The 121,896-nt window shown below is 36.7% G+C and overlaps 2 protein-coding genes and 1 long non-coding RNA gene across 12 annotated transcripts; 2 read left to right on the top strand and 1 right to left on the bottom strand.

Moving 5' to 3' along the window:
- Positions 1-30,342: 30,342 nt before the first annotated feature.
- On the bottom strand, positions 30,343-47,661 carry LOC103092537 (uncharacterized). Of its 2 annotated transcripts, none has more exons than XR_008915369.1 (5): positions 47,562-47,661; positions 38,764-38,948; positions 37,342-37,384; positions 36,831-37,009; positions 30,343-34,794 (listed from the first exon to the last, which is right to left on the bottom strand). It is a non-coding gene; the product is annotated as an uncharacterized LOC103092537 (long non-coding RNA). The 2 variants fall into 2 exon arrangements; XR_008915370.1 differs by having other exon boundaries at positions 30,343-36,431; positions 47,562-47,648.
- SEC16A (SEC16 homolog A, endoplasmic reticulum export factor) lies at positions 47,469-98,934 on the top strand. Of its 7 annotated transcripts, XM_007475309.3 has the most exons (33): positions 47,659-47,929; positions 54,738-57,299; positions 58,086-58,505; positions 60,128-60,264; positions 63,833-63,930; positions 67,956-68,082; positions 69,022-69,214; positions 70,199-70,373; positions 71,209-71,351; positions 71,784-71,845; positions 71,968-72,106; positions 72,848-73,093; positions 74,249-74,346; positions 75,558-75,639; positions 75,817-75,934; positions 76,136-76,247; positions 76,558-76,663; positions 78,171-78,311; positions 79,438-79,551; positions 79,837-80,029; positions 82,715-82,978; positions 83,841-83,923; positions 85,520-85,567; positions 85,770-85,922; positions 86,528-86,608; positions 87,180-87,236; positions 90,524-90,638; positions 92,153-92,290; positions 92,693-92,778; positions 93,309-93,383; positions 93,966-94,025; positions 94,964-95,038; positions 97,275-98,934. In XM_007475309.3, exons 2-33 carry the CDS (start codon positions 54,813-54,815, stop codon positions 97,341-97,343), a joined length of 6,495 nt encoding a protein of 2,164 aa, XP_007475371.1. In that variant the 5' UTR covers positions 47,659-47,929; positions 54,738-54,812; the 3' UTR covers positions 97,344-98,934. The 7 variants fall into 7 exon arrangements, with proteins under 7 accessions (XP_007475368.1, XP_007475371.1, XP_007475367.1 ...); XM_007475305.3 differs by having other exon boundaries at positions 54,738-58,505; XM_007475307.3 differs by having other exon boundaries at positions 54,738-58,505; positions 82,799-82,978.
- A 1,264-nt stretch (positions 98,935-100,198) lies between these two features.
- Positions 100,199-121,555, top strand: INPP5E (inositol polyphosphate-5-phosphatase E). 3 transcript variants are annotated; one of them, XM_007507823.2, is made up of 12 exons: positions 100,199-100,431; positions 103,100-103,184; positions 103,296-104,204; positions 106,697-106,820; positions 108,642-108,739; positions 109,887-110,011; positions 110,926-111,045; positions 113,136-113,243; positions 115,429-115,590; positions 115,736-115,851; positions 119,307-119,443; positions 121,094-121,555. In XM_007507823.2, exons 1-12 carry the CDS (start codon positions 100,236-100,238, stop codon positions 121,224-121,226), a joined length of 2,313 nt encoding a protein of 770 aa, XP_007507885.2. In that variant the 5' UTR covers positions 100,199-100,235; the 3' UTR covers positions 121,227-121,555. The 3 variants fall into 3 exon arrangements, with proteins under 3 accessions (XP_007507885.2, XP_056668666.1, XP_056668667.1); XM_056812688.1 differs by lacking the exon at positions 100,199-100,431 and adding an exon at positions 101,077-101,101; XM_056812689.1 differs by lacking the exon at positions 100,199-100,431 and having other exon boundaries at positions 103,100-103,189.
- Positions 121,556-121,896: the final 341 nt, after the last annotated feature.

Genomic DNA, 121,896 nt, shown 5'->3' on the forward strand with positions numbered 1-121,896 from the left:
CAAAATAGAATATTTCCAAGTATTTGTAAAGAAAAGAAGAAAAGACCAGAACTAAGTGGAAAGTTTGATATCCAAACACAAAGATCAAGAGAAACATGAAAAGGTAAATAAGAGAGAGAAAAGGGAGAAATGTTTTTTTTTTTTATTCAAACTCTCTTCTTTAAGGGCTACAATCAGATCAAATTAAGTATATTAGTATATGTGGAAAATATTATTTGCAACTCTCAAAAATTGCATTCATTATTATAGTAATTAGAAGAATCACTCATAGGAAAGGATTGGGGCATTAAGGGCTATAAAATGATATGCAAAAAAAAGAAAAAGGGTTGGGGGAATTGAAGATGGCACCAAGAGATACTTAAAGAAATAAAATAAATAGGATAATCTTTATCACACAAAGATACACATTGGAAGGGGAGGGGAAGAATATTCTTATAAGAATGAGAGGAAGAGAGTGCTAATAGGTAATACTTAAATCTTACTCTCAGTGAAATCAATTCTGAGAGGGAAGAACATCTAGATCTATTGGGATCTTGAATTCTATCTTATCCTACAGGGTAAGTGAGAAGGGAAGACTAAGGGGGGTAGGGGATAGGGAGTACAAAAAGGGAGGGAAGGAGAGGGGGAGGGAACTTAACAGACTCTAAAAAGACAAGAAGGGAACAAAAAGGGAGGGATCAGAAAGGGAAGCATATTAAGGGAGGGGATTAGAGAGATTGATTAAAAGTAAACCACTGCTTTAAAAGGATATAGCAAAAGAAGAAAGGACAGAACTAGGAGAGGTTATCAAAATGCTAGGGAATTCACAAGTGACAATCATAACTTTGAACGTGAATGGGATGAACTCACCCATAAAATGTAAACGAATAAGAGAGTGGATTAGAATCTAAAATCCTACCATATATTGTCTACAAGAAACATACCTGAGGTAGGTAGATACTCACAAGGTCAGAATTAAATGTTGGAGCAAGACCTACTGGGCCTCAACTGATAGAAAGAAGGCAGGAGTTGCAATCATGATATCTGACAAAGCCAAAGTAAAAATAGACCTGATTAAAAGGGATAGGGAAGTTAAATACATCCTGATAAAAGGGAGTATAGACAATGAGGAAATATAACTAATCAACATGTATGCACCAAATGGTATAGTACCCAAATTTCTAAAGGAGAAACTAGTAGAATTGAAGGAGGAAATAGATAATAAAACTATGCTAGTGGAAGAACTGAACCTACCACTATCAAATTTAGATAAATCAAATAAAAATAAATAAGAAAGAGGTAAAATATGTGAATGAAATCTTAGAAAATTTAGAGTTAATAGCTATATGGAGAAAAATAAATAGGGACAAAAAGGAATACACCTTCTTTTCAGCAGCACATGGTACATTCACAAATATTGACTACATACTAGGTCATAAAAACATGGCAAACAAATGCAGAAAAGCAGAAATAATAAATGCAACCTTTTCAGATCATAAGGCAATAAAAATAATGATCAGTAAGGGTACATGGAGAGCCAAATCAAAAATTAATTAGAAATTAAATAATATGATTCTCCAAAATCAGTTAGAGAAAAAATCATAGAAACAATAATTTCATTGAAGAAAATGACAATGATGAGACATCCTTTCAAACTCTATGGGATGCAGACAAAGCAGTACTCAGGGGAAAATGTATATCCTTGAGCTCATATATTAACAAATTAGGGAGGGCAGAGGTCAATGAATTGGACATGCAAATCAAAAAACTTGAAAGCAAACAAATTAAACCCCCCCAGAAGAAAACTAAATTAGAGATCCTAAAAATGAAGGGAGAAATTAATAAAATCGAGAGTGATAGAACTATTGAACTAATAAATAAGACTAGAAGCTGATATTTTTTGGGGAAAAAAACAAAATAGACAAAGTACTGGTCAATCTAATTTTAAAAAGGAAAGAAGAAAACTAAATTAAAAGTATCATAGATGAAAAGGGAGGGCTCACCTCCAATGAAGAGGAAATTAAGGCAATCATTAAAAACTATTTTGCCCAATTATATGGCAATAGATATGCCAATATAGGTGATATGGATGAATATTTACAAAAATATAAATTGCCTAGATTAACAGAAGAAGAAATAGAATTCTTAAATAATCCCATATCAGAAAAAGAAATTGAACAGGCCATCAAAGAAGTTCCTTAAATGCAATATGTCCAAAACTGAACTCATTATCTTTCCCCTAAATCCCCCCTCCCTCTCTTGTCTTTGCTATTTTTCTAGAGGGCACCACCATCTTCCCAGTCCCTCAAGTTTACAACCTAGATGTTATCCTCAACTCCTCACTATCTCTCACCCCACCCCCATCTTCTGTTGTTAAGGTCTATTGATTTCAACTTTGTAACACCTTTTGAGTATGTTCCCTTCTCTCCTCTGAGAGTGCCAACTCTGGGGTGCAAGACCCTCTTTGCCTTACACTTGGCCTTTTGCCATAGCCTGCTGGTAAGCCTGCCTATCTCAGGTCTCTCCCCACTCCAAAACATGTCTACCACCATTTGGATACCACAGTGATTTTCCCAAAGTGGTGGTCCCATTACATCACTGCCTAACTCCACCAACACAGGAGGCTCCCTATAGCCTCCAGGACCAAATAAAAAACCTTCTATTTGCTATTCAAAGCTTTTTGTAACTCAATGTCACCTCTTCCTCACCTTTCTAGTCTTCTTGCACTTTGATCTTGATGACACTGGCCTCCTTATTGTTTCACAAATCAGACACTCCATATTTCTACTCCAGGTATTTTCACAGGTTGTCCTCAATGTCAGTAATGTTCTTCCTCTTTATCTTTGCTTACTGGCTTCCCTGAGTCTCAATTAAAATTCCATCTTCTACAGGAAGCACTTCCCAACTTCTCTTAATTCTGGTGCCTTCCATCCCCAAATTATTTCCTATTTATCCTTTATATAGTTTGTACATATGCTTGCTTGTTGCTTCCTCATTAAATTGTAAGCTCCTTAAGGGTAGAGACTGTGTTTTGTCTCTTCTTGTGTTCCCAGTACTTGGTACAGTGCCCAAGCCCAAAGTAGGCACTAAATAAATGTTTATTAAATAAATGATGGATGTTCCAGTATTAAGCAAAATTGAAAATTATCTTTTTAAAAAAAATAATGTTGGGAACAGAGATAGGTGCTAGCAGAAACAAAGACAAAAATGAAAATATACCCTGCCCCTTGTAAACCTTAAAATTTCTTAGACTTATGAATGTTGGAAATTTCACCATTGGGAAATTTCATACTTGAAAAAATTTCCTACTGATAGTAAGAACTCTATTGGAATATGAAACTCCTTGGCATGGGAGGATCCTTCTCCTCCCTACATAAGACTACTTTAGGACAGAAACCTTTTGCTAAACAATGGAAAGGGTTTTGACCTATGCTTAAGCATAGAACAGGAAGTTCTTTGAGTCATGATTGATTTTAGAATTGATACAATAGAGATACTTGGAATGACAGAACCAGGTCTTGGAAACTACAATCTCCACCCTACTCATAGTAACAGGATTTAGGAGGGGCTGCAGCAAAGATCAAGATTTAATTATTTGAGAATATGACCTTCAACAGACATGTGCAAAGGAGACAGACCTCTGGGCGGTCCTGGGTTAAACTAGAGCCACCATTGGCACAGGGGAGACATCGACAGTGATTGGTAGATGTGAAAACTGAGGGGAGGGAACTTAGATTGTTGGGTTAAAGGGAGGGGAGTTTTTGCTCTGAAGGAGGTCTGAGAGGAGAGAGGTCCTGGAGGGAGAGCTCCTGGAGAGGTCTTGAAGGAGGCAGTGGAAGGAGAACTCAGGAGGAGTCAGGAGGAGAATTCTCTGGAAACATTTCTTGAAAGGAGGCTCTCTTGAAGGTGGAGCCTGAGGTTGGCATGAGAAGCCTTACCTAGAGAGATCTTGGGTGAGTGATAAAACCAACTAACTGATTTATCTCTTAGGACTGAGGTCTAGGCCTTATTGGCTTGAGGCCCTTCATTCTTATTCCTTTCTTCCTTTCTCTCTTTTTCTATTGATTAATCAGTGTATTATAAATTAAATTTCTCTATAAAACCCAGTTGGCTTGGGCATATTCATAAATTGGGAATATATTCCCTGGCGACCATCTTATATTTATATAAACCCAAGACACAGTAGAAAACATATTTCAGTGGTCATAATTGATATATATATATATTTCCCTAGCTCCCAAACATTTTAATTATAACAGTTTATGGCTCCTACTCTCTTATCTACAACTATTTAACGCTCAAAACTATTTTAAATCTAACACCTTTAAGAACTTGACTTTCTCTAGGGGCAGGGATAACAAGTGCCCTGATAAGCCAAAGGAAAATAAATACTTAGAAAGTAAAGATAAAAGTAATTTTGAAAAAGAGGGAAGAACTATAACTATGGCAGAGGAGGAAGAAATGCCCAGAGTAAGGAGTGACACAAACTTAGCCTTGAAGGAACAGAGGGGTTCTAAAATAAGCTAAGAATGTGTTAATAGAAATTCAATATCTGCCATGAGGGAGATCAGAATCATAGTATCATCTGCCCATCTTGGATCACAGCTAGAATACGATGTCCAGCTCTGGGTGCCACATTTTAATAGGAACACTGTAAAGATTAAAATTTAGGGGGGAAACTGATAGAGGTAGAAATTAGTTTCTCTCTGCAAGGAGTATTATATTTTTAGAGGTTTATTGAAGATTAAAATATAAAGAAAATACAAGTAAGAGAGGCACGTGTCTAGGCCCAAAGAGCCTATTCACAACCACTCACATCTTGCCTGCCAGGTGGAGAGCTGTGTCTGCTCCCAAGAAGATGTAGGAAAGAGAGCAGAGACTTTTTACAACCAGGTTAAATACCCCATCTCGCTCTTGGCCCAGGTGAGGTTACAAGGCATTCTGGGGAAGTGGAGCAAGGACTTCTGGGGATTGAAGTCCTGGATTCAAGTCTCCATTTTTACAACACTGACAAATTGTAGGATCCATCAATACCAGGACTATATAAAAATATAGTCCAAAAAGTTTGTCAGAGACAGCAGAAAGGATTCAGTATGATGAACATATCACAAATATTATAGTAGTACTTGTGCAGATGGACAATTTGTAACACCTGAGCTATATTCCCAGCATCCTTTTAAGTTACATTCTCATTTTACATAAGGATGTTTATGAGATAAATTTGGCTGAGACCCATGCTGCAGGGCTCTTTTTTTGGAGCTCGTGTTTTTGGTAAAGTGCTGCAGGTGTGAAGCTCTGGCTCTCTCTTTGCTCTGCTCACTTGACTGAAAGAACCTTTTTTCTTTTCCCTCTCTTTTGATTTACTATTAAAAATCCTATATATTTTTAAATACTAGGAGTATTTATTCATTTTTATTCCTACATACTCTTTATTATAAAAACAGAACTGAAATGAGAAGAATGTTTAAAAATTGGGGCATATAAATACACTGTAATATTAACATGCTAGTAAGAAATGACAATTGCGGAAGCTAAGTATGATAAGGGATAAGAGTATTAAATCTTAAGTCAGGGAGACTTGAGTTCAAATCCTACCTAAAGACTTATTACCTGTGTAGCTCTAAGGCAGTGACTTGATGTTTCTAAACATCAATTTTTGGTCTGTAATATGAAGGAACATGGAGTCAATGGCCTCTTCTCCAATTCTAAATCTACAATCCTATGAAATATGAATAGGGAGAAACATGTAAAGACATATGTGAACTGATAAAGAGTGAAATAAGCAGAGCTAGGAGAACAATTTATGTGACTCCTATAATGTAAATAAAACCAGACTTAAAGACTTTAAAACAATGATCAGTGCAGTGGCCAATTATACCTTCAGATGACTAATGATGACACATGTTTCCTACTTTATGGCAGAGTAATGATTATAGTCAGAAGTGTTGAATGAGATATTGATCCATTAATTAACAAGTATTTTTTAAGCATCTACCATCTTCCAGGCACTATGCTAAGCATGAAGGAAACAAATATAAAGAATGAGATAGTCCCTATTTGAAATAAATATACATTCTTTTTTTTAACCCCTTACCTTCCATCTTAGAATCAATACTATGTATTGGTTCTAAAACAGAGGAGTAGTAAAGGTTAGGCAATAGAGGTTAAGTGACTTGTCCAAGGTCACATAGCTAGGAAGTGCCTGAAGTGAACTTATGAATTTATGAATATGAACTCAGGACTTCCTCTCTCCAGGCCTGGTTCTTTACCCACTGAACCTAGCTGCCCCATGAACTTATCTTCTAACAGGGGAGACAAGTGCAAATAAAAATATAAACATTGTAAAGTACATATATATATACAAAGTAGTTAAATACAATGTATTTTGGGGAAGAGGATACTAAGAATTAAAGGGATTAGAAAAGACTTGCATCTTGAAAGGAGAAGATAGATTGTATAAAGCAGAAATAAGAAAGGGGGACATTGTAGCCATCCTGAAGGGGCCCATGCAAAAACTCAGAAGGGAGATGGAGTATCCTGTAAGAAACAGAGGGAAAGCCATGGCCAGTGTATTGATTTATTATCCCTGACTATACTTATTTGTTATAATGGAGGTCTTCTCTGGAAAAGATGTGGTGAGGTCACAGGAAGTGTTGGTGATTTTAAAAAATAAGTATCAATAAAAACATTAAAAACACAAAGGAGAAAACAAAAAAGTATTCAGAAAAAATCATTTTGCTACTAATTTTCTAAATTTTAATATATACTTAAAGATCATAGTTCAGTTTCATATTGAATTTTTGTTCTTTATATGCTGAGGCTTTTGTGATGGTTGATAATTAACTTCATATTTTTAAAAAATGAACGTTTTTAAAAAAGATTAGTGAAGGATGGGTTGAAAGAATTGAGTTGTTTAACTGGGAAAAGAGAGGACTTCAGCCTCTCAGCTGATAAAGCCCTGTTCTTGATGTCAGAAAGGCCTGAGTTCCATTTCTGCTTTGGACTCTTAATAGTTGTTCTAAATCTACAATTTTAAGTAGTGTCCCAACATAGGAAGATTGCCTCGAAAATACGTGATGAGTTGTTATGCAGAGGGAGCTAACATTTGTGATTCTAGAGGACAGAATCAGCACCAATGGAGGAGAATGTGGACAGCTTATTACTGCGCCAGCTCTGTAGGACTGGAGATTTAAGACTTTAGACAAAATCAGGACTCCCACCTGGGACGTCGGATTCCAAGCTCCCTCCACAACACCATCCTTACTCATTCCTGTGGGCATTACAGGAAGAGATTTCAGCTCCATGTAAGCTAAAAACCAAGACTACCTGGAAGTCTTTGCTCTCCAAGGAACTCAGTTTCAGATAGAGACTGCAGGATCCACCCTGAGGAAGAGGGAGGAAAGAGTGTATTTTCTCCTATGGTGCCAATAGGCAGAAGGCAGCAGAAGAAAGCTGGAGCAAGGCTTCTCCTGTGGACAGCTCCCGGTGGGGTTTTGCCTCTCCCTGCTGGCAGAGGGCTGCCATTGCAATATTTTGTCTGCTAAACAAAAAACTTTCTGATTAATGTTCATAGCTCAGAGGTATTTCAGAATGTCATAGCTGGAAGAGAACTTAAAAATCATCTAGTATAATTCCTTATTTTTACATATGGGGAAACTGAGGTCCAGGAATGGGGAGTAAACTTCCCCAACGTCATTCAGCTAGGCACTGGCAAGTCAAAGAAGGAACACTGGATTTGGGATAAAGAGATCAGGGTTCAAATTTCACCTCTGCCACTTAACAAGGCACTTGGACCCACTCCGGGTCTCACTCTCCTCATATGTAAAATAAGGGGATGAGGTGCCTCTAAGGTCCCTTCCAACTCTAAATATATGGAGACCCTAATTGTCCAGGCTCCCTTCCCTATCTATGCTCTGTTTGATTGAACCATATACGTGATGTCCCGGTCTCCTACTGAACATCTCTGCATCACTAATTCTGCCATCACTTAATGATAGGGTGGCTGCTATCATTGTTTCCATTCCCCTCTTGGACCCTGTGGTCAAACTGGTCTTCTTTTATATGGGGTCCCCAGTGCTGGGAATGTCCCCCCTCCTGATCTTGCCTGTTTGATCCCAACTCTTCAAGACTCAGTTCAACCCCCCTTCTTAATCCCATTCAGAGTGAGTGTTTTCTATGCCTGTCAAATTGTAGGACCCATCAGTACCCTGACTATACATGCACATATGCCAAAGACAGACAGAAAGGATTCGTGTGAATAAAAATGCTTTTAGCAGTACTTTTATTATAAAAAAACTGGAATCAGATGAAGAATGGTAAACAAATTGGGGCAGAGGAATACACTATAACATTACCATGCTAGTGTCAATGTGGAATCTAGAAGCTCCCAAACTAGCTTGTAAATTGGAGAGCCCAAAGTTTATACTTGTTCCTTATTCCCAAGAGAATCCACCCTGAAGGGAATCTCAGGCTAGCAGTTCCAGAATGAATAATGGACCCCAAAGTAAATGCCAATCCCCATAGTAGGCAGCCTGTCAGTTTCCTAAGCTGAAGGTCCTCAGTTTGATCCTCCAAAGGAGAGTGTGATACAGTGGGAGAGGCTTCTCTGGAGACAAGAAGAGTCACTTGACTAATCCTAAAACTTGGGGTTCATCAGATATTACTAGGTTACAAGTTTGGGGACTTCTAGATTCCATGTAGACACAAGTAAGAAATTGTCACGGGGGGGGCTTGAGGTGAACCTCCCGGGTTTGGGAAGGGTACCCCTTGCAAAAATGCAAGATCCCAAAACTTAGCTTAAAAGTAAAAAGAGAAATTTATTCATATAGAAAGTAATATTGAATCCAGCCTGGAAGTTGCCTCCTAGATGACATCAATTCTGGGGTCTTTATACTCTTTACAACAGTGAAGATGTGACTCTAGAATGGTATGCTCTCAGACACAGGGGCAGGGGAGGTTTGCCTGAAGACATAGGGGGTGACCCTCATAGATTAGGGGACAGATAGATGTCTTAAGATGGAATCGAATTGCAAATCTAAAGGACATTCCAAGGAGGGTAATCTTCTCAGGGCCTTATGGAGTTATCAGATGTTTTCGGTTAGTAGTGTTAAACTGGGAATAAACACAGAAATATTAAATGGTCATAAAAATCACTCTTTAACTAAGGAAAGGAATTTAGCATTAAAACTTAGGCCTCCTCACAGAGCTGTGTGCTACCAACTCACGCAGAGTCCCCAGACTCTGGCAGCTCCAGTCACCAAACTCCTAGGAGTGCCACTATGTTAAGTGACAACTCCGAGGAACAAAAGAATTTGGGGGACCTATATACCGTTTGGGGGATCAGGGACAGGGAAAAATGACTGATTGACATTACCATAGTTACAAGGAAATGTTAGTGTTCAAACAATACAGACAGGATACATTCAAGCTCAGGAAAGGAATCATAGCTGGAGGCTAGGGTATAAGGGAAGGGGCTATTTACAATGGCTCCTGCCTAGGAGTGGGTCTTCTTGGGAAAGGGTCTCTGATATAATGGAGAAGACTACTTAAGACAAAAAGAGTACCTAATCCTACCTAACTGGGATTGTCATTTACCTTAGGGTCTACTATTCAGCCTGAAACTGTTAGTTTGAGATCCCTTTCAGGATGGATTCTCACAGGAACTGGGACAAGCCTTGGGGTCTCCTATTTACAAGCTAATACTAAAACTTGGGGTTCATCAGATCTTACTAGGCTACAAGTTTGGGGGTTTCTTGATTCCACGTCGATAGTAGTCACAAAGATGTAAGGAAGCAAAGGAATTTTCCTGTCCACAGTTTGTCCTGAAATACTTCTATAATTTGGGGGTACAATGTCCCATGCCAAAATGACAACTGAGGCAGCTAGGTGGGGTAAGGGGTAAGAGTGCTAAACCAAGAGTTGGAGAGACTTGGGTTCAAATCCTGCCTTAAACACTTATTAGCTATGTAACTCTGGGCAAGTAACTTGACATTTTGAACAGTCTAAGTCTACACACATTGTCTTCCTGGATAGAATGTGAACTGTTCAGAGCAGGTTAGTGGTGGTAAATGTTTAACGAGTTGGCTAGAGTACATCAGGACAGGCTTCAGAGTAGGGACTATTTTATTTTATTTTTGTATCCCCAGCTCTTAACACATTAGTGGCTTAATATTTGGGGTGATTGAAAACTTGTTTATATGTGTGTATATCTTGTTTATCCAAATTTCTAATGGAAGGGATCATGCTTTAGGTATATTTGGATGCTTTACAAAGTCTAAGAAAGAGAAAGTGGCCAAATATTTATTTAGTGTGCTTCTTTTATTTCTCTTTAACTCAACCACCATCATTGCAAGAACAAAGGATTGTCTCATTCTCTTGTACCACACATCACTCTTTATAAGAGAAATACTTGAATTTTTACTTACAATAGTCTCTCAACTCACACTCAAATGGATCAATAAGGTCTCCAGAAGGGCAATTTTGCAAAATTGCCATTTGGGGTTCTGGAGTTACTCTGTAGGTAACCACTCCCATATGGTAATCCATCAGCCCTTACCTGTGTGTTTCCTAGGGACAATTAGTCAACAGACTCCATTATCGCTTTGAAAAGCCATTTACTTGTAATAACAGTAGTTACAAAGCATTCTCCCCAGAACTTGGGCATACCTTCCAGCTAATACATGCAGAATCTGGTGGGAGACACATTTAAAGTACACTTCAATGAGACATATATACATGAAGGGAACACAGGCAACCTTAGCAACTCCAGACTCTGGAACTGCAGGGCTTGGATGTATTTCTTTTGAAGAGTTTTCATGAAATTCACTACAGGATTTCTGCTGAATGGGAAGCTTGCTTCTCAGACAATTGCTTGGCTAATGCATTGGCTACTCACTGGGTATAGTATCTCTGGTAGAAATATTTGGGTCAACAGGTTCTTCAACTAACTACTCACAAGACATGGCTGCTGCTAGGTTGTTCAGACACTGGGATGGCTCCTTAAAAGATGAAGCAGGGGCAGCTAGATGGCTCAGTGGATTGAGAGCCAGGCCTAGAGACTAGGTTTAAATCTGGCCTCAGAATCTTCCTAGTGGTGTGGCCCTGGGCAAGTCACTTATCCCCCATTGCCTAGCCCTTATCACTCTTCTGCCTTGGAACCAATATCCAGTATTAATTCCAAGATGGAAGGTAAGGGTTTAAAAAAAATGGTGAGGCATCCGTACAGGACAGGTACCACTCCTCACCATCCAGTCTCTAGGCTGAATTTTCTACAGTTAATTTTCTAGACAACAACTGCAATCTCGATCACCTCTACCCTCAGATTTGATATTATGGGGCTCTTTCAGGTGGGCTTTTCAGTTAGAGCACTTATGCTTTTTAAACAGAAAGGCCAAAGTTCCTTAACCTAAGATTGACCTCTTCAATTCTACTCAAAAGTCTTGGTTGTGAGATCAGTCACCTCTCTAGCAAAGGATGATAAAAGAATAGATTGTCCAATTTAGGTTCAAAATTTAGTTCCCTCATGAGGAAGCCCATTCTAATTTACAGTGGCCATCTCAGCACATTTCCCAAGTCCTTAAGGCCTTTTATACAAATGACTGGCTTGGACAAAAATACCAGAGGCAGTCTGTGCCCTGGGGCAAGTTCATTGTCTAACTGGCTTTTTCATATGCAACTGAGTTACTCAAAACCTCAGAATCCCTTCCAAGGTATAGAATGCTTAATTTACACCTGAAAGGGCCTCACCCAAACTATTCAGAGTCTATCTTAGCTGTTAAAAACTTCAATTTTGCTGAAGGGCATAAGTCATGAAAGAAGGTTTGTTGTTGGTGGTGGTGGTGGTGATGGTGGTGGTGTTTTTTTTATTTTGAACTTGAAAAAAGAACTTGGGAAAGAAAGAAAATCATCTACCTGACCTATGTAAACCTTAAAATTTCTTAGACTTATGAATGTTGGAAATTTCACCATTGGGAAATTTCATACTGGAAAAAATTTCCTACTGATAGTAAGAACTCTATTGGAATGTGAAACTCCTTGGCATGGGAGGATCCTTCTCCTCCCTACATAAGACTACTTTAGGACAGAAACCTTTTGCTAAACAATGGAAAGGGTTTTGACCTATGCTTAAGCATAGAACAGGAAGTTCTTTGAGTCATGATTGATTTTAGAATTGATACAATAGAGATACTTGGAATGACAGAACCAGGTCTTGGAAACTAAAATCTCCACCCTACTAAGAGTAACAGCATTTAGGAAGGGCTGCAGCAAAGGTCAAGATTTAATTATTTGAGAATATGACCTTCAACAGACATGTGCAAAGGAGACAGACCTCTGGGCGGTCCTGGGTTAAACTAGAGCCACCATTGGCACAGGGGAGACATCGACAGTGATTGGTAGATGTGAGAACTGAGGGGAGGGAACTTATATGGTTTCCTTAAAGATAGCGGGGTTGGAGGAGAGAGAGAAGAGAGTTTTTTGCTCTGGGAGATTTCGCTCTGAGCGCAGTGGCTCTGAAGGAGGACTGAGGAGGTTGCTCTGTGGAAGGACCAGGAGAGAAGGCTGGCTCTGAAGGAGGAGAATTCTCTGGAAACATTTCTTGAAAGGAGGCTCTCTTGAAGGTGGAGCCTGAGGTTGGCATGAGAAGCCTTACCTAGAGAGATCTGGGGTGAGTGATAAAACCAACTGACTGATTTATTCATTCTTATTCCTTTCTTACTTTCTCTCTTTTTCTATTGATTAATCAGTGTATTATAAATTAAATTTCTCTATAAAACCCAATTGGCTTGGGCATATTCATAAATTGGGAATATATTCCCTGGCGACCATCTTATATTTATATAAACCCAAGACACAGTAGAAAACATATTTCAGCAGTCATAATTGTTATATATTTCCCTTGATCCCAAAACATTTTAATTATCACACCTAGAAACTCCCACTAGGAAGCAGGTGGGTTTATATACTTTAAGGCTAAGGATGTGTACAAATTACACCTAAATTCTGATTTGTGAGTGATCCATTACCTAAGGTTAAGAAGAAAAGAAAACCTATCAATCAAAGCTAACAACATTAGCAAGAATTAATCACTTTATTTACCAAATTCAGAACACATTTACCATCACCAGGTTTTGGTCAGTTTTGAGGAACAAACATTAATAATTGTTTGTTGAATCTGGGGGTCAGGTAGTTGTTGCTAAACTATATGTAAGTGCTTCTCTTATTTCAGAAAAATTGGTTACATAATTATTTAGTCATTTATTGGAGGCTTAAAACAAAATGGAAGAGGCAACTAGATAGCACCATGGATAGAGCACCAGGCCTGGAGTCCAGAGATCCTGAGTTCTGTCAACCAGAAAAAACATAGAGCTACACAGAGTGGGCAATTCCATCCTGCCAAAGAGTCACTCTGACCTCTTGGCATCCACAAGTGACCTTGTCAAGAAATCATGGCCTGATGGCTCCCAGCAGGCCTTCAACGTGGAAATCCAGAGATTCCCCACTTTATTTAGTTTGAGGGTATAAACTCCAGGTTTTGACCTTGTCACAGGAGAGTTTTCCCATGAGGGAAGGTCCCACTTCACCAGACAATAGACATCCACTTCAGCTTTGGCGCAGTAGGTAGTGCGTCAGTCTCCCAAGCTAAAGGTCCTGAGTTTAATCCTCAAAAGGGGGGTGTGATATACTGGGAAAGACTTCTGGAGACAAAAGAACTACTTGACTTCGGATGGGCGTGAATTTCAAAACTACTCCACCCTATTCAGACCATTCCTTAGAAGATCAGATTTAGCTATTTCCTGATCAATAACAATAGAGATACTTGGAATAACAGAATCAGGTCTTGGAAACTACATTCTCCACCCTACTCAGTGTAGCAAGATTAGGAAGGGCTGCAGCAAATTCAAGATTTAATTATTTGAGAATATAGCCTTCAACAGACATGTACAAAAAAATAAAAGGACAGACCTCTGGGTGGTCCTAGGTCAAGCTAGAGCCACTATTGGCACATGTGAGATGCAGGAAGTGAGGTAGACAACAGCCTCTGGAGTTCTCAGGACTTCCTGGGAGGAGGGCGAGAGTCAGTTTGAGGCTGATGCTTGAGGTTGGAGGAGCCCCGCAGACTGCTTTCCTTCAGATTGGTCATGTGAGTGATAAGGACTGATCCCTTTCCCTGCCTTGGCTATCCAAGGCCTTAATGCCCGCTTTGGCTCATCCTGAACCAGAGTGGTTCTGAGTTATAAACTTCTTTCCTTCTCTCCCCCTCTCCCTCTAATACTTTCTTCCTCCTGTTGTAATTAAAACACCATAAAAATTTGACAGCTGACTTGAGTGTTTCATTTAGGAATTACATAAGTGAATTCCTTGGTGACCTTAAATTAATATACATCAGTCTTTTAAAGTGATTTCAACATCACAGTTTGGCTGACCATGTCGGTGTGATGAAATACCCTCAATTTTCTTAACTTTCCTAAACTTTTTTTCTACTGTGACTATTTTTAATACCTTATTTTGATCAGCTATACAGGTAAGTAAATTTGGATTATTTTTCTTTTCTCCCTCTCTCCTTAAATTAGACAGAACACAGCTATTTTAAATCTTATCAACAGGGTCCTAAGGTCCTCGCTGGGAGAGCTGTTTCTAAATCTCCTTTCCCTTAGGGAACAACTGCCTAGATTAAGAGTGGAAAAAAAAAACCTGTTGAAAGTTTTGGCTTTGTCCTGCTCCCCACGTGTTTTCTGAAGACCGTTAGAAAAATAATTACAATATATATATATATATGAATACTATGTTCTTTGACATTTATATGGTGGTTGAAGAATTAGGGACATTGAGGAATACAGCATACCTCTAATTTTTTATATTAATAGGTAATGCCATTTTTGTACTCCTCAGCACTGTATTTAGAGATGTTAACATAAAAAATTAATTGAAGCTGAAATTCAGAAAAACACCCAAAAATTGAGGACATAAAAAAGATGCAAGAGAACATGCAAACCCAATTTGAAAATTTTAAATGTTTCTTACAGGATCAATTGGCAAACATCCACCCTACCAGAAACAGATCTGTTTCAGAACCTTTGAATGAGGAAATTTCCTTCCCTGAAATAGAGATGGAAAACACCTTCCCTATAGCCCAGTTAACAGACTGCTTCTCTCGTGTAGTGCAAATCTTGACTGAATTTAATCCCCAAAACCCTTCCCCTGCAATCCCAGTTTCTAATGTTCCCTCTCCTACAGAAAACCAAATTCCAACACAAAGGAGATCTTGTCCTCCTAGAGAAACCTGTCCTTGTCAAACTGACCCACAGGTACAAAATTCAACTAGAGGCTTGTTTCCTCTAAGAGAAGTACCTGAAATAGGACGGAATGGGGATGTGGTGACTTTAAGACACAGGATATCGTTTACTCCCCAAGAAATAAATGAATTTACATGAAATATCCCCACATATGAACAAGATCCTTTTCTAGTAACAAAAAAGATGGGAGACATATTTTTTCAGTATAATCCATTTTACAAAGACGTTGAGAACTTGCCAAAGGTTTTTTTAACTGAACGTGAGAAAAATAAATAATTGCGCATGTCAACAAAACCTGGGGGCATAATGCAGCACATTGGCCATCTCAGGATCCCGAATGACACTATAACAACCCTGAGGATTATCTACAACTATACCATTGTAGAGAGGCCATCCTTACAGCAATGAGGGAATGTGCAGACAGTAAAGTGGATGGAACTTGAAAAAATTATGTAAAATGAGGAAGAAACACCCTCCAGATTCATGGATAGAATAATTGAGTTTGGGGACAGATACCTGGATATTGACCTAACTAAAGAGAATAGCTTAAGACAAGTTAAAAGGATCTTTGTCAATTACTCTTGCAAATTGATTAAGGATTATTTTAGAACAAATTGTCCAATATGGTCAGAGATGGACCTTGAAGAATTGCGAAAAACAGCTATATATGTTTTAAAGGAAAACAAAGAAAAGGATGAAGGAAATAATGATGCCATGGAGGAAATGAAGAAAGAAATGAGATGTTTAAAAGGTAAGATAGCTAAACTAGAAAGTGGTCATGATAATGAACCAATGACACTTGCCCCTATCCAGAAATCTAATTATCAATCCATTACCAGCCCCTTCTGTAGGAAGAAAGGCCACAATACTGTGACAAGGAAATCACTTTTAAAGACTGATATATATTAATTTAAGGTCGCCAAGGAATTCAGCTATGTAATTCCTTAATGAAAACTCAAGTCTGCAGTCAATCTTTTATGGAGTTTAATTACAATAGGAGGAAGAAAGGAATTAGAGATAGAGAGAGAGAAAAAGGGAGAGAAGGGAATAGGGCTTAAATACCCCTTCTGTTTAGGCTGGGCCAAAAGGCCCAAGCCCTTAGATAGCTGGGGCAAAGAAAAAAGATCAGTCCCTATTACTCACGTGACCAAAATGGAGAAACAGTCTCAGAGGCCCCCACCTTCAGCTTCCTTCAGAGCAAGCTTCTCAGAGCACACCAACCACACCGACCAACTTCTCAACAACCACCACCCCGAGTCTTCAGACCCCCCTCATCTTTAAGGAAACCATCCAAGTTCCTCCCCTCAGTTCTCACATCTCCCAATCACTGTCCATCAATTTCCCTGTGCCAATGGAGGCTCTAGCTTAACCCAGGACCGCCCAGAGTCTTTGCACATGTCTGTTGAAGGTCATATTTTCAAATGATTAAATCTTTGCTCCTTTGCTACAGCCCTTTCTAAATCCTGTTAACCTGAGTAGGGTAGAGATTGGAATAATTAAATTTTGATCTAGGCTGCAGCCCTTACTCAATCCTGTTAGGACTGAATAGGGTGGAGATTGATTCCAAGTATCTCCATTGTATCAATTCTAAAATCAATCATGACTCAAAGAAATTCCTGTTCTATGCTTAAGCATAGGTCAAAGTCCTTTCCATTGTTCAGCAAAAGGTTTCTGTCCTAAAGTAGTCTTAAGAAGGGAAGAGAAGGAACCTCCCATGCCAATGGGGTTCCCATTCCAATAGACTATCAGTAAGAAATTTTCCAAGTATGAAATATCCCAATGGTGAAATTTCCAACATTTATAAGTCTAAGGAATTTTGAGGTTTACAATACGATAGAGTGTAGAGCTTTTCTCAAGATTATAGGAAGGAATACGCAGTTTAATAACAACTACAGAAGTGATAATTATAGAAATAAATATAATTATGACAATGCAAACCACAACTTTAGGAATGATGACTATAAGAACAGACATTGGGAAAATGATAACTCAAATCAAATGACTCCACAACAATATATAAAAAATGGTGCTCATCTAAAAAATACTCGAGGTGCTAATGCCCCTCAAGGGGGTGCCCAGGGTGCCCAAGGAACTTCCCAAACACAATGAAGGTGCGTGTGGGGGCTGGGGAACAGGAATCAGAGGATACAACCTTTGATTTTCTGGACCCTGATGTCCTACTACCTGTTGTCCCTATCCACTACCCCCCCATACTAATGAACCCCATGTTACTTTAAAGGTGGGTAACACCTATTATGATTGTCTATTAGACACTGGTGTTTCCTGGTCTGTTTTAAAAAGAGAACACCTGATTTACAATGTTATTCTGTTGGCTCAGAGAATGTAATGGAAGTATCAGGAATACCTCAAAAAGAGTTAAAAGACTTCCCGCTAGAATGGTGTCTGTAAGACCTGTTACAGACAAAAGAGTTGTGAATCTTGAAATTTCTCAGACTTGTGAATGTTAAAAATTTCCACATTGGGGAATTCTCCATTAGAACAAATTCCCTACTGGAAACATTCCCCATTTTAATGTGAGAACTCACCAGGATCAGAAATGGGAGGACCTCTACTCCACCCGTACTTAAGACTGCTTTAGGGGAGAAAACTCCTTGCTATGGGAGGACCTCTACTCCACCCGTACTTAAGTCTGCTTTATGGGAGAAAACTCCTTGCTAAACAATGAAAGTACTTGGACCCATGCTTATGGTAGGGCAAGGAGATCATTGAACCATGCCTGTTTTTAGAATTGATACAAATGGGATGCTAGGTACCTATAAAGGTCGGGCAGGTTTTCTCTTGATGGGATTAGTCGACTCAGCTGTGTTTTCTCTGGTTCAGACTTACTGAGGGGATTAGTCAACTTAGCGGGAATTCAGATGGGCTGTCTTTTAGAAAACATCTACGGTGATTGGTAGATGGAAGAACTTAGGGGAGGTGACATAGGAAAAAAAAACCCTATATAAGAAAAGAAATCTCTTGAGCAAGGGATCCTTGGATCCTTGGAGATAGATCCTTTTGGAGGAGGCCCTTTGAAGATCTCTTGAGAAGAAGTCCCTTGGGAGGCTGACTCTGGCTGGAACTCCGTCTGTGGAGACTCTGTTCCCCAGACATCCTTGCTTAAGACAAATCTTGTGGTGAGTGATGAAAAACTGACTGATTCTCTCTCTCTTAAGACTCAGGTCTAGGTCATGTTAGCTTAAGGTCCTTCATACTTATACTTTTCTCTCTCTCTCTCTCTCTTTCTTTGATTACTCATTGTATTATTAATTAAATTCTCTATAAAACCCAGTTGACTTGGGCATATTCATAATTTGGGAATATATTCTCTGGCGACCACCTTATTTGATTTAAAAACCAAGACACTGTAGTGAAACATTTTCTGCGGTCAAATTTACTCACCCACTCTTATATCTATCTACAATTTATATCTTCAACTATTTTAATTATTACAGTTTATGGCTAGAAAACTAGTTTAATTATAACAGAGTGGTAGCCATAAACTGTGACCGTGAAAATATGGATTCAAGACTTTGAATTGCCAAAAGCATAAAGATAATTTTTAGTGTCTTGATTTTATATTAAAAATAAAGTGGATGCCATGGGGAAAATTCGCAAATATGAAATACCCAAGTCAGCTGGGTTTTATGGAGATTTAAATTAATACAAATGAAGGAATTAAAGAAAGGGAGAGAGACAGAGTAAGAGGAAATAATAGGAAGGCTAGGGCCTCGGCATTGGCCTAGGCCTTTCTTTTAAGAGAGAAAACTAAGTCAGTCTTTAATCACTTACCACACGATTTTGTGCCAGGCAAAACTCTAGTGTTCAGAGAGACTCTCCATTTCAACTCCTGAGCTCAACTAAGTTCAGCCACTGAGAGACCTCCAATTCAGCTTCCTAAGCTGAACTAAGTCCAGAGGCCTCTGACCTCCTTTTAAAGAAAATTTTCTCCTATGTCACCTCCCCTAAATTTTCACATCTACCAATCACAGTATATGTTTTCCAAAGGACTGACCATTCTTAATTCACATCTTATCACCTTCTTAATTCACATCTTGCTATCACCTTCTCTGTGTAGACTAAAACTTCTGAGTAATTCACATCTCTTTGCTAAGGTTGTCCCTTGCAAGTTGCCTGACATTTTAGTGATTAATTTGACCTTCATAGGTACTTAGCACCCTTTTGTATTAGATCTAAAAATAGACCTAGCTTAAGGGCTTGTCCTCACTATAAGTATGGGTTGGGGACTTTTTCATTATTCAGTAAGGAGATTTACAACTTTATCTTCCCTTAAGTTATGCCTAAGTATGGGTGGAGTAATTTTAAAGTTCCCAATACATTCCTGATCAAGTACCTTCATTGTTTAAAATGGGGAATTGCCTTAACCAAATGTTCTAAGGTAGAGTCTGAGAAATTTTAAGATTCACAGACCCCTAGGGGTACAACATTCCTTCTTTTTAATGCCTGACTCCCCTTTAAATTTGCTGGGGAGGGACCTTCTATGCAAACTCAGAGCCACAATAACGTGCTCCCCAGATGGTTCCTTATCATTGGAAGTACCGGAGGAATCTTTAAATTTACTCCCTGTAATTCTCTCAGAGAGTCAGGAGGAAAAAGAGCATCCCACCTTTGCAATACCTGAAGATATACCGGAGTCTCTTTGGGCCACATCTTCTTCCGAGGTAGGCTTACTTAAGTTTGCTGTTCCTGTGCAGATAAAAACTAAATCTAGCCAACCTCCTTCCATTCCTCAGTATCCCCCCTCAAATTGGCAATTGAGGGAATTACCCCAGTAATTAACTCATTAATTGCACAGGGAATAATAATCCCTTGTAAATCTGAATACAACACTCCCATCCTGCCTGTTAAAAAACCAAAATGAGGGCCTGATGGCAAACACCTCTATAGATTAGTGCAGGATTTGAGGGCTGTGAACATTATAAAAAGCCACTCCATAGTTTCCAAAATCAATACTATTATTTCTTCTATTCCTAGCACAGCTACATACTTTACAGTAGTAGACTTGTGCTCAGCCTTTTTTTCCATACCCATACATGAGAACTCCAGGCTATCTTTGCTTTCACCTGGCCGGGCCATAGTTACTCCTGGAGTCGTTTGCCACAAGGTTTCGTAGACAGCCCGAGCTTATTTGTGCAAATTTTGAGCCAAGATACAGATAATATAAAATTTAAAAACAGCAGATTAATCAAATACATAGATGATCTACTCTTGGCTTCAACAGATGCAGAAGCATGTCAGGAAGATAGCAAACACCTTCTTTTGGAATTGCACAAAAGAGGGCATAAGATCTCAAAGAATAAGGTTCAGTGGTGCCTCCCTAAAGTAGACTATTTGGGGTTCATCCTGACTGCGAGTGCCCACTTTATTTCTCCCAAAAGAATTGAGAATATTCAAAATTTAAGTGCTCCTACCACTAAGAAACAGTTGAGAGCAATTTTAGGAGCAACAGGGTTTTGTAGACAATGGATTCCTTGCTATGGGGAAATTACTAAACCCCTTATAGCACTAGCAAGAGATTCGGTCCCTGAACCCCTCAAATTAGAACCAGAACACCTGTCAGCTCTATAAGATCTAAAAAAGGCCATCCTGTCTACCCCCACTCTAGGCATCCCAGATTACAACAAGCCATTTACTTTGTATGTACATGAGTGAAGAGGGGTAGCTTCAGATGTTTTAACTCAGACTTTGGGACCTTCTCAGCGCCCAATTACCTATTATTCTGCCCAACTGGACCCAGTAGTATCAGGAGCACCACCATGTCTTAGAGGAGTAGCTGCTACAGCCTTACTAGTGACAAAAACTGTCAATCTAGTATTGGGATCCCCATTAACAATTATGTGCCCACATGAGGTAGAAGCATTATTGCTAAGACACAGAACACAGGCATTCTCTGATCAGAGAATTACAAGGTATGAAATAACCTTGTTAAACAATGAAAACATTACCTTGAAGCACTGTTCAACTCTTAATCCTGCCACCTTACTTCCAGATTTACCAACTTCAGGAGAACCATTACATAGTTGTGAAACACTAGTGTCCATGGCAGAAAAGCCTCAAGATGATCTCTTGGACATTCCCTTAAACAACTCAGATCTGGTCTTATTTACTGATGGTTCTTCTTTTATGAGAGATGGCATACGCTACACAGGAGTTGCTGTAGTCACAGAATTTGCCACTGAGTGGTCAGCTTCGCTGCCCTCTAATATCAGTGCTTAAGGGGCAGAACTCGTAGCTCTGAAACATGCCTGTATAATTTCCAAGGGTAAAAAGGCAACAATTTATACAGATTCTAGATATGCTTTTGGCATTTGTCATTCAGTCGGGATGCTATGGCTCCAGAGAGGATTTTTAACCTCAGCTGGAAAATCCATAGCTAATGCAGAAATTATTAATAAAGTTCTTTCTGAGCTCAAACTGCCTGAAGCCCTAGCTGTAGTTCATTGCTCTGCCCATACAGGTGGCTCTGACCCTGTCTCTAGGGTAAATGACTGAGCAGGTACTGTTGCAAAGCTAGCATCCATAGAAGGGCCTGGATTAATTTTAACATTAACAACCACTGATGATTTAAATTTATCACTTCCTATAATGAAAAGGAAGTGGAAAAATGGAAACAAAAATTTAAAGCAAAACAGATTAATGGAGTATGGTTGTCCTCAGAAGGGAAACCCCTGCTCCCTAGAAGTTTCTATCACCAAATTTGCCAATCTGTTGACAAAAATGGTCACTTTGGTACCCAGGGCATTGTGGACTCTGTTAAGAGAGTATGGATAGCCCCTGGTATAATTACCATAGCCTCTAAAGAATGTTCAGCCTGCTCCATTTGCCAGGCATATAACCAACACGCCTTTTGTGGCAAAGCTTTTGGTGGGCGTCTTCTGGCTTAAACACCTTTTGAGCACCTACAGATGGATTTCATAACAATGCCAAAGACCGGATGGTACAAATTTTGTCTAGTCATAGTAGATCAACTGACCAGATGGCCGGAAGTATTTCCTGTGACCCAAGTCACAGCGGCTTTTGTTGCTAAGGTGCTTTTAAAAAGAAATTATTTATCGCTTTGGCCTGCTAGCACGTATTGATTCAGATACAGGAAGTCATTTTACTGATTCTGTCTTAAACCAAATATATTCTTGCTTGGGGATAACTTCCAAATTCCATATTCCATATAATCCCCAGAGCTCAGGCCAAGTTGAAAGGATGAATAAAGAACTTAAAACTATGATTGGCAAATTATGCACTGAGACCCATTTAAAATGGCCTGAAATTCTCCCTCTGGCCCTATTTTATCTTAGAAGCAAGGCCTAGAGGAGACTTACATATCTCACCATTTGAGATGCTTTTTGGACATCTGCCTATACAGGCTAATTCTTTCTCCCTGGCATATACATCACTATTAGGGGGAGATACTACTATTGTTTCCTATATACAGGAATTACAGCATAAACTGCGTGAACTCCATGAATCCGGAACTGCAGTACAAGCCAGACAACTAGACTTTTCACTTCACGACCTGAACCCAGGAAACAAGGTGTATATTAAGAATTTCCAGTGTACTGGAGCAACTCAGCCTTCCTGGGAAGGACCATTCCAAATATTGTTAACTACTCCAACATCTATAAAGGTTGGAGAGAACGACTCTTGGATTCATTGCTCACATGTAAAGAGAGCATCTTTTGTTGAGACTGACTATCCTATCACATGCATTGAAGATAATAATCCATTGACAAGTGGAGGCTGTTTTTCAAAAACACATTGAATTCCTGATTTTTCTTCTTTCCCTTATTTTTTTATTATTACCTTTCTTTTGAATATTTGATTTCCCCCCTTTCCTCATTTCTTGTACAAAAGGTACATACAATTAAAATTTTTTTCTCTCTCTCTACAGTAATATAAGTTTAAAATATACATACTTGCTATATTATTAATACATACTCAAACAGCTTTAGACTGTGGGAACCTGCCATTTATTAATAAAATGTTATGGCACTATGATTAATGTTTGTGTCTGATTCCCGGAAATGGGATAAAAACAAGGAGCGCAGACTTAACCTGAATAGTGCCAAAAGAGCACACAGGAAATACTAATGTGGATTTGAGGTTGCAACACTTGACATACGTTAAGTCGTAGGACTTCCTTGTATCTACACTCTTTATGAAGTACTCATACAAGTACCAAAATTTGACTATCATGCTGGCTCCCTATATCCCTAAGAATGAAAAAAGTCAGACCAGGGAATGATACTTCCCTATCAAAATAGAATTCTAGTTCCTTTCCTTCTTATAGTACGGCAACTTCTTGTAGTCTTGGCTGCAAATGGGTAAGTAAAATATTACTGCATTCTGACCTACAGACTTATGGGATAGAAATTACTTTAAATTGGACCTTTACAAGTGTAGCAGTCCACACCTTTCTATGGACAAGGGGAACAGTTAGAATGCAAAGATTGTCTTAGAAGAGAGCATGCTCAGTCTTGGCTAGTAAAGCCTCTAACCCTTGATCCCAGCTTCCCCCAGGTTAGGCAGGAAAACAGGTTTCTTTGTGTTCACCTGGCTAAGATAAACCACATCTATACCTTGTCATAATTTACAGTTACCCAATGGCAATACACTATGTAATTCATCAATATGTATTGGGCACATTTGCATGTCAAAGACATTAAAGGAGCAGCCACAGCAGTCTCCTCTCTTTCTTGGATCTTAGCTCTCACGTATGTCTGTCTTTGCTGGAGCTTGGCCAGAGCTCCATCTTTAATTCCTTTCCTTCTCTATCTCTCTCACCTGGGACCTGGCCTTTGGCCAGGCACTTTCTTTTCTCTATCATGTCTCCAACCTGTGTGGTATCAATTTTGGATCACTGGATGGTTGATGCCTTTGTGTTGTCCAGATAGATCAGAGTTCTGCTGTGGCTCCATTGTAATGAATACGGCCTGGTTTCTGACTCATTTCTGCCATCTCATACCTGGCTCCCTCACGCCCCTCATGGAATCCTAAACTACTATCCTTTCTCTATCTTTCTTATCTTGTGGCTTCTCGCTGGAGAGAGGATACAAAAAGGGCCCATTATGAAGTTATTCTTGTTTACTCAACATTTTATACATAGATTTTGGTATTTTGATTCTGATTTTGATTTTTTTTTCTTCCCTTTCTCCCAAAAGTTTAACTTTCTTCCATATTTTTCCCTTTCTATATTTTTGTTTGTTTTGTTTTGTTTTTGAATTCTTTTAATAACTGACTCATACACCCCCATAACTCAACAATGCATCCTGAGCTGAACTGGATTTTTTTAACACCCACTTCAGGGGGAGATTGTATTTTAATAAAAATCCAAGATTTTAAAAAGTTTTTCTTTTGTTTGAGAAAGATCTTCAAGAAGAAGCTTGCTAACTCCTAAATCCAGAGAATGAACTGTTGCAGAAAGATGCCAGAAAACCTACATTGCATCAAGATTAAGAATGAACCTTGGGGTGTGGCTGATTGAACTGAAGGTTGATTGAATTTATTTTGAATGTACACTATTCTACCAAAGGGGACTGCCCCCTAATTGGCTTTTGTCAATGTGCCCAGCAAAACATTGGTTTTGTTCTCTCTCTCTCTCTCTCTCTCTCTCTCTCTCTCTCTCTCTCTCTCTCTCTCTCTCTCTCTCTCTCTCTCTCTCTCTCTCTCCCTCCCTCCCTCCCTCCTATTTTCCCCTTATCGCTAAGTATTGTAATTTCATAGCTGGTATGTTTACAAGACCCATCAGAGACTAGTCTTCCTTGGGCCTCAGGGGGATTGTGAATTTCAAAACTACTCCACCCTATTCAGACCATTCTTTAGAAGATCATATTTAGCTATTTCCTGATCAATAACAATAGAGATACTTGGAATAACAGAATCAGGTCTTGGAAACTACATTCTCCACCCTACTCAGTGTAGCAAGATTAGGAAGGGCTGCAGCAAATTCAAGACTTAATTATTTGAGAATATGGCCTTCAACAGACATGTGTACAAAAAAAAAAGGACAGACCTCTGGGCGGTCCTAGGTCAAGCTAGAGCCACCATTGGAACATGTGAGATGCAGGAAGTAAGGTAGAGATCAGCCTCTGGAGTTCTCGGGACTTCCTGGGAGGGGGTGAGAGTCAGTTCGAGGCTGGTGCTTGAGGTTGGAGGAGCCCCGCAGATTGCTTTCCTTCAGATTGGTCATGTGAGTGATAAGGACTGATCCCTTTCCCTGCCTTGGCTATCCAAGGCCTTAATGCCCGCTTTGGCTCAGCCTGAGCCAGAGTGGTTCTGAATTAAACTTCTTTCCTTCTCTCTCTTTCTCTCTCTCTCTCTCTCTCTCTCCCTCTCTCTCTCTCTCTCTCTCTCTCTCTCTCTCTCTCTCTCTCTCTCTCTCTCTCTCTCTCTCTCTCTCTCTCTCTCTCTCTCTCTCTCTCTCTCTCTCTCTCTCTCTCTCTCCCCCCCCCTCTCTACCCTGGAATTCAGAGACCATATAGGAAACCTTAGGGATAATAAGGAAAGAAATAAAGTGTCTATTATGTGTCAAGCACTGTGTTAAGAACTTGACAAATATCTCATTTGTTTCTCACAACAATCTTGAGAAGTTGGTGTTATTATTATGTCCATTTTACAGATAAGGAAACTAAGGCAAACAGAGGAGAGACTTGCCCCAACTTGGATTTGAACTCATTTTGTTGTTGTTGTTTGTTTGTTTTAAATAAAACCCTTACCTTCTTTCTTGGAATCAATACTATGTATTGGTTCCAAGGCAGAAGAGAGGTAAGGACTAGGCAGTAGGGGTTAAGTGACTTGCCCAGGGTCACAGCTGGGAAGTGTCTGAGGCCAGATTTTAACCTAGGACCTCCTGGCTCTAGGCCTGGCTCTCAATTCACTGAGCTACCCAGCTGCCCCCTGAACTCATGTCTTTTTGGTTCTAGGCCTGGCACTTTATCTGCTATGCTAGTTGCCTTTAAATTTATTCCATCTTCTTTCATTTTACAAGAGGGGTACTAAGGCTCTATAAATACAATCTGATCTGTCCAAGCTAAGTCAAGTTTCAGACCTTTTGATACCAAATCTAGTGACCATGTTTAATTTCCCCCTCCACCCAGGGTAAGGCATTGCACGGAGTAATTGTTCTATAACTTTCACCTGGCTGAGGGGAAGATAGGTGGCTGAGTGGATAGATAGCCAGGCCTAGAGATAGGAGGTCCTGGGTTCAAGCCAGATCTCAGAGACTTTCCTAGCTGTGTGACCCTGGGCAAATCACTTAACCTGAGATGCTTAGCCCTTTTAGCTCTTCTGCCTTAAAATTAATATTTAGTAAGGTAAGTTAGGTTTAAAAAAAATCCCTTACTGGCTGAGTAAAGGTGAAGGGGATTATTTGAGAGGGTGGGAAGAAAGAATAGGCTGGATGAGTTTGGTAAGACCATTTAAACATATTAATGATGATTATCTACTTCCTACCAATGTTTCATTTTCTTCAAATAATAAAATTTGTGTAAGCAAACTGAATCCTTTGTTATCTATGTGGCTTTGAAAATAGTTGCCAAGTGGTGAGGGTGATTTTTCAAATTCTTCTCTATATAGGAATGGCTATTATCCTGTACTGCAACAATGAGTTTGAAGCTCACTCACCACAGTAGTAGGTGGATGACCTTGAACTTGTTTCTTTCAAAGAGGTATTTCTGCCTTTTGATTTTATATTAATCATTTCTAAATAGACTCAAACCAGAAACTTCCCTTGCAATTCAATTCAATTCAACAAACATTTAAGTGTCTACAAGGTGCCAAGCACTGTGCTAAGTGCTGGGGATACAAAAAAAGAAGAAAGAGAGACAGTCCTTGATCTTAAAGAGCATAAAATATAATGGGGGAATTTTTGTTGTTTTAAGGATGTCTGTGACCCATTGAGGTTTTCTTGGCAACAATACTGGAGTGTTTTGTCATTTCCTTTTCCAGCTCATTTTCCAGGGGAGAAGTTTTGAGGCAAAAAAAGGTAAGTGACTTGCCCAGGGTCACAAAATTAGTATTTAAGGCTGGATTTGAACTCATGAAGAGGGGCCTTCCTGACTCTCAGCCTGGCTGCACCACCTAGCTGTGTGAATAGTGGAAGACAAAACAAAGAGCAAGGCTAGAAGGAGAGTGGGGAGAGGACAGGCTTCTAGGGAGTAGAAACAGATTGCAGCAAAAGTTGTAGCAGATGTGAAATGGAGTCATCTGGAAATCCAATTTCTTCCCTCTATAAAAGGTGGCTTTGGGAAGATTTTTGTCTTCTATCCTCCAGGACCTCCAATTACAAGAGAGAAGAGAGTAAGAGAGGTAGTATCTAGGCTCTAGCTATCAGACAGTGATGAGATCAAAGTGATGGGCTTAACCTGGGAGGGATATCTTGTTTAAGAAGTGGAAATCAGATGTAGCAAAACAAATATATATCTACCTCCACTTTCCTTCTCAGTTTTACTATCTGAATTTCTCCATTGTGCTCACAGAAACCTCACTAATTTCCCTTATTTTCATCTGTTCACCCTACCCTAAATTCTTAGCAACCTCTCATCATCATAGACTCATAGGATATTAAAGGTAGAAAGAACATTATCACCTAACCTGTGTTCCCCAAAATCCCCTCCTTTCATCCTATATCTTGTAATCTCATTCCTAATCTCTCATTTTACATCTCTGATTCCCTATCCAAATGCAATAGGGACTAATACAGTCTCTAGTCATTGAAGAGACTGGCTCAATCCCACTTATTCCAAATACATTCCTCAGTCTTTAAAAAAAACCCACTTGACAATGCTATCCCCTCAAGCTAATGTCCTATATCTCTCCATGCTTTCTTAGCCTAACTTCGAAAAAGAATTTCTCTTTGCTCATTCTGTCTACTTCTTAACCTCCCACTTAATTCTCAACCATTTGCAATCTGGCTCCCACCCCACCAGGGGACTGAAACTGCTTTCTCCAAAGTTACTAGTGGATCCTTATTCTTTCATTAAAATTTTTTTTCATTGCTATCCTTTGTTTTGTGACAAGGAAATCACTTTAAAAGACTGATATATATTAATTTAAGGTCGCCAAGGAATTCAGCTATATAATTCCTAAATGAAAACTCAAGTCAGCAGTCAACCTTTTATGGAGTTTTTAATTACATACAGGAGGAAGAAAGGTATTAGAGAGAGAGAGAGAGAGAGAGAGAGAGAGAGAGAGAGAGAGAGAGAGAGAGAGAGAGAGAGAGAGAAAGAGAAAGAGAGAAGGGAATAGGGCTTAAATACCCCCTCTGTTTAGGCTGGGCCAAAAGGCCCAAGCCCTTAGATAGCTGAGGCAAAGAAAAGAGATCAGTCCCTATCACTCACGTGACCAAAATGGAGAAACAGTCTCAGGGGCCTCCACCTCCAGCCTCCTTCAGAGCAAGCTTCTCAGAGCACAACCTCTCAGAGCAAAAACTTCTCGAACTCCTCCAGTCCTCAGACCCCGCTATCTTTAAGGAAACCATCTAAGTTCCCTCCCCTCAGTTCTCACATCTACCAATCACTGTCCATGTCTTCCCTGTGCCAATGGTGGCTCTAGCTTAACCCAGGACCACCCAGAAGTCTGCCCCTTTGCACATGTTTGTTGAAGGTCATATTCTCAAATAATTAAATCTTGATCCTTGCTGCAGCCCTTCCTAAATCCTTTTACTCTGAGTAGGGTGGAGATTGTAGTTTCAAGACCTGGTTCTGTCATTCCAAGTATCTCTATTGTATCAATTCTAAAATCAATCATGACTCAAAGAACTTCCTGTTCTATGCTTAAGCATAGGTCAAAGCCCTTTCCATTGTTCAGCAAAAGGTTTCTGTCCTAAAGCAGTCCCAAGTAGGGAGGAGAAGGATCCTCCCATGCCAAGGGGGTTCACATTCCAATAGAGTTCTTACTATCAGTAGGAAATTTTTTCCAAGTATGAAACTTTCCAATGGTGAAATTTCCAACATTCACAAGTCTAAGAAATTTCAAGGTTTACAGTTTTTACATCACAATATTTCCTTCTGCTACCCAGCAAGCCACCTTTTATAGCAAAGAATAATAAAGAGAAAAAGTAAGTTAAACAAAATTAACCAACACATAACCAATCAATGTTTTGTACCCATTTTCCCACCTTTGTAAAGAAGGGGAAGAGGTACATTTATTTTCTCATCTCTTCACTAGGGCTACACTCCATTGTTATAGTTGTACAGCATTCAGTTTCATTTTTTCCTTTCCAAATATTTATAGATACAGTTATTTTGTGTGATTGTTTTTTTTTTAATTCTGCTTGCTACACTCTGTATCAGTTCATATAGGTTTTCTCAAGCACTTCTGAATTCTTCAAAATTAACTGTTTCTGTTAAGCACAGTAATATTTGCTTATCTATTCCCCAATGAAGGATAACTTTTTGGTTTCCATTTTTTTTCCTAAAATTTGCATAAATTTTTAAATAACATGCAAATCTTCTATCACTAATAATCTCTTATTTGCCAAATGTATCTTTCCTGACCTTTAAATAATATGTGCTGCTATTGATCACCCTCTCTTCCTGGACATTCTTTTCTGGGTTTCTGACCTCTCTTGATTCTCTTCCTACTCCTTTCACTGCTTCTTTTCCCAGGCTGAAATATTACCCATATCTGTCCTTTAATTATGACTATATCCTAAAGGTCTCTGTCCTAGGCCCTCCTCTCTTCACTGTCCCCCCATGATCTTCCAGAAATGTAATTATCTCCACGCAGATGACTCCCAGGTCTATATACCTATCTCTGCACTCTCTCCTGAATTTTGCCTATTAAACATTTCATCTCAAACTCAAAGATGTCCAGAGTAAAACTCATTATCTTAAAATCCCCTTGCCCACCCTCTTTCTGAATTTTCTTATTTTTACTACAGTTAAAACCATCCTTTGAGTGACTCAGATCACTTTAGTGCCATCCTCAATTCTCCCATTAGCACCCCCACCATAACCAATCACCTGCCAAATCTTGATTCTTTTTTAAATTTAAATGTATTATTTACTTAGTAATATAAAGATTAAAATTTAGGGGAGACTGAGGCAGGTAGAAATTAGTTTCTCTCTGCAAGGAGTATTATTTTTTTTAGAGGTTTATTGAAGATTAAGGATTAAAGAAAAGTCAGGATAAGAAACACGTGCCTAGGCCAGAGTGGCCTAGACAAGATAATCTCACATCATGGAAGAGACACCTCTGCTCCAAAACAGAAGTCCAAAAAAGCCCCCGCCTACGAGGAAGACCCTTTAAATAAAATTTTGCTCTCGTCCCAGGTGAGAATTCAGTGAGATTAGAGGGCATTCTGGGAGCTAGTAAGGACTCCTGGGGAATGGAGTCCAGAGTTTAAATCTCAACTTTACATTCCCCCTGTTTGATCCTCTGGGAAGCAGTCCTTCCCCAAAGGATCATAAAAACATAATCAATTTAAAGATTACAATAATTTGAGGATAAGAGAAAAAAAAGAACAAAACCAATAATTGCTGGACGCATTGACAAAAAGTCAGTTAGGGGGCAGTCCCATTTGGCATGAAAGTATATATACAAATAAATGTTCAATCAACCACACCCAAAGTTCAATTTTGTGCACTTGTGGTCTGGAGGCTTCTTCATGGTGGTTTCTCCAACAGTTCAGTTCTGGATTCAGAGAGGTAGCCTCTTCTTTACCTAAAATTCTTCTCAAAAGGAATTTAAACTTTGCAATTTAAATAATGATATTTTTTACATTCCCCCCATTAAGAGGGTGATTAAAAAAACAGGATCACTTAGGGATGCATGGCTGAGGTATGAGGTATATGAATCAATTGGCAAGAGAAATTTAAAAAAAAATCAGAAAAATCCAAAAGAAAAGAAAAAATTTCTGGATGAAAATATAGATTATCAACATCTTATGTGTAAAAATTCCAAGTAAAGAAAAATAAATCTATAACAGGTCCTTCAATCAGGGCCCAATCAAAATGATCTAAGCAATGATGCATTTACCCAGTCAGTAGCCAGGACTACAGAAAGTTGCCACACTATGAGAGGCAGAAAAGAAAGGGACCAGATTATAGAAGCCAAGTAGGAGCCAAGTTTGGGGATACTCGTCTGTGAGTATTTTCAGAGTGAGTGTGGACACAAGGAAAGCCTATGTCTTAACAACATGTTAAACACAGTAACCTCGAGTCTTCACACTAGGTTCAAGACCTTTGTATTGGCCTAGAAGTGCATCAATCCATCCTGGATTGGCTTTTCTTTGGCTCTGTGCAATGGCTCTTGTGTGTATATCTTGTCCTGGAATCAGACAGAATCATTAAGCAAAGTCCCATAATTTTTAAATAATTAGTGGCATCATTTTTATAGTCTCTAGCTTTTTAGGGCATGCATTAACAAATGTATTTCAAACTTGTAGTACTGAAAAATCAAAAGGTTAAAGAAAATCTTAATGCTGGTGACATGTGCTTCAAATATAAAAAGGAGAGAAAAATATTTAAAAAAACTGAAAAAGTATATTGCACATGCAAGAAAAATATAATAATAAAAGAGCTTTAAAAATTCAAAAATATAGCTTATAATCATTGACACTCTGTGTCAGCTAAGAAAATATAAAATGCAAGGCTTTCTCACCAAAAATGAGATCCACTTCCTCTTTGTATCTGGCCATGATCACTGTGAGTATGAGGCAAATGAACTGAGAGAGGTAACATTTTTTCATTTTTAAAAATACAGTAGTGCAAATATGTAGATATCAATATCCCCAAAATTCTCAATAGCCCAATTAATTACAATAGCAAACAAATACACTATCATATTTCATATAAGTTGCTGTATGGCATTTTTTAAAACCTATGAATTGATGGACATTTGTCACACTTTTTTTCTTGTTTTTTTTTTTTACAAATGTAGCAATCTTTCAACCTTGGTAATAAAAATATTTTTAAACAAAGTAAAACTCATCTTGGGTTAAGAACATAATCAAGAAATCTATATATCATTCTGGTAGAAGTAAAATAGTGAGCTGAAGAGTATAACTAAAGGGGTACTCCTTTTTTGGAGGCTTATAAGGATACAAATGCCCTGAGATTAACTGCCCCAATTTCCATTCACATATTTAGAAATGTGGGAAGGTTGGGGGTTATAAAATGTATTTCATTTCAGCTACTAGAATGGGCCTTACCTCGTGGTAGGGGCAGGCAAAAATAACCAGAGATTGTTAAAAAAAAATTACAAAATCATATTTAAAAAACCCTTAAAATCATTTGAGATATTTAGCATATTAAATTTTCCAAAGGTTGTTATACAATTATAACCAGTCCTGAAGTCCATCTATGTGATAATTTACAAAGTCAAAATAGAAAGGCTGTTTTTTTTTTTCATATGGGCTTAATTACAATAATATTTGTTCAGCACAGTTATAGGGGAAAAACAACAGAATTTCAAAACTCAGTACACTCAAAATAAATTCAATCAACCTTCAGTGTAACAGAATATTGAATCCAGTAATATATGAACTTAAAATCACAAAGTTAAACCATAACAAAAAATGCAATAGAAATACAGAGAGTTTTTATAAACCATTGGAGTCCAAAATGTCTTAGAATATAGCCTCTAGTCTTTAAAGTTCCTTAGGTGTGTTTATCCATTTAAATGTCTATTGTCCAAAGGCAGAAGAGTGGTAAGGGCTAGGCAATGGGGGTCTGAGCAATCTGCTCCGGGCCACACGGCCATGAAGTGTCTCAGGCCAGATTTCAACTAGAGACCTCCCATCTCTGGGCCTGGCTCCCAGTTCGCTGGGCCACCCATTTGCCCCTTCAAAGTTAAAGTTGAATCTTTGGGCTGAGTCTGCTCCCTGACAGGCAGGTGAAGTCAATGAAATTACCAGAAGAGTCAAAAGGTATCCTTTTAAACATCCCATTGCTATTAAGTTTCTGTTTGAAAAATCTGTTTCTTCTCCTCTCCCTTTCTCTCTCCCCTGCTATGATCCCTCCTCCTGCCCCAGTCCATGTGGAGCCAATACCCCCGTTTTGTTACCAGCTGATAGAAATGAGTCCCGAGCGATCTGCTCCAAGGAACTGGGTTTGCTGGGCAGGCAGGTCACCAGGTGATTGCAATCTTAGTTGAATCAGGTGGGCCAGGTAATCGAGAGAAAGACCGCGGGGTGCTTAAGATAGTGTTAACCAAAGTTTTAACTCCAACTAGGCAAAGAGAATAAAGGATTCCCTTTTCACAAGTGCAAACTCAGAATAGACAAAGAGAACCAAGAATTTCCTTTCACAGTTGTGGATGCTAAGTCTTATGTGTTCTGTATTTAAATCAATTTTCTTCTTGCTGCTCTTAATATTTTTTCCTTACTCTAGGGGCTATGAACTTAGCAATTGTAAAGATTAAAATTTAGGGGAGATGGGGAGACTGAGGCAGGTAGAAATTAGTTTCTCTCTGCAAGGAGTATTATATTTTTTAGAGGTTTATTAAAGGATAAAGATTAAAGAATATACAAGTAAGAAACATGTGCCTAGGCCAGAGGCCTAGACAAAATAACCTCACATCACGCAAGAGACCGCCTGCTCCAAAACGGAAGTCCAAAAAGAGCCAAGAGACCTCTCAAAAGCCTTTGAATCAGCTTAAATACCTCCTCGATCTCAGCCCACGTGAGATTACAAGGCATTCTGGGGAAGTGGAGCAAAGGCTCATGGGGATTGTAGTCCTGTATTCGAGTCTATTTTTTACACAATGATGTTCCTGTGCATTTTCATCTTTGAATCTCTTTGAGGTAGTAATCAGTGGATTATTTCAATTTCTATTTTACCTTCTGTTTCCAGAACTTCTGGGCAGATTTCCTTGATGATTTCTTGGATTATGGTTTCTGAATTTTTTTTTAATTGTAACTTCTAGGGAGTCCAACTATTCTTTTTTTTTTCCCTCTTAAATTTTTGTTTATTTATTTTGAGGTATTTTCCCATGGTTACATGATCCATGCTCTTTCCCTCCCTCCTCCCAGAGACAACAAGAAATTCCACTGGGTTATACATGTATTATCACTCAATATCTATTTTCATATGATTCATTTTTGTATTAATCTTTTAAAAACCAAAACCCCACATCTGACATTCGTATAAACAAGTGATAAATCACAGGTTTTTCTTCTGCGTTTCTACTTTAACATTTAAATTAGTTTCTCTACTAAAAGTATTATATTTTTAGAGGTTTATTAAGATTATTAGAAATCAAGTTTAAAGTAAATCACTGGCTTAAAAGGTTATAGCTAAAGAAGAAAGGTCAGAATTAGGGGAGGATATCAAAATGCCAGGGAGTCCACAAGTGACAATCATAACTTTGAACGTGAATGGGATGAACTCACCCATAAAACGTAGATGAATAGCAGAATGGATTAGAATCCAAAATCATACCATATGTTGTCTTTAAGAAACACACATGAGGCAGGTAAACACTCACAAGGTCCGAATTAAAGGATGGAGTAAGACCTTTTGGGCCTCAATTGATAGAAAGAAGGCAGGAGTTGCAATCATGATATCTGACAAAGACAAAGCAAAAATAGACCTGATTAAAAGGGATAGGGAAGGTAAATATATTTTGTTAAAAGGGACTATAGATAATGAGGAAATATCACTAATCAATATGTATGCACCAAATAGTATAGCACCCAAATTTCTAATGGAGAAACTAGGAGAATTAAAGGAGGAAATAGACAAACCATATTAGTGGGAGATTTCAACCAACCACTATCAAATTTAGATAAATCAAATCAAAAAATAAATAAGAAAGAGGTAAAAGAAGTGAATGAAATCTTAGAAAAATTAGAGTTAATAGACATATGGAGAAAAATAAATAGGGACAAAAAGGAATACACCTTCTTCTCAGCACCACATGGCACATTCACAAAGATTGACCATACACTAGGTCACAGAAACATGGCATACAAATGCAGAAAAGCAGAAAATAATAAATGTAGTCTTTTCAGATCATAAGGCAAAAAAAATTATGATCAGTAAGGGTACATGGAGAACCAAATAAAAAATTCTTTGGAAATTAAATAATATACTTCAAAATCAGTTAGTTAGAGAACAAATCATAGAAACAATTAATAATTTCATCGATGAAAATGACAATGGTGAGACATCCTTTCAAACCTTATGGGACGCAGCCAAAGCGGTAATCAGAGGAAAATTCATATCCCTGAGTGCATATATTAACAAACTAGGGAGGGCAGAGATCAATGAATTGGAAATGCAAATAAAAAAACTTGAAATTAAACAAATTAAAAACCCCCAGAAGGAAATCAAACTAGAGATCCTAAAATAATCCCTAAAGATAGAGATCCCTAAACAATCTGCAGGGATCTAGGAGAAAAAACACTATCCACAAGCAGAGGACAAACTGTGGGAGTAAAAACACCAAGGAAAAGCAACTGCTTGACTACAGGGGTTGAGGGGACATGTCTGAGGAGAGACTCTAAATTAACACTCTAATGCAAATACCAACAACATGGAAATGGATTCGAATCAAGAACATGTGATACCCAGAGGAATTGTGCGTCGGCTAAGGGGGGGAGGGGGGAGGAAAAGAAAATGATCTTTGTCTCAAATGAATAATGTTTGGAAATGACCAAATAAAATAATATTAAAAAAAATCAAGGATACAAAATAATAAACCACATGCCCATGGCTGAAAGCCAAATTCAGAACCCCCAGCACTTAGTCTACTCACTACATCCTTGCAATCTCCAAGTACAGGAAGAGACCGAAGTAAGCATTACAATCAGTTTAAATACAAATTGTGATTTTGGCCCAGGTGGGGATTCATGGGAATTCTGGGAACTGCCAAGGACTTCTGGGGATTGAAGTCTGGGGTTCAAATCTCCATTTTTACAATCCCCATTTGATCGTTATTGGGAAAAATTTCCCCAAAAAGGATCATGCAAACATAATCAGCTTAAAGATTACAATAATTTGAGGATAAGAGGAAAAGAATAAAACCAGTAATTGCTAGACGCATTGACAAAAAGCAAGTTAGGGGGCAGTCCCCTTTGGCATGAAAGTATACATACAAATAAATGTTCAATCAACCACACCCAAAGTTCCTTCTTGATCTTCTCGTGCAGCCTTTGGTCTTGAGGCATCTTCATGGTGTCTTCTCCAAACAATTCAGTTTCTGGATAGGAGAGGTATCATGTTTCTTAACCTAAAATTCTTCTCAAAAGGAATTTAAACTTTGCAATTTAAAATAATAATATTTTTACATCCCCCCCTTGAAGAGGGTGATTGAAAAACACAGGGATCATTTAGGGATGCATGGCTAAGGTATGAGGTATATGAATCAATTGGCAAGAGAAATTAAAAAGACATCAGAAAAATCCAAATAAAAAAAATAATTTCTGGATGAAAATATAGACTATCAAAGTCTTATGTGTAAAAATTCCAAGAAAAGGAAAAATAAATCTATAACAGGTCCTTGAATCAGGGCCCAATTAAAATGATATAAGCAAGTAAGCATTTACCCAGTCAGTAGCCAGGACTACAGAAAATTTGCCACACTATGAAAGACACCTACCTCTTAACATATGTTAAGCTTCACAACCTTGAGTCTTCACACTAGGTTCAAGTCCTTTGTATTGGCTTAGAAGTGCATCAATCCTTCCTGGATTTGTTGACCTGTGTGTTCTTTTGGCACAACTCAGGTTTAGCTTTGCTTCTTTGGCCCTGTGAAATGGCTCTTTTGTATATCTTGTCCTGGAATCAGACAGAATCATTAAGCAAAGTCCCATAATTTTTTTAAACAATTAGTGGCATCATTTTTATAGTCTCAAGCTTTTGGGGCATGCATTGACATTATAGCAAATGTATTTTAAACTTATATTACTGCTAAATCAAAAAAGTTAAAGAAAATCTTAATACTGGTGACATGTGCTTCAAATATAAAAAGGAGAGTAAAAATAAAAAACAAATAGTATATTGCACATGCAAGAAAATATAATAATAAAAGTTTAAAAAATTAAAATATAGCTTACAATCATTGACACACTGTGTCAGCTAAGGAAATATAGCATACAAGGCTTTCTCACCAAAAACGAGATCCATTTCCTCTTCATATCTGGCCATGATCCACTGTGAGTACAAGTAAATGAATTTTACAATTTTTTTTTAATAAAGAACAGTAGTACAAATATGTAGGTATCAATATCCCCAAAATTCTTAATAGCCCAGTCAATTACAACAGCAAACAAACCCACTATCATTTTTCAAGTTGCTGTATGGCATTTTTAAAAGCCTATGAATTGATGGATATTTGTCACAATTTTTACAAAAGTAGCAAATATTTCGACCTTGGTAAACATATTTTAAAAAAAGTAAAACTCATTTTGGGTCTAGAACATCATCAAGAAATCTAGATATCATTCTGGTGAAATGGTAAAGTGAGCTGAGGAGTTATTAATGAGAGATGCTCCTCTTTTGGGAGTCTTCAGGGGTACTATAAGCCCTGGGATTAACTTCCCAGCTTCCATTCAATTTTTGTAAATGCGGGAGTTGGGGATTAAATTTGTATTTCACTTCAGCTACTAAAATGGGCTTTACCTCCTGTTAGGGGCAGGCAAAATGACCAGAGATTGTTGAAAAAAAATCTAAAAATCATGTCTAAAAGACCCCTTAAAATCAATTTGAGATATTTAGCTCATTAAATTTTCCAAAGGTTGTTATACAATTGTAGCAATGTTCTTATGGAGTCCATCTATCCTCTATGTGACAATTTACAAAGTCAAAACAGAAAAAGGCTGTTTTTATATATGAGCTTATTCAATAATATTTGTTCAGCACAGTTATAGGAAAAAGCAACAGAATTTAACAGTAGTTAAAACCCAGTACATTAAAATGATTCAGTGTAACAGAATAGTACTGAATGCAGTAATATATAAACTTAAACCCAACAAGATTAAATCTTAAACAAAACAAAGAGCAAAATGCAATATAATACAGAGATTTTTATAAAACACTGGAGTCTGAAATGCCTTAAAATATAACCTCCAGTCTCTTTAAAGTTCCTTGGGTTTTTTTTTTTAATTATCCATTTAGATGCCTATTGTCAGAAGGTAGAAAATTGGTAAGGGGTAGGCAATGGAGGTTAAATGACCTGCCCAGGACCACACCGCCAGGAAGTGTCTGAGGCCAGATTTTAACCCAGGACCTCCTGTCTCTTGGCCTGGCTCTTAATTCACTGAGCCACTGAGTTGCTTCCCCATAGTGAGGGTGGGTTTTAGGAATTTCAAATTGGGCCAATGCATTGCAGGGAGTTGAACTTCTCTCCTGACTCCTGGGTGAGCTAAGTAAAAGAATCAATACAGTCAAAAGATATCCTTTTAAAGCCATGCTTGTAAGTTCCTGTTTGGAAAAGTCTCTTCCCTCTCCTCTCTCTCCCCCTCTGCTATTCTCTGCCCCTTACCACATGGAGGCTAATCATAGCCTAAAGAAAAATCACCCCCGTTTTTTACCAGCTGGTGGAAGTGAGTCCTGGGCCTGGGGCAATGAGCGATCTGCTTGGAGGCCAGAGTTGCTGGGGCTGGGCGGGTCGGAACCGGGACATTGGATCAGGAGAGAGGATGTGGGTCAAACAGGTCCAGATTGCAGGAGCGCAGAAGCAGGGCCGGGTGGGCAGGGCTGAGACCAGGTGAGCAATCTGAATCAAGAAAGTCCAAAGCGGTAAGCAGGTAAGCAGGCTCGAGCTGATTCAAGAGGCTTTGGAGAAACGTGGCTTAGAAATCATTATCTAGGCTACCTTTTTTTTTTTCAATTTGAGAAGTTCTTATCCCTTCGTGGTTGCCATTAACTGTAACATTTAAATTAATTTCTCTACTAAAAGTATTATATTTTTAGAGGTTTAATAAGATTATTAGAAATCAAGGATACAAAATAATAAACCACGTGCCCATGGCTAAAAGCCAAATTCAGATCCCCCCTCCCCCACACTTAGTCTACTCACTACATCCTTGCAATCTCTGAGTATAGGAAGAGACCGGAGTAGGCATTACAATCAGTTTAAATACAAATTGTGATCTCAGCCCAGGTGAGAATTCATGTGAGATTATAGGGAATTCTGGGAACTGCCAAGGACTTCTGGGGATTGAAGTCTGGGGTTCAAATCTCCATTTTTACACTACTCCCATAGTTCTTTCCTTTGATGGGTATATCATTCTTTCTCATGAGTCCCTAAGGACTGTCCTGCATCACTGCATTAATATTAGTAGCAAAGTTAATTATATTTTATCGTTCCACAATGCTTCACTTTCTATGTACAATGTTCTCCTGGTTCTGCTCATTTCATTCCATGTCAGTTCATGGAGGTCTTTCCAATTCATATAAAAATCAAGCAGTTTATCATTCCTCATAGCACAATAATATTCTATCACCATCATATACCACAACTTGCTTAGCCATTCCCCAATTGATGGACATCCCTTCAGTTTCCAATTCTTTGCTACCACAGAGCTACTCTAAATACTTTTGTACAAATGGTCCTTTCCCTTTTTTTTGGAATCTTTGGGACATAGACCTAGTAGTGGTATTACTTAATCAAAGGGTATGCACATTTTTAAAAGCTCTTTGGACATAGTTTCAAATCACTCTCCAGAATGGTTGGCTCAGTTCACAATTCCAGCAATAAAACATTAGTGTTCCAATTTTCCCATATCCTCTTCAGCATTTATAATTTCCATTTTTTGTCATGTTAGCCAATTTGATAGTTATAAGTTGTTTTCATTTGCATTTCTCTAATCAAGAGTGATTGAGAGCTTTTTTGACATGATTATATAGTCTTGATTTTTTTCATCTGAAAACAGCCTATTCCTATCCTTATTCATATCATTTATCAAGTACAGAATTATTTGCATTCTTATGAATTTGACTCAGTTTTCTGAGGCCTTTATCAGAGATATAGCATAATACTTTTTTATTATATTTGTCTATCAATTTATTTTGTTTTTCCCCAATCCTTGGGCATGTACTTTATTCCCAGTTTTTTTGCTACAACAAAAAGTGTTGTTATAAATATGTTGGGAGTTTGTGGGGACTTTCTTCATATCAATGATCTTCTTAAAGTATACACTCAATGGTGAAATCTGTGGTCACATTTCAATCACTTTACTGAATTAGCCTTCTAATTGATCTTCCTGCCTCTATCTCTCTTCCTTCAAATCTATCCTCCATTCAGCTAAAAATGTAATATTCCTAAAGTATAGTTTTGACCAATCACTCCTCTGCTCAATAAACTCCAGTGGCTCCCTATTATCTCAAAGATCAAATACAAATTCCTCATTTTTTGGAATTTAATATCCTTCAGAATCTGGTTCCAACAGCTTTTTTTTCAAGCTTATTATTATATTCTACTCCCCTTTTATGCACCATGTACCAGACAAAATAGGATTCTTACTGTTCCTCACACACAAGGCTTCATCTCCTAAATTTGTGCCTTTGCCCAGGCAGTCCTCCACACATGGAATTCATACCCTCTTGACCACTGTTTAATAAGAGTTGCTAGTGTTCTTCCAAAGCTCCACCTTCCACAAGAGACCTTTCCTGAACCCCCAGATGCTAGTGTCTCTTCATCATTATTTAGTTTGTATATACTTATATATGTATATATTGTCTTCTGAATATTTAATTTTCTTGATGGCAGGGATTGTTTACATTTTTTCTCTGTATTCTCGGAGCCTAGCACAGTTTTTAATAAATGCTTGTTTACTGACTAACCTCAGATGTCACTGATTTTAATCCATGCCTGAAGCATTATCAGGCTCAGAGAAGGTATTCCCACATCCAGGGATATACCAGATTTAAGGCTCACATGATGCAAGTCTCTATATTGGCCATTCACTGGGTTGGAATCAGAGGGTGTAGGGTAAAATTTCAGCTTTGCCATTTGCTTTCTCTAAGACCTTGATCCAAGTTATAACCTCACTGGACCTCAGTTTCCCCATTTGTAAAATGAGGGAGTTGGAATATGTAGGAGTAAAACTGAATAAATACTCCTGGTATTTAAAAATATATAGTAGGGCAGCTGCGTGGCTCAGTGGATTGAGAGCAAGGCCCAGAGACGGGAGATACTGGGTTCAAATCTAGTCTCAGACACTTCCTAGCTGTGTGACCCTAGGTAAGTCACTTGACTTTCATTGCCTAGCCCTCACCACTCTTCTGCCTTAGAACCAATATACAGTATTGATTCTAAGACAGAAGGTAAGGGTTTAAATATATCTATACATCTATGTCTATATCTATATCTATCTATCTATCTTTATGTGATTTTTAATAAGAAGTCAAAAGAGAGGGAAAAGAAAAAAGGTTCTTTCAGTCAAGTGAGTAGAGCAAAGAGAGCCAGAGACTCACATCTGCAGCACTTTACCAAAAGCACAACCCCCCCCCCCAAAAAGAGCCCCACAGTGTGGGTCTCAGCCAAATGTATGTCCGAAGCATCCTTACATAAAATGAAGACATAACTTAAAAGGATGCTGGGAATGTAGTTCAGGTGTTGCAAAGTTTCCATCTGCACAACTAGATGCTCTCAAGAATCTCACTCAGCTCTAAATCTCAATCATATGATCCCACACCTTATGAACAACAAAAAAAGCAAAGCATGATTAGGGATGGGGAATGGGGGTCTGTATTTTCACTGAAACAGGAGAATTCCTAGGTGAGGAGCAGCTCTCTACCAATACAGTTCAGTGTCTTCTCTGAAAGTCATAATTTTGAAGAGGTAGTTAAAATGGAGATATCAAACACAGAAGCAATAATCCTGAGTGGCTGAAATGGATTAAAATATAACTTGCAAATATTTAACAAAATTAAACAAAAATACAATAGAGCATAGATAATGTTAATATATGACACAACCTCCTGTCAATTTCTAGAACAAGGCATATAGAGCATTCTCTCTGGCTGTCCCCAGGCTTAGAATGTTCTCCTTCCTCCCATCTGACTACTAATCAACCTAGTTTCCTTTAAATTCCATTCAAAATCCAGTCTTCTAGGGAAGCCTTCCCTAAACTTTCTTAATTCCAACTCTTTCCTTCTTTTAATTATTCTCTTTTTATCCTGTATGTAGTTTGTTTGCAAATAGATGTTTGCATCTCTCCCTCTTTATGTAAACTCTTAGAGGCAGGGACTGTCTTTTGCTTCTTTTGTATCCTTAATACTTAGCACAGTGTCTGACTCATAGTAACCACTTAATAAATGTTTAATAATTGATTGACTCACATGGATCTTTATGTACAATTTAGTGGGCTCTGTTTCTATTTAAATCCCTTGTTACTGGCCTAGCACAGAAGAAGGTAAGTGACTTGCTCAAGGTCACATAGCCAGTATAAGTCAAAGGAGGTATTTGGACCCATATCTTTCTGGCTTCCAGGGTAGCTTTCTATTCATCTTTGTAAAGTTATGATTACTTGAAGTTAAAGAAATTTTTAACTCTACCAAACAAAGGTGTGGAGGAATAATCAGTTGATCTCAATGTTGGTAACTATGACAAATCCAGAGATTATTTTTTTGCATGCTTAAGGTTTTTTTCAGGAAATATTTCAGACATATTCCAACTGAGAGGCTTTATTTTTACATCTTCTTTCCTGTGCCCCTTGTATCTTGGTCACCAAGTCTTACAGAGAAAACGTGACTATTAAGTATACCTAGGTTCTCATTCCTCTCCACCACAGGAGTCAGTCCCTAATGGCTTTCATTCTCTCCCCTCTCACTCTGGTTCCAGGCGGGTGGCAACTGCAGTTTATCTTTGAATAGCTTTCCCAGTTAGAAAATCAATCTGCCTTCCTTCAGTCCCAAGTACAAATTAAAAGAGAGCCATAGAAAATTAGAGCTGGAAGGGATGGAGATCATTTAGTCCAAATTCTTTATTTTAATACAAGGGAATCTAAGGTCCAGATGGAGGAAGTGATTTATCAAAGGTCAAAACTAAATGAGTTATGAAAATTTTCTTTGGAGATTCTTCAAAACAATTAGCAAGTCAAATAGCATTTATTATGCACTTATTAAGTGTCACATGGTACAATGGATACAAAGCCAAGCATGGAGTCAGGAAAACTTGAATTGAAATGTGGCCTTAGACATTTACTAGCTGTGTGACTCTGGACAAATCACTTAACCTCTGTTTGCTTCAGTCTCTTCATTTTTAAAATGAGGATAATAATAGTATCTACCTCCTTGGGTTGTTGTGAAGTCAAGATAATAATTGTAAAGCACTTAGTACAGTGCCTAGAACAGATTTCATATGAATATTAGCTGTTGTTATTATTATTAACATTGGGGAAACTAAGAAAGGCAAACCCTCTATTCCTATATGTAAATAGATATGCACAAATAAGACATACACAGGACAAGCTGGGGGCAGTTTCAGATGAAAGGCAATAAGATTAAAGAGGTCTGGGAAAGGCTTCTTGCAGAATAGAAGGCTTTGGTTGTGTAAAAAATATTATTATTTAAATTGCAAAGTTTAAATTCCCTTTAAAGAAGAATTTTAGGTAAAGAAAGATGATACCTCTCTGAATCCAGAAATTGAACTGTTGGAGAAGACACCATGAAGAAGCCTTCAGACCACAAGCTGCACAAGAAAATCAAGAATGAACTTTGGGTGTAGTTGATTGAACATTTATTTTGAATGTATACTCTTATGCCAAACGGGACTGCCCCCTAACTGGCTTTTTGTCAATGTGTCCAGCAATTATTGGGGTTTTTTTCCTCTCTTATCCTCAAATTATTGTAATCTTTAAGTTGATTATGTTTTCATGATCCTTTTGGGGAAAATCTTTCCCAAAATGATCACACAGAGAAATGTAAAAAATGGAGACTTGAACCCAGGACTCCAGTCCCCAGAAGTCCTTGCTCACTTCCCAGAATGCTTTGTAATCGCACTGAATTCTCACCTGGGCAAGATCACAAATTATTATTTAAAGGAGTTCCCGGCCTACTGAGGGGTCCTTTCCTACTTCCACTTCCCAGAAGATGCATCTCTCATGATGTAAGTGAAATTGAATGGGCCTCTCTGAGCCTAGACACATGCTTTCTTATTCTGTATTTTCTTTAATCCTTAACCTTTAATAAACCTCATAAAATATAATACCCCTTCTAAAGAGAAACTAATTTTAACTCTTACAGCTGAGAAGGAATCTGGGAAAGCTAAGAGACAGAGACAAGGAGGGAGAGCTTTCTGAGCCAGAAAAAGTGTACAGTCTTATTGATGGAGGTGGGCAATGGGCAATGATAGAAGCAGGACCTTTGTGATTTGAAATCTTGTATTTCTCTCTAGTTAGCACTAGTTAAGCATAAATTGCAAAATCTGTATTAATCAGTTAACTATTGTGTAATTGTGTTTTGTTTTTTTTAAACCCTTACCTTCTGTCTTAGAGTCAATACTGTGTATTGGTTTTAAAGCAGAAGAGTGGTAAGGGTTAGGCAATGGGAGTTAAGTGACTTACCCAGGGTCACACAGCTAGGAGGTCTCAGGCTAGATTTGAACCCAAGTCCTCCCATCTCTGGGCTTGGCTCTCAATCCACTGAGCCACCCAGCTGCCCCCTGTAATTGTTAATCATCTGTACTGGTTCTATACTTTTCTGTGCACCAGCTTTGCGTTGTTCTGTATTATTAATCATTTATGTTGTTCTGTATTTACCTTTGTTCTGAACTGTTAGACATTATTAATTATATCCTCTCTATGTTCCCCATTTTGATGAGGGCATTCCAGAAGGGTAATTAGACCTCTCTATGATAACAAATGGAAACATGGAAAACACACACACACACACACACACACACACACACACACACACTGGCAGTCCAGGGCCTTCAATAAATATGCACACCTTAATGGGGGGAGGGTAGAGGAGAGAGGCTACTCCACCTGCTTTGAGGCTATTCTGTTAGCTCCTAGGCATGGGCTGGTGAAGATCCAGAAGGGGGATGCTCCCTTATCCCTCTCCACTGCACCTGAGGACATTTTTCATATGCCCCTCCACCCTGCAGCCCAGTTCTAGCATTTCCTCCCTCCACTGTCTGAGGTAATGGGGAAAAAGGAGTTCACAGGCAGCTTGAAGGTGCAGTTTGGGCACACAATCTCTTAAAAGGTTTGCCAACGCTGCCCTAGGCCACTGCACCCGCCTAGACTATTATACTATCTTAAAAACAACTTTTTAAAATAAAATTATTTTATGCTTCTGGATTGAATGGAGTTTTGAGCCCCTCATTCTTGGAGCGAGACCCTGCTACAAACTTGGGGTGTGTTTTCCCACAACATTATGTTTAAAGAACAAGAAGTAAGTGCCAATGGATCAGAGTACATGGAGGAGCATAAGACACGAGAAGACTAGAAAGATAGGAAGGACTTTAAGAAACAGAGGATTTTATATTTGATCCTAGAAGTAAACAGACCCAAACTCAAGTTTAGTGAACAGGGTGAAGTCAGACCTGTATTTTAAGAGGAACAATTTAATAGGTGAGTGTACAGACAAGGTAGGAGAGACTTGAGGGAGGAAGCCTAACCAACAGGCTATTGCAATATAAGATAGTATCATTTCTACCTGGGGATGATCTGTAATCAGATATAAATCCCCTCTCATCCTAAGAATTTTTTGATTCTGTGCAAAATCTTTATTGAAGCTTTTACACCTCCAGGAAGCCCTGTCTTTATATTGGTCCCTTTCTTCTCTGAACTTCTAGAGTACTTGTATCGTACCCTATAAATCTGGCCAGCACATCACCTTTTGTTCTATATTGTCATCTAATTGTTCCCTGAGTATTAACCTTGTCTTCCTTGCAAGATTACAATCTCCTCAAAGCATAAGTCTGGTATAGTAGAAAAAGCAGGCTGTGCAAGGAGTAAAGAGAACTTCGGTTTTAGCAATAGCATATTTATTAGCTGTTTAACTTGAGCAAGGCCTATCATTCGAGGCTTTAGTCTTTCCTTTAGTAAAATGGGAATAAAAATATACTATCCATCTCAGCCAAGTTATGAAAAAAGGCCTATTTTTCTGCATCTTTGTCTTCACAGCATCTGACTCAGGAATAGGCACCACCTTAACTGTTTAAATAATGACTTGTTGAATTAAGGTGTAAAAGATCCTTTAGAGTAAATGTTAACTTTCCAGAGATGATTGTTTGCTATATCAGATCTGTTTAAACTTTCAAGAAAAAACAAAACTGTTTTAAGATCCCAACAAAATGAAGTAGCTCTGATCGTATAAATTCAAGGGGGGGGGGGGGGGAAGGTAGCAAGGGAAACAAACCACAAAACTCACAAAACTATTTTTTCCACCCTATGCCTATGACAGTAAAGGTCTCTGAGTCATTTGGGCAAGGTAGGAGGTGCTCTGATAACCCTCTAAAGAAAAAACTAAACAGCATTAGCAGCATATGAGTTTTGGTAAGTGATGCAATCACATATTGAGGCCAAGCTTGCAAAACTGTTCCCTTTTCCAAAACCTCAACAGTGAAGTTTTCAGTCTTCCATATCTTCCCCAATTCCCTATTTTCTAGACCACTGCATCTCTCTAAGGTCATCTAGTACAACTCCCTGATTTTACAAATGTGGTTACTGTGGCCTTTGGAGAATAAGGGATTTGATCAAGGTCACAAGACTTCATTAACTTTTAAATCCAACATGAAGCTAAGGCAGACAGAAGGCATCACTAGTGTTTTGACAATAGTCAATTACATATTTAATCTTGATTGCTTTTTTTTAATCTGTTCTCACCCTACAGCCCTTTCCTTGACCTCATCCCAGAGGCAAAGGAGGCATTGCACTTGGAGTCAGAAGACCTGGGTTCAAATGCTGCCTCTGACACTACTTCTTTAACAATCGGTAATTTACTTCTCTGTTTCCTCAATGAAATAAGGATTAGGAATAGATAGTTTACTAGTTTCTCAGGTATGGGATTCGAACTCGTGAACGTCAGGAACGCGAACATAATTGATTTGTGTAAGTCTACAGGAGAGTCCCGGCTTTCGAAACCTTCGATTGTTATTGACTAGGACGCTGGAGGTTCTGCGCATGTCTCGGAAATTCGGCCACCGTCCCCACCCCCACCTACTTTACAGAAGTTCCTCCAGGGGTTTCGAAGAGGAAAAAAAAAAAAATCCCAACTATAGCGCACGCGCATTTGACCCTCCCCAGCTTCGGATCTCTCCGTAATTGACGGAAATTGCCGAGCCTCTCTGGAGAAGGGCAAGGTAACCAAACTTTAAGATAGATTTTCTAAATTGACCCGTGGGTAAGGAACCTTGCTCTTCCACGCAACTTACCGTGCAAAGAGAACTTGGATAGTTTTTCCCCCGGTGAGAATCATTTCCATTTCCGTGAAGGCCGTGACGCTAGCTCGGGGGTGGGACGAAGCGGGGTCACGCCGTGACGTAAAGGTCGGACACGTCGGCGGCGGCGGCGGCGGCGGCCGAGGCAACCGGAGCCGGATGTGCCAAGATGGCTGCAGCGGCTGTGGGGTCTGTGCTGGGGGGAGCTGGAGCCGCTGTCGCCAATACTGCCGCTGCCTTCCCCCGTGGCTGCTGAGAGGAGCAGGCGGACCGACTCTCGGGGATCTGCGGTGTGGCCGCAGCGGCCTCCCCGCGGCGGGCTTGTGGGACTTGGGAGTCCGGCCTGACCGGGGCTGTGTCAGGTAAGCAGGGGGTGGGGGAGTGGGGGCTGGCGGGGATGGGGCAGCCCCGGCCGGGAAGAGGGGTGAGCTGGGAGCACCGGACATCTCCACCTCTTGAGCTTCCTTCAGAGTCTGCTGTTGCCGCCGCCTCCGGGGAGCCTTCCCGGAGTTGGGAGGAGCCGATCTTTGGGGACCTTCAAGTGGACTGAGAGGAGGTCTTGTTCAGTCTTAGCCCACCCTGTTACTCTGCGCAAGTTTCGTCAATTTCCCGAGCCTCAGTTTCTCTGTCCGTAAAATGAGGGAATTGGAACTGGGTGATCTTCAGGAGTCCTTCCAGCTCGACATCCTGTGATTCCTAGGGGGCATTCCAGCTCTGACATTCCAGGATTCTAACCCCAGAACCGGGAGGCCTTAGGCAACCCTTCACATGCCTGCCCTCGATGCTCCTTGCTTTCCTCCCCCCACCCCCTAGGTTTCCCAAACAAGAGTTCCTGCAATAGTAGAGGCAGTGGGGCACAATGGATGCTTGCATTCCAGCCCTTGTTCAGCACCCAGTTGTCCTGGGACCCTGAGGGAGTCTCTTCTTCAGAGAAGCAGTTTCATGCAATTTAAAGATCCCTGGATGTTGAGTCAGGAGGACCTTTGTGGGAATCTTGGTACTTTTATTACCTTTGTATTCCCTAAGTCAGTTTTTGTTCAATTAAGCACAAGTGCCTACTATGTGAAAGTCACTTTCTCTGGACCCAAGTTTGTATCTGTAAACTGTAAATGAGTGTAATTAGGGATCTGTAAGGTCCAAAATTCTACAGAACTACATAGATCATCCAGTCCAGCTTAAAGTTTATTGGGTCAGGGACGAAGAGAAGGCAAGTGACTTGCCCCATAGTGGCATAAAGAAATAGTGACTGTACTGGTTTGGAATTCAGATCATACTATTCTTGTGATACTACCCACTTTCAGTGATTCTTGCTTTTTCTTGTATGTTTTCTCTTTGTTTACTTATTACTTCTCAATAATAACACAACAGAGCACTTCACAACCTTTTGAAGTAGGCATTATAACTAATAGTTCCTCCATTTTAGAGAAAAAGAAACAGAGAAGTTAAGAGACTTGCTAGTGGTCAGTGGACATTAGTCAACAAGAATTAAAAACATGTCCAACACTGTACTAAAGCAGTGGGGATACAAAAAAAAGGCAAAAACAAAGAACCTTCCTTCAAGGGGCTCACGCTTTATTGATGGAGATGACATGCTAATAACTACATACGTACAAGTTATAAACAGAGTAAATGGATTTTATCTCAGAGGGAACTCAGTAGCACTGTGGTGAACCAGGCAAGATCACCTGCAGAATGAGGGGTTTAAACTGAATCTTAAAGGAAGCCCAAAAAGCTAAGAAGTGAAGACATGGGAGACAGGGCAGAAGGAACAAAGTTGGGACACAGAGTCCTGTTAAAGGAAATATAAATGGGCCAGTGCAGCTGGACCATAGATTGGAGAGGATAAAAATTAAGACTGGACATGTAGGAAGGAGCCAGGTTATAAAGTTCTATGATTGCCAAACCAAGGACTTTAAATTTGATTTTGAAGGTAATAGGGAGCCACTGCAATTGAGTAGGGAGTATGTGTGACATGGCCATACATATGCTTTAGGAGAAAATCACTTTGGCAGCTGAATGATGATGGCAGGTCTGGAACCCGGAGTCCAATTAGAAAGCTACTGCAATAGTCATAGTGAGAGATGCTGGAAGCCTGTAACTAGGGTAGTGGCTGTGCGATTGTATACAGAGTAAATTAACATCAGAAGCAGGACTCTAGTCTCCTAACTTCAAATCCAGCACTAATTTAATTTCCCTTACACTGTTCTCCGATGTTTCTAATTACTATTAGCTTTTATTATGTTTTATCCCCTTCACCATCCTTTCCTAGAGTGAGAACTATGTCTCACCAAAAAAAGGCCAAAGGAAATACTACAAATGTTATTGCCTTTCTTTAAAAACGAGAAAACTGATTCTCAGAGGAGGAGATTTTGGGATTTAGAGTCAGAAGAGCTGGGCTCTCATACTTGCACTGCTACTTATTACCTCTGTGCCCTCACGGACTGGGCTTATGGTTTCCTCATCTCCAAAATGAGGGGATTACATCCAGTGACCGACCCTTAAGATCTCTTACAACCCAAATTCTTGTGATCCTATGAAGATCCTATTGTGTACATAGTGCCTAGTTGCTAGGTAAGATACAAAGTTCAGGCATGGTTCCTCCCCTTACAGTGTTTATAGTCTGGCATTATGATACAATCACAGATAAGGTAATGGGCAATAAACAAAATAGAGTGCTGCAAGAGGACTAAGTAGGGAAGTTATTGATTAGGACACCTAGGAAGGCTTTATAGAATGAGTAGAAATTCATCAAGCTGAGAAGCAGGGAGCTTTGTGAAATCCAGGTATAAGGTATTCTAGGTATAAGTAATAGCGGCGTTCCTACGATAGAGGAATTTGTGTGATTTTCTTTATCTCCTTTGAGACCTTTATTTTGTTGTGATTATTGAAGATCAATACTTGAATATTTCATGCACAGCTTTCTTATGAAGGAATGTGCAGCTGAAGATAAAACTAAGTTTGGAAATTTTAGTACAATATATCTTAGCATGACTTTGCTTACCTTACAGCTTGTACTTTTCAAACACTGCTGGGGACTTTTTTCATATCGGATAGATGTTGTGTCATGGTTGAATGTGGGCCACAGGTCATAAAAATCATAACACTTCAGAGCTGAGTTGAAATGAAAGAGATTTGTACTGTTTCTTTAGCTGTAAGCTAATTTGATAATATCTGAAGGGTCTTGGACAAGTGGTTACTTTCTTGATTGCTTGGTGTCGGCTTTGTCAGTTTTTTTATAAATTGCTTTTTAAAAAATATTCAGACTTTCCTTAAAAGAAACCTGAAGCCTTTTATAGGATAAGCTGCAATATTCATATTTCTAGTTCCTTTGGTCTCTTTGCTCAAAGGTGCCTCAGTAGATGAATGTTTTGTCTCCAATGGATGACTGAGTTTTCCTTAGATATGGTTTTGTTTTGGCTTTACCCTTTATGGCAGGAGGAGCTTTGTTTGTATTTTTTTCTTTCAGAGGTGGTCAGTATATTCCTAAAGGAGAAATTTCAGCAATATTTTTAATAGGTTTTAAAAAGAGGAATTTAAGTTGTGTTTTTTCCCAGCAAACACCTTCAGTAGAAACTTTGTGTCTGAACACTTTGTTAGAAGACACTTTGAGATCAGTTAGTGCAGTATTATACTTTAATATTTTAAACTGCTTGTTAGATTAGATGTGTGTTGCTAGTTCACTTTTAAATATGTATGAACCTGGGTTTTAGAAGGGCATTTCTTATTGTATATTATTATTGCTGGATAACAAGTAAATATTAACTCACAATGATTTGTTGTGTGGTTATTATTTTAAGAATTGTTTTTGTACATTTCACCTTTATTTCCACTGTGCATTGTTTTTCATTATTCCATCTTTGGTAAGGTGTGTAGTTTTTATTTATCTGCATTCTTCCTTAGTATCAAAATTAGTTGAATAATTGTCACATTAACACAAAGGTAGAATATAGATGGGCTGTTAGAGTTTAGGGGTTTCTTTGACACATAGATTTAAATTCTTATAGCCTAAAACATTTTTAAGAGCACCTATTTTATGGATATTTAGTTTTGCTCATAGCAAGGCATTGGTGCAGAAAATGTAGGGTATTTAATAGGGATGCAATTGAACTCAATTGAAGAGATCAGTTTATGAATAATTTATCTGTGAGAAGATAAGTTAGTTTCTTTGAAACAGTCTTTTTGCCTTTTTTTATAAAGGGAGGTTGATTTGAAGCTGGAGTAATTTTACTGAATGCAACATTCCCTAATGAATAAAGTGCCATACTTACAAGTAATAAATTAAGTGCCTGTGTGCATTGTTTTACCTGTTAATAGAAGAAGGCAATAGTGAAATAGAACGTTCAAATTAGGTGTAATTTTGGGTAAAGTTGAGTATTGTCATGTCATAGTGCTTTTTTTTTAAGCTGTTAAGAAAAAAATTTGTGGGCAAGTAATTTTCTTTTTTACTTTATAAAATATTTCTCAGCTAACCACCCCTATATTTTGGAAGACTTCTAACTTCTTTTAAAAATTAGGGAAAGATATAAATGAAAACTTATAAAACCCAGAATGAAATTCAGGTAAAATTTGTCTTAGAAGTCAGCAGTTTGGGTTCTGGCCTTAGGATCAGGGTTTCAGTGGGGTCATCTTTTGATTTTTAGTCTCAGACAACCACTCCTCATCTATTTCCATATTCTTCCCAGAGAAAATGAAGTGAAAGTCCTATGAAGAAACAGGGATAGAACACAGATCTTCAATTTTCTATCTAATGTTCTTTTTAAAACAATACATTGTTAATTTGGACTAATAAATTTCTGGGAACAAAGCTTTTCTTAACAAAGTTAGGCATAGAGAAAGTGGGGTGGAGCTCTAGCTCCTGTACCATAGGGACAGAATTTTGAAGAGGCAGAGGTGGTGAGGAAATCCTTGTCCTGGAAGACCTTTTCTATGCCCTCTCTGCTATGCTTCTATTAACAAATTAAATGTTTTCACTTCCAGAGCAAGGATTATCTTGTTTTTCCTTGTATTCCTAGCACTTAGCAGGATGCTTAGCACTTAGGAGGTACTTAGTAAATGCTGGTTGATTTATCAACAGAATTTCAGACAACAAAAATACGTTTTTGGAATACATCTTCAGTAATTGAAATATTATGATATTAAGTCATGAAGGTATAGTTTGCGTGTGTTGAGTGGAGTATTTTTTTAAACCCTTATCTTCTGTCTTAGTATCAGTTCTAAAAGAATAATGGCCAGGGGTAAGCAACTGGGGTTAAGTGACTCACCCATAGTCACACAGCTAAGAAGTGTCTGAGGTCAAATTTGAACCCAAGTCTGCTCACCTCCAGGCCTGGTGATCAATCCACTGTGCTCCCTAGCTACTCCTGAGTTGAATGGAATTCTAACCTATCATTTGAAAATCTTGAGAAAGATTCTTCATTTGTTCTGCTATCAAGCAATATAAAGCCCAGTTGTACATTTACTTATTTACTTTTACATGGTTTTAACTTGGTGTGAAGTAAATCAGTCAAGAGACACTTATTGAGCTCCTACAAATTGCCAGACTCTATGTTAAACCCTCGGGAAACAAATGAACTGTATAAAAGGATTAGAAGATTTATTAAAATTAGTATTTACTAAAGCTAAGTTTGTGGACTAAATTATACCTAAAAAGTTAAGAATTTTCATATTCAGAATTATATAATTATTATATTTGGAGTTTTTCATATATATCCTTAGTGGGCTTTGACCAAAGTACTTTTTATTTGATTAGATAAACTTTTTTTTTTAAACAAAAGGATGTATAGATAGAAAATATTTTCAGCAATTTGTTGCCTTAAATTATGAATTGTTTTCAGTTATAACTTAATATGTTGCATGTTATATGGATTTCCCCCCTCCCTTTTGTTTTATTTTGTTTTAAAATTTATTTATTTATTTGTTTGTTTATTTTGGAGTATTTTCATGTTCTTTTCCTCTCCCCCTTCCCATAGCCAATGAGGAGTTCAACTGGGTTTGACATGTATCATTGATCAAGACCTATTTCCATATTGTTAATATTTGCAGTAGAGTGATCATCCCTTTTGGTTTTTGCAGGAAATTTATTGATGTGCTGCCAATTTTGGAAATGTATGACTTGGGACTTTAGGTTGCTATTTAGATGCCACATTAAAATTATGTTCAATTTCACTAGGCAGTGGGAATTAAGTGACTTGTACAGGGTCACAGAGCTAGGAAGTCTCTGAGGTCAGATTTGAATCCAGGACCTGTCATTTCAACCAGTTCACTGAGCTGCCTAATTACCCTCCCCCCTTTACCTTTTTTTTTTTTAACCAGTGATTTTTTATTTTAAGCAGTGTTGCCTGCTATTATTTTGGCTGTTAAGATAAACTCTTGTTTTGTTACATGGTAGACTTAGAACCATCAACTATTTGCTTTATGTGGATGGCATAGTGGATAGAGTACTGGATTTAGTGTCAGAAACACCCAAGTTTAAATTGTGCCTCAGACTCTTAGTAGTTATATGACCATGACCAAGTTAATAACTTTGGTCTACCTCTCTCCTTATTTGGAAAATAAGGATGATGATAATAGTACCTTCTTCATAGGGTTGTTGTATGTTAAAATGAGATAATATTTGTAAAGTGATTTGCACAAGGGTAAATGCTAGCTATTAAAAGCTGTTATTAATGCTAGCTATTAAAAAATGAGATACTTTACCTCATGGTATAAAGAACCTTAATTGAATTTTTCCCATTTCCTTTTGTTTGTAAAGATGGGATAATGGAGGGTTTTCTGGTTGATATTTCTTTTATTTTAAAAGTTAATCTTAAAAATAGAAAAAACTTATACCATATTGTGATGTACTTTAGTTTTAGTGGTCCTCAATTATTATTAAATAAACTAAATAGATGATCATTGTGGGGATAATGATAAATCAAGTATCAAAATTTTCCTTACTAGCAGGGTTGTATTGCTAAGCCCACGAATGAATCATATAAGGTATCTGAACAGTTTTTTGAACCTGTATTGGCATAGTTTCCCCATCTATTTTTATGTAACTTGACATGATTTTTACAATCAAAACCATCTTAAGAACTTTTTCATGAAATGGCCTTTGAATATATGTTAGTCATTATAACTTTTTGTATTTCTTTATGATGTTTTTTATTTCTTTAAATTTTCTTTTTCTAGCTTAAGGAAAACCTGTCTTCAGCTTCTTTGGGCCAAAAGCATCTGACTTGGCAAGACTGACTTGGCAAGAAGTGAATGATGCAGCCACCACCTCAGACTGTTCCTTCTGGGACAGGTGGACCACCTCCTGTAGGAGGTCCTCGAAATATGTATTGGTCTAACAGTCCATATAGCAGGCGGGCTAATGCACCAATGACTGCTGTAGGTGGCCCAGTGCAACCTGTAACAGATCCTTTCGCATTTGGCCGACAGACTCCACAAGGAACGGCATTAGGCAATCCGTCCAAAGGCAACTCACTTGTTATGCAAGGTCCTTCCCAACCAATGTTTTCTCAGCCACCTGGTATGCATGTACCTCATAACCATGCAGGGGATAATTCACAAGGACTTTATACATCTTTGTCTGGGCCTGTATCACAACCTGAAGTAAATACTGATTCGTTTACAAATGTATTGGCTCCTGTTGCAATGCCTGGACATGTTATGAATAGTAGTGCTGAAATTCATCCAACTGTAGAACCTGGAATTCAGACTTCATCTGTTCCTTCACATTATAATCCTGGAGCAGGTGAAAATTCTTTTGGGGGACATCTTCAGTGTGGTGTGCCTCTGCCTGGTAGGCCACTAAGCAGGCAAGATCCAAATGGTGGCACTCCGGCACCAACTACATCATTCTTTCCTCAACCTCATCAGCAAACCCCAGTTCAATGGAGACCAGTTCAAGGAAGTCCACAGTCTTCAATTCAGAATTATTCACCATATACCGAACCACCTTCTCAGAATGCAGTTCCTCTTGCTTCTGGTAGTTCTCATTTTTTTCCTCAAGCAAATATGCATCAAGTTCCTGGACATCAGCAACATGTCCCATTTGTGTCTACATCAGGACCTTTGGTTAGTGAAAAGAGTGAGACAGTCCCTTCTCAGAGTGGCAACTACACAGCAAATAACTTTCAGCCTGAAAATATGTTTAGGCAAAATCTAGGAGTGAATAGTAGTTGGCTTAGTCAGGAGTTTAGACAGAATCTAGTAGGAAGTAAACAGCATTTACCAGACCCTACTCTAGTTAATCCCATTGCTCAGGGAAATAGCTTAGAAAACCAACCACAGCATAGAACTGAGGCTGTAACCAGTCATGTACCCCCAGAATTAAATTCAGGAACTATCACAATGTTTTTCAAGGGAGAAGAGGCAGAAAATGAGGAAAATCTTTCATCAGAAAAAGCAGACACTGCTGTTAAGTCTGACTTTGATGGCTTTCCATCGAATTCTGGACATGGAGGCCATCACCTTCCTCATCCTATGCAGATTGGAGCAAGTGCCCCTTTTCAGGCATCAGTTCCTAAAGGTTCAGCTAATGAATCTTCTCAGCAGGGACTAGAGGCCCAGCAATACTTTTCACAGTCTACAAGTAACCAACATGATAAACAAACCACTAAAAACTGTGATATTTATGTTAATGATGACAAAGCATGTACTGTTAAAACTTGTGGTGCCATTGGCTCACAGTATGAAAATGTTGAGAACTTAGAGTGCATTCAAAATCAAGAAGTTCCACCAAGTGAACCCCCAAATTTGAATCCTTCCTCTTCAAATGATCAGTTCAGATATGGGCCACTCCCAGGGCAGTCAGTTTCAAAGCACAGTATTGTAAGTTATGCTGAAGGAGGGCCAAATCTAGAGGCACCCGATTCAATACCTCACCCAGTCCGATCTGATAGTGTATCCTCCAACTATAGTAGTATAAGTCATAGGAGTATATCTAGTTCAACAAGACCCCAAGAATCAGTGGGCACGTTTATTCAGCAAGAGGTTGGGAAGCCTAATGAGGAAGCTTCAGGTAGTTTTTTTAAGCAGATTGATTCTTCTCCTTTGGTAGGGGAGACAAATGATAACAATATAAATAAGAGTTACCATAGCAATCTCTCCCAGCCTCCAACTCCAAGTCCTCCCAAACCTACAGGAATATTTCAGACAAGTGCAAATAGTTCTTTTGAACCTGTAAGGTCCCATGGAGTTGGAGTAAAACCTATTGAGGCAGACAGAGCAAATGTGGTGGGTGAACTAAGAGAGAACCATTCCAAGCAGAACAATAGTAAACCAACTGTTACAGTACCAGCTGCCTCACCAGGTAATCTGGAACAACCTCCAGACAACATGGAAACAATTTTTACCCCTCGTGCACATCCTTTGCCTCTTACAACAACTGATGAAGGTGTTAATATGCTTTCCCATGTTGGTGGAACGCTTTTGGAAAATGTGCCCTTGGCATCTGAAAAACGCCCCTCAAGGGCTCAAGGTGCCACTAAAAAGTGTGAGAGCCCTGCAACTACTTTGTGGGCCCAGAATGAACTACCAAACTTTGGAGGAAATGTTCTCCTTGCACCAGCTGCCCCTGCACTTTATGTACCTGCTAAATCTTCTGAAATTATTCAACCTCCAGATGAGGGACAGCCATGTAAACCAGGCTCTATTCCTCTACATTCCTCCCCGGATGGCAATGTTTCCTCTGAAAACCTTGAGAACCCTCCCAAAATGGGAGAAGAGGAGGCCCTTCAGTCTCAGGCAAGTTCTGGTTATGCAAGTTTATTATCCTCACCACCCACTGAATCTTTACAGAATCAACCAATCTTGATTGCCCAGCCTAATCAAAGCTATAATTTGACCCAACCCATTAATTTTTCTGTGTCTTTGTCTAATCAATTAAGTCATAATGAAAATAATCATTCTTGCAAAGATTCTGGAGTGGGGGACAAGTCTGCCCCAAGCAGTCAGCCTCTATGTGCTGGTGTACCTAGGGAAAGTGTTCCCTTGTCCGGGACTCAAGCTGCATCTCCTGTTAATTCACCATTACCTACTACCAATCATTCCCATAGTAATTTTTCACAAGGTCCTGGTACCACTTCTGAAATGGTTCCTAATCAGTCTCCCAACTTATTAGTTCAACCACCATCTCACCAGATGCCACTTAACTTGGTTCCAGAATGTCAAAAAAATCAGAATTCAGAAAGTTTTCCTTCTGAATACACTACTAAACCAGTGGTTAATTTGTCTGCTTCTCCTGGGACTAATCTTCCTTCTGGAAACACTGGTGTAATGTTAGTTCCACCAGTGAACAACACCCTAATACCCCATGTTAATAAAACAAATCTCACCAATTATCAGGAAGAAACTTCTGGAGCACTTGACTTTACACTGAACCGGACTTTGGAAAATCACAGTACAGACAATTCTGTGCGAATACATAATACATCACATTCTAGTGGTCCAACATTTTCTCAACAAGCCATCACTAATCATACCAGTCAGTCTGGGCCTGAATTGCATGATAAAGAACATTTTTACCAACAGGTAACAAAAGATGTACAGCAGCAGATTGTCCTTGATAAATCCCAGCCAGGGGCCCTACCTCCTCAGCAACAAGGGTCATCAGCTGCTCAGGTTCCCAAGACAGCATCAGATTCTTCAAACTCTGGAATTCAGCCTGATTCCTTCCCATCTGGAAATTCACCCCAACTGCCAAGCCAGGGTAAGGTAGACCAGCCGCAGCTCTCACAATCATCTAGTGTTTCAACAACCTCAGTTCACTCTGGCCAACCAGCTAGTCAGCAAGAGCAGCAGTGGCCACCATCACAGACTCCTCAGAATGCTTTTGGTCCACCTTCGAACCTCTCAACTTATTACTATTATAGGCATCTTTATGATACCTATCAACCTCAGTATCCACCACCCTATCCTTCAGATCCTAGAACAGCTTCCCTTTATTACCCGGTAAGTGTCAATGCCTTTTGACTAACCTATATTTATAAATATCTTACTGTTGATAGTTTTGGTTTTGATATTTTGGCCTGTGATCAAGATATATGTCGTACTGAATTAGATGATGATAAATGTATATTAGACTTATAAGTGAAGCTTTGCTATAATTTCTAATATAAAGACCAGTATAAGAAACTTTAAAAATAACTTGTGAATCATTTTAACATCATTAGGGTAGAAGTCTTTAGGAAAAATGCTTTCTAAAGCTAATGGAATCAATGATAAGAGTATAATTTTTTTTTTTAACATCGGTTAAACTAACAGGTAAGGGGAAAAGTCTTATGCTTCTCCACTTAGTAATATTACTAAAGTACTTCAGAGATATGTGATTTCATTGTATGTGGTTCCTTTCCACCATTGCAGAGTATAGCATCTTCTAAGTTTAGTAGATTGTTTTGGTGCCTTTCTGAATTCAAAAACATTTCTCACCTGGTGGCAAAAACAGTGGTGCTAAGTTTCTCTCAAACAGTCCCCCAGGGGCTCATACATGAAGCCTTTCTAGCTCAGAAAAACCTACCCACAACTTGCCCTTTCTCAGTGTAACCTTTAAGAACCCCCAGGTCATCTGCAAGCTACTTAAGCAGTCGTGCTAGTTAGCTTTCAGTGGAGGCTGAAGTGATACAGAGATGATTTTGAAAAATTCCTCTGTTCAAACACAAAATCAGCTGATATACCTAATGGAGAAAGTAAACCTAAAATTATAGAATTTTAACTCTTATGACCTTAGTTCAGTACTTTCCCCCGTGACCAAACTCTCTTCTTCCCCCTGCATTTACAGGTGAGGAAAGAAATTCAGCTCAAAAGTGCTGAGTGACTTGTTCTAAGTCACAGTGCTAATTGATAGTAACAAGACTAGAATATAAATCCAGGTTTCTCAACTTATAGTCAGTATACTTTCTGCAGCCATTTGTGGATGATTATGTAGAAAGGATTTGAGGTAGAGAATAAGATTTTGTCATTTTTGAATGAATAGTTTTTTTAGCCCAACTTTCTAACTAACAGCAGTCTTCCTTTGCCTCAGATTTTTAATCTATGAGTTATAGCACTTAATCAGATGTTAATGGATTTACCTATAGAGAACTTTGAAATTCTTTGGCCTGCCAGGAGGAAACCATGTAAGAACAGAATAACTTATAACTAGCTCTCATAACATTTAGTTTAGTTCTGGAGTATCCAGGTAAATAGTACTGTTCATTTAATTGCTAGAAGGATGTTTATGCACTAGAAGTGACTAGTAAGTAGAATTATGGAATCTTAGAATTTTATAGCTGAGGAAAAGGCCTAATAATTCTATGCCAGGTTAGCCACAGGCAGAGTTGATGTTGTCTATTGCTTTGTTCGTGGTCTTTGAAGAAGAGTAATATATTTAGTGAACATAAGCAATCCCTGTCATTAGATAAAATTCCGCCACTAGATATTTTCATGAGTATCACTTTTTATGGTGGTTGTTTAAAACACCAAATTCACTTCTACTATTTAGAAGAAAGTTTTTATTCAACTAATTATGCTGATTTATTTATTTACTAACATTTATCTTGTGATGTATAAACTTTAGAAGACATTCTCTTTCCCAGGAGGATGCCTATGGCCCATATGACCCTCGTTATAGACATTATGATAATAGTGCTGCTTATGCTGAAAACTATCGATATGCTGAGCCAGACCGTCCAAGTTCTAGAGCTAGTCACTGCTCAGATCGACCATCTTCCAGGTATGGGAACAACAACTTAGTATATTCTGTTTTCAAATAATGTTAATTTAATGATTTGGACAATGTATACTTTTTACATTAGGTAACTAGTCTAAATGTTTGTCATAATCAGCAAATGCAAATTTACAGTAAATATGCACAAATAAATTATAGCATTAACTCATTCTTGATTTTAATGTGCTAAAAACAATGTCACTAAAAACCATAGGACTAAAATATAATTAATTTTGTATTTGAAATTGTAAACTGTGATAGAACAGGCTCCTGGACAATAGTAAAGAATTTTGTAAAATCTGTGATCTCTGCATTCCTTTTTACCCTTTCCCTCCTCTTTTTAGGTAGATAATTTTCCCCATTTCAGAGAAATATTAAGGAAATTGCTTCTGCTGCCACTTACTACTACAGACAGACCCAGTATATAATTTCTCCTCTAGTTGAGGAGGCTCTGAAGTTTTGGTAAAAGTAATTGAAGGAAATAGAGATGTGTTTAAATACTCTTCTCTTTATTTTTGGCAAAGCTGGTTATTCAAATGTCTTCTAGGGCTCTTGAGAGCAGGTTTTGTTGGTTCTGAAAACCATGGTCCTTGGTAGGGGGAGGGGTTGGCAGGGAATAGGTAAAGAAATTAAGTAGAGAAAAAAAGCCCATGTCCATTCCTTTCCGGAATATGATTTCAATAAATATGGTAATCCGTTTCCCTCTTGAGGACATGAACTTTTTTCAATACTCTTTCTGAGTAAATATTGCTGAGGTGGCATTGGTATTACCTGTAACTATATAGACTAATGTTGACACTAGTTTGACTGATCAGGTAAGTAGTTAGATAGATCGATTATGTAAAAGGTTACAACTTAACAGTGAGATATTTGTATGCTGAGAAAGTTTTGTAAGTATAAAAATCCTATTGTATAGTTGTACTTATATACATAATTCTGACTTTATGTAGGAAAAATAGTACCTTTGGGTTTTATTCTAAACTCCCTAACATATGTATTAGAAGATAAAAATCTCCCCTCAATTACTTCAGTTTAGAGATTATGTCTTTGAAACAGGAACCTTGTTTATTTTATCTTGTTTCCTTTGTGGTAGCTACTTTTTCTTCTTGCCTATTTCTTTCCTTCGCCTATAGTTTCTATCCTCTGTATTCCTGACATTTAACACTTAAATTTAACCTGTGTCCTAGCCAGTCTTCCCTTTTCTCTTCTGAACTAATGTAGAATTGGCTATGGAAAACGTACTTGAATATTGGACATTAAGTCTTCTGCTAGCAATAGCAACATAGTTAACTTTTGATATCTCATTGGACCATCTAATAGTAACACTATATAACAAGAGATCAGGATAGACTCATAGAATCTGAAATGAGACCTGTCTTATTAGTCTATTACATTTTATTATGTGTCTGTTTTACAACTACCTACCTCTGATGTGCTTTTCACTGGATAAGATTTTAAGCCATATATTGCCTTCTCAGTAAAATTAAGGAATTGGATTGGATTTATTACATTTTCTTTCACCTTAGATTTAATAAAGTCTGTGAAGCGTTTTTACAATGCAGAGGGTAGGATTTTTGAACTGGAGAACAATTTTTCTTCCTGTTTCATTACTATTATAATTAGTAGGCAGAGAGAAAAAAGTAATACAAGTATATATGGATACTGTCAACTGTGTTTAAATTGTTTAACTTTCGGGGGCAGCTGGGTAGCTCAGTGGATTGAGAGCCAGGCCTAGAGACAGGAGGTCCTAGGTTAAAATCTGACCTCAGACACTTCCCAGCTGTGTAACCCTGGACAAGTCACTTGGCCCCCATTGCCTAGCCCTAACCATTCTTCTGCCTTGGAGCCAATACACAGTATTGACTCCAAGACGGAAGGTAAGGGTTTTTTGTTGTTGTTGTTTTTTTTTTAATTGTTTAACTTTCTATTGCCAAATCTTGTATTTGTGACTGCTCTGTGTCAGAATAGAGGCATCATTGAGCCTCATGTAATTATTATAAAATATGTTAAAACTTATGTTTTGCTTTCTGCTTATAAAAGTTCTCTTTGATTCTGTAAAACCTCAATAGTGAATTAATAATATTGATATTTTTAATTTTAACAGAATTTTATACAATGAATCTTTTTATATTTTACCAGAAGACAAAAACTTTCTCCTTGCCTTACTGCCTTATATGTATTACTGTAAAATACACATTTAACTATTTGTAAAGGCAATCATTCTTTATAAAGTACAGTGTCAGTTACTTTTTCCCTTTAAAAAAGTGTCTTCTCATGACATTTTAAATGAAATACACTGTTTAATACTTTAGATTCAATATATTATTTTACCATCTGGAAAACATAGATTACCTTAGGTGCTAAAATTTGAAACAAATAGGCACCTGTTTCTTGAATTCCTTAGAGGTTGGAGAGACAAGGTAGGTTAGGCAAGTAAGTCCTTCTAGCCTTTCCAGTTTTCTCTCTCAGCCTACTGATTAACATAGGTATTAATTACAAGAAGCTGAAGATGGCAATAAGATACTGAAAAAACCAATCTAGCCAAAGAAAAAGTGAGAGAGGCTGAGACTGCTTTTGTAACTATAGCCATGATTTGCTTCTCTCACTCTTCTGAGTGAATTTTTTACTTCATTTTGACAACTTTTTGAGGTGACTTTCTTTTACCTGTGTGCTTGCTCCACTCCTTTAAAATATACATACATGCATTTTGTCACAGTTACTGTCCTGTATTAACTTGGGAGAAATTCTAGGTTCATCATAACTCCAGCATCAAAATCAATCTCCACCTTGGGTTTTGAATGTACCTTTCATTAAGTGATCTGATGTAATCTAAATGAAACTATTCAAGCCTAACACAAGAGTGAGGATTTTCCTATATTCCAAGTTACATTAGACATTAATTGCAACATAAGTATTTGTGTGTACCAAAGTATTTGCTTTTTACAAGGTAGGGTACAATTGACTCCTAAGGAGGTGTATGTAAATGATACAAAATAAATTCTATCAGAAATATAACAGGGGAAATTAAAAATTAAAGTAAAACTGGTAAAGTCTTTGAAAAAGCAAGAATTATTTTATGATATAAATAATCATCTTATCTGTTTTGTAAGTTTGGGTTTGTATATCTAATTAGCTACAGCAAAATATAGCTATGTCTCTTAAACAGTTGTGAGGCAAATAGTATGGTAAAGCTCTGAAAATATGATTAAAATTTGAGCAAAGGTAGGCATCTTTATGGAAAGTTGAGCCAGTTACTTTTTTTTATTTGCTGGGATTGGTAGCATGTACTCTAGCTAGAGCCTGTCTTAACTCTTGTTTTATATGGGGTGGGGCCCTAAAAAAGGCCATTTTTTTTTCACATTAAATGGCTGTTAACATGACAGTTCATGACCTGAGATGAAATTGAATTACAACTGTATTAAGTATTAAGTGAATTTGTTTCAACATTCCTGTCCCATACTTCATAATTAACATCTTAAATAGCTCTAATTACTCACGTATTGCTTTGAGCACAATGATAGCTTGTTATGCTTTAAGAAAAAATATTAACAGTACCATATTTAATGTTTTTCAGACAGGGGTATCCTGAAGGATATTATACTTCCAAAGGTGGATGGAGCAGTCACAGTGATTACTATGCAAATTATTACTCTGGCCAGTATGATTATGGAGGTATATTTAGAAATTATCACTGTCTTTAACAGATGCTTATGGCAGGCGGTAATAGTTATTGTTTAAAGATAAATAACATCTATCCTTAGACATTACTGAGCAGTACTAGAGGGGATGGTTTTATTTGGAACTTTCTAATTTGTTACATGATCTAGTCGAAGAGTTAGTTTAAAGTAATCAGTATTTGTAAATGAAGAAAGTACTAGTATATGACAAAAAAAGAGTGCTGCATTTAAAGCCAAAAGACTTGGGTTCAAAACCTGGCTGTAATAAATTATAATGTACACCTATCAGCAAGTTACTTAGTCTCTCTAAGCCTCTATTTCCTCATTGGAAAGTATATAAAATTATCTGTAGTCTATATCTAGTTTCACAGAGTTGTGTTGTTTTGTTTTGTTTAAACTCTTACCTTCCTTCTTAGAATCAATACTGTGTGTTGGGTTTGTTTGTTTTTTAAACCCTTTACCTCCCATTGGGCTTCTGGGCAGAGGGGCAGGGGAAGTAAAAAAATGTCCTCAGGTGAGGTGGAGAGGGGGAAGGGAGCCTCTCTGCTTGAGTCTCTCTGCCTTTCTAGTAATGAACTCTAGTGGGCAATGGTGCCTGTGCCCATAGAGAGGGCTCTACGTGCCCTCTTTGACACATGTGCCATAAGCTCACCACTATTGACCTAGTTCAGTTCATACCTGAACAAGAATAAACTGCAGGAAAAAACTCAACAAGTAGTCCTCTGGTCTAATAAATTTCTATAGCCTCCCATTCCCCTTTTGGGCAGCTTGCTGATATCATATCTATCCTTGTGGAACCTTTGATCTATTGTTCATCATCACCTTTGTGAGCAGACAGAACAAATCTAATTCCTCTTCCTCATGATGTCTCTTGAAATACTTAGCTAATTATCATATCCTTCTTAAGTCTTTTTTTGAGACTAAACATTCTTAGTTCTTTCAACTGGTTTTCATATGGTAGGATTTCAAGTCTCTTCACTATCTTAGGTACTGTCTTCTGGATCCTCTCCAGTTTATCAACATCTTTCCAAGATGTGGTGCCCAGAATTGAACACAATACTCCAGGAGTGGTCTGACTAGAACATAGTAGGGTGAGGGATGTCACCTCCCTAGTCCTAGATATTTAGTATTCCCCCCCCACCCCCCCACCCCCGCCTTTTTTAACCTCATACCTTCCACCTTAGAATCAATGCTATGTATTGGCTCTAAAGCAGAAGACTAGTAAGAGCTAGGACTTGCCCAGGATCACACAGCTAGGAAGTGTCTGAGGCCAGATTTGAACCTAGGACTTCTTGTCTCTGGGCCTGGCTTCTATCCACTGAGTTACCCAGTTGCCCTCCTTAGCCCCTTTTTAATGCAGCCTAAGATAGAATTTGAGTCTGCATAGTAGATAGAGAACCAGAGTCAAAAAGACATGAGTCTGAATCCCATCTTTGCTATATGCTATTTCTGTGTCTCTGGTTTTATTATCCCCAGGACAATTCTCTGAGACTAGAAGTTGCACCGAAGCCCTGATCTTCATTAGCCTTTTTGTTGCCATATATCACTTCTGATTCATATTGAACTTGCTATTCACTAAAATTCCCAGTTTTTTTTTCATATTAATTTCTGTCTAGCTTTGACTTCCTCATTTTACACTTGTAATGTTAATTTTTCAAGCCCAAGTATAAGGCTTTAATTTTTCAGTATTAAATTTTATTGGATTTGACTTAACCTTCTTTCCTGCTTGGAAAATTTACTGTCAGGTCTGTGAGGATCAAATGAGGTTATTGTAAAGTGCTTAGCACAGTACCTGGTATATATTAGGTGCTATATAAATGCTTACTCCTTTCATTCCCACCCCTATTTAGATTATTTTAGAGCTTCACTCTGTCATCCATTACATTAACTATTCCTCCTATCTTTGCATTGTCCGAGAATTTGTTAAGGTGGTATCTGTGCTTTTATCCAGGTCATTGATAGTATAGTGCCAAGTATATAGCCCCAAGTTATCCAGTAGAAATTTCTTTCCAAGTTGAAATTAATTGTTCCTTTTGGAGACTCAGATATAATGAAGAGTATTGAATGTTCCGAACTGTACTATTCTGTAACCCAAATTTTTCATGTTGATAAAAACAGTAAGATTGATTGAAAAAACATGCATTAAAACATTTATGTACCAGACACTGTGCTGAGCATTGGAAATGCAAACACAGAGATAAAGCTCATGCCTTCAAGGACCTTACATTCTGATAGACTATAAAAGAGAAGGTGGTCTTGAAAGGTTTGTGTGTGTGTGTGTGTGTGTGTGTGTGTGAGAGAGAGAGAGAGAGAGAGAGAGAGAGAGAGAGAGAGAGAGAGAGAGAGAGAGAGAGAGCACGAATGAGCGAGTGCTGGGCTAGAAGAAGGCTTTCTCAAGTTAGTACATGCCAGTAGTAGAGATCCAGTTAGGAGGATATACCCTTTCCCTACCTGTTGACCTATCTCTCTCTAATAAAAATATTATATTTTAAGAGATTTATTAATGATCATTAGAAATCAAGGAATAAAGAAGATACAAAATAAAGACCACATGCCCATGGCTGATCAGCCAGTTCAAACACCCACCTTACCACCATCAAGCTCTGGACCAGAAGTAAAGTCATGGGACCTTCCATGTCCCTGCCTAATATTCCCTATCTATGTAATGACAGAAAGTCAGTGGGCTCCTGGGAAAATGTAGTTCTTTTTTAGGGTTACAGATTTTCAATTATACAGTATATCTTTCTTAATACAATTCTCTGAACTAGAGGTAGTTGTTGGTGCAGTGGAGAGATCACTGGGCCTGGAGTTAGGAAGAACTGAGCTCAAATTTGGACTCATACACTTATTCATTTCTGACTCAGTTTCTTGAACTGTAAAATGAAGATAATAATAACCCCTACCTCCCAGGCTTGATGGGAGGGTTAAATGAAATAATAATTATGAATTATAAAGGATTAAGTACATATTAAGTCCTTAATAAATACTTCTGTTCTTTCCAGGCTATTCCACCATTTTGGTTATTTAATCTTTTGAATGAAGTATGTCCTTAAAAAAAAATTCTAGTGATCAGCCCCATCCCACTTAACCATAGTGATGTCAGATTTGTCCCTCTGCAATGGAATCTCAAGTTGACCTTGATTTGGTTACTCCTGTTCATCTGTATATAGATGTTTGAGGCCATAGACATTATTGCTGCTCTTTTCTTAAGTGTTTTCTTCTATGAATTTCTGGCATCTACTATTTTATTACTGTTCTTTCTACTTTGTAGCTACCATGTTATCCACTGTGCTAGATAGATGAAGGAAGCTTTTTTGTCTTCTTATTTTAAAGCCTTTCACATTAGATTTGTAGGACTCCATGCAAATATGTTTACTTACTTTTTTATGTATATAAGAGCCTGCTATTCCTATCTTTTGCTGTCAACTAGAAATCTAATACCTGTTCTCAAGCATCTTGTTCTTAAACCCTGTTCATTTCCCAAATTGGCCGTTCTGCTTTGAAGCTCTCACTTTCAGTTGGCAGCAAATTGGTCCATCCCAAAGATCTTTAGTTTCTTCCCTGTAATTTCAGAATCATTAGGAAAGATGATATGCCCTTTTCTTTGTTAATACTTTCTATCTAAAGGCTTACAGAACTCTTTGGATTATGGTAAGCAAGAAGAAAAAAATAAAAGCTGAAAGCAGGGGTCGGTAGGTGGCTCAGTGAATAGAGATCAAAATTTGGAGATCAGAGGTCCTGGGTTCAAAAGTAGCCTCAGATAGATACTTTGTAGCTATGTGACTCCAAGTCACTTAACCTCAGTTGCCTAGCCCTCACTCCTCTTCATCCTTGGAATACCAATACTTATAAGCAATTCTATGACTGAAGGTCAGGGTTTAAAAAAAAAAGCTGAAAGTAAAAAAAAGTATTAAAAAAATTTTAAAAGCAGATGTAACTAGTGTGCTTATTGTAAGTGGCTAGAGATAGATTAATAACTTGTTTGTATCATTATACTAATCTTTATTTTTTTACTTGTAGATGCAAATCGCTGGGAACGATATCAATATGATCCCAGGTTTAGAGACCCCAGGAGCTATGACCGAAGGTATTGGTATGATACTGAACATGATCATTATAGGAAAGAAGCATATCCTTATAGTGACAGGTCAGTGAAATAAAACTTTATATTTAGTATTTAAAGAAAGAAAAAGTGATTTCTTTTATTTCTTTATTTCCAGTGCTTTTGTAGATTGTTTGAAAATTATCTTCATGATTTAGGATAATAATAGTTGGTTGCTGTTATAACTTTTGTTTGAAAAAAGAAAATGTAATCACAGCAAAATAGTCATTCATTCCTGATAGGGTTCTTAGCCTTGGGACACTCTCATGATGATATTCATTTCTAAACTTGACTTTTAATAGAAGAAAAAGTGCTTCCTTTTATTGTTATTAGAGTATTTGGGTATTTTAATATGTTTATTGTAGTCCTCACCATACTATTATAGTCATGTATTATCTTTATCTTAGAGACTTTTGTGCACTTAAGAAATTTTATTCATGCTTTTCATGAATTTTTGCCAGTAATTTCTCAGTATAGAACCCTCCCTCGTAATGAAGAAGAGCAATTAAACGAAACTGATTTAGAGTGACCATGGAAGAAGGAATTATATTTCATCATCTCTAATTTGGAATGAAGATTGATCTTTGCATTTAATGAGTTCACCTGCCTTTTAGTGTTCATTTTTGCATTATTGTAGTCATTGTCTATGCTCTGCTTCCTTCATTCTGCACTGATTTTTATTAGTCTAACCATGTTCTTTGAAGTCCTCATTTATTGTTACTTAGAGTATGAATTTGTATAGTATGTATTTGTTAACTTTATAACATGAGTTTTTCAGTCATTCCCCAATGAATAATTACCACTTTGTTTCCAGTTTGCTAGAAAATATGTGATGGAATTATTTTCATTTATATCATATGTTACATTTCATTAATACTATATCTTTCATGTTCTTGGGGTATTTCCCCCATAAGGCCCTCCTTCGTCATTTAAAAAAATCCTCAACATCTAATTTTCATTCTTCTACTTCATTGCTTCCTCCAGACCTGAAAAATATGATGATCATTGGAGGTATGACCCTCGTTTTACTGGAAGTTTTGATGATGAACCAGAACCTCATAGAGATGCTTATGATGATGATAGGCGTAGTATCCACAGTGAGCATTCTGCCCATAGCCTTCATAGTACCCATAGTCTACAGAGCCGTCAGAGTAGCTTCAGCTCACGTTCTCATCAAGTGAGTTTTGATTAAGATTTTCTGTTTTGATAGCTTCATAACTCCTTAGCCTAGCACAGTGATGGTGAACCTATGGTACAAGGGTCAAAGAGGCCACACAGAGCACTCTCTGGGCATGTGGCTGCCTTCCCCCACCCAGTTCATGATTAGAAAATCAGAGGGACTCTGGCAGAGCTGCTCCCTTCCCCCTCTCCACCAGGCCTGATGACATTTTTTTAATATGCCCAGTAGCCCAGTGGGAGCATACGGGGGTAATGTAGGTGGGTCACCAGCAGCAGAGCTGGAAGGGAACAGAGCACTTGGACCAATCCCCTCCCCCTCTCTATACTAGCTGAGGACATTCCTCACTTTACCCACCCTTCTGCCCAGCAGCCCAATTGGAGCACTTCTTCCCTTCCTTGTGTGGGGTAATGGTGAGGCAGGGCATGCCTTGTGTGTGTGTGGGGGGGGGGGGGGGAACATGGTATGGTACTTGGTCTGGAGGGAGGCCAGGGCCTGTCACTCCATCTGTAAACGGTTCACCATCACTGGCTTAGCATATTACAAATTGTTCCTACTGCTGTAGATTAACATTGAATGAACTTTCGATACCTTTTTTCTCCTGAAATATTCTAATTTCTGATCATGATAAGTTTAGTATTTCTAATTTTAGGCATTATTTACTATGTATTTATGTATATGAATTAAATTATAACAAATTGTCAAATTTATGTCCTTTTAAAAATAATTTCAATCTGAATTCCAACTAATGTTTAACAAATCTTGACTATTCTCAGCTAGATTTTTAGACTTATTTATGCAATTTAAAGGATCTCAGAAATATTTCATGTTAAGAAAAGTTATTATATATGTAATATATATTTATAATGCTTCTAAGTTCCTGCCAACTATTTATAAAACTGACAAACATATAATTAATTATTAACATTTGTGGCATCTTAAGTTTTTTCCTTTTCTCTTTAAAAACAAACAAAAATCCAACAGAGCCAAGTCTATAGAAACAATGATGTGACTGCTAATTCATATGAACGCCCAGCTCCACCAGGCTCCCTTCATGGAGAGTATTCCTATGGTGTTTATGGAAATAATTTCAATGGTGCACAAGGTTTTACAGATTATGGCTACTCTGCAGAAACAGGATGGCCAACTTCAGAACAAGGTATGTCATAAGCTTATTAGCCTTTCAGATCAGTGGACTTCTCCCTTAATGTACACCTCTTCCTTTTACCAACTTGACTTATTATGTTCTCCAGCACTATCAATTAATGTATCTAATTTTTTACTTTTAAAAAATCTATACTGTGTTCAGTATTTAATTCCATCCCAGCCAAGGTTCCTTCAAAAGAAGAAAGTAACTACTGTTACTGAGTGTCTTCCATTTTAGTTAAGGGTATATTAAAGGGTACATCACTTAGAGTTGAGAGTGTCAACTCTAATACTTTTTTGCAACTGTAGCATTTCTAAATACCTTGGTAAACTCCTTCCTGTCCTAATATTTCAAATTGGAGATGATGTAAATGAGTAAGATAAAATCAAGGCACATTTTCTTATATTTATTTTTAAGATTATTTTATTTAAAAGAACATTTTTTGAGGCAATAATATTTAAGTTAGATTCTTTAATCATATGAACAAAATGAAGTACATTGGAGAAAGCTAATGGGTATTTATGGATTTTTCAAGTGACTATTTAATAAAAGGGGGAAATACATAGAAAGCTATATAGAATTTTTATGAGATATCCATTATGATGTCTATAATGTTTTTCTGTGTTCAGAAAAGAATCATTTTTTAAAATGTTTCAAAGGATGTACTTGAATATTCTTTTATTTAAATGAGACCTATATAGTATTTGAAATTTAATTGGCCATAATCATGCTTCATACTTATCAGTGACTTCAACTGTATGTTCACATTAGAAATACATTGTACATCTGGCTGAGAAACATTAAAATAAATGCCCACCAATCCTTTTTTCTTTTCTTTAAAACATAGTTCCTTCAAGACCAACTACACCTGAAAAATTTTCAGTGCCTCATGTCTGTGCAAGGTTTGGCCCTGGAGGCCATCTTATTAAAGTGCTTCCAAACTTGCCTTCTGAAGGACAGCCAGCTTTGGTTGAGATACACAGCATGGAGGTAAACTACATGCATGGGAATTTGGGGTCTGTACATCATAGGAAAATATAGCCAAAATGAATTATTGTCATGAAATAGGAAATGAGAAAATATTTGCAATTCCCTGAATCCTGTTTTTAGACTTTTATATCCTCTCCTCTTATTGCCATTGCTATTAGAGATTGATTTTAAGTATCTACAAATATATGGGGTAGTGCAAGATTTGTGATCTTTCTGTTGTACATGCTGAAAAATGTAATGCCACTTTTATATTTTAATGTCACAGTTTTACATTGTTTCTAAAAGGAATAATATGTTAAAAATAGATAGCACTGCCAATTTAATTAAAATATTTTTTTATTAGTCAAAATAGGTTTCCTCTTTATTCAAAATAAACATTTCCACATCATATAGGCAGGAGACTTATGAGTCTTCTTATGTGTTTTGGTCTAGACTATGTTGCAGCATACTTCTGATCAAGAAGAGATGAGATCCTTTCCTGGACCTCTTGCTAAGTATGTATCTTAGTAATATTTTTTACAATGTCTATATGTAATGAAAATTAGTAAGCCTTACACTTCTGATATTATTCCTTCAGTTGCACTCAGTGGCTTTTCTTTATTTTTGTCTTTTTCAGAGATGATACCCATAAAGTGGATGTTATTAATTTTGCACAGAATAAAGCTACAGAATGTTTGCGGAATGAAAATCTAATTGATAAAGAGTCTGCAAGTCTCCTTTGGGATTTCATTGTACTGTTATGCAGACAGAATGGAGTGAGTACTTTTTCTGTTAGCCTTTATTTTGAAAAGTGTTTAAAGAAAAGGGAGAGAGCTAGATAGTTAAGAGGGTAGAGAACCAGGCCTGGAGACCACAGGAAGTCCTGGGTTCAAGTCTAGCTTCACACTTCCTACCTGTGTGACCTTGGCCAAGACATTTAGTTACTATTGCCTAGCCCTTACCACCCTTTCCACTATTTTGCCTTGAAACTAATACTTAGTGTCAATTCTAAGACAGAAGGTAAGGGTTTTTTGTGTTTTTTTTAAGTGCTTAAAGAATTTTCAACCTTTGTTCTATGGGTTTCTATGTTGAGAAGCTATAACATAAAGTGACAGCTTGTGAAAAGAGTTAAAGGTGTTATGATTCCTTTTGAATTCCTTTGGCAGGGATGGGGGAAGGGGACTTGAGGTAGAGAAATATGACTAATTTAGGCAAAAAACTTAAGCCTCTCATTTTGTAGGTATTTCTGGCCAGCTCTAGACTGATAAGGGCCATAGAACTAATATGTCCTGACCTAAATTTGTGTGAACAGATCTTTTCAGAATCTTTGCCTCCCTAACTCTTACTTTTTAAAAATTTATACCCTTTTTTATAAAATGTCAGTTTCATTTCTAGATATTTCAAATCTCTCACTGCTTAATGTCTTTCTAATGTGAGTCAGACTTTTTAATCTGGCTGAATATCATTAGCTTCTTGAAGGATATCATAGTTTTCTTTTCTTTCTACAACCTCCACAGACTGTTGTGGGAACAGATATTGCAGAGCTCTTGTTACGCGATCACAAAACAGTGTGGCTTCCTGGAAAGTCACCTAATGAGGCAAACTTGATTGATTTTACTAATGAGGCTGTGGAACAAGTGGAAGAAGAGGAGTCTGGTGAGGCTCAGCTCTCATTTCTAACTGACAGTTTGATGACGACTATAGACAGTCTTGAAAAAGAGACTGAGAGGTTTAGAGAGCTGCTTCTTTATGGGCGAAAAAAGGTGAGAGCAATTCCTTCATATTCCATTGTGTTGCCAATTTCATTGTCCCAATAAGAAATGGAATAGTTTGCATTCTGATATGTTATATCCCTTCATCGGTGGCTTTATTTGTTTAATAATTATAATGTAAAAGAACAGCCTGTGAAGAGAGTCTAACATGTAATGCTCACTGGATGAAGTATAGATGATGTTTATGATGATTCAGCCTCAGCAATATAGTTAACCTAAGTGCTGTAAGAGATGAAAATTTTTTGTCTTGGAAACTCAGTTAAAGCTGAATTTTGGTCATGGGCCAAAATTTTGCTTTGTATTATCACATTCTAGAACACTTTAATAATAGATCCAATATTTGATATATGGTACGATGAATGATCTACTTACACAGTTTTGATCTGAATTCACTAGTTCTTTCTCTGGCTGAGAAGTGTCTGCTTTTGTTAAATTCATTTCTACTTCTAAGTCAGAAAATTATCTTTGAGTTCTAAATCATCTTCAAGAGTTAAAGTTCATCTCTATTTGAATATGAAGATACTCTATGGAAAGAAGTGTTAACCTTAATTGAAAGATTCAGAGGCCCAGGACTAATCCTTTCTTTAGACAAAGAGTCAAAAGAAAATAGCTCAGGAAAATGATTGAATTTCTTTCTTCAAAAGTGGTCCAAGGGGGTCACAGCTAGGAGGTTCAGTGGTTTGAGACCCAGGCCTAGAGATGGGAAAGTCCTAGGTTCATATCTTACCTGAGACTTCCTACCTGTGTGACCCTGAGCAAGTCACTTAACCCCCATTGCCTAGCCCTTACTGCTCTTCTGCCTTACAACCAATACACGGTATTTATTGATTCTAAGGAAGGTAAAGAGTTTTGTTGTTTTATTTTATCAAGTGGTCCAGATTCTTTAATTTCTATATTCTTTATATATGGGTTGGGAACACCATGTTTTTTCTCCCAAAATTTAAGAGATTAATATGAAACCAGATTTTTTAAAAATAGTATGAGGATTTGTTTTTTGCTTCAGTATTAAAGAATTCTTTTTAAAATAATTGACAATGCATTGCGTTGGGATATCATTTAAGTTTGTGTTATAAGTTGTTACATTCATTTAATATTATACAAGATAAAAGATTGCTTTTCTGGTGGCTTTTTTTAAATTGTCAATAGGATGCTTTGGAATCTGCTATGAAACATGGTTTATGGGGACATGCTCTGTTACTTGCTAGTAAAATGGACAGCCGAACACATGCAAGAGTTATGACCAGGTAGGGGGTTTTAATTTGGGCGTGATTGTTCATACCCTTCTAACATGAATTCACTATTCATTCATTTCTTTCTTTATTTTTTTTTGAAACAAGAAATTATCTTCTTGGAATATGTTTATGGAAAATCTGGAGGTTTTATTACTGTATTTTTAGACCCCTTCAGTTAATTTTTGCAGAAAATAATTCAGTGGATACCTGAAGTTCACCTCAGAATCCATGCTTGTTATTTTTTTCATCAAAATATACCTATTCACTTCAGATTGAATCTAATCCTGACCTTTACTCTCACTGCCCATATTCCATCAGTTGCCAAGATTTATTTATTCTTCCTTCATAACATCTCTCATATCTGTCACCTTCTCTCCACTGCTGCCCTTGTTTTGGCCCTCATTACTTATTGCCAAGGCTATTGTTATGGTCGAATCAAATAGGGAGAGAGATTTGAGGCAGGAAGACTGTTCTGAATCTCTCTTATCTTTGATTTGTCATCCATAGCGCTGCTAAAATGGCATTCCTAAAGTACAGATCTAACTGGTTCTCCTCCACTGAAAAAGTCTCAATGTCTCCCATTTACCTCTAATATAAAAATTTAAGTAGCTTTGGCATTTAAAGCCCTTTAACCATCTAACTCCAGACTACCTTTCATGCATTCTGTGTTCTAGCCCAGTTGGCCTACTTGCTGTTTCCTCATTTACAACATTCCATCTCTTTTCTCTCTGTGCCTTTGCATTATTTGACCACCACCACCCCCTTTCTGGAGTGTACTTCCTTTCACCTCCTAGAATCCCTAGTTCCCTTGAAAATTAGAACTTTCCTGATTTCTTCCCCTCTAGTTGTTAGTGTCTCCTTGAAATTACCTTTTGAAGGGGGCATCTATAGGTGGACACTTCTTAGCCATGTGACCATGGGCAAGTCACTTAACCCCAATTATCTAATCCTTACTGCTCTAATGCCTTGGAAGCACAAGTTTGTATAGATTATAAGCAGATGGTATGGGTTTAAAAAAATTACCTGGGATATATTTTGTATTCACATATGTTGGCCTTCTAATAGAATATAAGTCCCTACAGATCAGGAACTGTTTTGTTTTTGTCTTTGTATTTCCAACTGCCTGGCACAGTACTTGGCATATAATAAGCACTGAATAGGTTTTTTCCTAGTTAACTAACTCTCTCCCAGAAGCTGAGCTTGTATCTTTTATGTAATTATAGGTTTGCCAACAGCCTTCCAATTAATGATCCTTTACAAACTGTTTACCAGCTTATGTCTGGAAGAATGCCAGCTGCATCCACAGTGAGTATTGTCCCTCAGAAGAGGGAGCTGTACTCCAAACTTACCTGGTTTATTAGGAATTACCCATGGATTTAGATTTTGTTGATCTAGATTGCTTTATTACATTTATTACTATTCTTTATAGATTTCAAATAGCTTTCTTTTCCCATGTATTACAGTGATTTCTTCTATTTTTAGTGTTGTGGAGATGAGAAATGGGGAGATTGGAGGCCACATCTTGCTATGGTTTTGTCCAACTTGAATAATAATATGGATGTTGAGTCAAGGACAATTGCCACCATGGGTGATACTCTTGGTAAGTTAGTTTCTGAAATTAAAAGTGTAGTGTTTACCTAATGTGAACAAGTTATTTTTAAACTTACTAAATATTATCAGAAATATTTAAAATAAAGTCTTTTTTATTTTGCTTCTGTAGATTTTGGGGATCTTTTAACTTATCCTTCTTTTAAAAAATGATCAATAATAGATATTTCAGAGTGCTTTTTTATCTCTTTAGCTTCTAAAGGTCTCTTAGATGCTGCACACTTTTGTTACCTGATGGCCCAGATTGGATTTGGGGTCTACACTAAGAAAACTACAAAACTTGTTCTAATTGGATCAAATCACAGGTAAGGAAGCAAATGGGTTATATTGTGTTTTGTTCTTAAAAAAAAAAAGAAAGAAAAATTTTGCTAAAAGTTTCAAATGTCAGATTCTGGTTATTTTTCAGTTGACTTTTGCTCTTTTAGTAAAACTGGAACCATTTTTTTTCATCAAATGACTAAGATATTAATGCCAGAGAAAAAAAAAGGCTACCCTATATAGAATAGCATAGTTCCAGGTGAATCATCTTATGTTGTTACATTTGAGTTACATATGATTGTTGATCAAAAGTACTTTCTTTTTTTCCAAATTAATCTAATTGCCTTCTCTTTATAGTTTGCCATTTTTAAAATTTGCAACCAATGAAGCTATTCACAGAACAGAAGCTTATGAATATGCACAGTCACTGGGAACTCAGCCATGCTTCTTGCCTAATTTCCAGGTTAGAATTGAGGATATATTTTGTATGTACAATTTATGAATGTTAGTGGTCAGAGTTGAAGTTTTCTTATGGTTAATGTTTCTTTGTTTCTTAGTTAATAATTAAACTTTTTTAAAAACCAATCTTTTTTTTTTAATTCAAAGACATTTTATTTTCCCAGCAACATGTAATAACAGTTTTCAACATGTTTTTTCCAAAATGACCATATCCAGATTGTCTACCTTCCCTCCCTCCCTCCCTCTCTCCTTTCCCTTTTCCCTCTCAGACATGGCAAATAATTTAATCTGTTATACATTTATTATCATACAAAATATACTTCCATATTGGTCATTAAAAAACCAATCTTTTCAAGAAATTTTTCTAGATGAGATACTAAGTATCAATTAATTAACAAGCATTTTATTAAGTTTGTATTATGTGCCAGTCACAATACAAGGTTCCATTTGTCCAAAGACAAAAATGAAATTATTTCAATCTTCAAAGAGCTAATGCTCTATTGTGATAAATAACATGGCCATAAATAAATATGTCCAAATATGTCCCCAAAATCCCAGAGCAGTTTTAAACTTCAATAGTGTAAAATTGTACTGAGACTTTTGGGACACCCTGTACAAGGCAATTTTTTTTTAATGGAAACACTAGCTAGGGGAAATCGGTAAAAGCCTCATATTGAAGATGGTATTTGAATTGAATTTTGAAGAAAAACTAGGGATTCTAAGAGACAGAGGGGGAAAGGGTGCATTCCTATATTGGGAACATGGAGACGAGTGTCATAACCAGACTTATCCTTAAGGAATGCTATTTTGGCTGCTAAGTAGAGATTGATATGAAAGATATAAGAGAAAGGTAGGTAGTGGATAATAATCCTGAAGAAATGTTTTCTTTTGTAAATCAGAAACCATTTGCTTTAAGGATCTTTAAGTATTTTGGGTTTTAAAACCTTTTGGATTTTTAGTTCCTAAAATGTTTAGTTTCTCAAAGTTGGATGATACCATGAAATTCCTTCCATTCCTAGTGTTTAGGTCAGAACTCAGACCTATCATAGGAAATGTTTAACTTTATGTTGTGTTTAGGGGACACAATTTAAACTGTAGCACAGGTAGTTGTAATAATAATCTATATTAGAACAGTCTCTGCTATCATGGTTCATGTCTAAACTAAAAACTTATTTCCCTGGATCTTGGTCATTTTGAGTCATGGCCATTCTTGACATTATAAAATTCCAAAGCCAAAGGTTTTTCTGGAGAAGAAACAAAAATTAAAATATTAGAATGTCTTTTTAGAGATACATGGGTATTGTCTGATTTTTATGCCCAATTAATCTGTGGAGAAGAAAGGGAAGAATTTGGAAATGAGTATGATCACTAGTGCCAGAGCTTAAAGACTTAATAACCCTTGCAACAAATGCCAATTCAGATATGATCATTTTAAATATGAACATTAGTAGTGGAAGATGACCAGATAGTAATTGAAAGACTTACAGTACAATCCTATTTGGTTCCTTTAGGTATTCAAGTTCATCTATGCTTGTCGACTGGCTGAAATGGGACTCGCTGCACAAGCCTTTCATTACTGTGAAGTCATTTCCAAAACCATTCTCAAACAACCACGCCAGTATTCACCAGTGCTGATTAACCAGCTCATTCAGGTACTTACTCTCTTTACTGAAAATCATGATATATACTTATATAAATGAAATACTAACTTTTAAAAAATTAAGCTTTCTTTTTATAATAACTGGTTACTAAGCAAACATTAATAGGAATTGCATAAATTATTTTCCTCTAATTATCTTAATGTCTATTTTAGTAAAGGGGTTCATTTTATGATTCATGTTAATTTATGTTTGTTGATGATCTTAGTTTACTGAACATAGTAATGGTCTTTGTTCATCATCATATGAGAAATGTCATTAAATGGAATAAAATGTTACATTAACTTTTATATGAAGCATAGAACTTTAAAATATATTTCTGCCCCCTAGTAGTAGTAGTAGTATTTGTAAATTTATTCATACTTGTGATGTTTTAAGCAGAACAATATATTTACTTTTATTACTCCTAAATGCTTAAAGATGAACAAACTTGTCTAGCATTAGAAATAAGCAGCTGATTTGCTTGACTACATATTTGTTAAAAGACTTTTCTTTTTCTATTTTCTTCTTAATAGGAAAAAAGTGGGAAGGAGAGAAAATAAATATTAACTGGAAAGAAGTTTTTTTAAAAATAGTCAGGTTAGGGGGCAGCTGGGTAGCTCAGTGGATGGAGAGCCAGGCCTAGAGACGGGAGGTCCTAGGTTCAAATTTGACCTCAGACACTTCCTAGCTGTGTGACCCTGGGCAAGTCACTTGACCCCCATTGCCTAGCCCTTACCACTCTTCTGCCTTGGAACCAATACACAGTATTGACTCCAAGATGGAAGGTAAGGGTTTAAAAAAAAAAAAATAGTCAGGTTATAGGCCTACAATATGTAAAGAAAGAGATGAGATCTGGACCTGTGATTTTACTGGTATAGAAAAGCCTCTGAGTGCTCTGTGCTAAGAGGTTAAGTGATTTGTCCCAGGGTCATTGAGCCAGTTTATTTCTGAGATAAGACTGGAACCCAAGTTTTACTAGGTTTTGAACTGGCTTCATTTACTGCGCATGCTATAAACCAACTTTAAATGAGTAAGATTTCTGGAAAACCTATTTTTATTCTTTCTCTTTTACTGTTTTAAAAAATGATTTTGGTTTGGCAGTTCTTTGTAATAGCCTTCATTTTTCATGCTGTTCTAGATAGCCTCCCAGTTACGACTCTTCGATCCTCAGATAAAAGAGAAACCAGAACAAGAATCATTTATTGAACCTACTTGGTTAATACAGCTTCAGCAATTGAAAAGGCAAATAGAGGTAGAGAATTAATTTTAATTATAAGACAATTTGGTGCTTTTTTGTTTGGGAAAATTGTTACCTAATTTACATGTTGGAGATTTCATATGTAAATGTTAAATGATTGTCTTTATAAGAATTACTAATTGACAAAAACAAGGACTTTAGATTATTTGTTACTCTTGTGAGGAAGTGAGTAAGAAGTACTAATTAATATTTTATGCTCAATTCAGGTTGTTATAATGCAGATTATGCTTCCTGAAATTTTTACCTTCTTGAAAAATGGCTGAAATATTTCTCCTATAGGAGGGTGATGTAATTTGGAATCAGGACAGAGCAACTCCACATCAGTACCCAAGTACACCTAGCTCTGAACTGGAGCAATATGATGGCACAGGACATGGTCAAGAAATTGGCCCAGGAACTGACAATCCATTATTAGCATCATTGTTGCCTAATACAGAGCAGTCTAACCAAAGCATTCGCCTTATGCCCTCTGGTAAGTGCTTTATATTCTCTTTGAGAAGTAAATATTTCTGAAAATGAATTCTTTGAAATTTTCACATTTGAATACTCGGGGAACAAAAGAGAAAATGGGTAATTGAGGGGAAAGAGTAGGACAATTAGTCACTTTGTGAAAGTGCTTTTGATCTTTTAGGAATTGTTACTAAATATATATATAATCCTTTTACATAATGGCTTCTCTGTGCCTTGTATCTAATTATATCATGGATTGAACTATTCTTCATCACAACAGATAGCTGTAAACAAATCACCTCTTAATACTAGCAGTATCAAGGTGATTATAATACATATTATTTTAATTAGAAAATTCCTGTCCTGCTAATTTTGGTCAATTTTCTTGTCATTGCCTAATCACTAAATATCAGATTTTAAATCACTCATTTTAACACAGGTCTGTGGCCGGGGGTGGGGAGTGGGGGGCATTAGACACAGTCCATTGATATGGAGTTTTGAATTATCATTTATTTGTTGCAAGGAAGACTAAAAGTAATTTACATCAGCACAAATGTACAAAAAAATTGTTATGCATGGGTAAGTATGAGTAGGGCTTTGTGCCTCCATGGCATTTTAAAAAGCAGAGAAGTTACAGCATAACTGCTGGTTCAGTTGTGGTTTTAATTATGTTGACCAAAAGAAAGTCAGTCCATGGTCCCCTTTGATACCTTTACTTCCTGGTAGTCAGTACAATTTTTGCGTCTTCTAAGAGTGTTATGTCTTCATTTAATCTGAGACATATAAGGTTGTACAATTTGTTTACTCTATATTCTTGTGGCAGGTTCCCATTTTGTGATGTGAGCCATTTACTTCCTCTTGCTGTTCAGTCTTTGGTCAGGATCTTTTTTGATAACTTTTCTACTCACTCATTCTTTCTTACTCATTATTCGTTTCTTATAAAGTGGACATTGCTTTAATCTTTTACTGTGGGAGTCTTTAGAGGAGATCAATTTAAGACAGAGTCTCTCCTTAAGAAGCTTACCAGTTTAGTTGTATATAAGCTGTATTCAGATATAGAACTGCAACTATAGTCTACTAATGGCCCACCTTAAAGACTTAGGGAGACAAGTTCAAATTCAGCTTTAGACACTAGTTATATGATCTTGGACAATTTAACTTCTATTTGCCTCAATTTCCTTAACTGTAAAATGGGGATAATAATAGCATCTACCTCCGTGAGATATGAGGATCAAACGAAATAATATTTTTAAAGCTCTTAACATAGTACCTAGATAGAACACTAGGCATTATATAAATCCTAGCTATTATTTTTATTAAACACATTATAAAAAGTAAGTGCATAAAAATTGCTTGTAAGATCTTTGTCTTCAATGACTTCATCTTTAAGACGTTTTTGGATTATAAATTTAGTAATCATCAAGAAAATAACATCACAGCCCTTCCCACACCCATCCTTCCCATCTCACCCTACACAAATCAAGAAGCAAAATATTTTTCAAGTGCCACTCTCTTCTCATGTGCTTCATATTTTTTTATAGTAGTATAATATTTCATTGCATTTGTTTTTGTCTGGACCTGTGATCATACTGGTTTAAGGCAATGGTGTCAAACTCAAATAGAAACAGATTCCTGTGGGCCACATATTGACTTAGAAAACCACAAATTTACATTATCTATGTTGTATTATATTTTTATTTATTTTGTTAAACATTTCCCAATTACATTTTAATCTGGTAGTGGCCACCAGTTTGACACCCCTGCTGTAGGGAACACCACACCACCTCCTGAGGAGACTGCCTTTCCACTTACAGCTGGAAAGATGCCTGGGATATGGAGAGGTCAGTGCTAGGCCAGTGGCTGAGATTTTTAACTCTTTTTATTTATTTATTTTTTGTCTGAGAGACATTGAACTTGAACCCATTGTTTTGAGGGAGACCAGCTCTTTATTACTCTGTATCCCACTGCTTCTCCTTAGTGTACATAAATAATACTATACTTGATTCAGCCTTTCTCTAATTGTTTAAAGGTGGTTTCAAGTTTATTTGTTGTTTTGCTATTACAGTCAGAGCAGCTTTGAATATTGTTCTATAGACAAGTCTTCTTTTTTGTCATGTTCCTGGGATAGAATCCTAGGAATAGACTAGCTGGGACCAAAGGTATAATCACCTTTGTGACTTATGGTTGCTAAATTTTAGAAACAGTCTGAAGTATTATTGACAATTTATTATAACTACTATTTCTTAATTTTTCGCTTTTAAGACAAAATCATTCTTCCTTTCCTTTTCTAACCTTGTTTTTCTGCTTTTTAGATAGCTCTCAAATTTTGAATATACCAATATATTCCTTTTTTTGTTGTAAACTACTAAAATAAAAATTAAATAGGCTATAATAATACACATAATGTCTATATTATCATGTTACTACATGGATTCGGTAAAAAAAATACTGGGCTGGGAGTTAGAAACCTGACTATCTAGCCCTATCTTTGTCATTACCTGCTTTGTGATATTGGGAGAGTAACTTCCATTTTATGGGTCTATTTCTTAACATAGTATAAAATGAAGAGAGTCAGAGTAAGTGATCTACAAAGACTCTTTATATGATTTGATTCTGTGATTTATGTTTAGTACAAAATGCTATTGTTGAGAGTTAAGTTTTGTGCAACAAAATCTAGGCTATTTGTTTTTCTTCTTTTATTGTATAGCTCCTCAGACCATCCTTGAAAATTCAGGCAGTATGCCTGCTTCCTTCCAATCAGAAAAACCTGACAATGTACCATTCTATCCAGTGCCTCCTGGATCTGTTGGGCATGTCCCTGTATACGGGCCACCACTGTCTGTACCTGGGTTTTCAGATCAGTATGGTCCTGAGCATGGAGCTGTGTATCCAGGATCTAATGTATCGCCAGGTGGGCAACCTCTCCAGGTGACAGATCAACTACCTGAAGACTCTAGGATCCAGGACACAGGTTGGTTGGCTCAAGTAACTTGTGTTTAACCGAAGGGTTTGGTTTTCTGTTAAATGAAATCACATGATGGAGACCTATCAGATTGTTTAAAATTACTTGAGCTTGAACACTAGATTTCTTAGTACTTCTTAAGTATTTGCAATTTCATCAGTATGGATATTTCCTCCAATGATTCCAAGCTTTAATAGCCAAACCTTCCATAACTCCGTAGAGAGACCATCTTGATAAATTGCTGCAGTCAAAAAACATCACTTGCTGGCCAAATATTTGCAAGGAGGATTAAAATCTTTCTAAACTTAGTCAGGTTAGTGCTTAGTGATAGTCATTCTTGAGTTTGGGAAGTCTTTCTAGCTTGTTGCAGAAATTATTCACTTTTATGCTTCTCAGGTTTTGCCTTCAAGAATCCAGGTTCAACTCTAGGCCATGAAAAGGCATCAGAATAGCACTCTTAAAAAGAATTTAAACCATGATGCTGAATATAACTAATAGTGTACATTCCTATGAAAGAAACTTTAGGATGTTATCCTTAGATTGAACTGAGGAATTTCTACTTGAAACTCAATTTTAAGGGATTATCATTTTTGTCCTGAGGTCACAATAAAAATTGTCATGGATTAGAAAACTAAATCTTCTGTAGTTTTTGTGTCTGACTTGTTTTTGTTTACATTTTATAAAATCAATATATAAACGTGGTTTAGAGAGTTGAAATTGTTAAGTAAAACTTCAGTATTTTTTTTAAGTAAGCCCATCAAGAGGCTAAGTATGTTCCTGAACTTGCATGCTATATCATTGTTATTTATATTTGTTTTCATTAAATGTTCAACAATACTAAAACTCCAATAATTCTCTTTTTAATCAATAGGAAGAGTGCCACAAGAATCATCCATTAAGAACTCTCTTTCAGAACAAAGAGAAGAGGATTTTGGTGGGAAATTTGCCAATTTGGTACTCAACTTGTATTTATTTTATATAGTCACCTTTATACCAATGATATATACTATTGCTGCTTCTTCAGCTATAGTTGGAAAGAGAAACAGCTGGAGCAGAGAAAGGAATTTTGGCATCAAATCAGCTTTTTTTTTTAATTAACTTTTAAATGCTTACATAAGGAAGCAATTCTACAGTTTCATTTTTAAAAATTAATTCCCTATAAAATGTTTAAAGTAATGGTGGAAAGATAAGTTGAAAAAAAGAGAAGAGGACTAGATCTTTTAATATTGAGATGAGAGGACAGTTACATCAACTAAGTAAAAATACTTAGATATATAAAATTGCTTATATATTGTTATAATTGCATATTTCCATGCATTCATATTTATCATTATTATATAGTTTTTAGTATTTTATATTCCTGAATCCCTAATCCCCATGCTCCTACCATCCTAGAGGTTTTATTCTGCTGGATCTCTGATATTTTCACTGCATTTCAGCTTTTTTATATTAAATATCTTCAGTGTCTCACAACAAACTAGCCAAGTAGAGCAGCCAGCTAACTTTCTTTTTATTTGTATCCCTTACATTCTGCCTTAGTAGCAATTCTTAAGACAGAAGAGTGGTAAGGACTAGGCAATTGGTGAGAAATTACTTGCCTAGGGTCACACAGCTAGGAAATGTCAGAGGTCAGATTTGAACCCAAGTTCTTTTTCTAGGTCTGGTACTCTATCTACTGGGACCCTGAGCCAGAATTTCTTATGAGCTCTCAATGCCTTCTTTAAAAATGCCTTGCTCCCTATTTAAGCTATTAATAAGTGTTTTGCACATTTAGGAACCTTTTTTGGGTCTGATAGCTAGACTTTGAAGACTAATGACCTGAATTTTGAAAAAAAGCAAAAAAACTTTTGGTTACCCAAGATAAGGAATGTTCTTATAAATACCTTCCCCAGGGCTTATAATTTGTTGTTGTTTTCATTTTTTTAAGTACAGTAAACTATATTCTAGTTAGTTTTCATTGATCAGTTTATTTGAAGCCCCCCCTCCCCTTTTTTTTAACCAGACCTGTGATTTCATAGGGGTTGGAGTTCCTAGTAAGGGACTTGTTCTAAAGCAGTAAAAACTAGCATAATCGGAGCAACCTAGAAATTCTGGCTGCTCTTCTTGTTTGTTATGAAACACTAGAGAGAGCTGCCTAGGGTACTTAGAGGGAGGGGGTCAGCGATTTGCTGAGGGTTGTATAGTTGTATATGTCAAAGGTCGGACTTGAACCCTGATCTTCCTGACCCTAAGGCCAACTCTTTATCCATGATGTCTCTCTAATTCTACTTTTTACAACATTTAATCATTTGTCCCTAGAAAAATTAAAAGTGGGTACTTGGTCTAACCTAATAGAAACTTTTATTTAAAATTGTTTAAAATCGGTGTGTAATTCACAAGTGTAATATTTTCATTTTCTGCAAGATTGGAGAGCAAATGTGCTTCTTATTCCAAGCTGCTTCTCATTGTGCATCAGAATTTACTTAAATGTTTATCCAAAAATTTTAGTATTTGCAAAGAGTCTTTATTTAGTTGCTTACTAATAAGCATGTGCTCACTTTATCTAACCAGGCATCAGGACGAAGATCCAGAACTACCTCCCAGTCTTCAGCACACATGGTATGGTACATCTGTGCTACTTTTACTAGCTCTCCATTTTTGTTTATAGCTGATTTTTTTTTTCAGTTTGAATCATTTCATTATTTTGCCATCTGAATAACATTTTTTTAGGGTTTGTGTGAAAGTGATTTCTAATCTCTCTGAAGTCAGTATGTAAGGGTAGCACTGACCTAAACCCTGCATTTCCCGTGTTTTGGAATAGGAGTATTCCAGAAAATGTCCAAATACTGAATCCTATAAAGGACGAGAGCGTTCTAATTCTGCTGGGCAGCAGCCTTCTCCTTCTCCAACTTTTGCTTCTGAAGTAAAGAGACCAACCAAAGAAGTCAAAAAAGAGTCCAAGGAACCTAAAAAGGTAAAAGCATATGATAAAGATCTTTGAGAATGATTTTTAGTAAAAGCAGATCAGCTCTTGTGTATAAAGTCTTATAAGATACATGAAGATAAATAGGAAATTTGAGAGAATATTTTATAATGTAGAATGTGGATCCTGGCATTGGGGTACATGCTTTTAAAACCTTGCCACTGTGGAAGCTAAGGTTGGTAGATCACTGGAGCTTAGGGGTTTTCTGCTGTAGTAGGTTAAGGCAATCAGGTATCTGCGGTAATTCTAGCTGTGAGAGTGATAAGATCCTGAGACAAGCTGCCCAAAGTCAGAAACCAGACAGGTCAAAAGTTCATGTGACAGTCAGCATCAGTAGGAGAATCAGGTTCATTAGTGGCTGCTGCATGTCTAGTCTGGAGGTAGAGACCCAGTCTCGACCTACTCCCCCAACAAGACTAAGACATATTTTTGGCCTTGCTTTTGGCTCTCTTTTCTTTTACTCCCTAACTTACAAAATGGGGTTATTCTTAGGGATGATATAATACAATACCTTCATTAGCTTGTTGGTATTTTTAAGAAGAAAAGTTTCCACATGTTTGTTTTTCTTTTTCTTTTTTTTCTTTTTAAACATGTAGAGTGGCGAGTCTTGGTTTTCTCGCTGGATACATGGGAAAAAAAAGACAGAAGCTCATCTGCCAGATGACACAAACAAATCAGTAAGTGTTTTTAAATATAACCAAGTAATTTGTTCATCTCTTTTTTAGTCTATAAATATATTTAAAACCATGCAAATGTAGACATTTTCATAGAAACTAAAAATATATTAGCAGTTGATAGTGAGTATATGGATAAAATGGAGGCAGCTAAGTGGCTCCTGGATAGAGCACTGAGCCTAGAGTCAGGAAGATCTGAGTTCAGATTGGGTCTTAGACACTTAAATAGTAGTTATTTGGCCCTTGGGCATATCATTTAACCTCTTTACCTTAATCCAAGATAAAAAGAAATGGCAAACTAATCTAGTATCTTTGCCAAGAAAATCCCTATGGACAGTATTGTCATGATATTGATTATGGGGGTCATAAAGAGTCAGACATGACTGAAAAACAATAAGTAGCATATGCATAAAATAGTTATTAAATGATATGAAACTGTCTAAGAGCGGTTCTACTGTATTTCAACCTAATATAGAACTTTTGACAAATTTTGAATCAGCTAGATAAATTACAAGAATTAAATGTCATAAACTAATCTCTTTATGTTATTTTATTTGATTTTAAATCTTTACAGATTGTATGGGATGGAAAGAAACAGCGCTGGGTGAATTTAGATGAGCCAGAAGAAGAGGTAAGTAAACTAACCATCTATTACAACTGAGAAAGAAAAGCCTTTCTTCTCCCCCCCTTTTAAATTTTTATTGGTATCTTTTTGTATCACCTTCATTTCCCATTAATACTTCATCCCTCTTATAGAGAGCCTTTCCTTATGGTAACGGATAGAAAAGAAAGAGGGGGGGGGGAAGTTTAAAACTGACATTATGTGCATTGTTCCATATCCTTAGTCATCCCATTTTGCAGACAGGGAGGGAAGTGTTTTCTCATATCTGTCTCTTCATCTTTATACTTTAATGAAATTCTGTTTTGTTTTTTGACTGCTGTTCTTTCCATTTACAGTGCTTTGTTCATTGTGTATATTCATCTACCAGTTTCATTTCACTTTGCATCAATTCAAAGTCTCATATTTTTCTGTATTTACCATATTGATTATTTCTTGTAGTGAAGTAACTAGTATTCCATTGCTATCCATAAATAGTATTCCCTACTAGATTAACATGAACTTTATTTTTCAGTTCTTTCAACTACAAAAAAAGTGCTTCTTTAACAATTTTAACGTATTTTTGAGAAGTTTCTTTTTATCATTGACTTTGGTTGTGTGTTTCTAAGCCATTCATAAATTTTCATTATATAATATTGTTGTTACTGTGTACAGTGTTCTCCTGGCTCTGATCACTTCACTTTGCATTGGTTCATGTAAGTCTTTCCAGGTTTTTCTTAAACCATCCTTCATATCATTTCTTATAGCACAGTTTTATTCCATTATAATTTTATACCACAACTTGTTGCCATTTCCCAGTTGATGGACATCCCCTCAATTTCCAATTCTTTGCCACCAGAAAAAGAGCAACTATAAATCTTGAAGAAACAAGTTTTTTTCCCTTTTTATAATCTCTACATTGTACTACAGACCTGGTGGTGGTATTGCTGGATCAAAGGGTATAAAGTTTTAAAGCCCTTTGGGCATAGTTTCATGTCACTCTCCAGAATGGTTGGATCAGTTTACAGCTCCACCAACAATGCATTACTGTCCTAATTTTCCCACATCAATCCTTTTCTGTCATATTAGCTAGTCCTATAGATGTGAGTTGTTTTAATTTGTATTTCTCTAATCAAGAGAGATTTAGAGCATTTTAGTCACTTTCTTGTCATAATTCCTAATTGCTTTCCAGAATGATTATACCACTTCAGAGCTCCACCAGCAGTGCATTAATGTACCTATCTTTTGACAACTTCTCAATATTTACCATTTCTTTGACTATTTCCATTTTTTATCTGCCTCACAGTTTTAATTTGCAGATGGGCTTTAGCCTTATTAGGATGAATCTTATTTGTTACTATTTATGTTGTGTTATAAATTGTTCTTGTGTATAGGTTAAATAAATGTTAGAATAAAGATAATTAAGATCACTAAGGATATGAAATATGTTTTAATAAGACCTTTATGATTGGAAGTTATTAATGACAATGATATAGAATGGATGTTAGTTTGATCTTTAGGTCGTGTTTTTTCGTATTAGTTTAGATCAATTAGTATGGTAGCAATTCATTGACCTGCAAAAAAATTTATTAGGAGATAAGTTTGATGTATAATATGAGTGAAATACCCTAATTATATTTGAGAAGTTAGTAGTGTGGTTTATTGAGTTTATTAGTAAAGGAGTTGAGTTCTATTCCAATTAGAAGGCCTAGAAGGGTAATAATAAAGGCTGATAATTTGGTTATGATGGGTATGGTTATGGTAATTGATGATATTGGTGGGATGTTGTTTAAGAGAAATCCTGTGAAAATACTTCCTATAGCCAATCGTGTGATAGGATTAATAAGTATTGTTTTCATTAATAGGGATATAGATGTGAAGATGGATTACCTAGAAGGGCATAATAGATAATGCTTGGGCTATAGATAGCAGTAAAGAGAAGTAGCAATAAGTGTTATTGTCAGAGCTCATGTATTTGTTGTTGTATGATGTATCATGTTGTATGATATGTCTATGGCTTCAATAAGTGAGTCTTTTGAGTAGAAACCTGCCAGAAATGACATACCTTTTAAAGCTAGGCTATCTGTTATTAAAGTAGATGATATAATGGGTAGTGTATTAAATAGACCTCCTATTTTTTGAATATTTTGTTCATTGTTTAGGCTGTGAATAATTGAATCGGAATGTAGAAGTAACAAGGCTTTGAAAAAAGCATGTGTACAGATGTGGAAGAAGGCTAGGTGAGGGTGGCTAAGACCTACTATTATTAAACCTAGTTGACTAGAGGTTGAGAATGCTACAATTTTTTTGATATCATTTTGTGTGATTGTGCAGATTGCTGTGAATAATGTTGTGATTGCTCCTAAACATAGAGTGATTGTTAAGATTATCTGATTGTTTTCTATTATAGGGTGAAAGTGGATTAGAAGGAAAATTCCTGCTACAACTATAGGTGCTAAAATGAAGTAGGGCTGATACTTGGTTCTTCTATTGCTGAAGGAAGTCATGGGTAAAGACCGAATAGGGTGGATTTTCCAGTTGCAGCAATAATTAGGCCTAGGAGTACAATTGAGTTTATATTAGTAGAGAAAATGTGTTGGAGATCTCATGAGTTGTTATTTAATATTAATCAGGCTATTGTAATTGTAAATCCAATATCGCTGATGGAGAGCTGAAGTATTAGCATCTATGTGGCCATATCTTCATCCAGTTAATATAAATTATATTAATCTTTAATAATTTAAACCAAACATTTGTTTATTAATAATTTTTGGGAGAACTATTCATATCCATTGACTATTCATGGGAGAATGGCTTTTGGTCTACTATATTGGTATTCTCTGTATACTCTTGGCAAAGATATATGATGAAATTATTTTTTTTCCTAGAGGACTTCTTCCCTTATCTTGTTATGATTTTGTTAGTGGAATGTAATGAGTATTATTATCTTTTTTATTTTTTGCCTTCCTCCATTATACTTTTTTTAGTTATTCCCCCACTAGCCATGAAACATAATTCATCTGGTTTCTTTTCCAGTATTTTTTTATGGTATAATCTTTAATATTCGGGTCCCTTACCTATTGTGAATTTATAATTTATTATGGTTATATGGTGTAAAAAAGTTTTAAAAAATCTGTTTCTTTTAAATTCTTCCTATTGGGAAAAGACTTTTAAGAACCAGAAAAGGGATTATTTCCCAGCTATATTTGGAAATTTTATCTTTCACTCTTGAAATTCATTAAACGAAATGTTCAATTTTTATCAGATTATGTTTTATTTTGTTCCTTAAGTTAGCTGTTGAATCTTTTTTTCCCTTGCAGAACAAGCCACCACCTCCACCTCCAACATCATTTCCTAAGCTTCCTCAGGTTGCTGCTCCTTCTGGTCCTGGTGGCCCCCCTAATGCCTCTGTTAATATGTTTTCCAGAAAAGCAGGTAATAATATCAAATTGGAATGACTGTAGAAAACATGTTTTATTCATCATACAAATACTTTTAGGATCTGAGAAGTATAAAATATGATTGATAAGTTAGTTTTTTGCTTCGTTTTCAAAGCATTTACAGACTTAAAGGTGTGGGCATGTATACATGCAAACCCAATTCTTTTAGTACATGTAGGGTCTTAGAATCCTAGAATATAGAGCTAGCAGAGACCTAAGAGATTATGTTGTCCAACTCCTTCATGTACAGATTAGAAACCTGAGACCTAGAGTGAGAAGAAAGGAATTTTCCTATTTTCAGAGGTAATAAGAAAGGCAACCAGGTCTGGGACTCAGCTCCTTTCACTTCATGTTGTTTATAGATTGATAAATACTATACTTTCCTGTGTAGCTGTGGAGAAATTCAAATTTAAATTTTTTAAAGAAGAAATTAAAAACTTAAGTTTCAAGGATATATAATTTTATTGATTTGAATATTGCACTGAAACAAGTTCCAAGACCTCTCTTAGTAGATGATTTTTCCTCAGTTTTTATAATAGAAAAAAATCTATTACCTTACAGTAGCCTACTCATTAGCTTCTTGGGAGCTTACTTAGCTCAGCAGATACCTTATATCAAAGTTTCTTATCTTGGAAGAATATGCCAGAGTTTGCACTATATTGGCCTAGACTTCTTAAATCAGGATCACCTCCATGACACAATGAGGCATCAGAATAGGACTTTAGGAGAGAAAATAATGTAGACAGAAAGTGGTGAAATAATCTTTTTTTTTTTCTTAAAACCCTTACCTTCCATCTTGGAGTCAATACTGTGTATTGGCTCCAAGGCAGAAGAGTGGTAAGGGTAGGCAATGGGGGTCAAGTGACTTGCCCAGGGTCACACAGCTGGGAAGTGTCTGAGGCCAGATTTGAACCTAGGACCTCCCGTCTCTAGGGCTAGCTCTCAATTCACTGAGCTACTCAGCTGCCCCCTGAAATAATCTTTTTATCCATTCTCTACCTCCTACCCCACCAAAAGAAGAAAGATAGGCAAGAATATACATAGTATTTAAAGTTAGCTACACACATATTCTGGCTCTAATCCTAAATTCACAATGTTTAAGATACTGCATACAGTTTTTAAATTCTTGTCATTTCTTCCCTAACAAAATAAAAACAACTTTTGGTATTTAAAAAAATAAGGGGATATGACTGAGGAGAGATAGGGGATATGACTGAGGAGAGACTCTAAATGAACACTCTAGTGCAAATACCAACACCATGGAAATGGGTTCGAATCAAGAACACTTGTGATATCCAGTGGAATCGCTATGGAAGAGGTGGGGGGGGGGGGGGGAGGAAAAGAAAATGATCTTTGTCTCCAATGAATAATGTTTGGAAATGACCAAATAAAATAATGTTTAAAAAATAAATAAATAAAATAAAATGTAAAAGGACCTTCGAAGTCATCTAGTCCAAAAAAAAAAAAAGCTGATTATGTTGGTATTAATTAGGATTCCTTTTTCCACAGCAGGAACAAGAGCTCGTTATGTTGATGTTTTAAATCCAAGTGGAACAAAACAAAGTGGACCTGTTCCTGCACCCTCTGATTTATTTGCCCCACTAGCACCACTTCCTATTCCTTCAAACTTGTTTGTACCCAATTCAGGTATGCTAGACAAAAATGAACTTCTGCTCTATGAAAGCCTTGCCATTAATCTTATTAATAACAAACCTTATTTCTAAATGCTGATTTCTTTGTTGCTTCAAGAATAAGTGACGAGTTTGATCGCTAAGTATAGACCTTCTGGTGCTTCTCTTGTAAAGACCTTTGTTAAAGATTTTAAAATTGAAAAGCCAGCATTCTATCTGTACCTTTGATAGTTTGTAATCACTTTCAGGATGACCCTACCATTAGAAGGACCTTGAAGGAATTTTTTTTTTTAGTGATTATAACTTAGTACCCCTAAGAGATTTTGGTTTTAATAATGCCAAAATGGTGTTCTCATTCTCTCTGTCTCTTTTTCTCTCTCACCTTCTCTCTCCCTCTCTCTTTTTTAAACTAATGCAGAGGAGCAGCCTTTGGAAAACAGTGGTCTAGAGGAGCAGTTACCAGATGCATACCAACCTGATTTAGAGCCTACTACTGAACCACAGGTAAACAAAGAGGTAGAAAAGCCTAAAGAATGGGCTAATTCTCTCTCCTTCATTCCCTCTTCCCACTTGTCCTCTACCCCCCCCCAAAAAAAACCCCTAAAATATTTAATATTTATAATTAACTTTAGGAAATGAATGTTCGCTGTGCTCTTAAAAAAATTCATTTATGCTTAAACTTATTTTTTCCCATTTAACACCAACTTGAGAATAGAAAGGTTGGAAATTTTGTGCATTATGTATTGTAATTTAGTGATTTTATTTTTTACTAAGTTATAATAGTCAAGGAAATCCTTTAAAATAATATTCTAAAATGAGTAATTTTCTTTTAATAGTACCAGTGGAATAAAGATAATTTTGACCTTAGGATATAGGTTACAAGTTTCTCTTTTGTAGCCTATCAGAAAAAAAATATTTTCTGTGAGTAAGACAATATTCATTCTACAATCCATTGCTGTTCTGCCTGATACCAAGGATTTGAACATCATTTGACCTGAACAGCTGTGATCTTTTTTTTTGTTCTTTCTGGTTAGTTGTTAAATTCTGCCACATTGCCACCTGGTTCTGAACTTGCAGCTTCAAATATGGATGGTCACCAATCAGGAGAGGTAGGATTTTTTCTCCCCTCAGATGAAACTATAATGATTTCTTGGTCATTTGTATTGGTTTGAACTTTTGAATAAGATGTTAAGCTTTGCCTTTAATATATTTGATTTACAAAGTATAAATTAAAGACTAATAGACAAAGACTTAAATGAATTTTGTCAAGTGTGTTAATTTTTCTTCCAACACTACTTAGTTCTATTTTAAATGACTCTTTAAATGTTCCAAAATCAATAGTTTTAAGGTTTAGATTTTACTTGTTATTTTCTCCTTTCTCTTCATAGCATTTAATAATTATTTTTATTTCTCAAGTAGATGCTACAATAAAGGGGGAAAGTTGGCTTAAATTAAATGGATTCCCTTCCTCCCCCAACTAATTATTATCAATTCTAATTTATTTCTTACTAAATAAAACTACTTTTTAAAAAATGAATTTTAAACTAACTGGCTTTTTAAAATTCAAAATCTGGTTGACTCTAATGGCAAAATAAAACCTTTTGAAAATAAAATTTATGGCTTGGGGCAGTGACATGCATGATGATTTTTTTATTTGTGTGTGTTTTGTGTGTGTTCTTGCTATTTTGTAGCTTTCGCGCTGTAGTTCAATGAGTTCATTATCACGTGAAGTAAGCCAGCATTTTAATCAGGTACATGTGGCTGGCAGTTTTCAGATAACATGGAAGCTTTCTTTTTGGTTTCATTCCATTTTCCCCCTTTCTGGGGGGAAGGTTTGGTGGGTAGGGGTCTAGATGTGTTCACTTTCTAACATTTGTCACCCTATATATATATATGTAACATAAATTAACTAAGGATGAAGTGTTCCTTGCTGAATTTGGTCGTAAGGGTTATAATTTTTAAACCATATTACTTAACACTAAAGATAAAATTTAGTTGAAAGTAGTCATTGTTTAGAAAAATGATGTTTGGATTCATTTTCTTAGTATCTAAACTGAAATATTTGACATCACCAGTGTGAAATGTGACTTGGAAGGCCCAAAACAAGGTGCTGAACTTGGGAAAGTAAGTTAGATTCTCTTACTGAGGATGTGTTTGTAGCAAAAGAGGGGAGTAACAATAATTACCCTCTGACCATCCCTTTTTAGGAAGTAAAGGAATGCTTCATCTTTATATCTATCATGGACTTAAGTTTTATTTATGTTGGAGCTACTAGAAAAGTTGATCATGGCTTTTTATGTTTATATTAAAGTAGAGAATGTTGTTATTGGATCCTTTTAAATTCTTATATAAATAATGTAAGCTCTTCTAACTGCTACAGAGTGCTAATTAATAACACTGCATTGATGCTGGGCTCTCCTAATTTGTGCATGCTTTGATTTTCAAAGCTCTTTTGGTTATGCATGCCGCATTATGTTTTTACCATTTTTTTGTGGGCCATCAAATAACCCCAGAGTTGCAAGAACTGCCTAAAGTCTGTTCTCTTTCCTTGTGAGTTTTGAATAATTTCTCTATAGAAATAACAAATACTTTATGAAATGGTACCTGTATCCTACAAATGAGCAAATGGGTAAAGTAAATTTTATTCTTTAATATGATGCTAATGAAGTGGATTATTCATGTTTTTCAGCCTCCCAGTCTGCCACCATCAGGAGGACCTCCAGTGGGAACTGTACCATTTTATAACCCATCTCAATTTGCACAAGTAGGTGACATATTTTCCATCTTTACTATTATTTATGATATATGTATATGTTTAATAATTCTTTCCCTCTGTTACTTTGCCCATTCCACTTTTCCTCACCCCCATATTCCAAAAAACATTCTTGGAGCAACATATCAATTTTTCTTATTTTTTGGCATAATTCTGCTCTCCCTACCAGATCTAAAGGCATCTAGTGGTATAAATAAATAGAGACCAGACCTGGAGTTAGCTACTCTGCATTCAAATGTAGCTTCAAACATGTGATCCTGTTACTTAGCAAATCTGTATGTATTGGTTTTCTCAATGAGAATAATAATAGTACCTACCTCCCAGGGTTGTTCTGAAAAACAAATAAGAATATTTGTAACATGCTTGGCCCATAGTAAATACTTAATAAAACCTCTTTCCCTCCCATTTTCCCCTCCTTTCCTTCTTCCTTCCTGTTAGTAGACTTCCTTTTCTTTCTTTTTATATACTCAGTCATGTGCTTTATCTACTCATACTCATTGATAGATTACCTTGATAGCATATCATTTATTTCTGTTAAATTTGCAACAGACCTGATTGTAGGACTTGTTCTCTCTTACTGCATCCCACCCCCAGGTTGTTAGGAGCATACATACAGAAATGTTGATTAATTGAATTAAATATAATATCATTAGTATATTAAAACTTCATTGTTTTCTACTGTTAGCCAATCAAACCTAAAGCTTTTATTTATTTTTTAAAAATTTCATTTTAAAAATATTTTTCAATGTTTACATGATTCATTTTCTTTCCATCCCCCTCCCACAGCTGACAAGCAATTTCTCAGTTATACAAAGTTATCACTTGATACCTATTTTCATATTATTCGTTTTTGCAATAGAGCTATCTTTTAAAACCAAAACCCCAAATCATATACCCATGTAAACAAATGATTAGTCATGTTTTTCTTATGCATTTCTACTCCCACAATTCTTTGTCTTGATGTGGATAGCATTCTTTCTCATTAGTCGGGATTATTCTGTATCATTGCATTGCTACTAGTAGTAAAGTCCATTAAATTGGATCATTCCATAGTGTTCACTTTTTGTGTACAATGTTCTCTTGGTTCTGCTCATTTCACTCTGCATCAGTTCATGGAGGTTCTTCCAGTTCTTGTAGAAGTCCTCCAGTTCATCATTCTTTACAGAACAATCATATTCCATCACCATCATGTATCACAGTTTGTTCAGCCATTCACCAATTGAGGGATACCTGTAAAGCTTTTATTTTATTTTATTTCAAACCCTTACCTTCTGTCTTAGAATCAATACTGTGTATTGGTTCCAAGGCAGAAGAGGGTAAGGGCTAGGCAATGGGGGTTAAGTGACTTGCCCAGGGGAGGTCGGATTTGAACCTAGGACCTCCTGTCTCTATGCCTGGCTCTCAATCCACTGAGCTACCCAGCTGCCCTCTGTAAAGCTTTTTTTTTTTTTAAGAAAAAATTCCAACTATTTTAAAGGAAATGAAAATTTTAAATCACTTGACATTTTGTAAACTTAAACATTATTCATCAATACAAGTTAATCTTGTTTAGTTGAGTCTTTTTTTTTTGTTAAGTCTTTAATTAAAATAGGTTCAATGAATAACATATCTTAATTTTTCAGTCATTCCTTCTAGCTCTCCATCAATATTCTTTGGTGACTTTTACTGTGTACTGCTATAATGTTCTCCAGAAATATTTTACAAGTTTGTAATTTCATGAGCAATGATTCAGTGTGCCTGTTTCTTCTGCCTCTCCTGAGGGTTAGATTTTGTTGATTTTAATTATTTTTACCAATTTGATAAGTCTGAGTACCTCCAAGTGGTCTTAATTTGTATTTTTTTGATTATTAGCGAGATTGAACTTTTAAAAAAATAATTGTTAACAATTTGTGTTTCCTCTTTGTCGTTTTACTGTTGAAATGTCATTAAATTTTAAACTTAACTTTTAATCAGATGCCACGGGCAACTTGGAGGGTTTCAAAATATAATAGCTAAACAAGTTAAAATGGTTATATAGTAAAGTATCTTTTCACTTAGAAAAAATATTTGTTTTTCTTTAGACTGCTAATGACTTGTTTAATTTTTATCATATTCCTCCATTTTAATTTTATTCTCTCCACCCCTTATCCACAATTAGCCATGTAATCATACCTTATAAAATAACTTATTATTTTTACATGTAATTGGAATAATAAGGTCTTTGACAATGCAATTTATTTCATTTCAGCCACCTGCTGTCACTGGAAGTTCCAGGCTGGGAAGAATTGGTCAGAGAAAATACCCAACACTGAAGTAGACTATTTTATACTTTGGATTAGCTATTGGGACACTTGAAATCCTTCTGATATACTGATATTTCAGATTTATTGCACATGGTATAGCTACTCTGTTCTGAAATTGGCATAGCAGTAATTTAATGCTGATTTTTCTTCTGGTTTCCTTTCTTTGCAGTCCATGTGTGAATTATTATCACCAATAATTCCACATTTTGTTTAGGAACCTTGTTGGAACGGCTGAATCTATGAAGCATTAGAGGGAAATAGCTGATATCTATTACTTATACCAACTTCAGATCTGCAACCAAAAGCAGTTCCCTCATTTTGGAACCTAGTAGAATGATTTAAGAATGCAAAATTAGTTTTTGCCCTAGTTACAGAAGTGCATTTCTTTTCCTGTAGCAAGTACATTTCCACTTTCACCTAACTCTCTGTGGCCTTACTAGGACCATGACTAATTTTAATGCACACAAAGTTACAGTGATGTTTGTCTCTATATGAAGGGTGTTTAGTTATCAAGAGAACATCAGCAAAAGAACATGTATCTTAGGCTATGAATGGGACATACAGATCTTCGGGGCCACAGCTGATCCAAATTAACCATTGTTAAATGAAAACTGTGACTGTAATAAATTTGGTTTGGATTTTATCTAGTATGTATGTAGTTTGTGTTTAGGCTAATTGTAAAAGAAATTGTATAGTACGAAAAGCTCTTTGTATAATAGTCAATGCTATACTCTACTGAGGAGTGATTTTTTTTTTTACAGTGCAATATAGTTAAGTTGCCTTTTTTTCTCTCATACTATTGGCACAGTTTAATTACAATGATCACATCTTGAAAATGGTTAAACACAATAGAATACTGTCTGAAATCCTGGAATCTGTTATTTCTGCCCCCAAACAGCTTCCATTTTTAAGGTCTTAAGTAGCTAATATGTTGAATATCAGTCATGCTAAACTGCAAATGTAAACCTCTACCTAATGAATTTGGAAATCTTTTAGGCTTAATTTAGAATATTTTAAAAACTATTCATACTTGTTAAGTCTGAAGAAGCCCAATGAGAGAGAAGATTTAATATTTATAAAATCAATAGGTCATACTTTCTTTAGGTTTTGCTGGGGGAAGATGAATAATTCGTTAACTTTGGAATTTAAACCTCTAAGAGTAGAAATGATGTAAATGTGGAATTAGCATTGGTCCTTTTTTATCTAGCTAATACTCAGATTAAATAGGGGAGAGAAATTTAAATTCCAAAATGTTTTGCAGGGTTGTACAATTGAATTTAGAATTCACTAATTTCAACTTATAAAAAAAGGCAAGTCCTGGTGGAATTACAGTCTTTTGTTTATTAGTCCATAATATTAACTCTTGGACTTTCTCATCAGCAGTCAATGTGATTTTCTTTGGTCTTCAAAACTTTGTTTGGATCCTTGGCTTCCTACAGTTCAGCCCTGCTGCTGATTGTTCTTTCCGCATAGACTGCCAAACACCTTTTAATTCAAGAAGGCTTCCTCTGATCTGGGAGCTGCTATTTTTCCTAAAAGTGTTAGATTTGACACTGTAAATTCTTAAATAAAATATTTTGCGCTCTGGAGCACTTTCATATTTTACTTTTCTTGTCGTTATTGGTAGTGAACTAAATTAAGTGAAATTATTATCCTGGCATGGATGGGTTTTTCCATGTCAACATCTTCAAAGTCTTGACCACATCCAAATTTTTAAGAAGATTTTCATTACTCTCTATGGGATATTACTAAAATAGAAATTACATTTTATTGTTCATGGTAGAGATACATAGTGAAACATATGAATCCTATGAAAACTGTAGATTACACACAAAATGCTGTCTTCACTGAAAGAAAAGATAATGGATAACTATGAAAATTCCCTGTTCCGTTTAAAGTACTCTTCACTGAATTAAAACACAAGGCATTTAGGCAGCTAGGTGGTCTAATAGATAAGAGTGCTGGACTTGGAATCAGTACCTGAGTTCAAATTGAGCCTCAAACATTTAGTTACTGTATGATCCTAAGCAAATCAAACCTCCCTGGGTCTCAGTTTCCTCATCTGTGTAGAATAAGTTTGAGCACCTTAAAGCCCTATATAATTGCTAGTTATTAATTCCACATGTGGAGAATGCCCTAAAAAGAAACCATGAAGATTCTAATACTTGTTCATATAAGCAGTACATTATCAAACAGACAGCTATCAGATTGTTTCTCAAAATAAGGGAAATTTATAATTTTGAGCTAGAAGGGACTTTGAGAGATAATTCAGTCCAACCCCTTCACTTTACAAAGAAAGGAAGCCCAGGTAACACTACATAGTGGCAGGTACCCACTGCACTAATAGATTTCAAGGCCTCTTCCTCTTGGACCTAGAGCTCTAGAGACATTGTAACTGTAGAAATAAATAGGAGCTAGTCATTGGCTGCCCATTGCTCACTGTTCTTTGCCTCCCACTTCCCCTCACAGACTCATTGGAGTACAAGACATTTTTTCCCCTGGGGTTTGGGGAAACTTGATGACAATTCAGGGATGCTTCCCAGTCTTGGTGGGAGGGAGGAGTATTGAGTTTTTAATAAAAACATTACCAGGAGACCCTAGTCCAAAAGGCAAGCCACTAGCCCATAAGCTGAGAGACAGCCTTTAGCGAGAAGCCTACAAGTCGAGCTTTCCCCAATGCCTTGAATGGATGATATTCCAACTCATGGTCCTGAAAGATGTATTGGGGGAGGAGGGCCCACAAGATGTTCAGGGAACTTTCACTGGAAGATCTTGCCCATTAACTGAGGGACAGATGGATGAATAGAAAAAGTTGCATGCACGTATGATTGAATAGGTGGGTGAGTAAACGTATGGTGGATGGATGGATGGGATGGGTGCTTGGGTGGGGAGTGGAGGATGGGTGGATGGGGTTGAAGAGGAAAGGCCCGAGGGCAGGTAGGTGGCTGCATTGCAGCACGGGACCTCCAGCCTCCAGGGGGCGCTGGCCCCTTCCCCGTCCCGGCGCCAGAGCCACCCTTCCGGCCTCAGTCGCGCGGTTGCTAAGGAGCAGAACTGAGAGCGCGGCCCGGGGAACGGGGCCCCGGCGCGGGGTCCGGGCAGGTGAGTGCTGACCCTTTCTGAACCTCAGCGGGGAACATCACCGGTCCGCACTACTTCATTCTCTCCAGGGCCCCCTCCTTGAATCACTCAGCACCTCCTCCCGTTTTCCCCTTTTTTGACCTATCCCCGCCTGTCCCTTCCACGGCCTGCTCCGACCCTCGCCCCACCCCCACCCGGTCCCCTTTCTCCGGCATCTCGGCCCCCTGAGCCCCCTGACCGCCCTCCTTCCCGTCCCGTTCAGCCTCTCTTGCCGCATTCCTGGTCTCTTCCCTCCTCCTCGACCTTCCTTTCGCGCCCCTTTTCCTCTTCCCCAGCCCAGCCTTTCTTTCCTCCCTGACACCTCCAGCATCTCCTTCCTTTCCCGACTCCGGTATCCCTGGGGATACCTTCCAAGAGCCCCCACCGCCCTAGAACCCCTCCTCTCTTATCCTCGTCTCCCCTCTTCGGTCTGTCTTCTGCACACACGTTCCCCCCGCCATCCCCCCCCCTTCTTCCTGATTATCCTTCCTTCATCCTCCCCCACCCCCATCATTTCTCATCGACTCCCTCCTTCCTTGCCCACTCCCTTAATCTAAGAAGTATTTGGGGGCAGAAGGGGGGGGGGCAAGTACATTTGGGCAGTTGAAGATGGGGAAAGAGGAAACATGTATGACCGAAATCATGATTTATGGTAAACAGAATATTACGTTTGCGCATTTAAATGATTAGAGCCATTGTGTCCAGGTCGATGTGATCTTTTCCCTTCTAATCCACTGCTCCTTTCTCCCCCCCCCCCCTTTAACATGCCCTTTCTGGCACATTTTTTGTGGGTGAATGTGGGCTCTTCCAACATTCCTATCAGGCCAGGAGGTAGGAGAAAGTCATGACCCTGGATCCAGAAAGGGTATGTGGCTTATGGGATGTCACACAGAGACCAAGGAATGAAAACTTGCCTTTGCTTTCAGCATAGACCCTGTCTGGAGCTATATTTATTTATATGAGGATCTCCCACTACCCCTTTTACTTTATGTATGGATTCCCTGGGATAGAGAATACTTTGGTTTTAAAGCAGCAGGAAGGATAGAGATGGAGAATTGGAACAGGAGTTAGAAATAACTATTGATGAACAAAGAGCAAGAATTGAATCTTTCTTTAAAAGGGGAAAATCTGGAAACTGTTGCCATAAAATATAACACCAGTGTTTTATTAATTCCCTTCTGAAACAAAGAAGAAAGTTTTAAAATGGGTTTTAATTGGTATCTTTTCTTTTCATATCCCTGTGTATCTCTCTTCCATTTCTTCCAGAGAAATAAACAAAAAAAATTTTTTTAGAGAAAGGAAGGGGGGAGGGAGGTAGCTCAGTGGATTGAGAGTCAGGCAGGCCTAGAGACAGGAGGTCCTAGGTTCAAATTTGACCTCAGACACTTCACAGCTGTGTGACCCTGGGTAAGTCACTTGACCCCCATTGCCTAGCCCTTATCACTCTTCTGCCTTGGAGTCAATTGACTCCAAGAGGAAGGTAAGGGTTTTTAAAAAAGAAAAAGGAAGGGGGCAGCAAGGTGTCTCAATGGATAGAGAACCAGGCCTAGAAATGGAAAGTCCTGGGTTCAAATGTGGCCTTAGACACTTCCTAGCTTTGTGATCCTGGACAAGTCACTTTCAAAACTTTAAGTCTATATTGTTTTGAGGTAGTGGTTCTTTCCATTTACATTTTTAGAGTTTTTGTGTATATTATTTTCTTGGCTCTGCTTACTTTGTTTTACAACAATTTACAAAGTCTTTACAATTTTCTTCAAATTTATCATGCTTATTGTTTATGTCAATAATCCATTACATTCACTTACCACAGTTTAACCATTTACCAATCCATTAGTTTCTACTTTGTTTCTAATTCTTTATTAGCACAAAAAGTGCTGCTATAAATATTTTGGTATATGTTGAGCCCTTTTTGTTAGTGACTTCCTTGAGGTATATGCCTAACAGTAGAATATCTGAATTTAGAAATATGGATATTTTGGTCACTTGCATAATCAGGAAGGAGAGAGTTGAGGTTTCAGATTTACTTGTAAATTCTACTTGTCATATTTAGGTGTAGCATTTGACATTGGATAATGATAACAACAGTTAACATTTATATAGCACTTAAGGCTTTAGTTCACATCTGTTATCTCATTTGGCTGGTCCTCATCACAACTCTGGGAGATTGGTGCTATTGTGTCTCCATTTTACAGTTGAAGAATCTGAGGCTAAGGGAGTTTAAATGTCTTGCCCAGTGCCACAAAAGTAAGTGTCTGAGGGAGAATTTGAACTAAGGCTGCCCAGACTCTATAAGTCCAGTAATCTATTTACTGAGCCATCTAGCTGCTTAGATGGGGGCTATTAAAGCAGAGAACAGGTTTGGAAACTTAGGTTGTGAGTTTTTATCTGTTATGCCCTCAGCATCCCAAAAAATACAGCCAGTTCATTCAATGACTGGGTTGGGCTATCATCATTAAAGTGGTAATAATGTGGGGTCTTTAGTATAAAGCAATTTATTTGGTAAATATATTTATACATAGATAACATAATATTGCCTATATACCAAGTAATTATATGCTATGCTCTTGTGTTTTTGCATAATCTTTTTGTTAAATTTGACATCAGTATGGTTTAATAAATTCTAATGGCATGTTATCTCCCTTCCATTCAGAAATTTCTTTGTGGCCCCATGACTTCAAGATTTCCAACCATGCGCCAATTGACTGTGGGTATTTTATACCATCCCAGGCCCCAAAGTAAGGTATCTATATGGTCTTTGACTTTGGTATTTGGGCTTTCCAAACCCAAATGCATATCCAGGATATTTGGAGGGTTAAGTGGTAAATTAACAAGGTGAATTTTCTTAGGAAAATCAAGCTCCCAAACTTGGGGAGGATTGGGCCTCTGGATGGACTCTTTCAGAAGATGCCAACCAAACCAGTGATAATGGATCCTAAACATTCAGTTTCCCAGCAGCCAGTAACTTGTGTGGGTCCACAATCTGACAGAATACCAAAAAGAACAGGGCTAAAGAATGAGTTGCCTGAAAAGAACAAGCCTTCTGGGAACACCTCAGAATTTCCTTTCAATAGACTCTTAAGACTTACAACTGAGGAAATGAAATTTAACATGAAGGTCAAATCCATCACCCCCAAACCACCCAGAAAACCAAAGCTGGAGCGAACATTTTCCTTAGATGAGAAAGGCTGGAGGAGAAGGCGTTTTAGAACAAGCCAAGAAAGCCTGACAGACCCTAATGACACAGGTTCATCATGTGGCTCTCTACAGGAGGTGATTCCAAGTCTTCCAGCTTCGACTGCGTTAGCTCATGATGGCAGTCAGACTCCTCCCAAACTCAACAGCCTACAAAGCACCTCTTTGCAGGATGTTCCTGAATCAGGCGACATAGGAAATAGTACAGATCCCCCTTCCTCCTTGGAAAATTTTCCTCCCACTGTGACAAGTGGTTCCCTAGAGCTTTTGCATGGGCTTACAGCTTCCGGGAGCAAACTTAAACTTTCCAAAGTATTGCCTCCATTACCACTTCCCCCTTTGGAATTGAATGTAGCATCTGAAAACCTAAGGACGACCAATAAAATTGACCCAGATTATGTAGATTATAAACATCATGCTCAAAATAAATTGCTTCGGACCAGTAGTAGCCTGAGTGATGATAGATTACAAGGCAGTATAGTTTGTGATAACTGTTCCTCGATCTCTCTGAAGTCTTCACTCAGCGTTCTTACACCCATTCACTCAAGGGACATCAGAAGCAGGTAGGTGCCTCTTAAAAACGTCATTCCACTCATTTCATATAAATGACAACCGGAAGCCCATTCCTCTCTTGAAAAGTGGGCCAAAGATAGATGGAGAACGTTAGAGTGTTGTATTTTCAGATTTTATTTTATAGGAAAGTATCCAAAGGTAATGGGCCTGATCCACAAGGTGTTTTGTTGTTTTTTTGCCTCCGTAACTGTACTAAATTGTAGAAGGGTTGTAGTCTACCATCAGTATAGGGCATTTCTATAAGATAACATCACAGTTTCTTGAAGATAACTGCTATTACTGATTCTTTGACTTTATACATACTATGTGAGCTAACCACAGTTTTACTGCAAAATTCTGTGCTGGGTACAAGTTAATCTTTACATTGAAGAATGCTTTTAATGGATAATAATTTCCTGTAATTTTGCAGGATGTAGCTTTAATATTTAATTAGTATTGACTTTTTATGGCCTGAGAGGATTCAGCACATCTCCAGTATGTATTATGGTTCACTGCCAAGTGAAACCAAATGTACTAGAGGCTATTTGCCATTAAAATTAGCATGCCAAAAAAAATTAGCATGCCACTTTATAATGAAGTGATTTCAAAATTATGAGAGTTTTTATGTTGTTTTTAGCAGAACTTGCTTAATAGTTTAAATCTTTTTTAAATATCTTGATGTTTTAGTCTTTATTTCATAGTCATTTTATGCCTCTTTCTAGATGAACCCTCTTGTTACAGTTAAGAAAACATTTAGATAATTAATCTCTTTTTCTCAAGAGAAGACTAGTTGAGAAATTTTTAATGTATTTAAATTTCTATAAAACAAATGTAGGCAGTTATGATTAAATTTAGTTCTTAATATAGTTTATATTTGTTGTGAATAAAAAAAGGATATAGTTAATGTGAAAGAAGCTAAAAACAGGGTGGTTAATGTTTTCTTTGACTAAAGGTTCCAGGATGTAGGATCATCATAGAAAGTTACACCTGGTTTTTTCCTCAGTGAAAAAGTATTAGCTTTTTTCCTCAGTGAAAAGAATGGGCTAAGGATTAATAATGCTAACATTGTATAAGTATATAATTTGCACTTAGGTGAGTTTCAGGAGTTTCCCTTTGGTTGATGTTTCAATCAATCAAAGAAGCATTTTTTTTTAAGTACCTACTATGTGCCAGGTGCTGTGGTATACAAACAAAAATAAAAGGCCCTGCCCTGAAGAAGTTTACTTTTTGTTGAATAGAATGGAATGTTTCAGGCATTTTATGAGTGCCATGTTGAATTATTTGGGTCCTTATTAGAATTTTACATCCTTACCTGAAGCAGGAAGGAAAAATTAATGTGTCAATGAAAAATTGAGAACTAGTTCCCCTTTACTCACTGATTCTGTTCCATTCCCTTTGTCAGATTTGAAAAACCCCTTGCGTTTAGGTAATGTTTTAGTTTCCCAGGAAATTCCATCACATCTTTGAAATTTAGAACTGATAGAGGCCTTAGAGAAACCCAGTGTAAGCATCCCATTTTAGTGTTGCGTAAACCAAAGCCTCAAGCAGAAAATTCTCATCCAATTTAAATTGTCACATATTAAAATGTGATATCCTTGAGGCCTAGGATCATGTTTTTCCTTTCTTTTCCCCAGCACTTAGCATAGTGCTTCACACATAGGAAATATTCAAATAAATAAATTCTTGTTGACTGATAAACTGAATCAAAATCATACTGAGAATTAGTGGCAGATGGAAACATAACTCCTAGGCCAAAGCTCTTACCCCCTTACTGATATGATCCAGAAATAACAACCAAATCATATACCCAAGGTCGAGTTATTAGTGTTCTCCCCTTACATTTTAAAGAGAAACTGAATATCAATTTTGTCTTCTATCTTAAGTGTCAAAAGTAATCTTTTAATATGTGACCAGTCTTGCAGAGCTAGGTTTGGAAAAGTGCCTTTGGACAGCAGAAAATATAAAGGAAATGCCAGGAGGATTGATGTGAGTGAGTTGTATAAGTGATGCCTACTGAACTTATTGTTTACTGGTTGTCTGAAAAGTGTTTCAAGAAACAAGTTTTATATCATAATGTACCAAAAAATCATCCCCTAATATATATGTTGGGTTAAATTTAAAGTTTTAACTATTAGATTTTTGTAAAATCAGGATCAGTCTGTATAAGCCCTAAAGTGTGGTGTCTAAAAGCAGAAAGTGGGAAAAAATTATGCCAATTCTTTTTCAAATCAGTTTCTAATCATACTTTCCTATTTTTTAGGAAGTTTCCATTTAACAAATTTCATTCTAGAAAACATATCTAAATATTAAAGATTTGTAATCCTTTTTAGATGAAATGATGTTACTCTGAGTTTGGCTACATCTCTTCAGAAAGTTTACGTAGTTGGATTTTTCAGCTATATTTCTCCTTTTAAGATCTGTACCATTTATAACTACTTGGTAATCTGATTCTGGAATTCACTTTTAATTCTTTTGAGCCTAGTCTTATTTGTTCTTTTCACAGGAGCTATATGGAAGGAAGCCTCTTAGCTAGTGGTGCCTTGTTAGGAGCAGAAGAACTAGCCCGATACTTTCCAGATCGGAACTTGGGACTCTTTGTGGCCACATGGAACATGCAAGGCCAGAAGGTTGGATTACTGTATTTGATCTTGGGGATTTTGCAGTAGGTAGAAGTGATAGAGGAAAGATCAGTACAGACAGGAAATCTTTTGTTGGGTAGAATTGCAGTTATAGAATGTGACTTCAAGTGGAAATTTCTAATTTTTGTCTATGACTTCCTACATTATTACTCTACCAAGGGTGAGCAATGTTATGTAATAGGGTTTTATTGTCTTTTTAGTGAGGAATCCCCACATAAAAAATGAACAGCAAAGTAACAGCCTAGTCATTTACCCAAATAGAGTCCTATAGAGATTGATGAGTTAGTGTTAATAAGTAACAAGTGTTGGCTTGTGTGAAATGAAACAAAGAAAGCATTGTTTTCTCTGTCATATCCATTTGCAACAGATCAATAAAGAAAATTTGCTACTGCCAAAAATTTAATCCAATTGGAAAAATATTTTATTGTGAGATTTCATTATGAAACTTGGTGAAATCACTTATCTTCTAGATCAGTTTCCCACCATAAATATCATAGTTTCAGAAAGCAGGAGGCAGTTTCAAAGGTTCATGAAAATTTTTTCTTGTCTTTAATAGAGTGTTTTTTTAGAGGTTGTTCCATATATTTCCTTTTGAAATATATAGCCTGCAACAACATAGTGTTCTCCTTTGTTAAAAAAAAAAAAAGAGTCTCTTCAGAACCAGGAGAACATTTTATAGAGAGATTGATACACTGTGGCACAATAGAATGTAATGGACTTCTCTACTAGCAGCCATGCAGTAGTCCAGGACAATCCTGAGGGACTTGAAATGAATTTTCCCTCAGGAAATGAGAAAGAATATTATCTATATCCAGAGAAAGAACTGTGGGAGTGGAAACACCGAAGAAAAACAACTGCTTGATCACATGGGTCGATGGGGATATGATTGGGGATGTAGACTCTAAATGATCATTCTGTTGCAAATATTAATAATATGGAAATAGATCTTGATCAATGATACTTGTAAAACCCAGTTGAATTTCACATTGGCTACAGGAGGGGGGAGGGAGGAAGGAGGAAGGTAGAGAAAGAACATGAATCCATGGAAACATTCTAAATTAATTAAATTTCTTAAAAAAATTTTTTTAAAGAAAAAAAATCTTTTGTATTAATACTTAATCTCAGAATGATTTATACCCTTAAAATGAGAGGTTCTATGGCTCTGAGTGAAATAGATATACTTACTGCTGACATGATCACAAAGTTTGTCTAAGGATTGCCCTGACTGCCAGAAATCGAATTCAAGTCAGAAATGCAGTAAATCTTTCCATAAAAGTAAATTGAAAAGAACAGTTTTGAAAGAGCAACAATGATGTTAATATTTGCCAGTTATACCTTTTTTAGTTTGGCAGATTTTCTCCACCACGTTTATTTTAAATTGATTACCACAAAAATGGTAGAACACAGAAAGTCAGCATAAACAAAGCTTGAAGCTTAGTACAAATCCCTCCTTCATTTTACAGATGAGGGAACTGAGGCCCAGAGCTGAGAACTTGTTTGATTAGATGTAATTGAATATTTATAAAGAGAAAATTCTTTTATATGCTTCAACAGGCATTGTTCTTTGACCTTGGATAAGTCATTTATTTTCTTGGGGGCCTTCTTTTGGTTTTAAAAAAAAGCAGGATGATCCAGTACACACCAATTAAAGAATAGGATGTTTTTGATCTTTTGTTGAAAAGTAAATTGTGTTACGTATTTCTAAATTACTCTGCATTTCTGATGATCTTATTTATATTTTACAAATCTTTATATTGTTGCTTGTTATCTTATCCTTGGGTCTAACAGTCTTGTTCAACTTTTGTTTAGGAACTTCCAAATAACTTGGATGACTTTTTATTACCTTCTGAGGCTGACTTTGTCCAGGACATATATGTTTTAGGAGTGCAAGAAGGCTGTTCAGACAGGTAGTATAGTCAATGTAAATAAGACTAGTTATCTCATTAAGTTGGGATTTTATTTCTCTGTGCCTCACCTCTTCCCAAATTTTTTCTTCTCACTTTTCCATATTTTGTATTTGCCAAACTAAAATCCAGAACTGATAGTTACAGATTCTTATAGCAAGAAGATCTTGCTTTAAGCTCAACTTTTCTGTTTGTGCCAGTGGATAGATGCCATTCCTGGAAATTATCAACATCATTAAGAATTTGGGAGGGCATTCACCATGTGAAAGGCTCTTTGTTAGGTGCTGGATATACCCAATCTTATTTCCTTTTCTATAAGGCTACATGATGATAATAAAAATAAGATGTTCTTTTATTTCTTCCCACCTCCCACTTTTTCTTAAGGAAATAATTATTATGTAATTTTTTTTAATTACTAAGGACTAAAAGGAAAGCCTATTGAATTTTTAATTAGAAGCCCCTGCCTATCATTTTTTAGCTTTTGACTTTGATTTCTAAATTTTACTCTTAATTTTCCCATATGATATCCAGATATATCTCTCATGTTCCTAGATGGAAGTTTTTGTGTTTTTTAGATAAATACTTTATCATAGGTATGTAGATCCTGATACATTCATTTTAAGACCTACTGAGATCACTATTGGTTTGGGGGTACACTCTTGGAATTTTATCATGTTTTTCTGATTGTTGATTTTTTTGGTAGGTTATCATGTCATCAAGGAAGAACTTAGAAATTAGTAATCTTTGTACATAGAAGACCTTAGATCAGAGACATTTCCTTTTATCATGGGCCATGCTTTTCAAAGCAGCTTAATCCTTTTCCTTTTGGAATAGAAGGCTGTTTTAAACGTTTCATAAGACTGAGAATGGCTAATAAATTCATCACTATGCTTATTGCTAGGATTTTAGTTGCAGTGTTAAAAATAACTTAGATTTATTGTTGTTATTGTTGTTTTTCTTAAGTTTGTCTTTTTCCCCACGATGACTTAATTAAGAAACTCAGTAGTTTGATGATTCCCAGCTTTGCCAGTATTTTGCCAATTTGCTCTTCTAATTTTGGAAATAGAATGAAAAGTTATAGGTAGTTGTTTTGTCTATGCCATCTCAGAGCTGAAGCATAGATTTGCTGCTTTTGTTCTCTTTCCCACAGGCGGGAGTGGGATATCCGACTACAGGAAACATTGGGACCCCACTATGTAATGTTGTACTCAGCTGCCCATGGAGTACTATATATGTCAGTATTTATAAGAAGGGACCTCATCTGGTTCTGTTCAGGTATGAAACAGGTAGTGAAAGAAAATAAAAATTTTCTGCTAGGAGAAGAGTATTATTATCATTGGAATTAGAAATATAACAGTGCCTCTAAAAAAACTGGCCTTTTGTTAACAATAAAGAATGGCATTTATGTACATATTCTTGTTACAGTACATCTTTATGTGATAATAAAAATGCAGGAGTATAACACAAATTTGTTTCTTTTACTGTTAGGTTTCAGAAGAGTTTTTAATTTTGAAAAACAAGGCCATATAAGAAAGTCAATATCTCTTATAGATCTTCACCAAATAGGTCTTCATCTCTACTATTAGAGGCCCTTTAGATACTTGACTATATGTTGATTACACAAAAACATTCTACTTCTTTAGGGGTCAGATTTGGAGCAGCTTCCACCATTTGGAAACATAGCTGTGGAACGTAAGACAAAAAAGGCCCTGAGTTGCCAACATGGCCATAACTAAAGTCACCATCCTTTATTCTTAATGAGAAATCCTGGGGCACTCACTCAATCTATTTATTGAAACCACTAAGTTTATTTCACACAAAAATATCTGCCTAGCTCAATATTCTTATTGCCTAACTAAACATCGCATGGGGACAGGAAGTGTTGGAGGGAAGTGGCAGGTAGCTGTTAGAGGTAGGAAAAACGTAACAACTGATAGCTTGCTGGTGAGAGTAGAGACAAGAGAATTCTAAAAAGTAAGTACAATTATGAAAACATAGCATCTAGGGTGATTTAGTGTTGGGGCAGATAGTTCCTGTCCACCATAAAGAATGAGTAAACCTAATCTAATCAATTTATTGGACATTCCTCTTTGGGAAAGTTTGAAAAGGCAACAGTATTATCAAATAAATAAAGAAAATAAGTAGGAAAGTAATTCTGTGTTCTTTTTCTCTTTTTACCATATATACAGAGGTGGAATATTCAACAGTAACAACTCGAATTGTGTCTCAGATAAAAACCAAAGGGTCACTGGGAGTCAGCTTCACCTTTTTTGGCACGTCCTTTCTCTTTATCACATCTCATTTCACTTGTAAGTCATTTGTTTTCTTAATTAAAATATTCTATTTTTAAAACTTCTGCTTTTATCTCTGTACTTGAATAACTTATGTAAAGTACCGCTTAATTACTCATGCTTAATATTCATAAAACTACTAGATGTTTTTCTATTAATCAATGAATTCCTTACTCTGTAAAACACAGAACCCTCCTGACCTCTCTACTTTGGAATCCCTAAGTCCTTCAAGGAATGGCTTATGGCCACCTTCTCTGTATTATAGGACTTTTACTGATCCCTCAGTCATTGATGATCTTCTTACCCTACAGAGACATGGTTTCTACTTGTTTGAATACATAGTGTATTTCTTGTCTCTTTGAGGGTTGACTATGTTTTGTTTTTTTGTATCCTCAGAGCTTAATTATGCCTCAGACATAGTATAAACTTTATAAATATTTTAGTTGAATTATGTTGAATAAATATAGCCTATGAATTCAGAAATGCCTAACTCCAAATATGTAAAAACACATAAACTTAATTTGTGCAACATGTTATAATTGTTCTAGACACCATGTTCAAGGTTCTTTCAGATATATCCAATTTTTTTTAATGTGAGGGGGAGAAATAAGACTTTCCTTCTACTCCCATTGCCAAAAATATACAATGCTTAGATGGCCCTATATTAGGGTTAATAAGAAGAAACCTTAGCTTTCTTATTTAAACCAGATCTGGATTCTTTTTTTTTTTTCTGGATACTTTTAAGAGTAAAATATGATGAGCTTAAAGCAGATGTGAATTCCTGTGTTAAAGTAATGATTTCATCTTCAGTATTAGATCTAATATAGCTAAATTTACAAAGTTTGATCATTTAATAATAGCTAGCATTTATATAGCATTATATAAAGCACTTTACAAATATTCTCTTATTTTATCCTCACAGCAATACTGTGAGGTAGGTGCTGTTACTAACTCCATTTTACACATGAGGAAACTGAAACAGACAGAGCTTAAGTGACTTGTACAGGGCCACACAGCTAGTGTCTAAGGTAGGATTTGAACTCAGATCTTCCTGACTCTAGGTCTAGCACTCTGTATCTTTTGTGCAATTTAGCATTTTAGAACAAACGTTACCCTTTCTCCTTCCACTCTACCCCCCAAAATGAAATTAACCTTTGTGTAGACTTGGCTGTTGAATTTAAGCTCTCAGTTATCTCCACAATTGGGGGACTATTTCTTTAGGGACCAGAATAATATTAACTAAGTTTTCTGGGTGGTTACCTAATATACTATAGCACACCAAAGTAAGAATCTTTGTTGAAACTTCCTTTTAGCGCCATTTTTTTTAACCAGTCAGAAAGCTAAATAAGCATTTTTGACTTCTTGAGTCCTTAGAGAAATTGTGCTGTTTTCCAAAAGGTTAAGTAATTGGGTTGTGTAAACCATCATGGCTCAGGCCTTCAGAATCCTCTTCTTCAATCTCCTTCCCATTGTCCTTCAACATCACTCAGTTTAAGTTACCTCTTGCATAAGGAGAGGTCTGGAGTATGGTTTGATAGTGACCTTGAAGATAGGACTGTAACCTTAGTGAGGCTAATCTTCTCCACAATATAATTGAGTGATACAGGACAGAGATTGTAGAGCATCCAACTATGAGAGTCACATGATTGCATTATGTTCTCAACTCTGACATTTAGGACCTTAGATGAATCACTTGATTCCTTCAAGAGTTCTTTTGGCCTCAGTTTCTTTGTATGTTAAATAAGGTGTTTAGGCTATGTCTTTAATTTTTGGCAGATTTGAGATTCCAAGATTTTGTGACTGTTGAAGCAAGACATTTATAAAACAAGAGCTAAAGACCCAAATTTGTAGTTTAAACTGTTAGTTTAAACTCAGTGATCAAGTCTGTACAATGGGTAATTAACTTTTTCAGGGGGAAGTGGGGAATATATTCTGACTTAAATCCATAAGCTTTTTACATTTGGCCATTTTAGATCAAGTTCAGAAAATGAAATCATTGTGATCCAGGAGTTTATGTCTTCTTTAAGTCCATTATTCTTTAAATGCTCAAACAGTATGTAGACCCATTTGAATTTATGTGTTGCACAATTTTAATTCTCTTCTTGCAGCTGGTGATGGGAAAGTATCTGATCGACTGTTAGACTACAGTAAAACTATTCAAGCACTTACACTTCCTAAGAATGTTCCAGATACAAACCCATATCGATCTAGTTCCTGTGAGTATTCAAATCTATATGCATTTTTTTTTAACAAAAGGTTGCCCAAGGTATTTTTCTGTGGGTAATTTGCAATGAATTTCTTAGTCACTTAAACAAAAAGTATCTTTTTTGCTATGCCTTAGGGAGTTATATGATAGAAAAAAATTTTTAATTTTAATTAAAATACAATACAGTAAGCATTTATTAAGGACCTATTGGATGCAGCCTCCTTTGCAGAGTTCTAGAAGTAATACAAAGAGAGCAACTCAATGGTTCAGTGGATTGAGAGCCAGGCCTGGCAATAGAAGGTCCTGGGTTCATATCTGACCTTAGATACTTCCTAGCATTTTGACCCTGGTTGAGTGACTTAACCTCAGTTGCCTAGCCCTAACCACTCTTCCACCTTGGAACCAATACATAGTATTATATATATTATATGCATATTATATATATATATATATATATATAAATAACTGATGGCAAACTAGTCAGATAAAATTGCCACTCTAAAAATAATGTTTATTTAGTCTCCTCATCACAAATTATAAAAGGACATAATTTTAAATCTCCTCAGCCACAACTGTCTTTAAGGGTCACACTCATTCTTATTGATTCCATTTGCTAGAAGAAAAATTGAGATAAAGAATAGTAACTTGCTCATTTAAAACAGGAAGATTTCTTTTACTATTCTAATTTGACTATTAGTATTATACCTTATTATTAGATGAAACATAGTTATCTTAAATGGAAATTTTTTAAATCTGGAAATTTTAACATTTCAGTGTTTTATTTAAATGTTAAAGTTTAAATATTTTATTAAAAACATTGAAGATCAATACAAGCCAACTAAACTTGCTTAGGAACTATTTACATTTAAGTTTATTTCAACATATAAAGTATTATAGTTTTCCAGTCATTCTCTAAAAGTCCTCATGAAGATTTTTTGTCCATTCACCCTCATTCACTTTTCCTCTTATTTGATTGTAATTAGAATATAATCTGTTTGGGGGGTTGGGAGGGAGGAAAAGAAAATGATCTGTTTCCAATGAACAATGTATGAAAATGACCAAATAAAATAATGTTTTAAAAACTAAAATAAATAAATTAATGAATGAGTGAATGAATAAATAAATGAATAAAAAGAATATAATCTGTTCTTTGGTGCTACTTTTTTCACTTTCTATTATTATTTCATAAAGACCTTTCAGTGTTCTTTATATTCCTTATACTTATTGACTCTAATTACATTTTAGAATTCCAATACCATAACAAACCAAATTTATTTAACCGTGTTCCATTATTGAATATTTCTCACTTTTTTCACTTAAGAATAATGCTATTAGGGAAATCTTCAAACAGATCACTTTTTAAACAATTTTCAATAACTCTTTCAGGATTTGTTCCTAGCAAAGGGTATGATTAGTTTTGTAACTTTTAATGTGTGTGATCAGATTGCTCTAAGAAAAGATTCTACAAATTTGAAATCCCACTGGAATGAATGATAAAGCTTGTTCCTTCACAACCCTGCCAGCATTTTTTTTTTGCTTTTAATTATTTTTGCTAACTTAACAGATGTAAGGTATCATATCTCAAAATTGTTTTAATTTGCATCATTTAAAATATTTGTTAAAAATGACACATGTATAACCTAGTGGAATTGTTTGTCAGCTACAGGAGGTGGAAGGGAAGAGGGGTGGGAAAAATCTTGAATCGTGTAACCATGGAAAAATATTTTAAATAAATTTTTAAAAAATAAAATAAACTTTCTAATGCCAAAGGAAAAAAATATTTGTTAAAAATGTTTTAGTTGATTATTAGAAACTTACATTTTCTTTTTTGAAACTCTTTATAATCCTTACTTTTTATTAATGTCAGTGTTTTTATGCATTTGAATTTCAACTTGAGAATTCTACCAAATAATGAGCCATGTGCATAGCTAAGCAAACGTTCCTGCCATAGATCTAGACGAGCTTCTCTGTCTATTCCAGAACTGGCCTCCTTTTTCTCTAGATAGCCAGTCCTCAGCATTTAATGAGTACCTGTTGAGAGTATTTGTTGGGCCATTCAGGGCTTTTTGTACAGTAAGTACCCCTACTAGTTTTGTTTTTAATTCATGGCTAAAAGTCATGACTGAAAATTGTTTTGTGTCATAGTGCTTAGCTAGAAAATATGGCACCAATAAACTTTCTAACATTTGCTTCAGTGGATGTCACAACCCGATTTGATGAAGTGTTCTGGTTTGGAGACTTCAATTTTCGACTGAATGGTGGACGGATGGCAGTAGAATCAATCCTGAAACAGAATCTAGAGTTGAACATGTCAGAGCTGCTTCAACACGACCAACTTCTAAAAGAAATGAAGAAAGGTAAAAACAGTATTGTATTTTTTCCTAGGCATTTTTAAATTTTGGAAGGCTGAGTTATTTTGGCCCACTGGACTTTGTGAAAACAAAGACAGAACCTCAGGACAAACAGTCCTTACCATCCTTGCCTTTCCTTTCTACCTTGCAGGATCCATCTTCAAGGGGTTCAGGGAAGCAGACATTCACTTTTTCCCTTCATATAAATTTGATGTTGGAAAGGACAGTTATGATAGCACTTCCAAGCAGAGGACACCTTCTTATACAGTAAGAAGTCTTCTTTCCTTATTCTTCCCATTAGGGAGGCAGTACCTTTTTTTCACTGTTAAACTGTAGGTTCACATATTCCTGAGAGTGTGGCTACAGTTCATGATGTTTCAGTTCTATGTGGTTATTTGTGCATCTTCATTTACTTAATCTTCTTTCTGAGTGTGATGCTTAGGCAGCACCATCTATGGCCATCTGCCAAAAAAAATCTTTATTGTTTACAGAAACTAGGACCTTACTTAGTCTATTTAATTCCAAGATTTATATCAAACTGAAAAATCTGTACACATGGACTCTTGATTGTCACAATGAGTATAAGAATAAAAATGTCTCTATATAGAAACTGCTTAGAATTTTTAGCTAATGATACTTTTTTATTGATTCCATAAAATTAAATTTTATTTCAGCAAACTGTAGTGGGATAATATAATTGGCAAGAATTTATCATCAATTAAATTATAACTATTAGCTTTAAACACTAAAAGAAAACTCCACATATTTTCTGTTTCTACATGTTTCTACAAAATGCACTGGTAGAAAAGATAGATTCCTTTGCATAAAGGAACTAACAGAACTAACGTTTCAATATATGAAGTGCCCATGTCCGTGGGTACAAGTTGACTTTGCCTGCTACCTTAGCTTTAGTTTTGAGAGCTGAGCCCACTGTCTCTCAAAGTGGAGGGTCCTTCTGACTAGGTGGAGCTGTCAGGCGAATAAGAGATGTGAGATAGACTGAGTGCTCAGACCTGTGCTTAGACATCACTCAGCATTCTGCCATTGCACAGGGTTTGGTTTATTTTATAGCTTTAGTGAGTACATGCTTTTCTGACACACAATCATTTTTCAACATACATGATCTTCTGCAGATAATTGGATATGTCACACATTAACAAATCACTTAATCAACATTCTGTGATCATTCACTATGTTGCTACAGCAGAATGGTTTGTGATAGAGATAAATGACATGAATAGGGTGATCTGGAGATTAGTTCCTCATGTGGGATGACTAGCTAGGGGATTCACTGTTGCTTTTGATCAGCTTTCATATTCAATCACAATTACTTAGGAGATGGGTAACAAAACATTTCGTAACTAGGTACAGGGTTAGAGGGTAATTTAAGACAGACTGAAATCAGGAATTTTCTCAATTTCCAAGTAACATTTTTCTTGTGTTTCATTAAGGTACCTTGACAATGTTGCCTGGTTATCATAAACATAGTGAATCAGTGAAGTGTGTCAGTAACTTGTGTTTCAGAGGAATGATTGATTGTGGCTTGTGTGTTTGGCTAATAGTGGGTGTGGGGCCTCTGAGTGTACCTCTACTAAGAGGGAAAGGGGAGGGGTAATGGGTGATGATCTTTAGGTTTTAATTCTGTGAATGTAATCTTTTTAGGGTAATAATCTGGGGGGATCAAAGTGGGGCATATGTGTGTTAACCCTGTAAGTATTTGCTCTTATGTTATTTCTCCTGTACTGGGAAGAGAACAATAATCATAATAATTCCATTAGTAAGGGAAGTTAGAGGGAGAAGTCACACAGAGGGGGTTCAGTGGATACCTCACCTTTTTTGAAGGCTGCTCTGCAGCCTCCATTATCCCAAACTGCAATTCTGTCAGACAGTGGGGGTATGATGGCTCTCCACACTTTAGGACCTTTCCTTCCTGTGCTGTAAGTTACTGTGAAACTCTCCCCTATAGTGGCAATACTTCATGAAAGGTCAGAGGTAAAAAAATTGGATTTGTAATATAATTATTAAAGCTCTGCTGGTGGAACAAAAAGATTCTATGCATGTAGCTATCTTCTTATTCCTTCATAAGCACTTGAGAAAGCATGCACCTTGCTTATCAAGAATTTATTTAATAGAATTACCAATAAACATTAGTAAAGAAATGGGCTTTTATTCTAAGGTACACTTTGAGCTAGCTCTGTATTCTAACATTTGAATGCAACTTCTTCAAATTCCCCAAGTTGTGAGTAACCTTCAAGTTAACTAAATTCTGGAAAATTGAAGTGAATCCTGAAATGGGTTAAGATGAGTGATGTTTGTTTTAAATGGTAGAACATTAGAAATGAAAGGGAAATAACAAAATTTGAAAAGAACCAGATCAGGTCCTTTTCTCTCACTTCTGTGACTAGAAGGAAAATATTTTTAACCAAACAAGCAAAAAAAAAAATCACTAAAGATAAAATAGATCATTTCAATTACATGAAATTGGATGCTTTTGCACAAACAAAATCAACTTAACTAGAATAAAAATGGGAAGTGATTGGGCAAAAAAATCTTTGCAGCAATTATATATAATAAAGGTATATAGGGCATATAAAGAACTAACACAAATTTATTATATGACCAGAATACATTTCCTTTGTGTAAGTGATCAAAGGACATACACATTTGAAATAATTGTTAAAATGTTAACAATCATAGCAAAGAGTGCTCCAAAAACACTAATAGGAAAAGAAATGCAAATCAGAACAACTGCCCTTTCACCTCAAACCTAGCAAACTAGCAAAGATGATAAAAGATGAAAATATACTATGGGAGAAAGTTGTGGAAAGATAAGCACGTTGATGCACCATCAATAGAACTGCAAAGGGGTCCAATCATTCTGGAAAGCAGTTTGGGATTATGCTAAAAAAGTGACTAAAATGGCTATAGCTTTTGAATGGCAGAAGCCATTCCCAAGGAGATTAAAAAAAAGTTCCATGGAAATATGTATTGCAAGGTAACACATATATAACCTATATCATTTTATCTGCCACCTCAAGGAGAGAGAGAACATTGCAAAACGTCAAAAAATGATTATTAAAAATTGTATCTCCACTTAACTGGGCAAAATACAATTTAAAAAATCAATCTTAAAAAATGTTCCCATAATTATCAAAATATGACTTTTAGCACTTTTTATAGTAGAAAAGAATTAGAACTATTATTAGCATCCATTGATTAATTGCTAACCATGTTGAAACCCATGAATATATTAGTTTAATCTAAGAAGTGATGAATATAAAGAATCATAGGAATACTTACATGAATTGATGTAAAGTGGAGTAAAAAATCCAGAAAGCCAACATACTCAGTGACCACAACAATATACATGTAAAGAAGAACAACCACCACAAATAATAAAAATTGAATGCTGGGTCCCCCCAAAAAATGGGAGAATATGCCTCCTTTTCTCAAGGTGTGGATACTATCAGTGTGTAATGTTGTGCATCTCACACTTTGTTGGTATGTTGGTTAATTTTGCTGAATTGATTTTTTTCCTCTTATTTTGTCAAAGTATAGCTCTCTGGGAGGGTGAGGAAGAATGCTATATTGGCAAATGTGTAGGCAAAGTAAAAACAAAATATGTCAATAAAAATTTTTAAAGAAATATGAAAGGTGAGCAGATCATGTGTTCCTATAGAATTTGGCTTAGTTTCCCTACCTTTTGTAATTTCTCCCTATAGGACCGAGTTGTTTATAAAAGCCGTCAAAAAGATGACATCTTCCCAGTCAAGTATTCTTCTTGTCCTGGAATCAAGACTTCTGATCACCGCCCAGTATATGGTCTATTCCGAGTTAAAGTGAGACCTGGGAGAGACAAGTCAGTGTCCCATTCACATATCTCTTTTTACAATGAGTTAGCCAATCTTAGGGTTTAGGATTCCCAATGTTCACTGATTCTTGTCAGGTCATCAGCTGGTGATGTTTGAATCTGGGATTTAACTCAACATAACAGCTGTGTAAATCAAAGATACCAATAGCATGGGCTGGTAGCCCATGTTAAAGTGATTATTTCATATTGGTTTGTTTGAACTGTATTTGTGTGATACCCCATAAAAATGCAGAATTTTTTTGTTTCTCCCACCCAGAAGTCTTTGTGATTTTTAAAAAAAATTCTAAGTTGAATTTGAATCTCATAGATTATGGTTTTCTAAGGAAATATATGTGTATGTATAAATGTATACATATATATTTGTATATGATTTTAATTTTCATCTCAGATAGGAAAGAGGTTAGTTTGAGGTTAGTTTAAAATCATTTCTAAGGTAACTCATTGAAAATAGACCCAATTTAAAGCTTACTTTCATATTGTTTTTCCTTTTTAAAATGTAAGTTACATGATAAACCTTAAGGGAATTGCTGTTTTCTATTGAATCATGAAATTTTTTGATATAGAGCTGAGGGAGACAATCAAAGATGGATGGCAGACTGGCTCTGTAGCCAGGAGAATATAATCTTCTTTAGAGCAAAGGCTGTTTTTTTTTTTTTTGTATGTCCAGTGCCTTGACCACATTATATACTTAATAAATATTTGATGAATCAAGTTTATCTTGAACATTAGAAAATAAGGGTAGCTAGGACTGGAGAGAATAGCTATTGATATATATTCCCTAGACCTATTTTGTTTCAGGGTACCCATCCTCTATCCCAATATCACCTTGTGGCTCTAAGTTTTTCATTGGAGAGCAGGCTCTGCATTTCAGGGCAGTGACCAGTGCGTTAACTTTGTATTTTGAGTTGGGCATAGTTGCACAGAATGAATAGACACAAGTGGACTGAAAGCTACATCACAATTTTCATTACATTATCTTCTCCCCCACCTCCCTGAAACATAATCCTCTTCCCAAACTTCCCTATTTCTAGTAGGGGCACCACCAGTCTTCTAGTCATCCAGGTTCAGAAGACTCCTCCTTTTCCCATTTCTCACAAACAGATCCAGTTATTTCCTGAATCTTATTTCTATCTATACATTTCCATATCTGGCCCCTTTTTTCTCAACTCACACTGCCACAGCTCTGGTCAAGGTTTTTGAAACTTCCCTTGAAACTTTGGTTATCCTCCCTCAGCTCTCTCTTCTCTTCCCCATAGCTTCCACAAGTGGAAGTCACCTCTATACCCAGTAAACTCCAGAGGCTCCCAATTACACCAAGGATCAAATGTCATTTCATATTTATCTTATTTAGCAATGTTTACTTTAGCATGTGTTATAGTACACATAATCATTAGCATAGCAGAATGTATAATAAATAAGCAAATGTACATACCTAGTTGGAGAGGTTTAGAGACCACTGCCTGAGCCATTCTTGTCTTCAACCAAAAAGAGCCCTTTATAAAGGTACCCAGAAAATGTATACACATGCAAAAGGTAAAAGAATCTTATTTTGTTCTAGTTCTTACACATTCCAACTTATTGCTTGGTTTTTCAGATAAGAAGCAATAGCCATGTCATAAGTTTCTTTTTCCTTTTCAGCATTCCTCTATCTGCAGGCAAATTTGATCGAGACCTCTACTTATTAGGAATTAAAAGACGCATTTCAAGGGAAATTCAGAAACAGCAATCACTTAAAGATCAAAAATCCAGTATGATTTGTACTGTTTCCTGAAGGACTGGCCCAGCCTTGCAAGAACCTAATAAGCTGACAATAAGAGAAGATCCCCAGGCAGGCCAAATGAATACTTCAGTCTATGTGTGAAGAGAGCTTACTGTAAAAAGACTGAAGTGTTTTTGTGTGTGATCACGTATTCCAGCATTAATGAACCATGAAGACTATCTTAAATGTTGTTCTGTTCTCTCTATCTTATAAAAAAAACTGTAACACACTGGTTGTGAAAACTCAGTAATGGTGTGGTACCTAATTTATCAGTGTCTAAGGAAGGACAAGTATCCTGAGAACAATTTGCATTCCTTGTAAATAAACAGATCACTCCTCTATTTGTAGTACCTTCTATTATGGGCAAGGCAAATTATCCTTATTGACATTTCAGGTAATTCTAGCCTTTTTCAGGGTTCCAGACTTTATGTTCCTTCAATAGCATATCAGTGGCATTCTGCACTGGCAAGCATCTGATTTTTAATTTGCCCTGAACCGCTTATATGGCAATACTTTATTTTCTTAATGTTTTCTGCCAAAGAGCTCTTTAATATCTAACTACATTTCACTCTCTTAAATAATATCTATATTTTTGCCATATGCCCCATAGTTAGTGAATCTTAACTCTCATAGGTCCAACTGTGCTTTCACATTTAGCTTCCAAACCCTGATATATATCCTT

This window comes from Monodelphis domestica, chromosome 1 (genome assembly GCF_027887165.1).
Source record: "Monodelphis domestica isolate mMonDom1 chromosome 1, mMonDom1.pri, whole genome shotgun sequence".
Classification (NCBI taxonomy): domain Eukaryota; kingdom Metazoa; phylum Chordata; class Mammalia; order Didelphimorphia; family Didelphidae; genus Monodelphis; species Monodelphis domestica.

What these genes read in the sequence shown, in the direction of transcription:
- SEC16A (XM_007475305.3), top strand. Translation starts at nt 54,813, where the DNA reads ATGATGCAGCCACCACCTCAGACTGTTCCTTCTGGGACAGGTGGACCA. An exon ending in ATGGTCACCAATCAGGAGAG is followed by an intron (nt 93,384 to 93,965) that starts GTAGGATTTTTT and finishes GCTATTTTGTAG; the next exon opens with CTTTCGCGCTGTAGTTCAAT. An exon ending in TAAGCCAGCATTTTAATCAG is followed by an intron (nt 94,026 to 94,963) that starts GTACATGTGGCT and finishes CATGTTTTTCAG; the next exon opens with CCTCCCAGTCTGCCACCATC.
- INPP5E (XM_007507823.2), top strand. Translation starts at nt 100,236, where the DNA reads ATGGGGTTGAAGAGGAAAGGCCCGAGGGCAGGTAGGTGGCTGCATTGC. An exon ending in CCCATATCGATCTAGTTCCT is followed by an intron (nt 113,244 to 115,428) that starts GTGAGTATTCAA and finishes CATTTGCTTCAG; the next exon opens with TGGATGTCACAACCCGATTT. An exon ending in TCTAAAAGAAATGAAGAAAG is followed by an intron (nt 115,591 to 115,735) that starts GTAAAAACAGTA and finishes TCTACCTTGCAG; the next exon opens with GATCCATCTTCAAGGGGTTC.